General features: G+C 44.6%; 1 protein-coding gene across 2 annotated transcripts; it reads left to right on the top strand.

Moving 5' to 3' along the window:
- The first annotated feature begins 34,299 nt into the window (after positions 1–34,299).
- MAP3K9 (mitogen-activated protein kinase kinase kinase 9) lies at positions 34,300–118,471 on the top strand. Of its 2 annotated transcripts, XM_002754062.8 has the most exons (12): positions 34,300–35,065; positions 43,377–43,790; positions 81,748–81,928; positions 92,460–92,608; positions 93,531–93,706; positions 98,557–98,797; positions 101,055–101,177; positions 102,516–102,669; positions 104,932–105,000; positions 106,436–106,548; positions 108,092–108,895; positions 110,572–118,471. In XM_002754062.8, the coding sequence occupies exons 1-12, from the start codon at positions 34,657–34,659 to the stop codon at positions 111,054–111,056; spliced, it is 3,318 nt and encodes a 1,105-aa protein (XP_002754108.2). In that variant the 5' UTR covers positions 34,300–34,656; the 3' UTR covers positions 111,057–118,471. The 2 variants fall into 2 exon arrangements, with proteins under 2 accessions (XP_002754108.2, XP_078191400.1); XM_078335274.1 differs by lacking the exon at positions 104,932–105,000.
- The last annotated feature ends 4,979 nt before the right edge of the window (positions 118,472–123,450 follow it).

The following is a 123,450-nucleotide window of genomic DNA, read 5'->3' as shown; positions in this document are numbered from 1 at the left end:
AGGGGTGGGTTTAATGCCTTTCTAAATGGGCTTTTGGGAGTGGGTTCTCTCTTTCTCTCTTTTCTCTTGCACTTTTCTGCTAACAGCAAGTCCCCCACCCCATTCCCCAGAGAATATAGCATTCAAGGTGCCATCTTGGAAGCAGAGACTGGGTCTTCACCAAACACCAGACCTACTGGTGCCTTGATCTTGGACTTCCCAGCCTCTAGAACTGTAAGAAATAAATTTCTCTTTGTTATAAATTACCCAGTCTCAGGTATTCTGTCACAGCAACACAAAACAGAGTAAGATATTGCCTCGTTTTTCTCTGGCTTCTTCTGGGGCCCAACACACTGCCTGACACTGCCCTTCCTATGTGAGTGGTGATGGAAGGGCCCACTATGCTCTCCACACCAGACTCCCTTTTGGTCCTTAGTTGGAGCTTTCAAGGATCAGTCTCCAAGCTTCCATCTGACATGGCTGGGGAGGCAGAGCCAGGAAGTCGGTCCATTTGCTTCCTCTCTTTCTTTGGATGCTAGCAGAGCTCACGCTTCACACACACTTCCTACAGGCTTCTCTGCTCACTGTTCCCAAGTCGATGCTCCATGCTACTTGGAGGAGTGGTTAGTACAGTCATCCCTCAGTATTCATGGGAGATTGGTTCCAGGACCCCCTATGAATGCCAAAATTCACAGATGCTCAAGTCCCTGATCCAAAGTGGCAAGTACTTGCATATAACCTATTCACCTCGTCCTGTATGTACATATATATTTTTTTTTCCTGAGATGGAGTCTTGCTCTGTCACCCAGGCTGGAGTGCAGTGGTATGATCTTGGCTCATTGCAACCTCTGTCTCCTGGGTTTAAGCAATTCTTGTGCCTCAGCCTCTCAAGTAGCTGAGACTACAGGCATGTGTCACTATGCCTGCCTAATTTTTTGTATTTTTAGTATAGATGAGGTTTCACCATGTTGGCCAGGCTGGTCTTGAACTCCTGACCTCAGGTTATCTGCCCACCTCAGCCTCTCGAAGAGCTGGGATTACAGGTGTGAGCCACCATGCCCAGACACTTCTGTAGACCTGAAATCATCTCTCGAATACTTATAATAGCTTAGACAATGTAAATTGTTGTACTCTATTGTTTAGTGAATAAAGAAAAGGAAAAATTCTGCAGGTGTTCAATATGAATGCAACCGTCCATTTAAAAAATTCTCTAATATGTTCAATCTACAGTTGGTTGAATCCATGGATGTGGAACCCATGGATATGGAGGGCTGACTATAATTGGATTTGAACTGGGAGAGAAAGGTTGCAAGAATTAACCTTTATCATTGTCTGATTTTGAGAATTAAGGGGAAACACTACACACTAAAATGTTCAATTTATGTACAAGACTTTGGGTCAAAAGGACATTACCAAAATAATGACTGAAAGAAACAAGTTATTAGAGAAGATTGGAATTTGTTTGCCCACCTGGTTTTGGTCTTATAACTTGAGGTATAGAGAAATTTTAGTGAAGCAGGAAGTTAGAAAAGTAGTGAAGGCCAGCTGCAGTGGCTCACGCCTGTAATCCCAGCACTTTGGGAGGCCGAGGTATGTGAATCATGAGGTCAGGAGTTCAAGACCAGCCTGGCCAAGATAGTGAAACCCTGTCTCTACTAAAAATACAAAAAATTAGCTGGAAGTGGTGGCAGGTGCCTGTAATCCTAGCTACTCAGGAGAATGAGGCAGGAAAATTGCTTGAACCCTGGAGGCAGAGATTGCAGTGACCCGAGATTGTGACACTGCACTCCAACTCAGGAGACAGTACGAGAATCCGTCTCAAAAAAATTAAAAAGGAGTGAAGAAGAGGAAAGAGCTGTGTGATCACCATCTTATCCAATTTGAATCCCTATGGCTAAATAAACATCAGCAGAAATCTGACCCAACTATTTGAGAGGTCTCATGAGATTCTGGCAACACATGAACTTCTTTACAAATGACTTTCAAAGGCCCTATGTTCTTTTACCTTCTTGGGCCCTTTCCTCCGTTAAAAACAATTAAATGGTATTTTACGATTACATTGGTATAAAGGCAAACATTATTATATATTAAAACATTTTCTTTGACCCTAAAGTTCATTTTTTCTTCTGATTTTAAATGAAATTAAAACTATTTCATGAGCTTCTAACAGTATTGTGGGCCCTAGGTGCTGTGCCTACTGTGCTAATGGTAAGGTCGGCCCAGGCCTTACGGCCCTGGGAACAAAGTGTGGCATAGAGTCAGTTGGGGAGGAGGCCCTTCTTTCAGCTTCTGCATGAAATTCATGTTGACTCTGATTTCCTCCTGATAAAAAGTTGCAGGACGCTCCAGAGATAGCACCCGAGGCGTGGACTTCGGCATTCTCGTGATGGGTAGTGGCACAGATAAGGCTGCTTAAAGTGGTTCTGAGACTAATACACATGAACAAGTGGGAACTAAAGCAGAAAAGGATAATCAGAATGGAGAACTCATGACGGCTGTGGGGACAGACTGCCTTTTTAATATTTTGAGATATTAATCAAGGTGTTTTCCTCCTGCAAGTCCTTATATCTTTACCCTTCTCTGATGTTAACTAGCATTTATTGCTGCAGAGGGCAAATGCTATGATAGAGAAGTATAGAGTTTCAAAAGCCAATACTCCCCCATTATTTTTATTGAAGTATAATTGCTTGACAGTAAAACGTGTCCAATTTAGTGTGCAGTTCTACGAATGTTAACAAAATTATCTAGTCATGGAACCAGCGCCACAATCAAGTTCCATCATTCCCCTCAAATTCTCCAGGATCTCTTTGTAGTCAGCCATTTCCCTGATCACAGCCCCAACAACTACAGATGTTTTCTGCTGCCACTGTTGTGCCTTTGCAAGAATATCACATCAATGGAATCATACTGTATGAAGCCTTTCGGCTCTGTCTTCCTTCACTTAGCGTAACATATTTGAGATTTCATCCATGTTGTATGTATCAGTAGTTTGGGTCTTCTTAAAAATTGTGTAATATAAAATTTATAATTTTAGGCCGAGCACGGTGGTTCATGCCTGTAATCCCAGCACTTTGGGAGGCTGAGGCAGGTGGATCACGAGGTCAAGAGATCGAGACCATCCTGGTCAACAAGGTGAAATCCCGTCTCTACTAAAAATACAAAAATTAGCTGGGCATGGTGGTGCACACCTGTGGTCCCAGCTGCTGGGGAGGCTGAGGCAAGAGAATTGCTTGAACCCAGAAGGCGGAGGCTGCGGTGAGCCAAGATTGTGCCATTGCACTCCAGTCTGGGTAACAACAGCGATACTCCGTCTCAAAAAAAAAAAAATTTATAATTTTAAGTGTGCAATTCAGTGACATTAAGTACATGCGCATTGTTGTGCAACCATCACCACCACCCATCTCCAGAACTTTTCCCTAAAATAAAGCTCTGTGTTCATGAAATAACCCCCCACCCCATTCTTCCCTCTCCCAGCCTCTGGTAAACTGGATTCTGCTTTCTGGCTCCATAAATTTGTCTATTTTAATTATCTCACATAGGGGAATTATGTAATATTTGTCATTTTGTCTCTGGCTTATCTCACTTAACATAGTGTTTTTAAGGTTGGTCCATATAGCATGGATCAGAATTTCATTCTCTCTTAAGGCTAAATAATATTCCATTGCATACATATGCCACATTTTGTGAATCATTCATCTGTTGAAGGACATTCGCATTGCTTCTGCCTTTGGGCTGCTGTAAAGAATGCTGCTATAAATACTGGTATGTTTGTTCCTTTTTATTGCTGATAAGTACTGTATCACATTTTATGGATAGAACACAATTTGCTTATTTGCTGACCTGTTGAGGGACATAGGGTTTTTTCCTGCATTGGGTGAGTGTCCATAAAGCCACTGTAAACATTTGTGTTATACATGTTTACATTTATAAATACCTAGGAGTGGGATTGCTGGGTCATATGATACAGGTATGTTCCACTTTATAAGAAAGTGCCAAAGCAGTTTTCCAAAGTGGCTGTATTATTTTGCATGCCTACCAGCAAAATATGAGCACTCCAGTTGCTCCACACCCCTGTTAACACTTAATATTGTAATTTTATTTATCAGTTATTACCCATTTTAGTCAGTGTGAGTGGCATCTCATTGAAGTTTTAATTTGCAATTTCCCTAGTGACTAATGATATTGTGTGTCTTCTCATGTGCTTGTCATCTGTACATTTTATTTGGTGAAGGTTATGTTCGGCTCTCTTGCTCTCTTTTTAAGACGGGTATGCCAATACTTTCAGTTTTCGAGCCTGGAGTTTTGCGCATCAAAAGCCTGCATCCCATTCCAGCACAACCCCTGACAGTGATTGTAGGGGCTTCCTTCACCTGCAGCCAGAGCCAGCACTGCTTGTTACCACCATTCTCCAAGCGAACAAGCAAATCATTGTAGGGCAAATGATTTGCTGTTGATTGAATAAATACTTTCTATTCCAAATGAGAGAGAACCTGGTAGAAAATCTATCAGACTAACCCAGAGGTCCCATCTCTTCCCAGAGTGGTGGAAAGAGGGTAGGTTTTGGAATTAGACAAATATGCTTTGAAACCTGATATTACACATCATGAACTGTGTGTCTCTGAGCATAGTACTTCAGCACTTCAAGGGTTATTTTCCTTATCTGTTAAATGGGGATAAGAATCGCTACCTCGGCCGGGCGCGGTGGCTCGAGCCTGTAATCCCAGCACTTTGGGAGGCCGAGGCGGGTGGATCACGAGGTCGGTAGATCGAGACCATCCTGGTCAACATGGTGAAACCCCGTCTCTACTAAAAATTACAAAAAAAGTTAGCTCGGCACGGTGGTGTGTGCCTGTAATCCCAGCTACTCAGGAGGCTGAGGCAGGAGAATTGGCTGAACCCAGGGGGCAGAGGTTGCGGTGAGCCGAGATCGTGCTATTGCACTCCAGCCTGGGTAACAAGAGCGAAACTCCGTCTCAAAAAAAAAAAAGAATCGCTACCTCTGGTGCAATTCTGATGCTAGCTACCCAGAGTGAGGACAAATTTCACAGGTTGAAGGCACAGTCCTCTATAATACTCTCCTCACTTCAGACACCCACCACAAGCTCTGAGGCTCCCAGGCCACCCGTACTTTTGACCAATTGGCTACAAATTTAGGGGTTCTTACTACCCCCTCAGGTTCGTTAATGATTGCAACTTTATTATAAAGGATACAAATCAGGACCAGCTAAATGAAGAGATACAGTGTGATGTCTAGGAGGGTTCCCAAATGCAGGAGCTCTCGCGTCCTCTGAACACATCCCTTTCCCAGCATGTCAGTGTGTATCTTAGTCAATTCTGGCTGCTATAAAAAAATAATGTAGACTGAGTGACTTAAACAACAGAAATTTATTTCTCACAGTCCTAAGAGGCTGTGAAGTCCAGGTTCCGGTATGGGCCATCTTCAGGTTTGCAGACACACACCTTCTCGCTGTGTCCTCACATGGCAGAGAAATCATCTCTCTGTGTCTCTTCTTATACGGACCCTAATCACATTCATGCAGGTAGAGCCAGAGCCAGCATTGCTTTTTATGCCCCAAAGGTCTCCCCTCTAAATACCATTACACTGGAGACCTGGGATTCAACATAGGAATTTTGGGAAGATACATTCAGTCCACAGCAGTTTTTATCATCAATCAGGAACTTTGATTGAGCTTCAGTGTCCAGAGTTTTTATTGGGGTTTCATTGAATAGCCATGGTTGACAGAATCACTGGTCACATGATTGAGCTCAATCTCCAGCTCTTTTCCTCTTCCTTCCATGGGGGCTATGTGATATCCCATGGCTCAAAGCCCTAACCTTGTAATCACATGGTTGATCTTTCTGGTGTGAACAAACCCCATCCTGTGTCACCTCATTAGCATTAACTCAAGTATGGTTCAAGGGGCCCACCATGAATAACAAGGTACTCATTACTCAGGAAATTCCAAGGATTTAGTCCCCTTCCCAGGAACCAGGAAAAAGACCAGATGGATTCTTTATTACATAACACTACCTAGTAGATTTATCACAAGAATAAAAATTTATACACATAATGCATTTAAAACAGTATGATACATAGCAGGTACTCAATAAATGATAATTATTAGCTATTAATATGTGGTAACTCATACCATAAACTATTAAGGACAATTGTTTCTTTGTATAACACCTGTAGAATATTACATGTAAAAGGACACTTAATAAGGCATTTTGATGATGAAGGAATTACTCTCTTGTCTTATAAAATCTCTTTTACTAAGGATGCTATTTCCACGTGAAATTAGTATCAGACTCAATTTTCAAAATAAGGACCCATTAACAGATATTTTAGTTGTGAGACAGAAGGAATTAAGTGGAAAGAGGCCAACTTTATTAATGATTATGTTGATATTGATACATTTTAATTTTTTATTTTTAACTCACAGAATTCAAAGGTGATTGAAATATATGTGTTCATACAAATAGCCTTTTGTGCCATTGGAGATAACTCCAAAAATGTTTGCCCTGTTTGCCCTATTATATGCTTAAGCTCCTACTTTATCATACAGTAATTTCAGTGAGCTTAAAAGCTCCCAGTTCTGGATTCTTAATTGAGGAAGCCTATGACCACATTATTAGTGTTTTGAATGCTAAATATCACTAGCTACATCACTAGTGATAATTAATGACATGAAAATTTGTATTAGGATCTCCAGAGAAACAGAAGCAATAGGATGTATGTGTTTGTGTGTGCATATGCGCATGTATAGGCACACGTGTGTGTCTATAAAGACATTTATTCTAAAGGAATTGCCTCACCCAATTGTGGAGGCTTGGTTAAGCCCAAAATCTGATGGGGGAGGCTAGCTAGCTAGAGATGTAGGAAAGGGTTTCTGTTCGATTCCAAAGATAGTCTGCTAGTGAACCAGGCAAGAACTGATGTTTCAGATAAAGTTTGAAGGCAGTCTGCTGGCAGAATTCCCTCTTGCTCAGGGAAGGTGAGCCTTTTGTTCTATCCAGGCCTTCAACTGATTGGGTGTGGTCCACCACACCATGGAGGGCAGTCTGCTTTACTCAGAGTTCATGGATTTGAAAGCAAATCTCATCCAAAAACACTCCCACAAAAACATCCAGAATAACTTTTGGCCAAGTATCTGGACACTGTGGCACAGTCAAGTTAACACAGAAAATAAATCATCACAGAATGATTATCTCTAACATAGGCACTGAGGTGATACGATGTGACACGAGTGCTTCCAACGTATACACAAAATGAGCGGAAGGAAGTACTCCAAAACACTTTGTGCAACTGTGTTAAGACAGTCAAATTAGAATCATTTGTTAGTTTTTCCTGAGCTCGAAGCTTGACGAAAGGCCTAGTTCAAAGAGGAATTAGGGATATTAGGATAAATCTCAGCCTAGGACAACTGGGTGTAGCCTGAGGAATATGATACGCCATGGATGGGTGAACCCATGGACAGGACCCAACCAGAAAGATTCCTCTAAAGAAAGAAATACGCTCAGAGCTGGAGTTTTATTTTATTTTATTTTTTTTGAGACAGAGTCTTGTTCTGGTGTGCAGGCTGGAGTGTAGTGGCACAATCTCAGCTCACTGCAACCTCCACCTCCTGGGTTCAAGCGATTCTCATGCTTCAGCCTCTCAAGTAGCTGAGGCTACAGGCATGTGCCACTATGCCTGCCTAATTTTTTGTATTTTTAGTAGAGATGAAGTATCACCATGCTGGCCAGGCTGGTCTCAAACTCCTGAGAAGTGTTTCACCTGCCTCAGTCTCACAAAGTGCTGGGATTACAGGTATGAGCCACCGCACCTGGATTGGAGTAATACCTGTAATTATAACATTCACCAAGCAAAAAGGAAGAGGGAGTGAATGAGGAGAAATGTGGAAGAGAATGAGAAAACGCCTTGTCACGACACAGGGAAACAAGTTTAGATCAAGAACTGGCCTGCTTCACTCTGAAATTATGCTCATTTTACTTAATGGGTTTGCTAGACAAGCTGACTCGTACACTTGCTATTTTCCGCATCTTTTATGTGTGTACTCCCATTGCCTTTCAGGCTCAGTTGGAAATTTTGCTTCTGTTACATTTTGTTAAATGAACAAGCTTCGGTGACTTCTCCTATTAGATCAGCTTCATAAATCAGCTTCTCTGTTCCTTAATCATTTATCTTGCTCTTTCCTGGACTCTCTCCCACTTATCTCTTTCCGGCTTGGAGATACCCATGGCTGAACACAGTGTCCTTGATCAGAGCACAGCTGTTCCCTCACGTCCTCTCTCCTATCTCTCCTCAGTCCTTTCTCTCCATCCTTCCTTTCTAAAGACCTCCTGTTAGTGAAACGTGTTTTAGACATCGCTTTCCTCTCAGCTCTGCCCCCAGACAAGACTCTGGGCCAAATCTTATCTAAGCACTTCTCGTGGGTGTCTCTGTATTTGTCTACAAACTTGGCAAACTTCTTCAGGCCAGAGTGACATATGGTGGTGCAACTCCTGAACCAGGAAACTCCCACAGAAAGCGTGGTGAAATTGGGGCTCTCAGAGCAGCTGGGGGCTGGAATTCAGTGCTAATGGTGAGAAAACTGTTAGGGGGGCCTCAGGCTAAACTTAGACAAACTGTGAAGTGGTAGGATTTATTTTCAGGCTGACCACTTTTCCTTCCACCCCTACGAGACCTCCTCCAAATTTTCAATGTCCACAGACGCCTCCTGGATGTTCTGGTCTTCTTAACCAGTCCTGCCCAACCTGGATGGACAGTAGGATTTTGTGTCCAGCTCTCTATGCTTACACTTATTTGAATTTACATTTAATTAGCTCTCAACCAATAATACAAGGGGAAGATGATTTGAAACAACCCTTCACTAAAGAAGATATAGAGATGGCAAATAAGTACATGAAAGGATGACCAACAACATTAGCCAATAGGTTCCATGGTTCACACCTGTAACCCAGCATTTTGGGAGGCTGAGGTGAATGGATCGCGTGAGCCCAGGAGTTTGAAACCAGCCTGGGCAACATGGTGAAACCCTCGCTATAAAAGACACAAAAAATCAGCTGGGTGTGGTGGTGCACACCTGCAGTCCCAGCTACTCAGGAGGCTGAGGTGGGAGGATCACCTGAGCCTAGGAGGTTGAGTCTGCAGTGAGCATGATAGTACCATTTCACTCCAGCCTGGGCAACAGAGTGAGACCCTGTCTCAGAAAAAAAAAAAAAATTATTCATTAGGGAAATGCAGATTAAACCCACAATGAGATACCATTATGCATTCACCAGAATGGTTAAAATTATAAACATTGACCAGACCCTGTGATGTAAAGCAACTGGAAGTCGCATACACTGCTGATGGGAATGCAAAATGATACAGCTGCTTTGGAAAATAGTTTGACAGTTCCTTTAAGAAGGAAACATACATGTACCATGTAACCCAGCCAATCCATTTCTAGATAGTTACTCAAGAGAAATGAAAGCATATCTCCACACAGAGACTTGTATACAAGTGTTCATTTTAGCTTCATTTGCAATAGCCCCGGCACTGTACGCGACCTCTATTCGTTTGCTCAGGCACCATAACAAAAAGCCACAGAATCTGTGGCTTAAACAACAGGAATGTATTTTTTCACAGTTCTGGCTTGCAGATGGCCTGTCTTCACATGGCCTTTCCTCTGAGTGTGCTCCAGGGATAAAAGGAGAGCAGGAGGAAGAAAGAGAGGGGAATGGAAGGAAAAAGGGAAGCTCGGCCTGAGAAACCTTGCAGCTTCCACTAGGGCCCTTCCATCACGTGTTCCTGCAGCACCAGGCTCCTGAATGACATCACCTGAGAGGAACAGCTAACAGCTAGCATTGAGGCCCCGTCCTGTTAGTGAGGTCATCTTAGATCATCCTGCTCCAGTCAATTCACCAGATGACTTCAAACTCATGAGTCACTCCAGGTTAGACCAGCAGAAGAACTGCCCAGGTGAGCACAACCCCAGCTACAGAATCATGAACAAATAAATGGTTGTTGTTTTAAGTGGCTGAGTTCTGGAGAGGCATCTTAGGTAGTCATAGATAACTGCAACACTCACCTGAGTGTGTGAAATCTAAGACAGTTCCAGTAAGCATCTAAGAACTCATTTCTGATGTTTTCACCACCTTGCCCTGTAATAACTGGCAAGTCACTTACTGTATGCACCACTATCATTTTGCACTTCAAATGGGAATGTTACCATGTATTTCAAAGGGGTGTGTTGAAAAAATTATTTTGTAGGATGTTTCTATATGTAGTTGAGTGGGAGTGAAAAGTTTTGATAGCTTTGGCTAATAAGGTTTCTCTGTTGAGGCTGTCCTTAAATAGACAGTGTCAGGTTGCTCTCCAGCAGTCTTCCTACTACTGATTACTGCCTCTTCTCTCCTGACCGTCTCAGTTTACCTTCTTCTCTCCTGGTGCTCCTGTCATATTTGGCACAGGTCTGCTGGGATTGCTGCAGCAGTCTTGCCTGGCCTTTATCCTTTTCATTTGGGAAAGCCTGTATCTTTTTTTTTTTTGAGACGGAGTTTTACTCTTGTTACCCAGGCTGGAGTGCAATGGCATGATCTCGGCTCACTGCAACCTCCGCCTTCTGGGTTCAAGCAATTCTCCTGCCTCAGCCTCCTGAGTAGCTGGGACTACAGGCGCGCACCACCATGCCCAGCTAATTTTTGTATTTTTAATAGAGATGGGGTTTCACCTTGTTGACCAGGATGGTCTTGATCTCTTGACCACTCGTCTTGGCGAAAGCCTGTATCTTACTTCTATCTTTTCCTCCTAGTGCAGTGCTCTACGTGTATGATAAATGATGAAACTATTAAACTGCTGATTCTTGGGTAGAAAGGCCAAAACAAGGTAAAACAAGGTAAAAATTTTGACTAATTCATTAGAGAGAGAAGCTGCCCTTTTAAAGAGGTTCAAGGTCTGACACTGCTGAAGCCAGTGTCTAGGATGTGTACAGCAAAGGACCTGGGGGGCAGACCTTGTTTTGCAAGAATTGTCTGAGTTGGCTCTTTAGCAATGCAAAGTTAAAGCAAGTGGTGGCCCATCTTCCTGGAGGAATGAAGCAAACAGGGCCAGTTTCATGGCTAAGGCTTGGTCTAATCCCTGGTATGTACTTGACTTTGAAAGAGGTTGGAGAAACGTGTTTTTGGATCCAAGGACCCTAATTAAATGAAAGGGATCTAATACCCAGGCTACAGCTCTTGTAGTTTAACATTATTTGATACTTTCATTGCCTAAGATGATTCCAACCTGTCTGGGCGTGGTGGCTCACACCTGTAATTCCAGCACCTTGGGAGGCTGAGGCGGGCAGATCACCAGGTCAGGAGTTTGAGACCAGCCTGACCAACATGATGAAACCCCATCTCTACTAAAAATGCAAAAATTAGCTGGGTGTGGTGGCGCATGCCTGTAATCCCAGCTACTCAGGAGGCCGAGGCAGGAGAATTGCCTGAACTTGGAAGGTGGAGGTTGCAGTGAGCCAAGGTTGTGCCACTGCACTCCAGCCTGGGTGAGAGAGTGAAGCTTCATCTCAAAAAAGATGATTCCAACCAAGTCCAGGAGGCAGAAAGGGACATCAAGGCTCCCCAAGGGGTAACTTAACCTGATGACAAGAGTTAACTAGAATGGCAATTTGTCTGAACACCAGCACTGAGGTTATTATATTGGAAAGGCTGGAATGGGTAAAGTGCGTTAGGCTGGAAACTGTTCCTGGCCTAGTTACCTAGCACTTTTTGAATGAGCTTTGAAAAACAGTACCTGTGTATATGAGTGTAACACACTAATTAAACTTTTTTTAAAAAAATTTTGAGACAGGGTCTCAAAAAAAAGAAAGAAAAGAAATAAGAAAAAAAGGCTGGGCATGGTAGCTCATGCCTGTAATCCAAGTATTTTGGAGGCCAAGGCGGGTGGATCACCTGAGATGGGGAGTTCAAGACCAGCCTGACCAACATGGTGAAACCCTGTCTTTAAAAAAAAAAAAAAAAGAGGGTCTCATTCTGCCACCCAGGCTGGAGTGTAGTGACAAGATCTCCACTCACTGCAACTGCCTCCACCTCCTGGGTTCAAGCAATTCTCATGCCCCAGCCTCCCGAGTAGCTGGGTTTATAGTTGCGCACCACTACTACTGGCTAAATTTTTGTATTTTTAGTAGAGATGGGGTTTTGCCATGTTGGCCAGGCTGGTCTTGATCTCCTGGCCTCTGGTGATCAGCCCGCCTCAGCCTCCCAAAGTGCTGGGATTACAGGTGTAAGCTACCATGCCCAGCCTGATGAAACTTTAGAAGCTGAGGCCTGTACAGGTGTGGTAAGACCACTACAATACCCAGGGGCTAAAACTCTGGTGTAATGTAACAGTGGGGGAGAGACAAGATCTTTCTCTCTCATTCCCTAACTCATTTTGTTCTGATGAATAATATTTAGTTAATATTTGGATGTGCATTAAATTGTGTTATTTGGATTTTCTGTCCCTAGTGACATATAATCTACATAATTTATAGGTCTTGACTAGCAGTGGAAATGAATACTTAAAATTTCTGTATCCAGATTCTTTGTCAAATATTTCTTGTTCAAAGAAACACTGATATACACATAAATAAAATCATTATAATGAAGACATTTTCAAATAATATTTAAGCAAATTCTATTGTGAAAGGAGGCATGGAACAGTGGAAAGAACTCTGATTTAGTGCTACTAAGACCTGAGTTCTGGTCCAAGATCTGCTATTAGTTAGTTGTATTACTGGCCTATTATTTATAATTCTATGAATATTACTTTGGGAGGAAACTTCTTTTTTTTTTTTTGAAAGATAGAAAGAGAAAGAGAAAGGGGGAGAGAGAACAGGAGTCTTGCTCTATTGCCCAGGCCAGAATGCAATCTAAAAATAGGTATTAAAAACCTCTTTTATGCCGATAATTGTGCTTAACAGCAGAGACAGGAAGGAATAAGGGAAGAAAATAACAGCCAACCAATATTTTATTTAAGTCTGTGAAATGCTATGCAAATGCTGAAGAGTGATTTACGTCCAATTATGTGGTCACTTTCAAAATAGGTATAATGTGATACTGAGAAAAATGTATGTTCTGTGGACCTGGGGTGAAGAATTCTATAAATATTCACTGAGTTTACTTGTTTCAGGTCTGAGTTCAAATCACAGATGTCCCTGTTAATTTTCTGTCTCATTGATCCGTCGAATATTAACAATGTGGTGTCAAAGTCTCCCACTATTATTGTGTGGGAGTCCAAGTCTCTTTATAAGTCATTAAGAACTTGTCTTATGTATCTGGGTGTTCCTATATTGGGTACATATATATTTATGATCACTGACTCCTGTTGTTGCATTGATCCTTTTACCATTACATTATGTAATGTCCTTCTTTGTTTCTTTTAGTCTTTGTTACTATTAAAGTCTATTTCATCAGAGACAAAAGTTAAAACTCCTGTTTTGTTTTGTTTTCTCTCCATTTGATTGGTAACTCTTCCACCAATCCTTTGTTTTGAGTCTTTGTGTGTCCTTGCTTATGAGATGGATCTGGATACAGCAAACCGATGGGTTTTGCCTTTTTTTTCAATTTGCCTGTCTGTGTCTTTGATTGGGGCATTTAATCCATTTAAATTTAGGATTAATATTGACATTTGTGAGTTTAATATTGTCGTTTAATGCTAGCTGGCTATTTTGCCCATTAGTTGATATAGATTCTTCATTCTGGAGATACTCTTTACCTTTTGTTAAGTTTTTGGATGACTGATACTGGTTGTTCCTTTCTGTGTATAGTGCTTCTTTCAGAAGCTCTTGTAAAGCAGGCCTGGTGGTGATGAAATCTCTGAGTGCTTGCTTGTTTATGAAAAATTTTATTTTTTCTTCATTTATGAAGCTTAATTTGACTGGATATGAGATTCTGGGTTGAAAATTCTTTTCTTTGAGGATATTGAATATTGACCCTCACTCTCTTCTAGTTTGTAGGGTTTCAGCTGAGAGATCTGCTGTGAGTCTGATAGGCTTCCCTTTATGGGTAACCTGACCTTTCTCTCTAGCCACCCTTAGAATTTTCTCCTTTATTTCAACCCTGATGAATCTAATGATTATGTATCTTGGGGTTGCTCTACTTGAGGAATATCTTTGTGGTGTTCTCTGTATTGCCTGAAGTTGAGTATTGTCTTGCCTTTCTAGGTTAGGAAAGTTTTCCTGAATAATATCCTGAAGAATATTTTCTGGCTTGGATTCATTCTCTTCGTGACATTCAGGTACACCTATCAAACGTAAATTAGGTCTTTTCACATAGTCCCATATTTCTTGGAGACTTTGCTCATTCCTTTTTACTCTTTCTTCTCTAACCTTGTCTTCTCATTTCATTTCGTTAAGTTGCTCTTCAACCTCTGATATCCTTTTTTCTGCTTGATCAATTTGACTGTTAAAACCTGTGCATACTTTGCGGCGTTCTTGTATTGTATTCTTTAGTTCCATTAATTCACTTATATTCCTCTCTAAATTGTCTATTCTCGTTAGGATTTCATCAAACCTTTTTTCAAGGTTCTTAGTTTTTTTACATTGGGCTAGAACATGTTCTTTTAACTCACAGAAGTTTCTTATTATCCACCTTCTGAAGCCTAAATCTATTAATGGAATGCACTCATTCTCCATCAGGCCTTGTTCCCTTGTTGATGAGGAACTTGTGGTCCTTGTGATCCCCTGTAGAGGGAGAGGCATTCTGATTTGGGGTATTCTCCAGCCTTTTTATGTTGGTTTCTTCCCATCATTGTAAATTTATCCACCTGTCGTCTTTGTAATTACTGACTTTCAAATTAGGTCTCTGAGTGGACGTCCAACTTGTTGATTCCCAGTGCAGGAATCTGAGAAACCCACTGCCCTGGCTAAAACAGCTGCGTTAAGATTTGTGGTGCTTTCCTGCCTGGGAATCTCTGGTCTGGCTTCCTTCTTGAGTCCCTTTTTCAATCAGCTGAGTAGGCTACTCTGCCTTCCCAGAGCTCCAAACGTTAACCAAAAAGAGACCAAGTCCTGTTTACTCTGCACCAAGAACTGCCATGCTGGGGCACTGGCAAAACCATGGTGGTGATTTTGGATCTCTCTCCGGGAGGAAACTTCTATAATATTAGGAAGACATTTTCATGAGGGACCTGTGTTGAACAGAAATACATAATGCTCATTAAGAAAACTTATAAGGTAATCCCAGCTACTCAGGAGGCTGAGGCAGGAGAATCACTTGAACCTGGGAGGCAGAGGTTGCAGTGAGCCGAGATCGTGCCACGGCACTCCAGCCTGGGCGACAGAGTGAGACTCTGTCTAAAAAAAAGAAAAATTAATAACAAAAAATATAGGCCTATCTCTTTATTTTGATTTTTTAAAAATAGGGACAGGGTCTTACTATGTTGCCAGGCTGGTCTCGAACTCCTGTCATCAAGCAATCCTACCTTGGTCTCCCAAAGTGCTGGTATTATAGGCATGAGCCACCTGACTCTACCCTGTCTTTTTAGTCACCACTTTTATCCTGCTTTGGAATCTGAGTCCTGATTTTATTTTTTTGCTTTGGAAATGAGCAATAGGTAGCTTGGCAGAAGAGAGAACAGGTGTGGAGGGAGCTAACAGAGGTTTTGTTGAAACAACAGACTTGCTTTCCTGAAATAAGCCTCAGCCTTCATCCAAATGCCTTGTGTAGATTTCCATAAATAAAAACCTCATGGTAAATATAGATTCATTAAAGGGTCTTAAAATAGGAGCTAGGCTGGGCTATAGGCTTGGGCAGGGGACACAACTTTCCTTTACTACCTTTTTCTTCATTCATCCATGAGCTTTTATCTGAAAAAGCAGAGACTCTTTGGTTACAAATACTTGATTGGCTAATTTGGTTCAAAAGGTATTTATTTTGTAAGTGATGAAAATCTGGGGTGGCTACAGATTTAAAGGAACAACTGAACAACTGAATCCAGGGACCAGGCACCGTGATCTCAGCAGGGCTGAAGCTTTTCTATGTGGTGCTGCCACGGATGGCCTGGCTCCAACTGCCCTCTGAATTTGCGTCTGAGCTCAAAGTTCAAAGTCCCCAGAAAGTGAATCTGTTGCCCAGTTTAGGACCTAAGTCCACCCAGTCTATGGTCAGTGGAGGGGTCATGTGATTAAAGTCTCACCAGAAGAACATGGAAGGGGGTGAGGTGGCTCCCAAAAGTGTGTGTGAGTGGGGTTTAGTGGCTGTAACCAGAGGAGGAGGGCTGATGGGAAAACACCATGGTGTCCAAGGCTCTAGAACTTCTCAGGAAGAGAGCTATGTCAGATGACCCCAAAATGCTCTCAGAGCACAACTGGGTAATTTCAGGAGCATTGGGAGCCAGTTGGCCGAAGGCTGACATCCAGTGACTGGTTTATATTTTAAAGATTGCAGCCAACATTTTTTCTTCCTCTTCTTACAAGCTTGTAAACAGCTGGCATTCAATGATACTCATTGACTGATGGAATGAGTAAATGAATGATGACACAGCTGTTACATGGGCCAAGGGGGGACTTCTGCTCTACATTAGCCTGAGCAGAATTAGTTTAGAAACTGTTTAATGGTAATTGAAGCCCACCAGAGCTTAGCAAAAGCTGGCCCTTGGTGAGATATTGTTTACAACAGGCAGGGACAGATGGGAACCAAGGCTTGAATGAAGGGGAGCGTCTTGTTTTCATTCTTCTCCGAACGTCTACAAGCTTTCTCTGGATGCATTTTTTTTTTTTAGACGGAGTTTCGCTCTTGTTACCCAGGCTGGAGTGCAATGGTGCGATCTCGGCTCACCGCAACCTCCGCCTCCTGGGTTCAGGCAATTCTCCTGCCTCAGCCTCCTGAGTAGCTGGGTTTACAGGCACGTGCCACCGTGCCCAGCTAATTTTTTGTATTTTTAGTAGAGGCGGGGTTTCACCATGTTGACCAGATGGTCTTGATCTCTTGACCTCGTGATCCACCCGCCTTGGCCTCCCAAAGTGCTGGGATTACAGGCTTGACCCACCGCGCCCGGCTGCTTTTTTTTATCTTTTTGAGATGGAGTTTTGCTCTTGTTGCCCAGGCTGAAGTGCAATGCCGCCATCCCAGCTCACTGCAACCTCCACCTCCTGGATTCGAGAGATTCTACTGCCTCAGCCTCCTGGGTAGCTGGGATTACAGGCACCCGCTACCACGCCCGGCTAATTTTTTGTGTGTTTGGTAGAGATGAGGTTTCACCATGTTGGCCAGGCTGGTCTCGAACTCCTGACCTCATGTGATCCACCCGCCTCGGCCTCTCAAAGTGCTGGGATTACAGGTGTGAGCCACCACGCCCAGCTCAATTTGGTAGTTTCAAATTTTCAGTCCACTTAGAAAATAGCTTTCTAAGCCTCCAGGATTTGTATCTCCTCTACTCAAGAGCCCAGAGTGACTGAGACAGCCACTTCATTCCCATTCCTAATTCAGAGCAGGGAATCTAAGTGGCTCAGCACAGGCCAGGGGTCTACACCTGGCTCAGTCAATCAAAATGGCACCTGAGGAGGGGCACACCACTGTTATGTGGATTTGGCTATAGGAGCAGTTCTTGGGGAAAAAAAGGGAGATTCAGGCAGACACCCCAAATGGTATCTCCCACAAAGCCAAATAATATCTTACCACTTGTTTACATTTGCATAGTGCTTTAAGAATACTTGATATCCATGACCTCATTTAATTCTTGGCACAACCTTACGAGGTAGGTAAAACAAGTATTAATATTCTTACTTCACATCTACTTTATTTCACCTTGCTGTGGGTCTATTTTTAAAATTCCTATCTCAGCCAGGCATGGTGGCTCATGCCTGTAATCCCAGCACTCTGGGAGGCTGAGGCGGGTGGATCACGAAGTTGAGAGATCGAGTCCATCCTGGTCAACATGGTGAAACCCCGTCTCTACTGAAAGTACAAAAATTAGCTGGGCATGGTGGCACGCGCCTGTAGTCCCAGCTACTTGGGAGGCTGAGGCAGGAGAATCACTTGAATCCTGGAGGTGGAGATTGCGGTGAGCCAAGATCACGCCACTGCACTCCAGCCTGTTGACAGAGCAAGACTCAGTCCCCTAAAAAAAAGAAAAAGAAAAAGAAAAAATTCCAATCTCTTCTGTTTGACTTTGTATTTATTGAGAGCATAAACTATATCCTTTTTACATTTGCACTTAAATCTCTAGTACCTAGCCCTGGGCTCTGTACCTGATGGGCATTTAATTGATATTTCTTTTTTCTTTCTTTCTTTCTTTTTTTTTTTTGAGACGGAGTTTCGTTCTTGTTACCCAGGCTGGAGTGCAATGGCGCGACCTCGGCTCACGGCAACCTCTGCCTCCTGGGTTCAGGCAGTTCTCCTGCCTCAGCCTCCTGAGTAGCTGGGATTACAGGCACGCGCCACCGTGCCCAGCTAATTTTTTGTTTTTAGTAGAGACGGGGTTTCACCATGTTGACCAGGATGGTCTCGATTTCTTGACCTCGTGATCCATCCGCCTCGGCCTCCCAAAGTGCTGGGATTACAGGCTTGAGCCACCGCGCCCGGCCCTAATTGATATTTCTTAAATTGAGACCTGAGAATGATCTGATGCAATCCTCTGCACCATGGTTGGTATAGATTGGTGTCCCCATGTTATAGATGAGGCAACTGTGGCCGAGAGAACCTGCAGCCGGTCCCTGGGGATGCAGCACCCAGGACTGCTTCTCCAGGAATTCAAGATGCTTCTCCTCTTTCCTCCCTTTTAAGTATCAAATCTCTATTTCAGGCAATACTGGAGATATTATTTATTTATAATTCAAGTTTTCAGACTTTTCTTAGCAGCAGGTTATAAAAAGGAGAGAAGCAGAAGCTGAGACAGGGAGGAAGCAAACAGAATGGGGCAGAGGTGGGCGTGGGAGGCTGAAGGCTTCCAAGAAGATAAGCTCCTCGACTGTTTTTTTTTTTTTTTTTTTTTTGAGACGGAGTTTCGCTCTTGTTACCCGGGCTGGAGTGCAATGGCGTGATCTCGGCTCACCGCAACCTCTGCCTCCTGGGTTCAGGCAATTCTCCTGCCTCAGCCTCCTAAGTAGCTGGGATTACAGGCACGCGCCACCATGCCCAGCTAATTTTTTGTATTTTTAGTAGAGACGGGGTTTCACCATGTTGACCAGGATGGTCTCGATCTGTTGACCTCGTGATCCACCCGCCTCGGCCTCCCAAAGTGCTGGGATTACAGGCTTGAGCCACCGCGCCCGGCCTACTGTTAGTGGATTCGGCATCTGCGGCGATTCTCCCCTAATCCAAACCAGAGGTTTGGGGACTTCTGAGAACTAGGATCACTATTTTCCCAGCAAATGATGGGAAGAAACCCAGGTGTCACATGTTGAGGGTTTATCAGACTCAATGGCTGTTTTCTTTTCCTTTTCCCTCTCCTTCTCACCTACGCTTATTAGTGATCTAATGTCACAGCCGCAGAGTGAGAGCAGAAAGAGAGGAGTGAGCGGAGAGTGTGGGACCGACGGGAAGAAAGAGAAACAGGCCAAATGCAGACCCACAGGCAGCTCCTGAGCTACCCAGATCGCTTCGCCTGTACAGGAACAGCTGCGGGCCCCAGGGAAGGGAAGGGGTCCCGGTTGGAGCAACTGGAGTGGCAGGAGGCGAGTGGGTCGAGGGAGGGTCGTTAACAGGCACTAGAACACATATTTACAACGGGTGGCTTAAATTAAGGGCAGCACACTCATAACTAGCCACTCCCAAGCTTCCCACAAAGACATCTTAAGTGTGCAAAGCGCGCTCCCTGGGCCCAGCCCATCCGCGGGCGCGGCCTGCCTACCTAGAGGCAAGGTTTCCCGCACAGGCCTGAGCCGCGGCTCCGAGGAGAGGATCCTTCCCTTTAAGAGGAGGGGGCGAGGAGGGAAGGAGGGAGCGGAGGAGGGAAGGAAGGAAGGAAGGAGGAAGAAGGAAGGAGGGAAGGAGGCGGGGAGGGAGAGAGGGGGGAAGAGAAGTTGGGAAGAAGGAAGGAGAGAGGGAGGAGGGAGGAGGAAGGAGAGGGGGCCGAGCGAGAAAGAGGTGGGGAGAGAGGGGAGTTGAGAGGGACGGTGTAGGGGAGGTGGGAGAGAGAGAGGAAAGGCGAGAGAGAGCGAGGGGTGAGGGGAGAGAGCGAGAGACTGCGAGGGGAGGCGGGGAGAAAGGAAAGAGCGGAGAGACAGAGAAAGGGGGAAAAGCGAGAGAATGGGGAAGAGAGAGAGAGCTAAGGGAGAGAGGGAGAGACAGAGAGGGGAGGGCGAGGGGTGGCGGGAGAGAGAAAGAGAGAGGGAACGGGGAGAGAGAGGAGAGAGGCGCGCGCGTTGGTTGCCCCCGTGAAGCCTTCAGCCCCGCCAGCCCTATTCCCCCTCCCGCCGCCAGCCCCGCGTCCGCTTTGGGAAACTGTCCCTCCAGTACGGGAAAGAAACGACTCAATGCCTTCCAGAGGCGCGGACGCTGAGCGCGGGACGCCACGGCCCCGAAGCCGCCAGTGACCGCAGCTCCGACCCGGGGCGGGAGGCCGGCCCGAGCGTGGGAGCCGAGCCCAGGGTCCTTCCACACCCGCTGCTGACCTAGCGCGTCCTGGGCCCGACCTCCTCTTGGGGAGAGCACAGCGCCGGGGATCCTGGGGCCGGGGCACCGACCGAGAGCCCGCCCGGTCCCCGCGAAGAGGGGCAAAAGGGGGCGGAGGGGACCCGGAGTCTCAGCTGAGAGGGAGTTACCAGAAAGGGGATCGAGGCAGCCTAAGCTTCCGCGCGGAGTCCTGGAAGGCAGCCTCGGTAGCTCGGTGCATTTTGCACCAAGATAGGCTGCTCCCGGCGGGGTGGGGGGTGGGGAGGGAGGTCCTTCCATGGGTAAATCAGAGAGCCGAAAATAGATTCTGGCTCCGACACACGCCACCCCTGCTTGCTTAGTGGCTCTGCGCCCCGCTTTTATACGAAGTGGTAATTCAAAGTACCTAGCGCATAGGTTTTTGGTGAAGATTGAATGGGAAGGGCAGGTGAAGTCCTTGGCACAGGCCCGACACACCGATGGAGGGACCCAAGAATGTCACTTCTTTTTGCTGTTATTCCCTCCAACCCCAGCTGTCCTTTCACAGAAGCAAAGCAGAGAGACACCAGAAGACCCGGTGCGAAAGTTCGGCTTGTTTAACATAAAACCCACACTCCCTGAGGAAGTGGATTCTGAGTGGGAAAAGCTTTGGAGTCAGAAGCAGGAATCCCTGATTGGATCTTGGGCTTCTGTTCCTTAGTAGTGTCTTAGCCACACTGAATAATATCCGTTTCCTTATTAGTAAAATGGGCTAAACAGGTCCCGACCAGGTAGTACAATCCCTTCTGTCTTATTGAGGGTTCAATATGTTCTAGGCACAGCTCCTAGGGCTGCCTCTGTATTATCTCAGTTAATCTCTAAGCTACTTTAGGAGGTAATTATGATTTTTTTTAAATTCCCATTTTGCACTTGAAGAAACTAAGACTTAACAGAGAGGCTAAGTAAATTACACAGTGAGTCATGGCAGAACTGGACAGAACTGAGATTCAATGCAGGCAATCTGGTTACAGTCTAACTTTTTTTTTTTTTTTTTTTTTGAGATGGAGGTTCGCTATTGTTACCCAGACTGGAGTGTAATGGCGTGATCTCAGCTCACGCAACCTCCGCCTTCTGAGTTCAAGCAATTCTGCCTCAGCCTGCCGAGTAAATGGGTCTACAGGCGGGCACCACCATGCCCAGCTAATTTTTGTATTTTTAGTAGAGACAGGGTTTCACCTCATTGACCAGGATGGTCTCGATCTCTTGAGCTCGTGATCCACCCGCCTCGGCCTCCGAAAGTGCTGGGATTATAGGTGGGAGCCACCGCACCCGGCCAGTCTGTAACTTTTTTTAAAGAGACAAGGTCTTACTCCCACTCCCACATTGAAATGCAGTGGCACAGTGATGCCATAGCTCACTGTAACCTTGAACTCCTGGTAGCTGGGACCACGAGTGTGCACCACTACATTGGGCAAAGTTTTTAATTTTTTGTAGAGACAGGGACTCACTTTGTGGCCCAGGCTAGTCTTGAACTCCTGTCCTCAAGTGATGCCCCTGCTTTGGCCTAATGAAGCATTAGGATTATAGGCGTAAGTCACTATGCCTGGCCTCAGAGTCTGTATGTAGTCTTAGTATACCGGCACCTGTCTGTAAAAGTGTTTTCTGAATTCTAAAATACTATTTAAATGTTGGCTGTGATTACAGTGAGTGCTACAGTTGGTAGGTCAGTGCCTTTGTCTTCGTATACTAACAGAGAGAATGTCTATTGGTACCGAACTGACTGCCTAGTACTCAGTAAGCTCTCAGTCACTCTGCCATCCCTCACCCACATCCCAAAGAAGGAGTGTGCCCATCCAAAAGAACAACGTACAGAGCAGGGGCAGAGGGTGGAGTGTAAAATAATGAAGAGACAGATCATGAAGCTGCCTGACCTGGGCATCAACAAAACCCAAGGACAGGAAGTCTTCAGATTGGAATCTCCCCTACTTTTCATTAAACACAAAGCACTGGAGAGTTTCCCTGATGTTCCACCGGCCCAACAGGTTGCTCTCTGGGGCTCCCACTGACTTCACAAGGGTCCCATCCAGTAACCTAGAGAACAGGCAACTGTCTTAAAGGTCTTACCAGTGTCGGGAGACTCATGTCTCATGTCTATGAGCAAAAGATTCACAGCCTTCAACTAGGTAAGGCAGAGCCGTTTAAAAGGTCTCTTTGAGTAGAAATCTGGAAAGCCACATGTTAAAAAGTATTTTATCATTTGAGTCTGAATATTTTCTAATCATTATTGCGCTCTTCGTCATTTTACGAAGTTAAGGTTTTCAGGGATTAAAGTGTTGTCATTTAACAGTTGTTGAATGAATACCAGACCTATATAATCATGCCCACTTGACATCTCTACTTGGGTATAGAACAGTGATCTCCAACTCATCATGTCTAACATTAAACTGCTGTAATTTGGCTGGGCGTGGTGGCTCACGCCTGTAATTCTAGCACTTTGGGAGGCCAACGCGGGTGGATCACGAGGTCAAGAGATCAAGACCATCCTGGTCAACAAGGTGAAACACCGTCTCTACTAAAAATACAAAAATTAGCTGGGCATGGTGGTGCGTGCCTGTAGTCCCAGCTACTCGGGAGGCTGAGGCAGGAGAATTGCTTGAACCCAGGAGGCGGAGGTTGCGGTGAGCGGAGATCGTGCCATTGCACTCCAGTCTGGGTAATAACAGCGAAACTCCATCTAAAAAAAAAAACAAAAAACAGAACAGAACAGAACAAAACAAAACTGCTGTGATTTGCCCCAGCCAGCTTCTCCCACATTCTCCGCTAACGGCAGTTGCTCAAACCAAAACCCTTGAAGTCATCCTTGACTCCTCTTTCTTTTATCCACTTTCCAATTCATCAGCAAACCTGGTTGGTCTACTCTCAAAATATATTTCTATATTCTGACCACTTTTCACCATACCCCTTGTTGCTTCCCTTATCTAATTTGCTGTTGTCCCTTGACAAGCTTATTGAATAGTCTCTTCTCACAGTCCCAGCACTTGGTTTTCTGAAGCCTGTTGTGAACCCAGTAGCCACAGTGATCCTGTTGAAAAGGCAGACCACACCACTCCTCTGCTTACTGAAATCTTGAGTGCACCAGGCTGTTACTACCCTTGAGTAGTAAGGGCTACAGGAGGTAGCTTGAGTTTGTTATCTTTTCTTGAATACACAGGCATTTTCCTGTCTCAGGACCTTTGCGCTACCATGCAGTTTGCCTGCATACAGATATAAGGGAATGCTCTTCCCTTATATCTGTATGGCTGGTTTCCGAAATTCTTCCAGGTGTCTTACTCAAAAGTCACCTTGTTGGCCAGGTGCCATAACTGACACCTGTAATCCCAGCACTTTGAGAGGCCGAGGCAGGCGGATCACCTGAGGGCAGGAGTTTGAGACCAGCCTGTCCAACATGGTGAAACCCCATCTGTACTAAAAATGCAAAAATTAGCTGGGCATGATGGCATGCACCTGTAGTTCCAGCTTCTTGGAAGGCTGAGGAAGGAAAATCATTTGAACCTGGGAGGCTGAGGTTGTAGTGAGCTGAGATCGTGGCACTGCACTCCAGCCTGGGCCACAGAATGAGACTCCGTCTGAAAAAAAAAAAAAAAAAGTCACCAGTCACTTTGTCAGGGTTTTCTCTGGCCACTCCAAAAAGTAGCCCCTCCTAACATTTCATATCCCCCTTCCTTTTTTTCTTCTTTGCATTTACCCCCCTCTAATCTGATGTGTATTTTAGTTGCTCACTTTGTTTGTTTCCCATATTAGAACATGAGCTTTATGAAGGGAGGAGATAAAGGGATTTTTGCAGGAAGGGATTTTTGTTTGCTTTGTTCACTATTTTATGTCTAGTGCCTTGAACGGTTCCTGACACCTGACCCGTAGTAGACACGTGTATAAACATTTGGTGAGGAAACGAACGAGTAGAATAAAAACGAGGGACCCCAAATTAGTGTGGACCTTTTGACAAGTCACTTATCCACTCTACACTTCAGTTTCTTTGAATGTGAAATTGAGTGTTGCACAAGACAGTTCTCAGTTTCCCTCCAGCTATGTGCAGACATCCCTGAGTTAACCTGAAAAGCTGGGAGCAGAAAGGGTCTGAGATTTGGGTTAAGCCCCAGTAGCATCACTTGCCTGAGTCTTAGTTGCCAAACAAATTCAAAGGGCTCCACCCAGCGACCATGAAGGTTATTCTAGCTCTTGAAATAAACTAGAAAAGGTGTCATTAAAAAAGGAAAAAGGCACCACACCCCTCAGTACCACACGGTGGCGCAATGGTCCGCCTTTGTCTCTGAGAGGGCACTGCTATGCCAACTCCATTTTGAAACAGCCCCGACTACCGTGCAATATATTATTCATACAGCTGTGACGGTTGCCCATTCCTCATATCTTATTGGTTTAAATAACAAAAATATTTAAATTGATATTGTTTTAGATAAGAAGGCACAAATCTCAAAACCAAAACAGCTTACGTTTGAACTCAGTCTTGCCAATATGATGTAAAGGCCACCGTTTGCCAGGAGCAGTGGCTCACGCCTGTAATCCCAGCACTTTGGGAGGCCAAAGCAAGCGAATCGCTTGAGATCAGGAGTTCAAGACCAGCCTGCCAACATGGTGAAACCCCGTCTCTACTAAAAATACAAAAATTAGCTGGGCGTGGTAGTGGGTGCCTGTAATCTCAGCTACCTGGGAGGTTGAGGCAGGAGAATCACTTCAACCTGGTAGGTGGAGGTTGCAGTGAGCCAAGATCACACCACTGCACTCAAGCCTGGGTTACAGTGTGAGACTCCATCTCAAAATATAAGTAAATAAATAAAATAAAGACCGAAATGTTTAAAAAGCTGAAGAAATCTATGTCAGGTGAGAGGTGCCACGGCCATGCTAACTTAGTCCATATATCTGTCTGCACATAACCAAGAATTTCCCTCCATGAGGTAGGAGAGGTGGGAAATAAAGGGACTGTTTGGGTTCCAAGACCTTTAGTTTGCTTGGAGAAAGCTGTTAAAGCCTCTAGTAAATAAAAAGACTGTGAACCTAAATAAGCCCTTAACAGGAGTCATTGTCATTATTGTTACTTATTAGCAGTGTCATCCTCAGGTTCTGTTTTCCTTCCTCCACTATCTCTCCAACTAACAATAATGCTTCTAGTTTGAATTTCGTATTTAAAAAGATAAAAGTGATTCCGTAGGTCTTTATTATAATTTCACAAATATCATATGGTTATTTTTGCTGTAGGAAAAATAAAGTAAAATGAAAGTGACATGTTTGGCCATTTGTCCCCACCCCTATCTCCTGTTGAATTGTAATCCCCAATGCAGGAGGTGGGGCCTGGTGGGAGGCAATTTGATCATGGGGGCAGATTTTTCATGAATGGTTTAGCACCATCCCCTTGGATACGTGAGTTCTCTAGAAATCTGATTGTTTAAAAGTAAATGTGGCATCTTCCTTTTTCACTAGGAACACTCTCTTGTTCCTGCTTTCGCCATAGGATGTGCCTGCTCCCCATTGTCTTCTGCCTTGACTGGAAGCTTCCTGAGGCCTCCCTAGAATCAGATGCTGCTATGCTTCCTGGAAAGTCTGTAGAATCGTGAGCCAATTAAACCTCGTACCTTTATAAATTACCTTGTCTCAGGTATTTTTTTTTTTTGAGACAGAGTCTTGGTCTATTACCCAGGCTGCAGTGCAGTGGCGTGATCTCAGCTCACTGCAACTTCTGCCTCCTGGGTTCAAATGATTCTCCTGCCTCAGCTTCCCAAGTAGCTGGGACTACAGGCATGCACCACCATGCCTGACTAATTTTTGTATTTTTAGTAGAGACGGGGGTTTCACCATGTTGGCCAGGCTGGTCTTGAACTCCTGACCTCCGGTGATCCACCCACCTTGGCCTCCCAAAGTGCTGGGATTACAGGTGTGAGCCACCACGCCTGGCCAAGTATTTCTTTATAGCAATGCAAGAACAGCCTGATACAGAAGGCATTAAAAATTACCCATACTCCACCACTTAGACAAAAATAACTGTTAAGATGTTTATATTATCCCCCAACACATGTATAATCATATTTTATAATAATTTTTTCACTACTCTTTCATTTATCATTATACTGTACACATTTCCACATCATTAAAATTTTTCATGATTATCAACATACTTTTTTAAAATAACCTGTTTAAAATTGACAGAAAGTATATATATAGTATACAACATGATGTTTTAATGTATGTATACATTGTGGAGTGGTTAAATCAAGCTAATTACCATATGCTTAGCCTCACATACTTATTTTTTTGTGTGGTGAGAACACTTAAAATCTACTATCTTAGCAATTTTAAAGTATAAAATATATTGTTATTAACTATATTCCCCATGGATCACCATTCACAATAGATCTCTTCACTCACCATTTACAACAGATCTCTTGAACTTATTCTATTTTTCTAACTAGTAAGCACCATTTTCCTTTCTTTTTCTATGAGTTCAACTTTTCTAGATTCCACAAGATCTATTCCTTAAGGGAATTTATGTGATATTTGTTCTTCTCCGTCTAACATACTTTTCTAATTAGAAAATCGGAATATTTTAATGGTAGAAAATGCTAAATAGTACAGGACAAAGAAAAAAAGATCACTCCTAATCTCATAATCTAGATTGGTGATAATTGCTGTTCACCTTTTGATGAATTTATTTTAATAATATTGATGCATATATGTTTTTCATATTAGGAATATATTATATATAGTTTTATCTTAATTTTTCAAATTTATTTAAAAATTATTTAAAAATTACAACAGATTTCTTTTTTTTCCTACTTAACATGATTATTTTCCCAGCCATTTCAGGTTCTTCAAAAACCCCAATTACAGGAGTAATTTTCTCTTTCCTGAAATCTCTCTTCTTGTGATTGGATCTGTTTGAGGTCCTTGACAGAAAGCCTTTAAATGAAGTCCTTGCAGATTCAGCATGGTTGTAAGGAGTATAATTTCAGAGGGTCGTCCCATGGGCTCACTTTGCAACCAGGCTGGATGAAGCAGAAATGATTTGACCTTCACTCCTTAATTAAAGGCTCTGATCATTGTTAAAATGCAACTTGCTCTCCAGAGATGTGACATTCTATACAGCCCCCTATAGTTTATTGCTTTTCTGAACTGAGGTATTCCTAGGAGATAGAAGAAGAAAAGAAGAAAGATTTCTTACCTTTTTGGTGGTTTAAGCTGCATTAACTCGTAATTCCTTATAGAGGAATTAAAATACAATCAACTGTAATAACATTTACAGTTTATTAAGCACTTATGATTATGTATTAGGTAGTGCCAGGAGGACCTCTTACTGCATTTCACCCTCACAGCAACCCCATTTTATACAGTCTTGTGTTACCAATAATGAAACTGAGGCTCAGAAAGGTGAAAGGCCTCCCACAGTCATGACAAGTTGATCAAGAACTCAAACCCGGGTCTGATTCCAAAGGTCTGTTCCATCAGCTCCACCACACACCTGCCCACACCATTTGCTTAAAATCATATTTAATGCAAATGGAGATTATGAATCAGGAATGAGGCCTTCTTTCCTGAAATGGTATAACATCAGAGGTGAAAGTGGTGGGGTGGCTCTTGTAGAAAAGGTCAAAGGGGCCAGGCATGATGGCTCATATCTGTAATCCCAGCATTTGAGGAGATGAAGGCACGAGGATCACTTGAAGCCAGGAGTTCGAAGCCAGCCTGGGCAACACAGTGAGTCCTTGTCTCTACCAAAAATTAATACAATGAGCCAGGTGTGGTGGCATGCACCTGTAGTCCCAGCTACTCAGGATGCTGAGGCAGGAGGATCCACTGAGTCCAAGAGTTTGAGGCTGCTATGTGATCAGTGAGCTATGATTGTACCACTGCTCTCCAGCCCAGGTGACACAGAGCTTGTTTCTTTAAAAAAAAAAAAGGTAAAAGTCTGCTTGAGGGATTTTTTTTTTTAAGCATCAAAGTACTCATTTTAAATATTTCCCAAAAGAATCAAGGAAAGGGTGATATTCATTAACTAAGTCATAGTTTAGGCTCAAATAATAACAGTAACTGTATGCTAGATTGTATGTTAAGCACATAACATGTATAAGATAGGTACAATTATTCTTTTTTTTTTTTTTTGAGACGGAGTTTTGCTGTTGTTGCCCAGACTGGAGTGCAATGGCACGATCTTGGCTCACTGCAACCTCCGCCTTCTGAGTTCAAGCAATTCTTCTGCCTCAGCCTCCCAAGTAGCTGGGACTACAGGCACGCACCACCATGCCCAGCTAATTTTTGTATTTTTAGTAGAGATGGGATTTCACCTCGTAGACCAGGATGGTCTCGATCTTTTGACCTCGTGATCCACCCACCTTGGCCTCCCAAAGTGCTGGAATTATAGGTACAATTATTTCTAATTTCCAGGTGAGGGATCTGGGGCACAGCGAGGTTAACTTGCCTAATGGCACACAGTAAGCATATTCAAATTCAGTCAGAAGCCTAGACCCCAAACTCTTCTTTCTTTTTTTTTTTTTTTGAGACGCTGTTTCGCTCTTGTTACCCAGGCTGGAGTGCAATGGCACGATCTCAGCTCACCGCAACCTCTGCCTTCTGGGTTCAAGCCATTCTCCTGCCTCAGCCTCCTGAGTAGCTGGGACTACAGGCGCACATCACCATGCCCAGCTAATTTTTTTGTGTTTTTAGTAGACACGGGATTTCACCTTGTTGACCAGGATGGTCTCGATCTCTTGACCTCGTGATCCACCTGCCTTGGCCTCCCAAAGTGCTGGGATTATAGGAGTGAGTCTCCGCACCTGGCCTTCCAAACTCTTCTTTAGTCTACGACCCAACCCCTTCCCTCCCCTCCCCTCCCTAATTCCTTTTCCTTCCTGTTTCTCTTTTTTTTCCTTTCTTTCTTTCCCTCCCTTCCTGTCTTCCCTCCTTCCTTCACCCTTTCCTCTCCTCTCCTTTTTCTGTCCCCCACCCCTTTTGTTTGAGAGAGAGAGAGGGTTTTGCTTTGTCACCCAAGCTGGAATGCAGTGGAGCAATCTTGACTTATAGCCTCCACATCTCTGCTCAAGTGATCCTCCCATCTCAGCCTCCCAAAAGCTAGGACCACAGGCACCACCATGCCTGGCTAATTTTTCTATTTTGTAGAGATGGGGTTTCACCATGTTGCCCAGGCTGGTCTTGAACTCCTCAGCTCAAGTGATCTACCCACTTCGGCCTCCCAGAGGCCTCTGTTCCTTTTTTTTCCCTTCTCTCTCTTTCCTTTAGGGAAAACCCTGGGTTCAACTTCCAGTCAAGAGGCCTGGGTATAATTAAAGGGTATTTCTAGGGGGTAATGGGCAGGTGAAAGAAGGAAAAAAATATGTTGACTATTGGCTGGGTGTGAGCAGCATGCTAAGAGCTTCTGCATGTCCTGTCTCATTTAATCCTATCAACACCCATTAAAACCAGGTTTTATTATTACACCTACTTAAAAATGAGGAGACTGAGGCTCAAACAGGTGGCTTGCCCAAAGTCATAGCATTTTTAGAGGACAAAGCCAGGATAAACCATAATCTGTTGATTTAAGTCTAATGCCAACTTGCATCATGGATTGCTATTTTTTCCCTACCTTACACTATATTTTTCAGTGTGGTAGAGAAAATGTTTCATTTTTTGGGTGACATCTCCCAAGCCCTGCCTCAAGATCTTCATAGTGGTAAAATCTTGGTAATTCCACTTGACTTTCAAAGTCTTTTACAATCAGCCCTTCTTTTATTTCATCACTTTTATATCCCATTACTCCCTTTTTTTTGCATTCTCTCCTCTTCTCTGGCTGAAATTTCTATTATTGCTACTCATTACATTAATTTCTTTCTTTCTTTTTTTGTTTTTCTTTTTGAGACAAAGTTTTGCTTTTGTTGCCCACGCTGGAGTGCAATGGCATGATCTCAGCTCACCACAACCGGCACCTCCCGGGTTCAAGCAATTCTCCTGCCTCAGCCTCCTGGGTAGCTGGAATTACAGGCATGCACCACCACACCCAGCTAATTTTGTATTTTTAGTAGAGATGGGGTTTCTCCATGTTGATCAGGCTGGTCTTGAACTCCTGACCTCAAGTGATCTGCCTGCCTTGGCCTCCCAAAGTGCTGGGATTACAGGTGTGAGCCAACATGCCCAGCCCATTACATTAATTTCTATTTCCACATCTTCTATTCTCTATTAATCAAGTTTTATATATCTTTCAAAGACCAGCTTAAGCATGTGTCTGTCCTCATCCATTCTAGTCCTCAGGGAAGGCAATATTTGATCACTTCTCAGCCCTACACAAAACTTTTCAGTGATAACCTTTTATATGCTGAACAAAACCAAGGCTTCTTAGCCTAGGATTCAAGTCAGTCATCCAGTTGCAAATAAGTACGTACTGAGAGTCAATTATGTACTAAGCACTCTCTAGGTGCTGGGAATGCTGTGGAGAACCAGGCAGACTGGTTCCTGCCCTTATGGTGAATGCACTGACATTAAATAATTACAAATAATCAATTACATAATTACTAGTGTGAATCAAGTAATTATAGGGCCCTCTACAATCTGGTCTCAACCTATCTTTTCAGAGTTCTTTTTCATCCTTTCATTCCATCCAAATGGCCGCCCTTTCCATGCTTTCCTACTTCTGTGGCTGTGCCCATTCCCACCCTCCTTTCCTGAACACACTCTTCCCTGCTCCACCTCATGCCTCCTCAGGATCAGTTCTGGTTCTGCTTCTTCCATGCAGCCCTGCCAGACAAGTGTAGTCTGAAGATCTACCCTCATTTGAATTCCTAGCACTTATCCATTCAACAAATATTAACTGAATGACTTGTTGAAATGTTTGATGAATGACTCTTCATGAGATTCTAAACACATGCTATGGTATTAAAGAATTAAGTTGTGCAGGGAATTAGAGTTTTCCTATTGAGAAGGATCAATGATTTTTCTCCTCTCTTCCCCTCTTCCCAGGGAGAGGGAAGAAATTCACGAAACTAAATAGTAGAAATACAAAATAATGGAGAAGCAAAATGACAATAAAGTTACCCAAGTACTCATAATCCCACTAACTTAGAGACCCGCCACTGACATTTTTCTCTGTTTAGTACTTTTTTTTCCTGTTTCTGTTTTGCTGTGTGTCTACAGTCAGTTTGTAAAACTTTTTTTCCCTCAAGTTAAAAAAACATTTTTTTTTTAAGACAGGGTCTTGCTTTGTCTCAAGTATGGTGCATCGAACACTGTTCACTATAGCCTTGCCCTCCTAGGCTCAAGCAATCTTCCTTCCTCAGCCTCTTGAGTAGCTGGGATTACAGGCTTACATCCCCAAGAAAATTTTTCATAGAGATGGGGGTCTTGCCATGTTGCTCAGGCTGGTCTCCTTCCTGTGCTCAAGTGATCCTCCTGCTTCAGCCTCCCAAACTGCTAAGATTTCAGGCACAAGCCACCATACCCAGCCCCAACTTAAAATTTTATCAAGACAATTTTTTTTATGGCCTTTAAAAAAAAACACAAAATACCTCCACCCCTACTTCTTTGCTCTCTTTTGCTTGAGGGTGGAATGGTTTTGTCTAAAACAAATCCTAGAGAATTTATTCAGACTCACCTATATCTTTTCCAGGTCACAGATCCTATATTTAATAAAAACCTGAGCATTGTTTTAGGGCCTTTACTTAAATAGAAATCGTTTCTCAAGACCTACTCTGCATGCTTTTTAGAACAAGCCTCATCTCTCTTCTTGAAGACCTCAAATGTGTGCTCTGACTATACAGTGTAGTCATATTGATGAGCAAACCACAGAATGTCTGACCTATAAGGACATAGGATGTCTTCCAGTTCACACCCTTCACTTTAGGAGTACAGTGTTAGCTGCGTGCCCAAAGTCACGCAGCTGCCTAGTTACCTTTGCAAACTGCCCCACTGTCTTTAGTTTGTGTAATAATAAACCCCAAACTAAAATTCAACAAAAGCACTCACCCTTGCTAAATAAATAATGTCTATTCCTACCACTGAAGGAGAAAAGGTAACAAAGTTTGGTAGATCTTTCAGCACTGGCTTATTTAGAAATTTCAGAGGGCTAGGTGAAGTGGCCCAGGCCTGTAATCCTAACACTTTGGGAAGCTGAGGCGGGTGGATCACTTGAGCCCAGAGTTCAAGACAAGCCTGGGCAACAGTGAGACCCTGTCTCTACAAAAAAATAAACAAAATTAGCCAGGTGTGGTGGCACGTGTCTGTACTCCCAGCTACTAGGGAGGGTGAGGTAGGAGGATCACTTGAGCCTGGGATGATGAGGCTGCAGTGAGCCGAGATTGCGCCACTGCATTCCAGCCTGGGCAACAAAGTGAGACCCTGTCTTAAAAAGAAAAAAGAAACAAAGCAGTATCAGAGAACCTAACTGGAAGTCAACGTTGGTATGATAGGATTAAAGCAAGAAGAAACATTATGGACCTCCTATCTCTTTCTTAATGTTCAAAACACGGGGTATAGCAAAGGCACATAGGAAGAGGTCGTTCTCACTCATGAACTCATCATCGGCTTCTGCGTTTATTTTGCTTTGGTTCTTCTTAATCTGACCTCTACAGATTTCACCACGATCCAAGATGTAATTCCACCAGGCAAAAGAAGCCTAAGGAGCCAGGTGCGGTGGATCATGCCTGTAATCCTAGCACTTTGGGAGGCCTAGGTGGGTGGATCGCCTGAGGTCAGGAGTTCAAGACCAGCCTGGCCAACATGGTGAAACCCCGTCTTTACAAAATAAATAAATAAATAAATAAATAAGAAGCCTAAGGATTGCCGAAAAGTTGGCTCCCTTCAGACAGACCAAGCCCAATTCATGGCATCGTTCCCAGCCCCAGTTTGAAACCCAGTAAGGTGGTCTCCTCTCTTTCTGAATTCTAAAAAAAGAGTGGCATTGGATCTCTTCCTATAGGAATCCAGGAGAGGGCGAGCTGTGGTGCAGTCTTCATAAAGGGAAGAACTTTCAGACTCACAAAAAAAAAAAAAAAGGGAGGGGGAAGAACTGTAGTGTTCAGAGTTCTTCTAATGAACATCCCACTGGGCCTAAAAGGAGATGAAAGGTTCCGGGCGAGAGTGGCCCTCTAGGTTGGACTAGGGCAGAGCCAGATCCATGAGAGGGGAGAATCCAACTAACTGTAAAAGGGATCTGGGGAAGGAAGAGCTCTGTTGGGTGTGCAGCCCAGCTCGCTTTCCCTGTGCCTACTTTCAGAAGCCCCTTTAGGATGGAGAATACCGGTGCTGCCCAGTGCAGCCCCTACCCATCCATCACAAACAAAGGCAGCGGCCTCCTTTCCAGCCTTTTTAGTCGGAATGAAGGCTCAGTATTACCTTTTAGGATCCACCCTTCCCTCCTCACGCACCCAATGAGGCCGGAGCCTCTTCCTGCCGGGAGGTGCTGAACTCTCCCAGGAAACGGACAGGTGCCGCGGGCCAATGGTGGGAGCTGCGGCGGGCCAGTGGGCAGGAGGAGTGGGTCGACCTGGGTTTGGGAATGAGAGAGCCCGCAAAGGGGGCGGGCACGGTGCGGCGGCGGCGGCGCAGGGAGTGAGAGGGACCTGCGAGGCTGCCCCAACCACTGCGGAGGAACCGGGGACGGGGTTGCCGCAGCCAATAGGAAGGCGGCGGGCGCGGGGCGGGGCAGGCGCGGGGCGGGCCCCCTTCGGGTCCGCAGGGCTTGGGCGGAGCCAGGCCCGCGTCAGGTGGTCCCGGCGAGCGGGCGGCGCGGGGGGCGGGGCGCGGCGCAGCGCGGCTCCGAGTGAAGAGCGGCGGCCGGCGGGCGGCGGTGGGCACCGGCTGCGCGAGCAGGTACCGGCGGCGGAGGTGGCGAGGCCGCCCCCCGGGGGCGAGCGGGCAGTGGGGGACTCGGCCCGCCGCGCCCCTGGGCTGCGCGGGGCGCTCGGGCTCGGCGCTCTCCTCGAACCGCTGCCACAGCCCCGGCGAGCCGGCTGTCCTAGCCCGGCTAGCTCGGGCCCTACCTGCGGCCGCCGTCGGGGGGGTTCCTCCCAGCTCTGCGGAGGCGCATGAACAATAGGCGGCGGCGGCTCCTGCGGGCGGCGGCGGCCCCGCACCCTATGGATCGGCCGCTCCATGGAGCCCTCCAGAGCGCTTCTCGGCTGCCTGACGAGCGCCGCCGCTGCCGCCCCGCCGGGGGAGGATGGAGCCGGGGCCGGGGCCGAGGAGGAGGAGGAGGAGGAGGAGGAGGCGGCGGCGGCAGCGGCGGGCCCCGGGGAGATGGGCTGCGACGCGCCGCTGCCCTACTGGACTGCCGTGTTCGAGTACGAGGCGGCGGGCGAGGACGAGCTGACCCTGAGGCTGGGCGACGTGGTGGAGGTGCTGTCCAAGGACTCGCAGGTGTCCGGCGACGAGGGATGGTGGACCGGGCAGCTGAACCAGCGGGTGGGCATCTTCCCCAGCAACTACGTGACCCCGCGCAGCGCCTTCTCCAGCCGCTGCCAGCCCGGTGGCGAGGACCCCAGTTGCTACCCGCCCATTCAGTGTAAGGCGAAGGCGGGGCCCGGGAGCCGGGCGGGGAGGGGGAATGACGGAGGCCGGGGGCGGGGTGGGGGGGGCGCTGTCTGGCAGGAGGGGAGCCCTCCGCGAGGGCTAGAATTGGGGTGGGTAGAGGCACGATTGACCCGGGTGTGGGTGGCGCCAGCGCTCGGGCAGCTCGGGCTTCGCTTGGTGCACTCGAGACGCCTCAGGGCCTGCCCACTCCTCAGGCACTTGGGCTTCTTCACCTTAATTTGGCACCGCAGCATTGGCTCTCGATTTCCACTTTCTGAAGTCCCAGCCCGAGAATCTGTCTGTTTCCCAGTCCCTTCTTCTGTTACCTCCCCCCCTCCCCCCCACCCCCATTCCCAATCTGTAAGTGTTCCCGGCGAGCTAGTGGTTAGGGTCCTAGCCTTGGTCGCCAAATCTGGGACCTTGCCACCACCTCTTCTAATGCCTGTCCCCGCCCCTTAAAGGCATTTGCTTTTAAAGAGATGGGGGTGTCTCCTGCAGGGCTGGGCCGACTCACCAGTCCCGGAAGCCTGTGTGAACTCAAGGCTCAAGTGCCTGTAAAATGTCGGGTTGATTTCTTGGACCCTAATCCTTGTATCTCAGAAGTTGTACCTTTAGGAGTCTCACTGATTTAATGTGCTGAGGGATGTGTGTGTCTGGAGTGGGGGTGGGACAAGTGATGATCAGAGAGGGAAAAGTATGTAGTTCCCCCATGGGAGATCAGGATTGCAAGGTACAGTGGCAGTATCCCAGACCCTTGACAGTGAGGCTGTTCGGGAAATACATTTTCTCCTTTCTTCTCACCCTAGATCCTTGCCCTTATTTGGAACTGGTCAAATCTCAGGGGGACCATGCTCAGGGGTCTCTCCCAGGGCCTTTCTTCCAGTGTCCTGATTTCCGTCAATTTTCCAGGAGCCCCGTATTTCATACCCTGTAATCAGATCTGTTTTTATAAGGGAGTTAAGTTGTCATTAGAATCCCTTAATCATACTAGGTTGTTTCAGAAAAAAACATGTAAATATCTCTTTAGTGCAGTTTACACTATTTTGTATTTGAGAGTTTCCATAATCTCTTATCTTTTAAAAAGGTATTGTTAATACATATTAATTACTGTTTATTCCTTATTTTGTATACTTTCATCTTAGTTGATTTTTTAAAATGTCATTAGCAAGGACCAACTTTAAATATGTAGTTTTAAAATTTCCTTTGTAACAATTACGTTTCTGGCCCTATTTTTTACCTCACAGTTGTGTTTCTTTATCTTAAGATGTGTGCGTTTTTCTTTTTTTTGAGATGGAGTCTCGCTCTGTCACCCAGGCTGGAGTGCAGTGACGCAATCTCAGCTCACTGCAACCCCTGCCTCCCAGGTTCAAGCAATTCTCCTGCCTCAGCCTCCTGAGTAGCTGCGATTACAGGCAGCTGCCACCATGTCCAGCTAATTTTTGTATTTTTAGTAGAGATGGGGTGCACCATGTTGGCCAGGCTGATCATGAACTCCTGACCTCAAGTGATCCACAAGCCTCAGCCTCCTAAAGTGTTGGATTACAGGCATGAGCCAAAGTGTCTGGCCTATCTTAAGATTTTTTTTTTTTAAACTAGCATGTAATATCAAAATCATAGCCTCTTCACTTGTTTTTCAGCTGTTCTTTTTCTGTCGGTGTTTTGACTATCAAATTGATGTTCAAATCTTTACGTTCCCCTCTCCCTCATTCAGTTGAAAACTTCATATTTCTTCATGTTGATCTTTAACATGCCTAGAGGTAGCAAATTACTTTAAGTTGTTTCCGGGCACTACATCTTTTTGGCACGAGTTTGGTAGGCTGAAGGCTAAGCATCCTGGCATAGTGTTTTGAAATAGTGTTGAAAATGAACTTGGTTATATATTGGAAGAAATATGAATAGCCTGGCATATTAGAAAACATAGTGTCATTTTAAACATAAGTCAGATTTTGATTCTGTGGGTGTAGTTTTGTGATTTTGTTTTCTGGGACAGCTAATGTCAGAGTAGAAGAGCTAGGTGAGGTTCATGATCAGGAACTCAGTTTCTTTAATATCTTGTGCTCTGGGTACCAGAGCAGTCAGGAGTGAGTATGACTTAGGCTGAAAAACTGTCCACAGAGCCACACATGGCAACAGTGTGATACTTCTTCATTAGGTGGCCAGGACTTATCTTCATTGTCATACAGGTTACCTTGGAAAGAGTGGATTCCTAAATCTGGAACCCAAATGTTGAGAAAGTAGGAAATAACTTGTTCTAATGGTAAGAATTGACTTGAAGAATATGGTATTTGAAAGACCTGGTATGCTCTTTTATTTGGCCTCGCTAGGAGTTCTGATTTTGACTGTAATTAATTTCTGATAATTCCGAAAATTTAATTTCAGTCAAAAACTAATTATTGAGTACCTAGTGAATGATAGATACTGTATACTATGTTAAACACCAGGACATAAAGAAGTGATAAGATGAGGAGGTGCTTATAAGATAGGTGAGGGAGATTAATGATGTAAATATAAAACTTCAGTGCAGTGCCTTGGTGAAGATGCAGTGCCTTGGTGAAGATGCAGTGCCTTGGTGAAGATGCAGTGCCTTGGTTCATCAGAAGATGAACATGGGCTGTTACTGATTGGTGCTTCTCTCTCATCTGTGTGCTCTACCAGATCAGTTTGTGTCACTCAGAAAGTGAAGATAATTGACAAACCCTGTCTCCAAAGACTTAGAATGAAATTGAGCCACTGACACCTCATCCCCAGAGTTACCCTTTTGAACTTCCCCTCTGAGCATGTGTTGTGACATTACATTCTGGACCATGAGTAGAAGACATTAAGTCAAGTAATAGTGTTCAGCTTTAGTTTCATATTATTGCTTCTTAAAGTGAGAATTTACCTTCAAACTTCATTTGAAAACTTTTTTTTTTTTTAATTTTGAGAGACAGGGTCTTACTCTGTTGCCCAGGCTGAATTGCAGCTGCGTGATCAAAGCTCACTGCAACCTCAAACTCCTGGGCTCAAGAGATCCTCCCACCTCAGCCTCCCAAAGAAGCTGAGACCAGAGGCCCAGCCAATTATTTTTATTCATTTATATTTTATAGAGATGAGGTCTTGCTTTGTTGCCCAGTCTGGTTTTGAACTCTTGGCTTCAGTCAGTCCTCCCACCTCAGCCTCCCAAAGTATTGGGATTACAGGCATAAGCCACTATGCCTGGCCTCAAACTATTCAAAACAGAAGGGGAAATTACCAAATATCATGACAAAGAAAAGATATAAAAATGATACTATAAATCATTTTATATTCATATAGTGCTTTAATCTCCTCCATTGTAGGTACCTGTTAGAGTTTAACTGTCTATGAATGACAACTATAAATAACCCAGGAGCTCACCCATGTTCTTTATTATAGTGAAAGATGAAAAATGTACAGTTCCAAACTCATTGTCTTGGGAGATATAATCTTAGGTATTATATGAAAGTTTCTCTTACAAGAGAGTTGTTTCTGTTTTCACACAGGGTATACATTAAGGTTATTAGTTTTAACTTTTTATTATCTACATCCACTAGAAATAGGAGGACATATTTTCAGATGCACTTAAGATTTTCGAGTGAAGTGTATGCCATTCACTTACTCAAAACCCACCAAAATGTGCCTAAACATTCAGTTTCCAAGCATATGATTGAGAGGGAATAACATTTTGACTTTAAAAATGGAAGGAATAGGCTGGGCACGGTGGCTCATACCTTTGATCTCAGCACTTTGGGAGGCTGAGGTGGGCAGATGATGAGGTTAGGAGTTTGAGATCAGCCTAACATGGTGAAATCCTGTCTCTACTAAAAATATAAAAACTAGCTGGGCATGGTGGTACATACCTGTAATCCCAGCTATTCAGGGGGCTGAGGCAGGAGAATCACTTGAACCCAGGAGGTTTCGGTGAGCGGAGATTGTGCCACTGCACTCCAGCCTGGGTGACAGAGAGACTCTGTCTCAAAAAAAAAAAGGAAGGAATAAGGATTTATTCCTGGAAGTATCCTTCCACAGAAACTGAAAAATGTGCTGAATGCAGCTTGACCTGATGGTTACTTAAAACCAGGTCTTGACTCGAGTAGGGAAGAGAAGGAGAGCCCCACAGACTCTGCTGCAACTGAAGCTCTAGTTCCTTAGTTCCTGTCCCAAGGGACTGAGCAGGAAAGGAAAGAAAGGTCCCTCCTCCCTCCCTTCTTCCTGGGTTCTGCCTTTTATCTGTTTGAAGGCTGTGTTCTATACTTTTCTTGGAGTCTGGTCATAATATTTTCTTAACTAAATAGCAAGAACCTGAGATTTTTGTGTTCTACCCAAAGAGAAGTTATTGCTTTCCCTTCCCTGCAGAGGTTTTTAGAGGAGCTGTCCTTTCAGCACCCTAGTACTGAATCATATCCTTTAAATCTCCCTGTATTTATTTTTTCAATCCCTCGTGCATTTAAATAAACGTTTAACACCTACTGTGTGTTTACAACTATGCTTAAGACTGGAGGAAAGAAGGGAGGGTACAAGAGAAAGCACAATAGTATATTTCCCTTAAGGAGAATTCAGATACTCAGTTGAGGAAATAAGATAACGGATACAAATTTGTTAAAGAATCACACATCTTTTCATATGTGTAAAAGCTGCTAGAAAAACATGAATGTTCCTTCCCGCCATGACCAAGAAGACTCTTAACATGCATTTCTCCAAAAGGGTTTCTAATCTTTCTTTATAACATAGGCATATTTTTCTCATTCATATAGATGACATCAGGCACAAATTAGTAATCAGTCAGGATTCATTTTGGGGCTCAGAAATGCTCAAGCTATTTTAAGCAAGAAAGAGATTTAGCATAGGAAATTCAATGCTTGCAGAATTGTTGTAAGGGCTGGGAGACGAGGCTCTCAGCCGGACCTATGTGAACAACTCCCAGAACATAGCAGAGCTGGCCCACTAGTTCAGCTGCTACTTTGCTAATTGGGAAGATACAGAATCGGGAGCTACCATTGAAGCTGTTGGCTTCAAAAACACCCTGTTGTATCTGCAGCCCAGAGATTAGGCAACCATTTGGCTATGAAACATTCCTCTCCACATCTACAGACTTAGTGATTGACACCAACACGCTGTGGCAGAAAATCCCCCCTTCTCTATAGCTGCGCTAGCAGGAAGAAGCAGCAAGAAGATGGTCTTCATCTCACTTCTGCCTTTCAAATCTTGTACATCTAATTAGGATAACTTAATTTGCATTTAGAACTTTAGCTGTAAAGGAGTCTGGGAAATGTAGTTTTTAGCTTCCTAGCCTCTGTAGTACTGAAATTTATGCTAGAAGGACTTTGGAATGGATGCCGATTGCTAGTCTATAATATTCTGCAATGACATTCATTCTTCAGGAAGACTGCTGGGTAAGGTGATAACCTTTTGAACAGTTGGAATTTTGGGGTCAGGATGGGCTATATTTTTTGTATGTCTAGAGACTATACACTTGACTTACCCTCCTAAGAGTTTTCTTTGTGCAGACTGCCAGTTGCGTTACAAAATACAAATGAATATTAGTTCCAGATGGGATAAAGGTATTATAATTAAGCAAGAACAGATTTTTTTTTAGCACCACCAGCATCTGAGTGGAGAATGGAGGCGTCATGGGGCTGGCTGAGTAAGGAAGGGAATAGTCAGCAGTGGGCAGTTCCTCTTTTGGTCTTGCCAAAAGTTCAGAAATATATCTTTGTTTTCTTAGTTTTTCAGTAGAGTGTGATTATTTTCTGCATTTGTTTCAGAAGGTCCAGTTCCAGTTCAGTTTTTTTTTCCTAGATCTGAATTGGGTTTATTTCCTACTGAGGTAGTGTGTTAGTCCATTCTTGCATTGCTATAAAGGAACACCTGAGGCTGGGTAATTTATAAAGAAAAAAAGTTTAATTGGCTCATGGTTCTGCAGGCTATACAGGAAGCTTGGTGCCAGTATCTGCTTGGCTCTGGTGAGGCCTCAGGGAGTTTTTATTCATGGTGAAAGGTGAAGTCGGAGCAGGCATGTCACATGGTGGGAGCCAGGAGCAAGAGAAAAAAAGAGGGGGGAGGTGCCACACACTTAAAAAACCAGATCTTGTATGAATTTGAGCAAGAACTCACTCGTTACTGTGAGGAGGGTGCCAAGCCATTCATGGGGGATCAGCCCTCATGACCCAAATACCTCCCACCAGGCCCCACCTCCAGCACTGGGGATTACATTTCAACATAAGAATCAGATGGGGCAAATATATCAGGTAGTTTTTTTCCCATTTTATTTCAATGATCTGTTGGTCACCTACAAAATGTTTGGCATGGCAGGTGCAGTGGTAAATGAGGCAGACAGAATCTCTGCCCTTGTGGGTCTCACAGTATGGCCTGGACAACAGGCATTGAACAAGTAATTAATTGTAACCTTGATGACTCTTGTGGAATGGAAACTGCCATGGAAGTGTTTGATAGGGGCCTGACCTCGTTTGGTCTGAGGGATGGAGAAGTTCCATTGTGAAACTGATATTTAAGACCTGAGGTATAAGTATGAATCAGCCAGGTAAAGACAAAAAAGAAAATAAGATAGAGAACAGGGTTTCATGCGAGAAACAAAACACACTTTGCTCATATAGCACTTAACACCATATGTAGCTTGATTTATAATCACTGGCAGCTATTATTATCTACCCATGAAAGCCTTTTCACACAGAAAGAAATATACAGTCAAGTACCTTAGTTTCAAATTCTGTATTTGGGAAGGAGAATGATTGGGTAGGATACAGAGACCATCAGGGCTTGGACTGAGGCACAGATGAGTGCTGGAGTAAGATCTCTCTAATGAGGCTCCTTTCCCATGTGTTTCAGTCACCAGGTCCTGGTAGAACCAAGTTCTGAAAGTCTCTCAAATTGACTACGTACCCCCCATATTCACTGCTGCTGAGGTTTAGACCTCTGAGCTGCATGGCCTCCTTAAAGGTTCCTTTTGCTGTTGGGTCTCTGTCTTCCAGGTTAGTTTCAGCAGCTGCCAGAGTTGGTTTCCTTTCTAAATTACAGGTCTGACAACATTCTTTTCTGAAAGATACATGACTGCTCTTGTTTACAATGTGAACTTCAAGCCCCTCAGAATGGCTTTAAAGACATTTTCTGGCCTGGTTACCCTCAACAAGGTTTTGAGCCTCGTCTCCAATCCTGCTGCACACATGACCCAGCCCCAGCAGACTCCCTGGAGTTCCTAATAATATACTGTGTATTCCCTGTTCCATGTTCTTGGCTCCTGTCCTTCCCTCTGCCTGATCGTCCTTCCCTACCCTGATTTCCTTCATTGCCTGAGATCTCTCCCACTCATTCTTTAGGGCCCATTTCAAATGTTACCTTCCCTGAGAATCTTTTCCCCACTCACCTCCTCAGTGCTCTGTGCTGCTGTGGGAGTTAGTGATTTTCCTAAGCCTCTAATCATACTTCTGCAGAAGCTCTTCTCATCCTATGGTTTGGTTGTTAGGTGTCTGCCTTGGTACTGAGTTGGGTGCTTCTCACCACTGAGCACACAGTAAAGCTGAATAAGTCTCAAAGAAAGGATCTCGGCTGGGTGCAACAGCTCACGCCTGTAATCCCAGTACTTTGGGAGGCTGAGATAGGAGGATTGCTGAGCTCAGGCGTTTGAGACCAGCCTGGGCAAGATGGCAACCCCCATCTCTATATTTAAATGTATTTTTAAAAAAGAAAAAAAGGATCTCCCCCATGTTCCCTTTAGTTACAATAGTTGGTTTTGGTACAGGATTCTGCATAATTTTCTAGGTGGGATTTTTTTTTCATGAATATTTATAGAATGCCTACTGTGTGATGACTGTCACTAAGGAAAATGCAGCTGAGCATGGTGGCTCACGCCTATAATCCCAGCACTCTGGGAGACCCAGGCAGGTGGATCACGAAGTCAAGAGATCAAGACCATCCTGGTCAACAAGGTGAAACACCATCTCTACTAAATATACAAAAATTAGCTGGGCATGGTGACGTGTGCCTATAGTCCCAGCTACTCGGGAGGCTGAGGCAGGAGAATTGCTTGAACCCAGGAGGCAGAGGTTGCGGTGAGCCGAGATCGTACCATTGTACTCCAGTCTGGGTAACAACAGCGAAACTCCATATCAAAAAAAAAAAAGGAAAATAAGTTAATTGCAGTTCCTGCCCTTATGGAATTTACTTTATAATGGGGAGACAGAAAGGCCCAGTAAATAGACAACCTGCCCTGTTTACCCATCCAGGTAAATGTTAAATACGGTGTTTTCAGGATGTTTTTGACTTGCTTCTTTTTTCCTTCCCTTTCTCAGTGTTAGAGATTGATTTTGCGGAGCTAACCTTGGAAGAGATTATTGGCATCGGGGGCTTTGGGAAGGTCTATCGTGCTTTCTGGATAGGGGATGAGGTTGCTGTGAAAGCAGCTCGCCACGACCCTGATGAGGACATCAGCCAGACCATAGAGAATGTTCGCCAAGAGGCCAAGCTCTTCGCCATGCTGAAGCACCCCAACATCATTGCCCTAAGAGGAGTATGTCTGAAGGAACCCAACCTCTGCTTGGTTATGGAGTTTGCTCGTGGAGGACCTTTGAATAGAGTGTTATCTGGGAAAAGGATTCCCCCAGACATCCTGGTGAACTGGGCTGTGCAGATTGCCAGAGGGATGAACTACTTACATGATGAGGCAATTGTTCCTATCATCCACCGCGACCTTAAGTCCAGCAACAGTGAGTATGAAGAGATGGGGCTGGAGGGGCTCACAGCAGTTGCAGATGCATTCCATGACGTCAGTAGGAGTGGGTTCCTGGCCGGGTGGGGTGGCTCACGCCTGTAATCCCAGCACTTTGGGAGGCCAAGGTGGGCAGATCACCTGAGTTCAGGAGTTTGAGACCAGCCTGATCAACATGGAGAAACCCTGTCTCTAGTAAAAAATACAAAATTAGCTGGGCTTGGTGGTGGATGCCTGTAACCCCAGCTACTCAGGAGGCTGAGACAGGAGAATTACCCAGGAGGCGGAGGTTGCAGTGAGCCAAGATTGTGCCATTGCACTCCAGCCTGGGCAACAAGAGTGAAACTCCGTCTCAAAAAAAAAAAAAAAAGGAGTGGATTCCTAATGGAACCTTAGTGGGCATTACTGAAACTCCTTGCTTAAACACATTCCATCCTTGAATTGAGATGTAGGGGGTGAGATGAGTGCCAAGAAAGATTGGTTTAGGAAGAGAGGAATGAGGCGCCTGAGGAGTTTGGGATCATTCTGAGGTTTTTTTTAGCAGTTAAGAACGGCCTTGCCTGCTATTCTTCCACATATCAGAATGTGTAATTCTGATAGGCTGTACAAAAAACATATAGATTTATTTTTGCACTTGTGGGAAGTGTGAATGTCATCACAAAAGGGGTTTTTCTCTTTGTAGAACAAGAGGTAGAGCAAACCTTTATTATGTTTACCTAAACACCTCAACTTGAGGTACCCATCAGAGAAGGGACTATAAGAAGAGAATCATATTGTTTAAACTGTGAGCTGATTCAGGTGGCAATGTCCGTTTGGAGATCATGACTTGCTAGTAATGTTACTGACCTCCTGTAGCCCAAGGGTGGTATTAATTAAATGTCATAATTACCTAGTGTTTAACAGCAGGGAACTGAGAAGCAATTGTTTATTAAACATCCAGAATCCATAAACTGGATTTTAAGCAAGTGTTAAATATTAAATGGTGAGTTGGTAGAAGCTCCAGTCCTTCATAGAGGCTGAATTAGCAGGGCTAGGAATATGCTTCTCTTCTGTGGTAGTTTGTGCTGTCTCTTGCCTAAACTGGGTGGTAAAGAGGACACAGTTGCATAATGGTATGTACTTAAAATCACTTGGAGCATCCTGTCCCAGAGGGAGAGCATTTGAGTTGAAGGACTTTGGGGGGGGTAGCATGGGCCCCCAGGGACTTCACTCTCCCCGCTTCTTTCAGCTTTGAGCCTGGAAATCCTTCAGACTTTATTTGTTCCAAGCTGTTTCAGATGTGGTTATTTTTCCGTTGATGCTATTGTGAATCTGTTTACTTTTAAAACTACATTTTAAAATTATGTAATTAGTGGTAGGGCACAGTGGCTCATGCCTGTAATGCCAGCACTTTGGGAAGCTGAGGCAAGAGGATTGCTTGAGCCCAGAAGTCTGAGACAGCCTGGACAACAAAGGGGGACCTCATCTCTTAAAAAAAATTATGTAAGTAGTCAGTGTTTCTTGTAGAAAATTAGAAAGTGCGGATAAAAAGAAGAGGAAGTTAACCTATAATGTTTAGCGAGAACAGCTATTATATTTGACATATCCTTCCTGACATTTTTAAAGCATATCTGGGTTATACATATACAAATATACACTTATCTTTTCTACCTGTATTCTTTTCCCCCTTAATAATAGAAAAATTCCTTCTCGTATGAGTATGAAACATTAGGTATGTATTATAGATATGATGCATGTGCAGTATTTAAGTTACATTAAAAATCTGATTTCTCTTTTTCTCTTTGCAGTTTTCCTGTCTTTTTATCATATGATTATTTTCATTTCCCCTCCCAAATTCTATTCTTAAAATAAATTAAAGATTTTGGTGACCTCTTTTCAGAGTAATTTCTACCTAGAGATTGCTTTAAGTGATGGGATAAGAAGAAGCAGATATATTGCTGGAAAATGTAATGGAGAAGCTGAATTTTCTTTATTTTATCTTTTTTAATATGTTTATCATGTTGAGAGAACTAGGCAAAGTACTGTAATGTTACATAATTGAGCCCATTTAGAAAGTCGGGCTAGGATAACAGAGTTGTAAAAATTAATAGTTTGCTTGATGAAGTTTTGAATTTTAGTATAATTTTCACCTAGACATATACATTTTTACCTCTTAGGAGATTTGTATTTAGGAATGGATGCTCTTATGAAAGACAAGTTACCCTGTCAAGGTTCTGCTGTTTGTAGGCGAGGGCAAGAGACAAAACTGTTATTCAGGAGACAAAACTCTAGTCTATTCTTTGTCCTTATGTGGGTTTTAGCATTATCAAGGGGGAGCCATCAGGATTGCAGGAGTTGTATAATACTTACACATTCGGCAGTATTTTAAAGGACCTTCTCAATACAGTTGATGCCCAGTAATGTTTATGGTCCATTGGACTGCATGGTTGGTGCCGATGTTGATGCTAATTGTTAAATCTTACATGTGTTTTGGGGTAGCACTTTGACGTTTTTCTGTGGGTGGATGTTTGCCAAGGATTGTATGTGTCTAATATGAGCCTTGATGATACCACTGTTTTTTGTTTGTTTGTTTTTGAGATGGAGTCTCACTCTGTCATCCAAGCTGGAGTACAGTGTCGTGACCTTGGCTCACCGCAACCTCTGCCTTCAGGGTTCAAGCAATTCTCCTGCCTCAGCTTCCGGAGTAGCTGGGACTACAGGCATGCGCCACCATGCCCAGCTAATTTTTGTACTTTTAGTAGAGACGGGGTTTCACCATGTTGGCCAGGATGGTCTCAATCTCCTGACCTCATGATCTACCCGCCTCAGCCTCCCAAAGTGCTGAGATGTCAGGCGTGAGCCACCGTGCCTGGCCACCACTGTTCTTATTCCATTGCAATGTGTACATGCCTTGAAAATGATTGTCTTTAATTTTAATTTTATTTGTTTATTTCTTTAGAGACAAGGTCTCACTCTGTCACCCAGGCTGGTGTGCAGTGGCATGATCAGAGCTCACTGCAGCCTTGGCCCTTGGGCTCAAGTGATCTTCACACCTCAGCCTCCTGAGTAGTTGGCTTACAGGTGTGTGCCACCATGCCCTACTAATTTTTTTTTTTGAGATGGAGTCTCGCTCTGTCCCCCAGGCTGGAGTGCAATGGCGTGATCTCGGCTGACTACAACCTCTGCCTCCCAGGATCAAGTGTTCCTCCTGCCTCAGCCTCCCAGGTAGCTGGGATTACAGGAGCCAGCCACCGTACCTGGCTAATTTGTGTATTTTTAGTAGAGACAAGTTTTCGCCATGTTGGCTAGGCTGGTCTCGAACTCCTGACCTCAGATGATCTGCCCGCCTCGGCCTCCCACAGTGCTGGGATTACAGGCATGAGCTACCATGCCCAGCCCCCTCTTTTTTTTTAATAGAGATGGCGGGGGGCGGGGGGGCAGGTGTCTCGCTTTGTGGCCCAGGCTGAAAATTATCTTAGAAGTGTTATGCCACTTCCTTGCCCATTGTCTCCAGCATGGGAGCCATGACTTCTTTGTATTTTGTAGATGGGAGCACTGGCTTGTTTTCCATGCTTTGTTAAGGGTTCCAGAGAATTGTATTTTGGTCATTGTCATGCGAGGGCAGAATACTAGGAATTATATGTGTTAGTTGACTTTGACCATTAGAGAAAAAAGTATGTATGCATGGGAGCTGTCTTTGTGGGAAAGAAAGAGCAGTTGATGATAAACTCCTAGCTGTTAGAAAGGCTCAGTAAAGTGACTTATTAAAATGTTTTGTTATCCTGATCACCTACTTTAAAAAGTCATTTGCAGTTTACTGGCAGTGAAACAAGTATAGCGTGTAGTATCCTATGTTGATACAGAATCTACATTGAGTTTAGGTTGATTGTACGTAACCTGAAAAGCCAAACAGAATAACAGTGGCTAAACTAGGTGTACATTTACTTGTCTTTGAAAAGAAGTCTGGAGGATTCTAGGGCAGCTCCATATTGGTGTCTGGGACCCAGGTTCCTATTTTTTGCTCCCTCATCTCAGTACATGGCTTCCATCCTCATTGTCACCCTGTGGTCCAGATGGCTGCTGGAGTGCCAGTTAAGAGGTCCAAGTCACGGGCCTGAAGGAGGAGGGGAAGCAGAAGCACAGAAAAGGTGTCCCATGTGGCTGAGTTGGCTCCCATAATTTCCCAGAAGTCCAACATGGCGTATGTGCTTGTGTTAATTGGCCAGAGTATGGTCGCCTGGCCATCACTAGCTGCAAAGTGGACAGGAAAATGGAGGCTTTTATGCTGGGTGTCAGTGAGCCAAGCTGAGAATCAGGGTCTGTTACCAAGGAAGAGCATTGCTGCTAAGGAATTGGCAGCAAGCAGTCTTACCATGGAATCTTAAATGCAGGACATGTATTGGTATGAACTATTACCTCAGATGTTTAGCATCACACAGCCAAACAAGTTTAGCCAGGCCTGGGACACGTGGCTCAGACCCCTGGCTTAACTGCTGGTTTATATTACTTTACCACATCACATCATCAACTTAAGCATCACACCCTAATTCTACTCGCAAAAAGCCTCTGGCTATAAAAATGGATTTATGTCTCTGCTCCATCAAATTGGGGAAAACCAGTTACATGATTGTCAGCAAACGCATTGAAAGATGGTCTTAAATGGAAGGAAGGGTTGCCCTTTTGGGGGCAGGTAGATGAACTTCAGGATTTTGTGTAGTAGGGTGGCTTGGCGTAACGACATTTGGCAGAAGAGCAGTTTAATAGCGTCCATTAAAAGTTAAATAAGTGGCCAGCCGCGGTGGCTCATCCCTGTAATCCTAGCACTTTGGGAGGGTGAGGCCTGCGGATCACCCAAGATCGGGAGTTCAAGACCAGCCTGGCCAACATGGTGAAACCCTATCTCTACTAAAATACAAAAATTAGCCAGGTATGGTGGCAGGCGCCTGTAATCCCAGCTACTTGGGAGGCTGAGGCAAGAGAATCACTTGAACCCAGGAGGTAGAGGTTGCAGTGAGCTGAGATTGCACCACTGCATTCCAGCCCGGGTGACAGAGCCAGACTCTGTCTCAAAAAAAAAAAGTTAAATAAGTGAAAATATAGATATTTAAATAATATGTAAAAAGCTTTGGAGAATGTAAAAACATCCAAAATGTCATTACTTTTATATTATTAATAAATCACTTTTCTTCTCTTAGAAAATACAGAAAAGGGCTGGGCACAGTAGTTTAAGCCTGTAATTCCCATACTTTGGGAGGCCGAGGTGGGTGGATCTCTTGAGCTTAGGAGTTTGAGACCAGCCTAGGCAACATGGCGAAATCTCATCTCTGCAAAAAATACAGTAAAATCTTGCTGGGTATGGTGGCACATGAATGTGAACCCAACTACTTGGGAGGCTGAAGTAGAAGGATCACTTGAGCCTGGAAGGTCGAGGCTGCAGTGAGCCGTGATTGTAACATTGCCCTCCAACCTGAGCAACAGAGTGAGACTCTATTTCAAAAAATAATAATAAATTAAAAAGAAAAAAACAGAAAAACACAGGTAAAACCTGTGTGTTTTTCCAGTTTTTCTGCACATTTTCATGTGTTTGTTTTTACCCCTAGATAATATCCTAACAAAAATATTGCTTGTAGCATGTGTTTCTCCTCCCCCTTGTCAGTGCATTGGCAGCCTTTGCCCCTAGTCATTACACTATTGCCTGCACATTCCTGTTGGACAGCTGGGGTATTTCATGTTGTTCTGTGTGGCCCTTCAGTGCTTTAGTTTCATATAATTGGAAATAACGTCATTCTGCTCACAGGGCCACAGCATCCACATTGCATTCATGTTTGATTTATACCCTGCCTGTACCGTTTTGGGTTTCAAGCAACTCATTCTGAATTTTATAGCTGAAAGAGCAGAAGTGTGTAGTGAACTGTGTTTGGTTTGGGACTAGGCACACCTGCCTTCCTCTTTTCAGATTTCAGCTTAAATTCTCTGAGATCTTTGTTGCCTTCTCTTCTTCTAGAGGCACTTTCTCCTTTAGCCAAACTGGTCTCCCCTTTCCCCCTTGCTGGCAGGGGTGCCCTCGCCTCATCTCTCTGCCTATCCAATACCTTCACAGTTTTCTGTGCTCAACTCAAACCTGGCTTCTTCTGGTAGCCCTTCATGTATCCTTGCTGTGGTCAGTGCTAAGTTATCATTTGCTAAATGTGTATCACCTGGTAATTCGTAGAAGAATATTGGAGTAACAGAAGGCTAGAACCACTCCTCTAATGGCTGCAAGTTCAAATGCCTTCCAGCCAGGGCGAGTCAATATAAAGCACTGGTAGGCATTCACAGGCCATAAGAAAAGAAACACCTTGCTGGCCTGCAGGCCAACCTGCCAAGTTACATCCTCTGGCCTCTTTTTGTTGGCTGTGATTTCAGCAGCATTCCTTACATCTCCAAATAGGTTTTGTATCTTTAGCCCCCAGCATAGTTCCAGGTGCATAGTAGGGTCCTCAATAAATGTATAGATAAAAGGAATGAATGAATAAATGAATGAATAAAATGTCGCATGAAGTGGTTTACGTGGGGGAATCCCAAAATGTAAACATTCCCTTTCTCTCATCTGTGATGTCATTTAGACCTCACTTGTGTGGAATAATTTATTTATTTATTTATTTTTTATTTAGTAGAGACAGGGTCTCACCATGATGCCCCGCTGGTCTTGAACTCCTGGTCTCAGGCAATTCACCTGCCTTGGTCTCCCAGAATTGGGATTACAGGCATGAGCCACCACGTTTGGCCATGTGGAATTTGCTTTTCATCCTCAGAATCCTCAGGCCCTTGATCCATCCTAATTGTCTGAGCCCAGCTACCTGTTTTGGATGCTGGAGTGTGGTATTGTGACAGTGCATTCCTTATTAATCTCAAATGCCTCTGCCTCCTCCCCTCTTCACACTTTTCTTGATCACCAGCCTAGCTAACTCACTGGCCCGTGTTTCCACCGTAGCTATTGCTGGCTGCTAGGAGTGGCTAGAATAGACCACTGCCCAGCGCTGCTGGGTCTACTCCCAGTCTGTTCTGTCCAACCTCAGTGTTCCCTTTGTTCCCAGCTTGGGGATTGCCTGTCATGCTCCTCATAGTGCCTGTTCTAGTTTTGTTAAGTTGTTGGATTGGCTGCTCCTCTTAGAACTGGAAGCCCATGTAGCATCACCCCCTCCCAGTTTTGTTCACTTGCACCTTGTCCTCATCTCCAGCATTCTCTTGGAGTTCACAAGATCAGGAAGCTGAAGACATGGTTTCATCAGTGTGAGGATGGCAGAGCTTTTGTCTTCCCCTTGGTCTCAGGTCAGAGTCTCGCTCTGTTGCCCAAGCTGGAGCACAGAGATGTGGTCTTGGCTCACTGCAACCTCTGCCTCCCAGGTTCAAGCGATTCTCCTGCCTCAGCCTCCCGAGTATCTGGAATTACAGGCACGTGCCACCCCGCATGGCCAACTTTTGTATTTTTAGTAAAGATGGCATTTCGCCATATTGGCCAGGCTGGTCTCGAACTCCTGAACTTGTGATCTGCTGTCCTCAGCCTCCCAAAGTGCTAGGATTGCAGGCATAAGCCACCATACCTGGCCCAGCAGGCTCTACATTTTAAGCCCTGGAGTACCACACACTGGCCAAAGCCCCAGACTGGTTTTTCTGTGCAGGATTTCTCATGGCTGCTGAGTTTGAGGGCTGCCAGACCTGTGGCATCCTGTGAGCCGCTGGATCCCAGTCTTTAGTGTCATTGTACTGCGCACATGGTAGAGCCCATTCTGCCTGATGGAGGAAGCAGCTAAGGCATGGGAACCCTGGGCAAGGATGATGTGGAATTAGACTTGCCTCGAAAAAGGATGAGGAGTAGCTGTAAAAGCAGTTTTTTCCTTCAGGAGAATGAAATAGGCAATCAGACATTCCCAGAGTGGACCTGGGAGGCAGTGAAGTATCAGCTGGAGAACCCAAGTCTTGGTCCTTTTTGAGAGGTAAGTAAATGACTTTTTGTATGCTTCATGGAGGCCTCTCCAAATGAAATACTTGTGGAAGTACCTGGCTCAGGTGCTTCTGTATTTCCCTGTTTTTCTCCCCTCAGTCAGGTCCTTTGGTGGTTTTTGCTACACGTTCCTTCTTACAGAGAGTTGGAGGATGATGGATGTGTTTTGAGGATTTTCCCAGGCAAAAGTGGATAAGCACTCAAAAAACTGGATTTATCTTTTGGTTGCAGGAGGCTATGCCAGAGGTTAGCTAGCAGCTACCTGGCAGGTCTCAAAGTATCCTGTTCAGTGGATGGGTAGCATTTCCCATGAAAGCAGAGACATGTTCTGCAAAACAAAATAAATACCTAAGTGAATAAAGCTGAAATGAAATAAATACCTAAGTGAACAAAGTGAATAAAGTCCTGTTCAGTCAGGTGAATAGGACTCAGCAGAAGGAACCAGTGAGGCTGGAGATCTGACTTGCAAGTCCTGTTGCAGGTCTCAGTTCCTTTTTATTTTTTATTTTTTTGAATTGGATTCTTGGTCTGTTGCCATGCTGAAGTGCAATGGTATGATCTCAGCTCACTGAAACCTCTAACTCTACCTTGTTCAAGCGAATTTTCCTGCCTCAGCCTCCCAAGTAGCTGGGATTACAGGCATGTGCCACCTTGCCCAGCTAATTTTTGTATTTTTAGTAGAGACAGGGTTTCACCATGTTGGCCAGGATGGACTCGATCTTCTGACTTCATGATGCGCCCACCTTGGACTCCCAAAGTGCTGGAATTATAGGCATCAGCCACCATGCCTTGCCATCTCTTGGTTCTTTAACGTGCTTTAGGATCCCTGCCTTTCCCTTTTATCCTGTGCCTTTGTGGCCATCTCCTGCACAAAGTTGGTTTTCTTTTATGGGCCAATCAGAGTGCCTGGTATTAAGAATACAGCAGCAAACAAAAACAGACAAGGGCCTTTCCCTCCAGGAGCTCCCTGTGGGGTCAGGGAGAAGGACCTTGATCGAAGTGAAATCACAAAATGTAAAGTCAAGACTGTGGTGAGTACCATGAGCATGGCTGATAATGGGACATGCCTGGAGAGGAGTGCTGGAGAATTCCCTAAGGAAGTTTTGTTTCCTATGTGATCTGAGAGAGGGAAGACTGGAGACAAAGTGGAAAGGGAAGCTCGGACAAGGAGGTTCCAGGCTGTGAGGCCAGCAGGCCCAGGTGCCCAGTACAGTGTGGCCTCCCAGGAGGCAAATTGCACGTTTGGATTCTCTTGCCTCTGTCCCTTCCTATGGTTGGTGGAGAAGGATTCATAGGGAAAATAGATCCTTTTGTGGGCCACATGTCTTTGTTTCACCAGTGGTTGCTCTAGAGTCCTGCCTAACTCTGCTTATTTCATCACCATGGAGGTTCTCTGCAGCTTATTCAGTGGGGTGAGAAGTAGCTCAGGACACTGGGCAACTTTGAAGCTCTCATAATGCTGTGCTGGAGTTGCAGCAGAAGCTTGTGCTGTGGGGTTGGGGTTTCTGGACTGTGAGCTTTTGATTGTTGAAAGCAGCGTTGGTGAGTGGTTGAATGCAGGGCAAGAAAGGCTTTGAAAGACTTGTGGGCTCTGATTTCCAGATGAATATTTAGTCTCTGACTCTTTGATCTGTTTCATCTAATTTGAGCCACGATTGCCTTGCAAGTAAATAATAAATTACTGTATCTTCCCTTTCCCACATCCCTCCCCAAGCAAACCTGGGAAGAGCTAAGTATTGACCACAGTTTGCAGATGGTCTGTGGCACTGTCATTGCTCAGGTTCAAGTTTGTCCTTCAGGATCTCTAAGGAGATGAGAGAAGAGCCTGCCTATCTCTCCTTTCCTCTGCATCGCTTGGAAAATTTTCCATTCCTTAACCTGGTTCTTCACCTCATTTCAATGAGGTAGCTCAGGATCACTGATGGATAGGATGCAAAGCAGTGATGTCAGTGGTCTGGTTGAGTTGGGAGAAATGTAGCTTCCATCCCAAGTCTTTACTGTGGAGTCCCCTTCAGTACCCCGACAGTCTCTTGGGGAATTGCATTTGTTCCTCTTGTAATATAAATGTTAACATAGGGCCAGGGAACCACCTGGAATCTCTGCAAAATGTGGATAGATTCATTTTGGAGGGAAAAGGTCATGGCTGTTATTAATATAAGACTTAGAGAAGGTTATGAATCAGTATCATTGCAGAGAACTTAAACTGGGCATCTGTGTAAGAGGTGTTCTGGTGCAGTAGAAGGAACATGGGCCGCAGGGCTGTCCTTGACACTGACTGGCCAGGTGGCCTTGGGCTCATCTGTGATCTCTCTGGACCTCAGATTCTTCATCTGGAAAATGAGAGGTTTGGATAAGTGGTCTCTGAGGTCCCGCCCAAGACCTAAAGCATGAATGTCTGTGTGTTTGGAAATGTTAGTGACTGCATGGTTTGTCTCCCTCTGTGTGTCAGGCTGCAATGTGCTCAGTTCTCCCCTTCAGTGCTTGTTCTGGCAAGGGCTGTATGTCCTGAAAGGAAATCTTTGCCAAGTGGTTTAGTGGAGAACACAGTTGACAGGGGCCCACAAGTGCTCCCCTTCCCCCATTGCTGCTCAGGGCATGACAGATGGCCTTGCTGAGAGAAGATGCTCTGGTCACATGAACCGTCGTGGGGATTCACAATAATCCAAGAACAGCCTTCCTCCTAGAAGCAGGACACAGTCGCATGCCAGTCTGTCCTTGGAGCTAAGCAAGGTGCATCCTGGTGTCTCAGAGCTTTGCTGCTGCTTTGATTTACACTTGCTTTCTGCTCACTTTTTTGGAACAACATAGGGCTTTTCCAGATGGGGCTCGAGGTCACTTAGGCATCTTTAATTGTGTGTCTCATATATCCCCACTCACCAGCAGAATCACAGAATGACATGTGCTGTGTGTAGTCCACTATGCTGTAAGAGTGAGACATATAAATTAGACATATTATGAACTGTGGATTGCATGTCTCTTCCCCTCCTAACTTCCCTAGGGTTTTTGCTTTTTGTAGGAAACTCTAAGGTTTTGATCTGAGAAGAAAGCATTTTCCTCTTAAGATTGGTTTTGGGAACCACTGTGGTCTAATGGAAGAAACACTGGCGTTGGAGTTAGATAGACTTGGATTTAAGCTACTTCTTGAGCACTTGACATTGGGCACGTGGCTAACCTCTTGGAGTTGCAGGAAATCTCATCTGTAAAATATGAACAGCGCAGAAATGAGCAATACTGTTTTAAGATGATATGAGCTATTGTATGTCAGTATCACACAGGCACTGCATTCAGTAAATGGCACTGTGCTTTTTTTCATTTCTAAGGAGTAGGAGAAACTTCTTTCCATTCCTTCTTGTTTTAGTTGCACACAGGATATGGCTGACTTTCCCTTTTTAAAGTGGTGCATGAGGGTTTTAGGCAGCTCTGAGAAGCCCTCTCGTAAGCCAGCCAGGTATAGTCTTACTGTTCCCACTGGAACAGGCAGATTTATTTCTGTGGAAGCCCCTGGAACGGATTGAGCCCCACCAGCCCCTTCTAACTGCAAAAGCCTCTTGTGGAAAAGGCTCATGTGTCTTGCACCCACTGGACTCAACCTTAGCTCGAAGTGCTAGGTCCTCTGAAAAATGCTGTCTTGTCCTGTCTGTTCCAGGCTTTGGCTTGATTGAATGGGACAGCTGGCCAGTTTTATGGCTCTGCTGGACTCTGAGCTGATAATTAAAATGCTTTTGCCCCAGGAGGAAGGCAATATATTTCTTTCCCTCCCTTCTCTGCTGCATTAGTCTGCTTTTTTTTACATCCTCCCCTGGCCTCCCTGGGGAGGGAACGAGAACTTAGCTTTCTCCTTACACAGTGCCATTTAAGACTCTGGAGTATTCAGGGTGGGTTGAAGAGATTTCATTTTGAGTTTTGTGGTCTTGTTTTGGAAGGTAAACAGAGCATGTTTGGCCCCTTTTCATCTCTGTATAAGAGCTTTGTTTCCTACCGCTACTTTCTAAATCTGGTTGTGTCCAGCACTTAGTAGGTCCTCAAGAAATGTTTGTAGTTAGGATAATCACAGATTCTAGCAGTGTGTCTTTCCCCTACATCCTTCCTTCCTGCATAGACATTCTCCAAACAGCACCACACCTCTTCTCCTTTAGAGCCTCATTTAGGATGTGAACCCTCTCTTCTTTTGGAGATGAGCCCATGTGAGCTGTGGGTGAGACTAGATTTGAGTCCTACCTGGCTCTGTGACTTGCTAGCTAAGGACCGTGAAGCAAATGACATACCCTCTGTGGCTTAGTTTTTGCAGATGTAAAGTGGGAATAATTATAATACCACCGATCTTATCTTGTAGGGTAGAAGTCAGGATTAAATAAGATCTTACGTGAAGTTCTTAGGAGTGCCTGGCACATAATAAGCACACAATATATTGCCCATTTTCATTATAATTCCATCTGCCACACCTATTCCCTTAGTATTTAGATCACAATTTGTGATTATATTTTTGGGTGGTATCTTTTGTCTTGTGCTTGCATTTCCCTTGATTTAGTCCTATTCTTTCCGGTTGTACTGTAGAATTAAAAAAATTCAAAATGTGTTGCATACACATGGGTAAAAATAGGACAAAACTGAAATACAAAGAAAAGTCTATCTCCAGAAAAAGAGAGAGAAAAAAGAGAAATCTCTCTTCTTCCCACCCTAAACCCTAAGTTTACTTCTTAGAGGCAAATGCAATTAAGTTTTTTTTTGTCTCTGATAATTTTTTCTGTGAAAACATGGAAATCTCAATAACCCTCTCAACAGCAGAGGTGCTGCTGTTTTTCTTCCCTTCATCTTCTCTTGTTCCCTCTGTCTCTCTCTCCCCTCACATCATGCCTACTGTAGGACTTTGCATATAGCAGCCCAGGTGTTTGGTGACAATTCCAAGGTGGCCAACCAAAAAATCTTGTTTTGTTTTGTTTTTTGTCCCTAGTTCCTTTCCGGATGGACTCAAGCCCTTTTACTGAATGAGCTTTGTTTGTTTTCTTCAAGCTTTTGCTTTTATATATCTATTTCATAAACTTTTCAGGAGCTTGGGTCCCTAGAAGAAGGTGTTCTTTGGAGTAGCTTGTAAAGTCAGAAGCCCAATGTGTGTCTCTGGAATGGCCCAGCTGTGAAGGTTCTGACTGCCCATCCATCCTCTTATAGCAAGACCTTTCTCTGCAAATCCTTGTGACTGCAAGCTGATGTGGCTGATGAGGCAATGTAACAGGAAAAAGTATCATTAAAAAAAAAAAGAGTTATTCTAGATTCCAGTGTGCAGTTACAACCGTTTTCATCTTTATATTTGGCTTTCCTATTCTTACCTCTATACTTCATCTCCTGCCATTTTAGTCATGGTGTACATGCCATCTGGATACTTAAAATTTTTTTTTTGTTTCTGCATTCTGTTAACCTTCAGGGTCCAAGAGGAAGGAGGATGCCATAATCAGTGAGTACCAAGCAAAACCAAAAACTAAAAATAAAAACAATAAATAAGAGGAATGAGGAAAGGACTATGGTTAGGGAAGATAGTGTTAGTTTTTGGGTGCTGGTCATTCTTGACTTCTTTTTTGTTTATTGATGTGATTAGAGCTTACAGGAACCTTACAGTTGTGACCAGAGAAGTTGAGTGACTTGCCTAAGGTCATCCTGATACTCATGACAGTGTTCTTTCTTTTAGCCCCACAGTGGAACTCTGTTACTCTGCCAGGCTTTCCAGCTAGGACCAAAGGTATTCTGGACAATAATGGAAAGATGATCTGTACCTCATTTGAGGAACCAGGGGGACAACTTGCTTATAAGGTCCCAAGGTCAAAGTTTGGGGTGAAGTCACTGGGTACTGTGGGGTGAAGTCATGATGTACATGCCATCTGGACTTTTTCTTGGTTACTAACATGAACTCAATCATTTTCTTTAGTATGTTATATAAAAGGATAACAGTGTTCAGTATTCTTCTAGGTGGTGCAATTTTTTAGGAAGAAAAAAATAATAAAATCATTTTCTATGTCTTAAGCAGTGGACTCCTGGCTCCCTGTGCTTGCAGATAGGAATCCCGACTTAGAAACAGAAGGGAATCCCAGAATGGACTGTTAATAATCTCCCTGCTGTTGGCAACCTTGTGTGATAGAGAGTTGTTTTTCCCTTCTCCCCTGTCTTAAGAGATCTACCCTTACCAAATATTTGGGTTAAATTAAAATAAAATTGGCTCGCTTTACCCAAATGCACAGCAGCTAGTGACAAGGAGAGATGCCCCATCACATCCCATGGATGGCAATGGAAAATCAACTAAGGACTTAAACTTTTCCCACATAAGCTTCAGATGATTTAAGATTATTAGTGTAACCTGACATTATCTGATACTCTTCTTGACTTATTATTCATGGTGACAGTAATACATGGCCCTCATGTCCCTCACCCCCCACATAGCCCTAGAGGTAGTAGAAGAGTATGGTAGTCCCCTTTTATCCGCCATTTCATTCGCCCTGGTTTTAGTTACCCATGGTCAACTGTAGTCCAAAAACAGTACATGGAACATTCTAGAAATAACTATTCGTAAGATTTAAATTCCACACCATTCTGAGTAGTGTGATGAAGTCTCATGCCTTCCCACTCCATCCTGCCTGGGATGTGAATCACACCCTGTCCAGCTGTCCATGCTAGGTATACTACCTGCCCATTAGTCACCCACATGGTCTGTCCTGACATCCAACCATTGACATTGTCACAACACGATGATCCAGGGCCATCCAAAACAGATGGTCCTCTGACTATACATCAGAAGGTTGGGAATACCAAACACTGGGTCACTGTTACAATTGCTGTGTCATGTACCTCACTTTATCTCGTCACGTAGGCATTTTCTCATAACCTCACAAAAAGGGTGAATACAGTACAAGATCTTTCCAGAGAGACAGACCACATTAGTAAAACTTTTCTTGTAGTATAATCGTTCTATTTTATTATTATTGTTAATCTCTTACTGTGCCTAACTTATAAATTAAACTTTATTATAGGTATGAATGTATAAGAACAAACATAGTATATATAGGGTTCTATCCATGGATTGGGGCATGCACTGGGGATCCTGGAATGTGTCCCCTGAAGATAAGGAGAGATTCCTGTAATCATGATTTGTATTTGGTGCTTTAGAATTTTATTTGAAACAGTATCTACCCGACGTACTCCAGGAAAGGGTGGAAGTATCCCCATTTTATTACAGAAGAAGCTTAGGCTCAGGGAGGTTTAATGCCTTGCCCAAGAACACGTAGTTAGAGAACGATAGGGCCTGGACTCAAATGCCAGGCTCTTGAGTGCTTGCTTGGTTTTCTTTCTGCTCTGCTCCTTGGGAACAGACTGCAATAGAAGATCCTCCTCTAGCACCTTGTTCTGCAGGACAGACCCTGGGACTCACCAGAGTCTGGGTGCAGCGGGGCTAGACCTGGACAATAAACCTGGTCTTGGGCCTTTGTGGTGTAGATCATCCCACATTTGGAACTACAGGTAAGAGATCTTTCACTTCTCCAACCCAGAGCTTCTGGCATCTCCAGACCTGATGGTCCTAAAATGCACAAGACCTGAGAGCTTGTTTCACATTTCTCTTTTCCCCAGCCTCCTCCCACCTCCAAAAGTACAATTTGAACTTTCGCTATCCTTCTGTAGCCTCAGCTTTGCTTCATTTTTTTTTTTTTTTTTTAAGATAGGGTCTCACTCTATCACCCAGGCTGGAGTGCCGTGGCCTCTGCCTCCTGGGTTCAAGCGATTCTCTTGCCTCAGCCTCCTAAGTAGTTGGGATTACAGGCCCCTGCCACCACACCTGGCTAATTTTTGTATTTCAGTAGAGACAGGGTTTCAACATGTTAGCTAGGCTGGCTCCTGACCTCAAGTGATCTGCCCATCTTGGCCTCCCAAAGTGCTGGGATTACAGGCATGAGCCACTACGCCCAGCCTCAGCTTTGCTTCTTGTTAGTGTTTGTGCTGAACCAAAGTTGTGCTTGCATACAGCTGCCCAGAAGTTGGGCCACTGCAGAAGCTTCCACTTTATTGGGCTGTTATTCTTACTTGTGTTTGTGTTGTGGTTTTTTATTTTATTTTATTTTATTTTTTGAGATGGAGTTTTGCTCTTGTTTCCCAGGCTGGAATGCAATGGCATGATCTTGGCTCACTGCAACCTCTGCTTCCCGGGTTCAAGCGATTCTCCTGCCTCAGCCTCCCAAGTAGCTGGGATTACAGGCATGTGCCACCATGCCCAACTAATTTTGTATTTTTAGGAGAGATGGGATTTCACTATGTTGGTCAGGCTGGTCTTGAACTCCTGACCTCAGGTGATCCACTTTGGCCTCCCAAAGTGCTGGGATTACAGGCATGAGCCACTGTGTCTGGCCGTGGTTTTGTTTTAGTTTAAACAAAAGATAAATATATATAGATGTCAGATACATTCAGAGATGATTATTTATGGAATTAAAAAATTTTAACCAGAAGGGTTTGGACACATCTCTTAATTGTAGAGCCCCGTGTGGTTATTCAGATGCCACATCTTTTAGCTCTGTGTAGTTTGGGAGGTGAGCAGCCCCTTCTGGGGTGTTGCTTTGCAGCTGAGTTTATGGCCAAATGGACCCTGCCTGAACAACAGGACGGTTTCGTTCCTCATGGGGGAGCGCTGGGCATGCTTTGTGGTGCTCACTTAACACTTTTACATTATGACAGACAAATTTGACTTCACTGTTCATTCCTTGATGCTCCAATTTGGATTGATTGCCGGTGGAATAACACCTAGACTATCAACGAGCAAAGCCTCCAGCTATTTCCTTCTCCCACTTCACAAAGAGAATTTTGACTTTGCTGTTTCTGGAACTTTTGAACTTTGTGGTTGGAGGAAAGGGGAGGGGACGAAGAGTAGAATCCTTCAAGTACTCTCTTTTGGAAGGAATTTTGAGCAGGAAATGAGGGAACTTCTTTGTGTAAGGACAGTGGATGGAATTAAAAAGGGGTGTTTGAGGAAGCATTGCTGTGGATCATATGAATCCTTTGGATGCTCTAGAAAAGTAAGAGTCAGACTAATTTGTATTTACTTTAGGATGCTGTCTTTCTTCCCACCTTACCCTCGTTTGGACTCAGCACTCTCTTGGTATTCCAACATGTGAGTCTGTGGCTTTATATGCATAACTCTAGGTTGCATGGACCATGAATCTGGCCAATTTTAGGGTTCTTACAATCATTTTGGTGCTTGATTTGATGTGTAGTATATTGGTGGAGAGACTGGATAATGACCTTCCAGAAAGAATAAGAATGATCCCACTCAGGAAAAAGAAGATTTTTTTTTTTTGAGACAGAGTTTTGCTCTGTCGCCCAGGCTGAAGTGCAGTGATGCTATCTTGGCTCACTGCAACCTCTGCCTCCCGGGTTTAAGTGATCCTCCTGGCTTAGCCTCCTGAGTAGCTGAGATTATAGGTGCATGCCACCACGCCTGGGTAATTTTTGTAATTTTTTAGTAGAGATGGGCTTTCACTATGTTGGCCAGGCTGGTCTCGAACTCCTGACCTTATGTGATTCACCCACCTAGGCCTCCCAAAGTTCTGGGATTACAGGCGTGAGCCACTGCACCTGGCTGGAAAAAAAAGATATTCTAAGACCTTTCCTCACATGGGATTTCACTAAAGGCAGGGAATAAGGCATTTGAGCATTTTCCCAGCAGTTTCTGGGTATGCCTGTTATGCCCACCTTCTGGGTAGCAGGGAAGGAAGGAAAGGACTGGCTTTTACGTAGAAATTGAGGTGAAACATCTTAAGAACTTCCCTACCATGGTGAGATCCTCAGCTCTGTCTCCTGGGGAATAGGATTTGTAGAGTATAATTTTTGGAGGTAGATAAGAAGTTGCTAGGAAGTCTCATCTTCCCCATCCAATGGACATGGAGGTGGGAGGAAGGAATTAGAAAAGCATAGACTGAAGGACAGTGAGTCAGAGCAAAGCTAGTCTTGGCCTGAGGAGGTACTTGAGGTTGGTTCCTCCCTTCGCTTACATGGAGAGGTTGAGACATGATTCATAGGAAACTTTAATTGGTGTTTCATAGCTTTCCAGGGCTATAAAGGACTTGTGGTTCACAGTGGCAACTCCCAGTGTTTTGAGCCTTTGTGGTTGGGACTTCCTTGCCTGCAAGGTGATGGGATGAAGGTGGTATCTGTGGTGGGTTGTACTGCTTCCTCCTCTGCCCTCAAATCCTTTCTCCTCTGTGATGCCTTGGGTGAAGTACAGGTCACAGAGCCTGGAATGTTTTCTTTGTGTGTAGCTTATGATTCTCAACCAATTTGGGTAATTTTATTACCCAAAATGGCCTCATAAGAAAATGACGTGCCTGCTATTGTACAGATGCTATAGGAAATATGATAAATGTATTATATATATAACATAGAGGTCACTTCCACTGCATTGTTTCCATCCTTAGGAGTCATACTATGTAAACACATCCCAAACAACCGGAACAGTGTGATACAGTAGGGGACAGCATGTTAAGATACATGAGATGGAGTCTGGAGAAGGTAGAATTCCCTGGGAGGCCTTGATGGAAGAATTAGGCCTTAAAGAACAGGTAGGATTCAAGAGCTGGTAATAGGGCAGGTAGGCCATAGCTGTGACCTCCCAGGGAAGGCAGCCTGCCCCAGCTCAGACAGAACCAAGTGTTCACTGATGCTGCGTCCTATCACCTAGGTTTTTTAGGTAATTTCTAGACCTGGAATGTTGAATAGGAAAGCCATGCTCCCAAGAAGTTGAGTCTTCCATGTACAAACAGCTCCTCTTTTTTTCTTTTCTTTTTTTTGAGATGGAGTCTTGCTGTGTTGCCCAGGCTGGAGTGCTATGGCACAATCTCGGCTCACTGCAACCTCCATCTCCCAGGTTCAAGCAGTTCTTCTGCCTCAGCCTCCCAAGTAGCTGGGATTACAGGTGCATGCCACCATGCCTGGCTAATTTTTATATTTTTTAGTTTCAGAGGTTTCATTATGTTGGGGTTTCATCATGTTGGCCAGGATGGTCTTGATTTCTTGACCTTGTGATCCACCCACCTCAGCCTCCCAAAGTGCTGAGAGTACAGGCATGAGCCACTGCACCTGATGAAACAGTTCCTCTTTCTAAGCTCCTCTTTCTCCTCTTTCCAGAGAGCCTAGGCTGGTACAATTGTGGGCTGGTACAGTTGTGGGCTCTGAATCAGGCAGACCTGGCTTTGGGCAGAGTCCTTGACCCTGAGCCCATTTCCTCTTCTGTAAAATGGGGATAATTCTAGTATTTACTCATAGCATTGTAATGACAATTAAATTAGCATAATTCCTGGCACAAAGTAAAATGCTCAGTAAAGGATAGCTTTTCCTTTTTAAACAATTCAAAAGCAGCAGATATGAGACTAGATTCACAGTGTGTGTCACTTACTGTTTCCATTACTGTTTCTTCAGAACAAACCACCCCAATTTTATTAAGCTCATGGAGTGTTTGGGTCAGGAATTTGGCAGGAGCTCACTAGGGATGGCTTGTCAATATCTGGGGCCTCATCTGGGAAGACTCGAAGGCTCTGGGGAGGCTTCAGTTGAAGACAGGAACCATCTGAAGGTTGATCACCCACATGCTCAGTGCCTGAGCTGGGAGGACCTGGAGGCCAGGACTGCTGATTGGGGTGCCCACGTGCAATCCCTCCATGAGCATTGCTATCTTAGGTCTCTTGGCCTTATGTGTTGTTTAAAGGCTCTCAGCCCAAGCATTCCAGTGAACATGGTGGAAGCTGTAGCATCTTTTCTGATCTAGCTTAGAAGTCAAACATTTTCATTTTTTTTGCATTCTGTTAAAGTGAGTCTCAAGACCACTCAGATTCAAGTGGAGAGGACATAGACCCACCTGTCAGTGGGAAGTGTCAAGATCACACTGGGGAAAAGCACAGAGGATGGGAGATGATGGACTACTTTGAAAATGCAACTTCCATGCCTGCTGAGGGAACTCTGGTAGCAGAGCTTGGGGATGCAAGGTCCTGGAGAGCCTGTGTGGCAGCTGCACCCCATGGCCACATGCCAAGAAAGAACTGCTTTCTGTTGACAAAACCATCAAGCATCTGATAGGCTTCCTCTTGTTTATTTTTATCTGGCATGTAGCTGGGTGCTTCAGAGGTATGACAGAGATCTGGCAGCTCTTTTCAGTCAATTTGAGCTGGTACGATGGGAAAATTCAGGTCAGGCAGGTGTTTGTGCAGCCACTTTCCTTACTAAGGAGAAGATGCTCTTTAGTAAGGAAAGTGGCTGCACAAAAGCTCCATCTCTGACTTACTGTTTCCTGCTGGTGATATCTGTGCCTGGATGAGGTGAGGGATGGAGTCCTAGCTGGTTTTCTGGGCTTAATTTGTACAAGATGGCAAGGGCTGTAGGTGCCCAAGTAGACACCTTTTGAAGCAGTTATATTTTAGGATGTTAGAGAGAGCTAGGTGTCCTGCAGACACATGGTGGGAGGTTTGGTCAGGGAGATGGTGCTTATTCTTCTGTTTTAATCACGAGAACCTTTCACTCAGAAGCATGGGAGATGTGGGAAGTGGATATGACCTCTAAGAAATAGATGAAAGTGAAGTTCCCAGAGAAAGCTGGGGCTGGTTAAAGGAGTCATTTTCAAGGCGGATGCATTGTACTGTGCCTGCTGGAGGCCATAAATATGTTAGTTCCCTATCATGTCTCCTTCTATCCTCCAGCCCAACAAGGCAGCAGAAGCCTACACCTATGGTGTTAAGTCATGCAGCAGGTACGGATGTGGGCACATGATGAGGAAGGTTGGTGCTTTGGGTTGTTTCTCAAGTGCTGGACCACGTGAATACTTCTGATTTTTTCCCTTGTTCTCCAGGACACATATTCACAATATGGCCAGCCAGAGTTGTTTGGGAGTGGCGTGGAACCCTGGACACCCTCCAGGTTTAAACTGTTATCCCAGTATCCCAATCCTATTAACTAACCACCCTGTCTGAAAACTTTGCATAAGGCCTGGGTGCCTGTCTGAAGGATCAAGACACTAGCCAGCCCCAGGAAGCTCATCTATGCATTCTTTCTCCTCTGGCATCATTCTTAGCTTGTGCCATTCCCTGAGTTCCTTGCTGCACGCCCTTGGCTGACATTGTAAAGTGCATCACACTGAAATCTGGCGGCTTGCCAGAGATGTCCCAGATGAATGCAGGACTGAGCCGCCTTAGCAAAGAGTGGCTGTTCTCAGCATGCCAGAACTATGGAACTGCATCTGGTCTAGTTACTAGCAGTCGGTAATATGTGAGTTGGTGCCTACAACTGAAAATGAAGGAACCCTGTTTCTAGGTGTTTGTGGTTGGGGAAGAATGGAAAGCTTTGGTTCTTGTTGGAAGGGATGAGTGGGTGGGTGAATGTTAGCCCAGAGGTAGGAGGAATGGGGCCACTAAGCCCCGCTGAACTCACTAAATGCTAGTATATTCCTGTAAGATTGGTGACAGACAGGGACTTAGCCAGAGCAAATAAGTGATGTGATGCCAGAGAGATTTGCTAGGACTCATGGGCCACTCTTTCTCTCCTAGTTATAATTCTGGTCTTGGATGTTGGTTATATTTTAGAAGCTTTAGCCCTTTCTACCCATGGTACTGGTGTCTCCTTCCCAGAGAACTGGGTGGACACTGCATTAGTCAGGGTGGGGCCTCATATATCTCTTCACGGCCAAGGTCTAGTGTCTCAAGAGTTGACTTGCCAGGGCATGTGACCCTCTGGTGACCAGTGGCCCTTATGCTTCAGGACTCCAACCAGTATCCCTTGACCACTTTTAATAGCACCAGACTTTCTGAACCCTGGACTGTGATGGAGCAAGGAGACCCTGCAAATCCATAAAATAACCATCCCCTCTGTTTTTGAGGCTGTCAAGAGGGTCCATCCTGGGATGGAATGAGCAGTGAGTATGTGTCTCTTATGGCTAACTATGGTTGCTGGTGAACAGTGGAGCTCAGGTCTAGAGGTTTTGGAGTGGACACTTATTCTTTCCCTTTCTGATATATGAATCTCAGCCTTTCTTACCACTGTGTAAGAGTGCTTTCTGCTTCTCTTGGGATGGGTCATTGGATAGGGCATACATTTTAGAAAAGAAAAAAGGTAAGTAGATGGTGATTTGATATGGATGGGGCAGGAACTGGAAATTCACCTGAGAAATGGCTACCCCTTTGAGGTGGGCATTGGGCGAAGCAACAGGACCCTAGAGATGGGTAGAAAGTGAACAATTAGAACACGTGGACACAGGGAGGGGAGCATCACATGCTGCGGTCAGTGTGGCGGGTCTAGGGGAGGGACAGCAGATGTGGGGAGGGATAATGAGGGGAGAAATACCAGATATAGGTGATGGAGGGATGAAGGCAGTAAACCACCTTGCCATGTAAGTACCTGTGGAAAAATCCTACATGATTTGCACGTGTATCCCAGAACCTAAAGTACAATTAAAAAAAAGAAAGTGACTGATCTTTTAGTTCAGGGTGTTTCATAGTTTTTATAGCCTAGTGTGGTAAGGGCTGATGGGAGAGATTTTTTTTTTAAATCAAAGTGGAGGTTCTAGGTTGAGAATGCTTTATTTGGGGCCTGAGTAAATAGCTATATGGGACCGACCTGCTACTGCTAGCACCAAATATAAATCTATTTTGAGGTTGAACTTTTAACAGAGCAGAGCTTTAAGACCATAGGGATTCCTCTGCTTTATTAATTTTTTTCTCACACTTGTGAACATTTAAGTTTTTTTGTTTCTAGCTCTCCCACTGACCTTCCTTACAGTTCATCTGGATATACCATGTAGAGGATGAGGGGTGGTATAGAGTTTTCAAGGTCCAGCCTATGCTACTCAAAGCAAAACTCAAAACTTCTGAAATGGTTACAGACCTAGTGTAGGAGAGTTTCTTCTCCTGTTCATCAGCACCCTCCCCTCAAGCCACCAGCTAATATACTGTCTCAGACATGGTGCTTTTATCACATATTTCTCCTAAATTATGCCTGGGGAGATACTGCCTGCCAGCAGGCTTTGCCACCATACCTTGCCAAGCTATTAGAGTTTGATCCTTAGTGTCTGTGAGCTTCCCAAATATTTATTTTATTTTTGTTTTTATGTATATATGTATTTTTTTTTTTTTTTTGAGATGGAGTTTCTCTCTGTTGCTGATGCTGGAGTGCAATGGCGCAGTCTTGGCTCACTGCAACCTCTGCCTCCCAGGTTCAAGTGATTCTTCTGCCTCAGCCTCTCGAGTAGCTGGGATTACAGGTACCCGCCATTACGTGCAGCTAATTTTTGTATTTTTAGTAGAGATTTGGTTGGTGGAGGCAGGGTGGGGGGCGGTTCACCATTTTGGTCAGGCTGGTCTCAAACTACTGACCTCAGGTGATTCACCTTTGGCCTTCCAAAGTGCTGGAATTACAGGTATGCCCCACCCCGCCTGGTCCCAATTATTTAGTCTTAACTTCTCAAGCACACTCATTTAAATATAAAAGTCTGGTTTCCTTCCCTAGAAGGAGATGAAATAAGACTCAGGTGGCTTGGTTTTAGTCCAAGACCTCCTGTGTTCCGGTGGAAAGGGCAGTGTACTTAGAGGTAGAATTAGGTTTGACTGCTAGCTTTGGTGGCTTGTCTGCCAGTTCTCTTCTGTTGTAACCACAGGTTTCCCTCTTTGTCCTTGCCAGTGAGAAGCAGCCATCAGCTTGACAGTGCCACGTAGAAACCCACTCCTAGTGCTGGGCTCTGTGTTCAATATAGTTACAGGCATTGGTCCCTTCGGGATGTGGGATTCAGGGAGGTTCTGCCCAATGAATTTATAACATGAGACGGTCCCCAGGCAAACAAAAGTAAGATGTGGGTCACACACTGTGGCCTATGAGAGACTGGTATTGTAGAGATGTATCATCTCAACATTTGACCCCCGAATGGAGGGGGCAGCAGGGTATAGTGAAAGGAGCATAGGCCTAGAAGCCAGAGCAGGATTCAGATTTTCACTCTTTGCTTCCTAGATGTGGAAAAGTTACTTGCCCTTTGAATCCTAGCTTCCTCAGCTGTAAAATGAGGATGCTACCTAACTTGTGGGATTGCCATGAAAACTGCATAAGGTAACGTGGATGTGAAGTGTCTAGTATTACAGCTGGGATATAGTAGGTATACAAGAAATAGTAACTGCTATTATTATTATTATTATTAAATAATTTATGAAAGTAACAAAAATACAGGCGTATCCCAGATGATTTTGACAATAATGAAAGAAAAACATATCGCTTATCATCATGTATACTAATGTTTTATTATGATATAGTTACATATATTAAGCTGCCTAGTATATCTTTTTCGTTTGTTTGTTTGGGGATGGAGTCTTACTCTGGTGCCAGACTGGAGTGCAGTGGTGCAATCTTGGCTCACCGTAGCCTCCGCCTCCCAAATTCAAGCAATTCTCCTGCCTCAGCCTCCCAAGTAGCTGGGACTACACATGCGCCACCACACCCAGATAATTTTTGTACTTTTAGTAGAGACGGTGTTTCACCATGTTGGCCAGGATGGTCTTGATCTCTTGACCTCATGATTCGCCCGCCTCAGCCTCCCAAAGTGCTGGGATTACAGGCGTGAGCCACCACGCCCAGCCTTTTTGACATACATTTTATTGCTGTTGTTTGTTTTTGGGATGGAGTCTCTCTCTGTCACCCAGGCTGGAGTGCAGTTGCGCAATCTTGACTCGCTGCAGAGGCAACCTCTGCCTCCTGGGTTCAAGTGATTCTCCTGCCTCAGCCTCCCTAGTAGCTGGAATTACAGGTGCCTGCCATCACACCTGGCTAATTTTTGTACTTTTAGTAGAGTCGGTGTTTCACCACATTGGCCAGGATGGCCTCGACCTCTTGACCTCAGGTGATCTACCTCAGCCTCCCAAAGTGCTGAGATTATAGGTGTGAGCCTCCATACCTGGCCTGATATAAAATTTTTGAAGTAATGTGTATATAATCTAGTTTAAAAAGCCAAAATATATTACAAGGCTTATAATAAATAACAAAGGTCTCCTGTTTTATCCTTTGTCACTCACTGACTCTTTCTCCTGGCTGGTGATCTTCTTGAGGGGAGATACTGGTTTAATTTATAAGTATTTGAACACCTGGTGCCTATTAGCACAGTGCCTGATACATATGGGCTTTCACTACATGTGAGTTATTATATTATTTTTGAAAGGTTTAAGTCAATACTTAGTATAGAATATAGATTTCAGGTTGATTAATTTTACGGCAGCCTGGAGAGGCTATCCAGTCTTTTGTTATGGCACACTGAGACTCTGTTAACTGGGGTCTTGGTTTTGGTTCAGATTTGCAGTTTTAATATGTCTGTGTCTGTTTTGCTGTGGTAATGAGCAAGATATTTATTGTAGGAATTGAACTTTGTTTTAGTTCAGGTAGGTTAGCTATGAGAAATAGACACCTAAAGTAACAGCAGCTGAAATAAGTGTCTCTCTTGTATGTAAAAGTTTGGCAGGAGACAGCCTGTGATTGGCAGGACACCTCTGTTCCTTGAGCCTTACCTCCTTCTCATTCACAGCTCTGCCACCTTCTGGGGCATGATCGTGTCCTCACGTTCCAAGATGGTAGCTAGACCTCCAGCTATCACATTCATTTTCCAGATAGCACAGTGTAGAAAGGGAAGAAGAGCAAAGTCCAAAGGTCCAGTTACAGAAAACAGCCACAATGACTCCTGTTACCTGGCTACATCTTGGAACAAGGAGTCTGGAAAATGTAGTGAATGTTATGAGTGGCCTGATGCCCACCTTACAGTTGTAGGCTCTATTACTATGAGAGGAGGGGAGAATAACCACTAAGGGCGACTAACAGTCTGGGTCACAGATTTCAGGCTCTTTTCCTATCGTTAATCCCTTGTTAGTCCTTCTCTGATATGCTGCCAGGATTGCTAATGTAGCAATCCCTTTCTGCTGTGTTTTCAGTTTGTTTTCTCTTTCTGCTGCTGACTCTGTCCTTCTGCTTTAACCCTTACTTGGAGATTTCTCTCCCGTATACTCCTTCAGAGTTGGAGACCTTGAGATGCTTGCTTGGATGTGAGATGGAAGCAGACAGGTAATTTCTTCCATGGGGGCAATGACCTACTGTTTTCTGCATAACGTCCTTATAGTTGCAGCATTGAGGTCAGTGATTCCCTTGGAAGGGGGTTACTGAATGTCTTTGAATCTAACAGTGTTTTTATAAAGTGTAAATATTTCTGTTTTTCAAATGTGCATGGGTGCTGTTGTGTTGATAAAATATGAATTCACTTAAGAGCATTTTCTTAGGGTGTTTAGCATTTTCTTAGTGTTTAATATGGCATGGTGGTCTGGAGTCCTGACTGATTTCATTCAGGTCTGGGCTGAATGAAATGTCCTGGCTCTGCCTCTTACCACTTGTGGACCAGGCTGTCTGAATTTCAGTCTCCACATCTGAAAGTGGGCATAGTTATAGTACCTATTTTCCAGTATTGATGAGAAGATTAAATAAGATTACAGGTATAAATCACTTAGCGTAGCACCCGGCATGTACTAAGGGCTCCATACACATTAGCTGTGGTTATTATTTTCTTCTTAATCAACACACTGAAAGTGCAAGTAGCATCATAATGGCTTTTTTTTTTTTCAGCTGAAAAGACATATTTTGAAAGGTTGGAAATCATAAACTGTAGCTTCTCAGGGGACTCCAATATAGCCAGCCCTGGAAGAGGTAGCTGGGGATCAGTACTTAAACTGATTTAAGCAGACATCTTTTGGGATGATTGGCATTCATTTATTAATCCCAGATGAATGTTTATTGAGCACTTGCTATTCCTCTTCAGGTTACAGGCATAGAAAGGAAGGCCACTGTAGTTCAGTTTTACGCTAGTTCAGGAAAAGGTCACTGTATCGAATGCTCTCTCTATCAGGAGCGTTTTGTACCCATTCATTTGCTTTGGTTTCCTCTTCTATACCAAAAGGGAGTGACTCCTAAATTCCACAAGGACCCAGCTCTCTCCACCTTTCCATAGTTACTGTGGCAGGGACTTTTGGCCGCCCTGCCTGAGTGCTTGTCAGGAAGTGCAGTTTTGCTGGTTGTGCCAGTGGAACCCGGTGCAGCTCTGCTGATGATGCAGAAGCTGCTGGGGCCACCGTCGCTGCTGGCATCTCCCTTCCATCTCCAGGCAGCACCACAGCTCTGCTCAGGTCGAGTCGGGGAGTCTAGGTGATGAATCATTTGCCTTGGTAAGCAAGTCTGGCCTCTCTTGGCCTTGCCTGGAGAGACAGAGCAGGCAGAGCACCAGTGGCTAGGAGAAGCTGGGGGATGCACAGTGACCGTGCTCTGGCTGCCTGGCAGTGGTCCGTGAGTCAGGCTCTCCCATGTAGCTCTTGCTGCATCAGCACAACAGGGAGCCTGCTCTGTGTTGGGTCTGAGATCCTCTTCCTTCCTCCACTGGAGGCAATGTGTTGTAGGAAGCAAACGTCTTAAGTGCTACTCAGGCGCCCTAGTGGCTGGCTGTGTCTAATGAATAGGGCTTTTTTGGGGGTAGAATCACCTCACCTAATTCCTTTGCTCCTAGGTTTAGCTGTTCTTCAGCTCAGATGGGTGATGAAGCTTGGCTGGCCCCAGGGAAGGACTGATACAGCTTTCAGGGAGCTATGGACTCTAAGAACGTCAGAGGTATATAGGGAAATGGGAACCTGGTGAAGGTTACACAGTGGTGGAGCCAGAACCCAGACACCTTGAGTCTCCATCTGTTGCCTTTTTCTTTCTGGCTGGGTGTAGCTCTGAGATTGTTCTTACTAAGGTGAGACAGGATGCCGTGACATAGATCTGGAGTTTAAGTCCTGGGCTTTGGCAGGAATAAGCAAGAGTACATGTATGCCTTCCTCTATCACACCCTCCCAGAATGGATTTTGCATATCAGGAGAGATGGAAGAACTAAGTGGTGGAAAGCTGGAAGCCTTTGAAAGTTTCCTTTGAATGGAGACTATACTAGTTTCCTTCTCCCTACCTCGAGGAGACAAAACTGAAGGCAAGGTTTTATGCTAGGGTAGCAGATTGAACATGTCAAATGCTACAGCTGCCTTTACTCCCTCCTGAAACCCAGTGAAAACCACAGCAAGTGCACAAGGTAGATGGGAGAAGAGACGATAACTACGAAGTTTTGGAGGCTGGAAAATGGATGGAGAAGTGGTAATTAACTTAGAACATTTGAGAAACATAATTCTAAGTGGACAGTAGGGAAAGCAAAAAAAGCTATCCTTTTACACCTCAGAATCTCCTCCACTTTATGCAGCCATTTAACTCCCTTTTCTTCTGCAAGGGGTAAAACAAGAGTTACTGGACTGGAGACACCAAGTACAGAAAAAAAAGTAAAGCAAAACATACCTTCTACACATTCTTTCTAAGGAACTGCTGGAGAATACACACCACCATAGCAGGTGAAGGACTCAGTAAAGAGGGGAGTGGGCTACAGGACACCAGGATTAACACAGGAGGGAGATGAAGAGAACCCCTGAGGACTGTGTACCAGACATAGAGAATGGGCAGTTTAGATCTGAGCAGTGTGACTCAGGCTGTCATCACCAGCTTACCTGCAATCATTGTGCCATTGATTTAACTGGAGGACTGACTACCTGGGGAAGCCTGGGGCAGATTGTATCTGCTCCTGACTGTCTTGCTCATGTGCTAATGAAGCTCCTGTTGCCCCTCCTTGCTCTGCTGAATGGTTAGACTCGTTTTATGTTAACAGAAGTGTTTTCCTTGCCCAACCTTCAATACTAAAGGTAGGCCCAACTGAATTTAGAAACAAAATATGAGCCAGGCACGATGGCTCACACCTGTAATCCCAACACTTTGGGAGGCCAAGGTGGGAGGATCACTTGAGGTCAGGAGTTAGAGACCAGCCTGGCCAACATGGTAAAATCCTGTCTCTACTAAAAATACAAAAAAATTTAGCTTGGCTTCCTGGCGCGCACCTGTAATCCCAGCCACAGCAGGGATTACAGAAGGATTACTTGAACCTGGAAAGTTGAGGTTGTGAAGTACCAGGATCATGCCATTGTACTTCAGCCTGGGTGACAGACTGAGATGAAAGAAAAAGAGAGAGGGGGAGGGGAAGGAAGGAAGGAAGGAGGGAGGGAGGGAGGGAGGGAGGAAGGGAGGGAAGGAAGGAAGGAAGGAAGGCAGGCAGGCAAAGAAACAGAATGCAGAAGAGTCCCAATCAAGAAAGAAAGAGAAAATAAGAAAATACAAATACAGAGGGGTCCCAATCACCCTGACCTGTACCACCAGATGCCCCCATTGTGGTGACCTGCCCTGTGTTTCTAAGACTTGTTCATGATCTTGCCTATCAATTTTCTTAGGAAAGGCTCTTGTAAGTACCATGGGACCAGAGACTGTTTAGCTTATTCCCTTCAGGAAGGCTTCATTTAGCAAAGGCAGTATTTTTACCCCTCTGTGGTGTTGTGGGTGGAATAGTGTCCCCTGCAACCCTCCACACAAACAATATACTGAAGTCCTAACCTGTGAAATTTGGAAATATGGTCTTTGCAGATGTAGTCAAGTTAAGATGAGGTCATACTGGATTAGGATGGGCCCTAATCCAGTGACCGGTGTCCTCATAAGGAGACACAGACAAACAGAGGAGAGTGCTAGGTGAAGATGCAGACAGACACACATAGGGAAGAGGGCCATGTGAAGATGGAGGCTGAGATTGGACTTAACACTGCTGCAAGCCAAGGGATGCTAAAAACTACTGGCAGCTGCCAGAAGCTAGAAGGGTCAAAGAAGGATCCTTCCCTAGAACCTTCGAAGGGAGATGGCCCTGCCGACACCTTGATTTTGGACTTCTAACCTCCAGAACTGTAAGAGAATAATTTCTTTTGTTCTAAGCCACCCAGTTGTGTTAATTTGTTATGGCAGCCCTAGGAGGGTAGGACACACAGCTTCGTTTTTTGTTTGCCACTCACTTTTTCAAAACTAAACATTGTCTTGTTTAGAGATGTGTACATAAATGATAAAATCATAAAGAGAAGTAAAGAAATGAATAACAGAAGTCAAAGTTGTCAGATGCTTGGGGAGAGAGGGAGGGGGAGGGTGGAGAGAGACACGTGGAACTTGCAGAGGGACTGGCTGGGGTTATGTGGGTTTTCATGTTATGTTCTTTAAACCATAGGTACATTTTTAAATTTTAGAAATGGGATTTCACTGTGTTACCCAGATCAGAGTGCAGTGGCTATTCACAGGCACGCACATAGTGTACTACAGCCTCGAATTCCTGGGCTCAAGCCATTCTCCTGCTCAGCCTTCCAAGTAGGTGGGACTACAGGTGTGCACCACCACTCCCAGCCATATATACATTTGTACATATTACATGTATATATTTTAATGTACTCTCCTATGTGTATAATACATTTAACAATAAACTTTAACAAATAAAAAAAAACGTAACCCTCAAAACCAAATTAGCTGAGTTACCTAATCTAGGAGAGATGGCACCAAATTATCTAAGCCAAATGCAGGCCTGAGGACATGAGCGTTGGCACCAAGGTGAGCATTTAGCAAATTGGAGCCCCTTGTACTAATGGAGATGAATAATAAATAAGAAATCTGAAAATGACATAGATCATCAACCAACACTAAGTTTCCCATTAGGGCCTAATGGGAAAGTCTCCTCAGTGGTGCCAAGTTTTGAGTCTGGCCTCAGCTAAACAATATTAGGTCAGACTCACAAAGCCCTTTGTGGCAAGACACTCCCATTTCTCCAGCTGACCTCCTAATAGGATGACCTTGAGACCATTTTAAGTGGCCTGCATTAAGCAACATTGAATCCCAAAGAAAGTCATTCAACTTCTTTGTATACATGGAGGGTCAACATTCATTTTGGGGCTCTTGGTCTATAATTCCTGTCTAACATTTCCAGTCTTCCTTCTCAGGCAGAGAAGGCAGGCCTTAGGCTCAGCACTTTGACCATATGCGGGTCTGCTAATACACCATTTGTTTTTGTTTCATTTTATTTGTTTGTACAGGTTACTCAGTGTTAGGAGAATTTTTGGCTTTCCAATTTACAATAGTGATATAAAATTTCTTCTTTAAGTAATTAAAATTTTTTTTAAATTTCTAATTTTGTGGGCACATTGTAGGTATATATATTTATGAGTAACCTGTATTTTGGTACAGGCATGGGATAATCACATCATGGAAAATGGGGTATCCATCTGCTCAAGCATTTGTCCTTTGTGTTACAAGCAGTTTGATTATACTTTTAGTTATTTTTAAATGTACAATTAAATCATTTTGACTATAGCTACCCAATTGTGCTATCAAATACTAGGTCTTATTCTATTTTTTTAATGCCCATAAAGTTTTTTTTAAATAATTATATTAAGTGGTATATATAGGTGGTGTCCTAATTGGGAAATAATCAAGAATGATGTCTTTGTACCAGGTGCAGTGGCTCACTTCTATAATTCCAGTGTTTGGGAAGCCGAGGCAGGAGGATCGCTTTAGGCCAGGAGCTCACAACCAAGCCGTCTCTACAAAAAAAAAAAAAAATTATCTGGGCATGGTGGTGCGCACCTATAGTCCTGGCTACTTGGAATGCTGAGGTGAAAGAACGCTTGAGCCCAGTAGTTTGAGGTTACAGTGAGCTATGATTGTGCCACTGTACTCCATGCCCGGCAATAGAGTGAGACCCTACTTGACCTGATACTCACTTTTGTCATGTTATCTTTCCTTATAGAAGGGGAAAGTCCACTGAGATAAGCTAAGAGTCTCCAGGTTATCTTTCTCTGTGTGTCCCCTACCCCACCTGGCACCAACTGGGTGTGTTAGTCACTGGTGAATCCCTGGCTGAGGTATTACTCTTTCTCTAGTCTCCTCTCGATTCCCCTCCACCCCCTGCCCCAATACCTGGCAACAATAAGATGGGGAAGTGGATAGTTTTAGAAGATGCCTGTAGTCCTAGCTAGCTACTCGAGAGGCTAGGGCAGAAGAATCACTTGTAGTGATCTTGGCTCACTGCAGCCTCCACCTCATAGGTTCAAGTGATTCTTCTGCCCCAGCCTCCCAAGTAGCTAGCTAGGACTACAGGTGTGTGCCACCACACCTGGCTAATTTTTTTTTACTTTAAGTAGAGATGGGGTTTCACTATGTTGGCCAGGCTGATCTCGAACTCCTGACCTCAGGTGATCCACCCACCTCCACCTCCCAAAGTGCTGGGATTGTAGGCATGAGCTACCACCCAGCCAGGATGAGTTATTTCAGAGAGCCCAGTCCTATGTTTGGTTCCTGGAGGGGACATGGCATAAGGTCCAGAAGAAAAAGAATGAGGTTTCACTTTCTAGGAGTCATACTCTATCATATGCTTGTGGAAATGATGAGACCCATATATATGCAGCAGTCAGGAATGATTGAAAGTGCATATATTGTTAGATAGTGTGGTATTTGGACGCTGAAGGAAGAATTTAGGAAAAAGAAGTGCAGGGTAGACTAGTTGATCAATGACAGCTTTAGGGGTTAGGCAGAAATGGAGGCAGGGCTTAAAGACACATAGGAGTTCTTTTTGGCCTCTGTACGGCATGGCTCAGAGGTGAAGAATGTCACTCTGAAGTCAGACAGATCTGGATCTGATTCCCATTCCCATCCCTCGCTGACTGGGCAACTGACTTAACCTTTCTGTGTCTGATTTGAAGTGCATAAAATGGGGAAAAATAATTACACTGCTATTTAGGTTTGATTTTAGGATTAACAAAGGCAATGGACATAAACAGCATTGTGCCACTACATAGTAAGTGATCCATAATGAGTAGTGTCATTATTAATCAAGCATTCTATTTATTTATACAGCAAAAACATATTGCATGGTTATTGTGTGTCAGGGACTGCCAGGCCTTTGTGTCAGTCCCTTGAGCACTGAACCCTGTGGTTTCCATTTATGTACAGGATACCTAATTATAATAATATCTATAGTGTTCTGAGTGCCAGGTACTCTACTAGTTGCTTCATTTCTGTATCGCCTTTAATCTTTATCCCCATTTTGTAGAAGCAGGAATTGAGGTTCAGAGTTTAAGAGATTTGTCCAGGGTTACATTGAGAGTGTCAGGCCTAGGATTTAAATTGTCCACTCTCTTTTCCTGTTCCATACTGACTCTTGTTGCTACCATCCTGGTTGCATTATGTCCAAAACTGAACTTGGCTTCCTTAAATGGGCTTTTTCTCTCCACTTTCCAATCAGGGGCACCACTGGTCTTCTGCTTGTCACCCAAACCTGAAAGGCTAGAGATGTCTTCCTTCTCCATCAAGCCCCTACGTCTGGTTAATCACAAGGCCTTTAGTTCCAATGTATCTTTTCCTCTCGGTTCCCCTGCCTCGCCAGGCCCCCGTTGACTTAGGCCTGCACTTGTTCTTCTCAGTTACACATCACTTAACAGCAGGGATACATTCTGAGAAATCCATCATTAGGCAGTTTCATTATTGTGCGAACATCAGAGTGGTCTTATACTGCACACCTGGGCTATATGGTGCAGCGCAAGCTTGTCCTGCATGTGGCCCAGAACAGCTTTTTTGCTTTTTTTTAAGCTCCTCAGCTGTTGTTAGTGTATTTTATGTGTGGCCCAAGACATTTCTTCCAGTATGGCCCAGGGAAGCCAAAAGATTGGACACCCTGTGTAGTCTGTTGTTTCCAGTGTTACCGTACTGAATATTGTAGACAATTGTAATGCAGTGGTAAGAATTTGTGTACCTAAATGTATCTATACATAGAAAAGGTACAGTAAAAATATAAGAATAAAAAATGATTTACTTTTATAGAACACTCACTATGAATGGAGCTTACAGGACTGGACTTTGCTCTGGTTGAGTTGAGTGGTGAGTGAATGTGAAGACTTAGGACATAGGTCTTCATGTGGTACACCACCATAGACTTTATAAACATTGTACACTCAGGCTACACTAAATTTATAATGAAGACTCATTTTTTTAGATGGAGTCTTACTCTGTCACCCAGTGTAAGGCATAATCGTGCCTCACTGCAACCTCTGCCTCCCAGGTTCAAATGATTCTTCTGCCTCAGCCTCCTGAATAGCTAGACTACTGGCACATGCTACCACACCCAGCTAATTTTTGTAGTTTTTGTAGAGATGGGTTTTTGCTATGTTGGCCAGGCTGGTCTTGAACTGCTGACCTCAAGTGATCCTCCTGCCTTGGCCTCCCAAAGTGGATTACAGGCCTGAGCTACTGTGCCCAGCCAAAATTTTCTTTCTTCAGTAATAAATTAATCTTAGTTTACTGTAACTTTTTTGCTTTATAAATTAAAATTCTTTACTTCTTAACTCTTTTGTAATAATAGAGCTTAACATAAACACACTGTAGAGCTGTACAAAAACATTTTATTTTATCTTTATGAACTTTTTTCATATATTACTTTTTTTTTGAGAGAGAGAGGTCTCACTCTGCCACCCAGATTAAAGTACAGTGGTATGACCACGGCTCACTGCAGCTTTGACTTCCCAGGCTCAAGTGATCCTTCCACCTCAGCCTCCTGAGTAACTGGACTACAGGCATACGCCACCACACCTGGCTAATTTTTAAATATCTTTGTAGAGACAGGGTTTCGTTATGTTTCTCAAGCTGGTCTCTAGCTCTTGGGCTCAAGCAATCCTCCCACTTTGGCCTCCCAAATTGCCAGGATTACAAGCGTGAGCCGCTGCCCTCGGCCTATTTTTTTTTAACATACATTTTTGTTGTTATTTTTACATTTTAAACTTTTTTGTTAAAAACTAAGACGCAAACACTTTAGCCTTGTTCTACACAGGGTCAAGATCATCAATATCATAGTCTTCCACCTCCACATCTTGTTCCACTGGAAGGGGCAAAACACACCTGGAGCTGTTATCTCCTATAATAACAATGCCTTCTTCTGAAATACTTCCGGAAGAACCTGCCTGATGCTGTTTTACAGTTAACTTTTTCTTTTACATTAAGTAGAAGGAGTGCACTCTAAAATAATGATAAAAAGTATAGTATGCTGGCCAGGCACAGTGGCTCCTGCTAGTAATCCCAGCCATTTGGGAGGCTGAGATGGGAGGGTCGCTTGAGCCCAGGAGCTTGAGACAGGCCTGGACAATGAACTGAGACCCCTTCTCTACAAAAACTAAAATAATTAGCCAGGCATGGTGGCACGCACCTGTAGTCTCAGCTACTCAGGAGGCTGAGGTGGGAGAATCACCTGAGCCCAGGAGATTGAGGCTGCAGTGAACTCTGACTGTACCATTGCATGTCAGCCTGAGTGACAGAGTGAGACCTTGTCCCAAAAAAAAAAAAAAAGGAAATACATAAACCACTAATATAGTTGTTTATTAGCATTATCAAATATTACATATGGTACATAATTGTATGTGCTCTGCTGTTACACAACTGGCCACACAGTTTGTTTACAGCATCACCACAGATGCATGAAAATACATGGTGCTATGACATCATGACAGCTGCCATCATCACTAGGTGATAGGGAGTTTTTAGCCCTATTATGTCTTATGGTACTGCCGTCATGTATGTGGCCTGTCATTGACTAAAATGTCATTATGCGGTGCATGACTATTTTTGCCATTGCCCGATAGGAGAGGTGAGGTTTGCACAATCCACTCTCATGGACTTCACCAGAATTTGATAAAGCATTCTTAAACTTTTCAAGATGTGAAAGCATGACAATTTGTTATTGTCTCAGCTGTTTGTCAGTGGTAGAGGTTTATAGCGGGCTCCCTGCAGTGGTACAAATACATAAACTGCTTTGACTAAAAGCTTTCTCTTCCTCTCAGGAAAGCATGTTGGGTGATCATTGCTCCCCACTCTGTGTTTTAAAGCTTTCCTTTTTAAACAAATGGTGCTGGGACAACTGCATAGCCACATGCAAAATAATGGAGTTGGGCCCCTGTCTCGTATTATACGCAGAAATTAAAGATGGATCCATGACCTAAATATAAAAGCTGAAACCATAAAAGTTTTGGAAGATAAAATAGAATTAAATCTTAATGATCTTGAATTTATTAAAGGATTCTTAGATATTACACCAAAAGTATGAGCAGTAAATAAAAAATATAAAGTGGACTTCATCTAAATTAAAAACTTGGGTGCATCAAAAGTATCAAGTAAGTGAAAAGACAGCCAACAGAATGGGAGAAATAGTTGCAAGTCATGTATCTGAAAAGGGTCTAGTGTCAGAATATATGAAGAGCTCATATAATTCAATAATAAAAAGACAAGCTAGGCGAGGTGGCTCATGCCTGTAATCCCAGCACTTTGGGAGGCCGAGGTGGGTGGATCACAAGGTCAAGAGTTTGAGACCAGCCTGACCAAGATGGTGAAACCCCATCTCTACTAAAAATACAAAAATTAGCCAGGTGTGGTGGCACATGCCTGTAATCCCGGCTACTTGGGAGGCTGAGGCAGGAGAATCGCTTGAACCCAGGAGGTGGAGGTTGCAGTGAGTTGAGATTGCACCATTGCACTCCAGCCTGGGCAACAGAGTGAGACTCTGTCTCAAAAAATAAATTAATTAATTAATAAAAATTAAAAAAATAAAAAGACAAACCATCCACTTTAAAAATGGGTAAAGGACTGAATAGACATTTCTCCAAAGAAGATATACAAATGGACAACAAGCTCATGAGAAGATGTTCAGCATCATTGGTCTTTAGGGAAATGCAAACCCAAACCACATTGAGTTACCATATCACATGCACTAGGATGGCAGTAAGAATATCAGTAATATGGAACATAACAAGTGTTGGTGAGGATGTGGAGAAATTGGAACCCCTGTAGTCTATTTGTGGAAATGTAAAATGGTTCAGCTGCTGTGAGAACAACTCTGTGGTTCCTTAAAAAGATAAGCACGAATTTCCACGTGATCCAGCTAATCTCCTCCTAGGTACATACCCCTCAAATGACAACAAGTATACATATATAGGTATACACATGTTCATACACACTAGTCACAGTAGCCAGAAAGTAGAAACAACCCATGTGTCTATCATGGACAAAAGGATAAACAAACTATAGCATGTACATACAATGGAATATTGTTCACCCATAAAGAGGAATGAAGTGCTGGTATAAGCTATAGTGTGAATGACCCTTGTAAACATGTTCAGTGAAATAAGCAGATGTGTCACACATTGTGTGATTGCATTTATATGAAGTATTCAGAATAGGTAAATCCATAAAAACAAAGAAGATTGGTGGTTGCTAGGGGTTGGGAGGAGGGGAAATGGGGAATAATTGCTTAATTGGTACAGGGTTTCCTTTTGGGGTGATGATAATGTTTTGGAACTAGACAGGTGGTGGTTGTACAACATTGTGAATGTACTCAATACCACTAAGTTCTTCACTTTGAAATGGTTAATTTTATGTTATTTGGATTGCAGCTTTTAAAAAGGTCTACAAAACATAAGGCTTTCACAAGCTTTGCTGCTTTAATGATTAGTAGTAACAGGTGCTTGGTAGATACCAGTATTTCAGGACACAATTGTTCAGAGTCACTGTCATGTACCACCATTCCCAGCTAAACTTTTTGTATTTTTAGTAGAGATGGGGTTTTAACCATGTTGGCCAGGCAGGTGTTGAACTCCTAATCTCAGGTGATCCACCCGCCTCGGCCTCCCAGAATGCTGAGATTACAGGTGTGAGCTGCCATGCCCAGCTGGGAATTTTTTTTTACAGCGCTGTATGTATCTTAGTTTCTTCATCAGTAAAACAGAGATGGCAATAGTACCTGCCTTGTAGGTTGTTGTGAGGAATAGAGATACTGGCTATAAAATGGGTGGTACAAAAATGGATGCACTCTAGGTGTTTAAGCAATGATGACTCTGACCATCAGTCCATGGCAGTTAAATGCTAGAGCCCGCAGGAGAGGCCAGGAGGATGGCAGAGAGTTCTGTTCTGTGGTTTCCCTGTGTTTAATGCAGACTCTGGTTTCTTCTATATTCCTTTCCTTGCCCAGTATTGATCCTCCAGAAGGTGGAGAATGGAGACCTGAGCAACAAGATTCTGAAGATCACTGATTTTGGCCTGGCTCGGGAATGGCACCGAACCACCAAGATGAGTGCAGCAGGGACGTATGCTTGGATGGCACCCGAAGTCATCCGGGCCTCCATGTTTTCCAAAGGCAGTGACGTGTGGAGGTAAGGTCCACAGGGGCAGGGACAGCATTTCCCAGGTCCATCTTGGTGGCACACACATTTCAAGACTTGGAGAATTGAGGTTACATAGAAACCCCGGCACCTAAAATAGGTCTAAGTGACGTCCCCCCAGAGTCATCTATGCTAATTCCCATGTTGCCAGGGGACAGTTTCTAATGCTTTCATCTGCCAAAAAAAAATCCCTCAAGTGTTATATGCAGGCCGCTTTGTGCTGGTGACTGCTCTCTAGGAAAGTCCAGTAGATTCTAGGGGCAACACGTACTCCTATCTCTGCCCTGTAAGATGGGAAGGATACTCAGTCCCTTCTGGAGATCTTCGTGAGGATCAGCCTGGCTTGCTCAGCAACAGTGCTAGACTTTCGTAGCTGTTACTGCTGAATTTGGGAAGGGGATTGACCTAATGTCCTTACTCTAAGCTCCTGAGCCAATGACTATTCTTTGTGCAATCTCTTTTTCTTGATGGCCTAAAATGATCTTTTCCAGGTATCTAGTTAATCTTTCAATCAAGGCTCTATCTGTTGACATTGACCCAGAAATGGGAAGAAGCAGTTCCCAAGTATGTACCCAGAACTGCAGAGCCACAGACTAGAAATGACCAGCCATCCTCCTAGTAAATATGAGCCCAAAAGGTTGCAAGGAAATAGATCTAAAAATTTTCCCAGCTGAGGAAGGATGAGCAGCTACCCAGTATATGTCATCATGGCTGTGGGACAGTAGCATCACCTTGGTATACAAAAGAAAGGATTGGAGCTTATCATTGTATATCAGTCCATGAAGTTATCGTCCTGATGTGTTTTAAAGTGAGTTTCGGTGTGTGTGTGTGTGCACGCGTGTGCTCGTGTGTGTGTGTATTTTAAATAATTTTAAAATATTTATTGAGCTATGATTCACCTTGAGTTATTATTTACATACCATAAAGCTCATCCTTTGTACACTTTAGAGTGTATAAGTTGGCCATATACAGTGGCTCATACCTGTAATCCCAGGACTTTGGGAGGTTATGGCGGGAAGATCTCTTGTGCCCAGGAGTTCGGACCAACCTGGGCAACGTAGCGAGACCCCCATCTCTAAAAAAAATTTAAAAATCAGCCAGGTATGGTGGCATGCACCTGTAGTCCCAGCTACTCAAGAGGCTGAGATGGGAGGATTACCTGAGCCTGGGAGGTCGAGGCTGCAGTGAACTGTGATTGCACCATTGCACTTCAGCCTTGGTGACAGTGAGACCCTGTCTCAAGAAGTAAATAAGCATGTAAGTCAATGGTTTTTAGTATATTTAAAAGGTGTGTATGGGTCACCATTGTTATTAGTTTCCTAGGACTGCTATAGCAAATTACTGAACCTAGTGGCTTCAAGCAACAAAGTACGTGCTTTTGTAGTTTGGAAGCCAGAAGCCTGAAAGTGATATGGGCAGGGCCACACCCTCCAGAGACTCTAGTGGAGATAATGATTCAAATAAGGATTCTGGGTATTAGAACATAGACATAGCTTTTAGGGTCACCATTCAGCCTATTACAACCACTTTCCATTTTCAGAACTTTTTTTTTTTTGAGTTGGAGTGCAGTGGCATAATCTCAACTCACTGCCACCTCTGCCTCCCAGGTTCAAGCGATTCTCCTGCCTCAGCCTCCCAAGTAGCTGGGATTATAGGTGCACGCTACCATGCCTGGCTAATTTTTATATTTTTAGTAGAGGTGGGATTTTGCTCTGTTGGCCAGGCTGGTCTTGAACTCCTGACCTCAAGCTATCTGCCTACCTTAGCCTCCCAAAGTGCTGGGATTATAGACGTGAGCCACCATGCCTGGCCAATTTCCAAAACATTTTTTATCACCCAAAAAAGAAGCCCCATATCTATTATCAGTCATTTCCTAATCCTTCCTCCTTCTTCTCCCTAGCAAACACTAATTTACTTTCTGCCTGTATGAATTTGCCTGTTCTGTCTGGACTTTTCACAGAAATGGAATCATACCATGTTTGGTCTTTTGTGACTAGGCCTTTTTCATTTAGCATAATGTTTTCGAGGTACATCCATGTTGTAACTTATATCAGAATTTAATTTCTTTTTTAAGGCTTAATATCTTGAATTAATTGCTTTAATAAAGAAAAAAAGGCTTAATAATATTCCATTGTATGGATAGACCATATTTATCCATTCATCAGTTGATGGGCATTTGGGGGTTCTACTTTTTGGCTGTTATGAATAATGCTACAATGGACACTTGTGTACAACACAAGCTTTTGTGTAAGCATATTTTTTCAGTTTTCTTGGATCTATGTCTAGGAGTGAAATTGCTGAATCATGCAGCAGCTCTGTGTTTAACTTTCTGAGGAACCACCAAACTTTTTCATCATAACTATATCATTTTATTATATTCCCATTACCAGTGTATGAATGTTCCAGTTTCACTACATCTTTCCAATACTTGTTATGATCTGTGTTTTTAAGAAAAGTTACTATGTCCATCCTTGTGGATGGGAAATAGTATTTTATTGTGATTTCTATTTGCATTTCACTAAATGACTAATGATGTTGAGTATCTTTTCATGTACTTATTGGCTAATTATATATTTGAACCTGAAGAAATGTCTGTTCTAATCCTTTGCCAATTTAAAAATTAGAATATTTGTCTTTAAAAAAAAAATTTTTTTTTTGGGTGCTGTGACTCGGATGTATTTGTCTTTTTATTGTTGAGCTGAAAGAGATCTTTCTATTCTCTTGTCAGAAAAATGATTTGCAAATATTTTTTTCCATTCTGTTGATTGTTTTTCTACTTCCTTAGGGCTAGTCTTTGAAACGGTGTTTTTAATTTTGATAATGTCTACTTTACTTTGTCATCTGCGTCATATCTAAAAAACATTGCCTAATCCAAAGTCATGAAAACTTACACATCTATATTTTTGTCTAAGAGTTTTATAATCTTAGCTCTTATATTTATGTCTCTGATCCATTTTGACTTAATTTTTGTATGTGGTGTGAAGTAGGGGTCTAACTTCATTATTTTTCATGTGGCTATTCAGTTATCCTGGCCTCATTTATTGAAAAGACTATTTTTTCCCGTCAAATTATTTGTCTGATCACTTTTACCAAATGTCAGTTTACCAGAAATATGAAGGTTTATTTCTAGATTCTCAGTTCTGCTCCATTAATCTATGTCTGTCCTTATGCCAATACCACCCTTTCTTAATTGGTATGACTTTGTGGTAAGTTTTGAAATTAGGAGATGTGATTCCAACTTTGTTCTTTTGAAGATTGTTTTGGCTATTCTGAGTCCTTTGCATTTAATAAATCTTGGGATAATTTTGTTAATTTCTATAAAATAGATGGCTGGGATTTTGATGGGAATTGCATTAAATCTGTAGCTTTGTGGACCATTGACATCTTTTTTTTTTTTTTTTTCCCCCAGACAGAGTCTCACTCTTGCTTGAGCTGGAGTGCAGTGGTGTTATTATGGCTCACCACAGGCTTGACCTCCTGGGCTCAGTTGATCCTCCTGGCTCAGCCTCCTAAGTAGCTGGAGCTGCAGGCATGCTCCACTTTTTCTATTTTTTGGAGAGACAGGGTTTCGCCATGTTGCCCAGGCTAGTCTCGAACTCCTGGGATCCAGCTATTCATCTGCCTTGATCTCCCAAAGTGCTGGGATTTGAGGTGTGAGTCACTGTGCGTGGCCCTATAGACATCTTAGTAAGTCGTCCAGTCCATGATAATGGGATATCTTTCCATTTATTTAGAACTCCTTTAACTTTTTTCAGTGATGTTTTGTAGCATCTGTATATTGAATCTTATTTTACCATGCATTAATTACAGGGTGAAGTAGCTAATGAGAAGAAATGAGTTTAACTTTCCTTGTACTATCTGACCTGATCTCATTAAGTTGAGTTGTATACTGATACTCAGCTGTTTTTGATATATAAAATCAGCAATTTCATGTTTCAGTTTAACACTTTCATTGCTTGACCATATGCTAATGAGATTAATACATTAATTAAGCTAAGCTGCTATTTCAAAGATGACTGCAGATATGGAGGCTTAAATGAGATAGAAGCATATTCTCTTTCAAGAACTAGTCTAGATAGTCCAGGCTGGCAGGGCAACTGTGCCCCATGAGATCTTTTAGGAACCTAGGTTCTTTTAGTTCCCCCAGTGCACTGACCTTGACCGAATGGTAAATGGGGTGACTGTTACATGTGTATTACAGTTTTCATAAAAGAGGAAGCAGAGCTTATTCATATCAAGCACAGTTTATCTTTAATTTGGAGACCATCCAGAAGTTGTACACATCTCTGCACACCCCATTTGCCTGCACTTGGTTATGTGGGCACACCTGGCTCCAAGGGAGGCAGACAAATGTATGTTCTAGCTGGACAACTGTGTGCCCCACTAAAGTGTGCCCCACTAAAGCTCTTACTCTGGAAAAGCAGGAAGAGTGGCTTTGAGGGGACAAGCAGCCACTTGTCACACTCAACTTTCTCTTGCGTTTCTTAATGGAAAACCATGACTTCTCAGAAACGTGATTGTTATCTACCTCCAATATTCCTACTAGGTTTCTTCTCCCAGCCTAACCCTCAAATTGCCCAGGTTTTATTGTCACACACTCCAGAGTTTCTGCTGGCGATGATTTGGACAGAGTCGTATCACATATCCAAGCATGTTCCCAGTGGGAAGGGAAAGCACAAATGCCTCACATGGAGTCTTCTCAGGATGACAGAAATGGTAGATAGGGACGGACAAGGCCATTACAGAACTTTTTCCTCCACCGAAAGAATAAGGGCAGGACCTTTCAGCTTTTACCCTAAGTATCCTTATTGTAAGACTAACCTCTAGGTCTTGCCCTATAACCATGATCCTAAAAGTAGACTTGAAGAGCCTCTGGTGAGAGGCATCTGATAAAATTATTCTACTCTCTAGAGGAAACTGCTTGGTGGTAAACCTCAAATCAAAAGCACTTTGGATGATGTGTCTTGAATATTGCCACATGGTCTGCCAGTAGGTCTCTAATTTCTCTAGTCTAAATTTGTTCCCAGGACTTAGGCCTCCTGACCCAGTTTGGCTGATGATCGTGGTTTGAAAACACAATTCACCCTTTTCCCTAGCTGTCTTAGCTTCGATGCTGCAGGATTTCCTTCACAATTTATAATCCACTAAATAGGCCTTTCATTCCTCCTTCCTCAAACCTATCCATCTAAGTAGCTCTAAATGGTTTCTCACCTTTAGCAGAGGAAGATGTGTGCCCACTGCTGTACATAAAGCAATGCTTGTACACTTGCAACTGTAGTTATCACCTACAGATGCTTAAGGGCTGGGTTCTGTGGTAATGTTATAAATATTTTATATTCTTCACAAGAATCTCTAAAAGTAGGGATCATTGTTTCCATTTTATAGATGAGGTAACTGGGCTCAGACAGTTTCAGTCATGTGCCTAAGTTCACCCATGTGGCAGACATAAAGCTATGATTAGAAATAGATATGTGTGTAGTGAAAATCTGTGTTTGTAGTTATGCCACCATCTGTATGCTCTCGTTCCTGCACTTAAGGCAGCCTCTTTCTGAATGATCAGCCCACCATGCCTAGGGCCCAGCAGGGTGTCCCAGGGAGGGGCAGGGCATGCCTAGGAACTTGGTACAAAGCTGTTTCTCAAACTGACTTGTAACTCACTGACTCATTCAAGAAGTGTTTGTGGAATGCTTGCCCTGTGCCAGGTACTGGCTGAGTCTGAGTGCCCCACACCTCGCCCCTCCTGGAACTCATCCAAGGCTGGGGGCCTCTGCGCCTCTGCTATTCCAGGTGCCCAGGACCAACTGGTTTGTCTTCCAGTTTTTTGAGTGTGCTTCTAAAGTTCTCCTGCAAATGCTGTGATGGAAGGTGAGATGATAAAGGGCTGGATCCTCAACTGTGTAAGTTTCCCAATCTGCTTGGATTGGGGACTGCCTCAGGAAGGCTATTGCTGAAATCTTTACCTTTCTTCATGCTGTGTGGGTACAGCAGTGGTTTCAGTCAGAGGGCATTGTCCCACAAGGCCTTCTTGCCTGTTGGATGTGGGATGAGGTGGAGGCATTTTCTTAATCATTTTAAAATTATAATAGTAAAATGTTTTCTATAGAAAAAAATTTGAAAATATGGATAAACAAGGAAGAAGAGACAGGAAAAGAAAATCACCGTGAACCCACTTATAGAGATAATGCATATTGATATTTTGGTGTGAATAGGAATATATACTCCTATTCATATGCTCGTCTGCTTATCCCTAGTGGGATCTTTCTGTTTTGTAAGTTGCTTTTCGAATGTAATATAGCATGAACATATTACCACATTAATAAATATGTTGTTAGTCAGTAAGTCTATCAATATATATATATTACATATATGTTAATAAATATATCATCATTTTGAATGAGGGTTCAGTTGATAACAAAAAGAAGAATTATATGCTACTTTCAGTTTACAAAGTGCTTTCACATATATTAGTTCAATTATCTTTGCCAAAGACTATTAAACAGTGTGGTTCCTGGAATGTGGGGTCACAGATAATTACCAAGTGCCAGACATTCCTCAGCCCACCTCATTCAAGGGAGACTGGTCCCCTCCTTTCAGAGCATGGACCTTGAGCTGAGCTGAGTCTAGAGATGGTACAGGTTACTATGAAATAGAGCTCTGGCCCAGTACAAGCGTGAAGTTGCTGTGCCTTTTGTCAAGAAAGGTGGCTGTCTACTTTTCCTCACTTTGAAAAAAAACAAACACCCCTCCTCCACCTCTGACCCTAGGAAACGGATTACCAAGCCTTGGGAGGTGGTTAATTATTAACTCAAGAGTAAAGCCTCTGAGGGTTGGGCTAGGCAGTGAGGATTTATAGGAAATTACTGGCTGCACTGTGGGAGCCGGTGGGTCTCTGTTGCGGGGTAGAACTCAGAGGCAGTGACTTAGCTGAGCAGGGACTCAGAGGCAGTGACTTAGCTGAGCAGGGACTCAGAGGCAGTGACTTAGCTGAGCAGGGACTCAGAGGCAGTGACTTAGCTGAGCGGGGACTCAGAGGCAGTGACTTAGCTGAGTGGGTTCTTCCAGGCTGCTTGCAGATGGTCATCAAAGGACTTATTGACCTTTTAATCTTGGGAGGGGAACTAAGTTGGCTAAACCTCAGATAAATCCCTACTGCCCACCTCTCCCTGGAGCTTAGATCCATGTAAACTTGTATTTCTCTTTAATTTTTGCAGTCTTTTTTCCTGCCAACAGAATACCAAGTCTTCCTTTGTATCACCCACCTTCCATTGTAGAAATAAAGAGGGACATTGGCAGAGGAAAACCAGTTTAGTCAGCCTCAGAAAGCCTTCTTCTCTGAACGCCAGTGTCCCTCAGCTGTCACCGAAACTGTAGCTCGACATAAGCCTCCTCAGACACATTCTCATTTCAGGCCCTGTCCGAGAAGCCACAAGGCTGCTAGCCATAGATAACCATAGATGGTAATTTCGGGACAAGGGGTAGTTGTTGGTGTTAGTGATTCCTTGTAACAGTTCTGCAAGGTCAGTATTGCTGTCTTTGTTGTTGGGATGGGGAAACTGAGGTTTGGAGAGGTGAACTTGCTTCCCTAAGGGCACATATCTGTTAAGAGAATCCAGGCATTTAACTGAAGTCTGTTTAGATCTTTCTCTGGTAGCATTCTGCCTATGTTCTCACATTCCTTTTAGCTGTAGAACCCCTGAAATGGGATAGAATCCAGACGAACAAAGAAACAGCTAGGAAGAGTAGAGCTGCTGTGGCTGGAGCTAACGGGGCCAGTCCCAGTCCCCTCTCTGCCCCACCCCCCACCGCTTCCAGGTGGTCTGAGACACCTTCACAGGACGCTTAGAGCTCAGTGTGAAAACTGTCACAGAAAGGTTGCAGGGATACAAATGGGACATATTTGGGTCTTTGAAACACTCTATGATCTTTCCAGGTAGTTAGGGTCCAGATACCAACCGTCTTTGCCTGGCTAGGAGAAAAGGGCTCTGTGGGACCTTTGGTTTTTATTCTCCAGGATGGAGGTGGGAATTAATTCCAAGAGCAAGCAATGGAGGATAACAGTGGCTGTGACCTAGGAATCTGGTCAGCAGGGCTGAGAGTTCCTGGAGGTCACTTGGTAGAGGCTCCCCAGCATGGCCACTCCTGGATAAGTCACATGAAAGGTTTGTCAGGAAGTGAAATAGTGCAGTTTTGATGGTATTGAGGTTTTACTCTAGCCTGCAGGACCATCTGACCAAGCGCTCACTCCCGTAGCCACGCACCCACCCACTCACATATCTACGAGTGCTTCCTGTGTACCAGAGCTTGGGCTAGGCCCTGAGAATGCCAAGATTAAAAACAACTCTCCCTGGCAGACAAACAACTACGATACATGGCAGCCCAAACAGCTGAGTAACATCTGGGGATGTTGGGAAGGCATCAAAGTGTCCAACACTATTCCCATCAGCCTCCAAACTAAAATCCATCTCCTTGTCTAGACAAGTCAAGACCAACTGACTACCAGGCTTTTTGTTTTTTCCTGGCAAGATGCATAAAGAAAATGATAATATTTGAAAGCCTCACTGGGGTAAAGCCATCACCTGATGAATGAATAAATGGTGGGACATTTGAGTAAGATTTTGAAAGATGATTAGTGTTTACCAAGCAGAGAAATGGTAGAAGGCATTCTAGGGAGAAGAAATTGGGAATTGCTCTGGGTCCACCATGATGTACTCTGTGTATGCCCTTAGTAATATGCTACTAAACACATCAAAAACTTGCTTTCCTTATGTGCAAAATGTTGATAATACCTATAGGAATTGTTGTAGAGATACACAGTGATGTTTGTAAAGTACCTTAGCACTCTTCACATATAAGGTTTCATAATAAATAGCTACTGGGTTTATTATTATTATTATTAGTTATTTTGAGACAGAGTCTTACTCCGTTGCCCAGGCTGGAGTCCAGTGGCGCAATCTTGGCTCACTGCAACCTTTGACTCCTGGATTCAAGCAATCATCCTGCCTCAGCTTCCCAAGTAGCTGGGATTACAGACGTGCACTACCACATCTGGCCAATTTTTGTATTTTTAGTAGAGATGGAGTTCCGCCATGTTGGCCAGGCTGGTCTTGAACTCGTGACCTCAAGTGATCCGCCTGCCTCGGCCTCCCAGAGTGCTGGGATCACAGATATGAGTCACCATGCCCAGCCTATTATTATTTTTTAAATTAATGTGACCTTTGTTGCTGGTTGCAAAACTATTGAGTTTGGTGTTGAAAACATAAGGAGAGCCATTCTTCTAACTATTCATAGCCTTATGGTTTCTTGTCTTGACTTATTCCTGGAAGGACTGAGTGCTGTGTGATTGTGTCTGGTTCTGATTGTGAATTCACAGACGAATTCTTTCATTAAGCTTTGTACTCCACATTCACTGACTCAAGGGACACGAGAAAAGAAATTCTTTGTGTGGACTTGAAAGATCGGGAGGGCACACTGAAGTTCTCACAGCTGATGTGCTGCTCTGTCCTAGTGATGTGGTCTACCCTTGTGAAACTTTTCCCTTTGAATTAGACAAAGATCTTGGTTAAGGACCCACTCACACTGATCTGGGGGCAGAAATCTATTCAACTTAGTGGGCATTTAAAGAAATTTTTTATAGAACAAAATCTGCTTTCAGTGGTTAGCTCTCTGCTTTTTATAAAGCTAAAACAATATATATATATATCTGTTAATCCTAGCACTTTGGGAAAAAAAATGTATCTGTGACAAAAGCTGAAGTTTTCTTAAAACAAAAAATTTATACTTGGGAGGCTGCCTTTTCTCCCAGTTTATTTCATTAATAATAGTGACAACAGGCCGGGTGTGGTGGCTCACGCCTGTAAACCCAGCACTTTGAGAGGCTGAGGCAGGAGGATCACTTGAGGTCAGGAGTTTGAGAGACCAGCCTGGCCATTGTGGTGAAAACCCATCTCTACTAACAATACAAAAATTTGCCAGACATGGTGGTGCACTCCTGTAATCCCAGCTACTTGGGAGGTGGAGGCAGCAGAATCTCTTGAACCCGGGAGACAGAGGTTGCAGTGAGCCAAGATTGCTCCACTGCACTCCAGTCTGAGCAACAGAGCAAAACTTCATTTCAAAAAAAACAAAAAAACAGTAAGGATAACAAAAGAGCTATGGCCATTGGGCACTTATTAAAACATTATAGTAGCTCATTTAATTAAACAATAGCCTAGCCAGACCGATAATGTTATTTGTGCTTTACAGATGAGTAATTAGAGGCTTAGAGAGGTGTACCTTGCCCAAGGTCATATAGATAAGGAAGTATGGGAGAAAACTCGAAAACCTAGTGTGCTTCACTCCAGAGATTTTGCTTTTAGCTGGTAGGCTTTATGGCTTCCCTTTATGATCACATTAGTATTTCTATTTCATTAGTCTTGCTATATGTTGGGGAGAATGTGGGCTGCTCAGAAAAGCCTCATGAGCTATTGGAGTTAAGTTGTACCTGAGGTTTATTATATGGCTTCTGTCTTCTTCCTCTCCTTAGCTATGGGGTGCTGCTTTGGGAGTTGCTGACTGGTGAGGTGCCCTTTCGAGGCATTGATGGCTTAGCAGTTGCCTATGGAGTGGCCATGAACAAACTCGCCCTTCCTATTCCTTCTACATGCCCAGAACCTTTTGCCAAACTCATGGAAGGTAAGTAACTCCTGGTCTGAACCAAACTGGAGACACTTTGCTTTCTTATAAGCACTGGGTAGAGTTTGGCCAATTCTATGAGATTGGTTATTGAAAGAGGAGATGAAGTTTTAGTCACCTAAGGAGGAATCCTATGGGCGACTATCTTCTTCAAGATGATGTCCACATCCTGCTGCAAGCAGGTCACATCTCCAGGGACTGTAGAAGTTAAATTAGTAACAAAAGCCTGCTATGCACTACTTCACCATATTATTATCTAATGCAAAATCAGAAAATATAGCAACTTTTATGTCGGGACCTCTGAGTGCTTTAAGAGAAGTGAGGAACATCTGAGGAGAAGGAACTCTAAAAGTCATCTAGTCAAACCCTATGGTTTTGTAAGTAAGGAAACTAAAGCTCAGTGAAGTTGAGTGGATGGATAGCCGCCCCATTAGGGAGTGGCTGAGCTGCGATTAGGTAGATTTCACTTTCCCCGACTCCCACTAGAATGCTTTTCATCCTCTCCTCCTCATCACCCATTGTTGGTGGGGAAGGGCTAACTTGTTTATTTATGGGAAACAGGCCCAGGGCATAGTTCTCCATTGTTTGTTCTTGAATCAGGTCGTAGCATGGTAAATTGTGTTATGGTAGTGCTTTGTACAAGAAAAGTCTCTGGGCTCACTTTTCTTATTCTTAATTAACAGCCAGAATGGAATGAGTACCGAACTGCTGCATCTTATTTCCATTTTCACTCTTTATGGTTGTAATGGTGGGCGGCTTGGTTTACTTCCTGAGCCTTATTTGAGGTTATCTAAGTTCTGATCTCTGTTTCTGGAAGAAGTAAGAGGTAGTTTTCTGGAAAGTGAGGCCATGTAATAGCCTCAATCATATATGTTTGCCTCTATCCACTCATGCTCTCTGTGTATCCGCATGTTCTATTCAGACTGCTGGAACCCTGATCCCCACTCACGACCATCTTTCACGAATATCCTGGACCAGCTAACCACCATAGAGGAGTCTGGTTTCTTTGAAATGCCCAAGGACTCCTTCCACTGCCTGCAGGATGACTGGAAACATGAGATTCAGGAGATGTTTGACCAACTCAGGGCCAAAGAAAAGGTAAAAAAAAAAAAAAAAAAAAAAAACAGAAAGAAAAAGGATATGCATTGAATTAGTAGACCTCATCCACTGGAGCCTCTGGACTGGGTCTGACTGACCATCCTGATTCTAGCATGCCCACCTTCCTGCCTGGTGTCTACTTAATTGTCCAAACCAGAGAAGAACAATTACCAGTGGGATGTCTCACCCTGCCAGCTGGAAATATGAGAGGTTCTGAAAATATTTCATGATTCTATAATGGACTTCCAGAGGAAGGTTAACTTGATACAGGGACACTTCAACCTTGAGAATAGTTATCAGAACAACCTTCCAGTGTCTTTTTGACATCAGAATCAGAAATAGAATATGGGCTAAAAATACCATGGGTCTGAAATTGTGTAGCATTTTTCATGTTTTTATGAAAAGTATTTCAAGCCCAAACCAACCAGGGAGTTCAGAGACTCCTACCCTACCAGAGATCTGCCTTTTTGTTTTGGTGGCCATTCCCTAAATGGCCCCTTTCTGTTGCCTCAGTGTGTCCCTAGCAGTCAGTATACACACAGGTGAAGCCAGTCACATGCAGCTATATTGCTTATATAGGGGCAGGACTAAATCTAAGGGATGTAGCTAGGGGCAAGAGGGAAGTCTTTATAGATTTGGTTAATTTCTTTTTTCTTTTCTCACTCTGCACTATGGGAATTTGGGATGTTAATAGCCATATGATAATAATGTTAGCTAAAATTGTCTATGGCTTTATGGTTTCCCACTTTTTCCACCTGAAAGGTTTGATGAGACCTTTTTTATTGGTTTTATCCAGAAGTCCTATGGCTCCTGCCATCAGTGTGTAGGGCAGGTGTTATTATTGTTTCCATCTCAGAGCTGAGGGTTGGCAACTTGCCTGAAGTAACAGAGTTAGTAAGTGGAGAAGCAGAATCTTGAATGTGGGTCTTCTGATTCCCAAAAGCTATATTCTTTGTAATATTATATCAGTCCATTCTCACGCTGCTAATAAAGACATACCCAAGACTGGTTAATTTATAAAGGAAGCGGTTTAATCGACTCACAGTTCCACAGGGCTGGAGAGGCCTCAGAAACTTACAGTCATGGTAGCAAACAGGTCCTTCTTCACTTGATGGCAGGAAGAAGAAAAAATAAGTGCCCAGTGAAGGGAGAAGCCCCTTATAAAACCATCAGATCTCGTGAGAACTAATTCACTATCACAAGAACAGGATGGGGGAAAGCACCCCCGTGATTCAATTATCTCTACCTGGTCCCTCCCAGGACACATGGAGATTATGGGAACTACAATTCAAGATGAGATTTAGGTGAGGATACAGCCAAACCATATCAAATATCATTTTTGTTCCCTTACACAAATGACTTGCACATAATTTCTGGAGCTGATTTGAAGAGATTAAACTCTTTTTATGGAATATGGCAATTCTGAACACATTACTGTTTGCCAAGTCAATAAGCATTCACCAGAAGAATGGAGCAAACTTAAAATGACTCTTTAGGGGCCCTGGTGAGTGGACCTGCACTGACTGTTGAGCAGAGTGATTACGAAAGACTGTTCCTCTCTCTAAATACTATTCCAGCTAGAAGAACCTCCAGAGTTGCTGGCCATTTTTTGTTTTGTTTGTTTTGATTGCTGAGTCACTGACTCTTGGTTATCTTTCTTTTAATTGATAAAATTATAAGGGTACCAGCCAGTAAGAAAAATGAAGGTTGGATTTTGTCAGTAAATAGTTACCAGGAGTCAAACTCATTCTTATAAAAGCTAACATTTGTATAGCATGTGCTGTGTGCCATGCTTTCTTATAATTTATATGAACTACCTTATTTAATAAGATAATAGTTGTCTGTTTCAATGATGTCAGTGCTATTAACTCCATATTACATGTGATGCCCATATTAACTTGCCCAAGGCCACACTGTAATGATGGTGAAGCTAGGAAGTAAACAGGCAGTTTGTTACAGAGTCCTTGCTCTTAGCCACCATACTAGGATGTCTCTCTATTATAAGGCTTGCTGTTTGGTAAGTGAGAGTAAGATGTATAATGAGCTTTCTCTCTGGAGAGATTTTTTCTTAACTCATTCTGTATGTGGAAGATGTGATTTGCAAACTGCGCAACACAAATAGGTGTTGCACAGGTAGAAGACACACCATGTTTGAGTGTCCTCTGGGTGAAGGTGTCAGAGGCATATACTCCACAAATATCCTGATTTACCCTGTGATTCAGCTAATTCCTCAGGTTGGATCAGTCTACTGCTTCTGAGTATTATTGTGAGAATGCATTGGTATCATCTAGGATTTGCATTCCATTAAAGAGAGAGGCTTAGAGCTAAACATCCCTTAGATAAGAGCATGCAGGAGATAATGACTTGGGAAGCTTGAAATTAGCTTTGACTTTTAAACTTTTATATATAACAGCAAAATAAACCAAAGAGGAACATTTTTTCTACATCTTCCATGAATTTTTATTCTCTTGGTAATGAAAACAAAGTCATGGGACAGGGAAACAACAGATTTGGAGGGCGCACAATTAGTGTGAAGTTTATTTCATCAAGGAAGAAATAGTTCAGAAGTTCAAGTTCAACTTTCAGGAACTTACAATAAATCTGTGTTCCCATAAAGAAGGATTGCATTCATAAAATTGCACTCTATGTCCTATTACTAGTTCTATTCATTCATTTATCGACTTGATAGTTATTCAGCCACTGGACACCTACCACATGCTAGACACTTTTCAATGTGCTAATTCTTTTCTCATTTATTTTCTATCGCTTTTTTTTTTTTTTTTTTTTTTTTTTTTGAGACAGAGTCTTGCTCTGTTACCCAGGCTGGAGTGCAGTGGCGTGATCTTGGCTTACTGCAGCCTCCGCCTCCTGGGTTCAAGTGATTCTCCTGTCTCAGCCTCCCAAGGAGCAGGACTTATAGGCACCTGCCACCACGCCCAGCTTTTGTATTTTTAGTAGAGATGGGGTTTCACTTGTTGGCCAGACTGGTCTCAAATTTCCAACCTCAGGTGATCCGCCCACCTCAGTCTCCCAAAATACTGAGATTACAGGCATGAGACACCACACCTGGCCTTCTTCCTGTCTATCACTTTTATGGCTGTTTTGACATTCTCCTGGGGATGGAAGACAAGCTGAATGGGGAGTTTATAGCATCAGAATATTTTATTCACTTCTTGATCTCTTTCCTCTCTTCCAGTGTTCACCTGCTGCTCCACTTCTCCAATATGGGTTCACATGCTTGATTTCTAGCTCTAGGTTCCCTTTCTACACTATTTTGTTTTAATCCAGAAATGGTTCCTTCTAGTGAGTATTTCATTGAGAAATTAGGTTTCAACCACGGAAGTGTTGCTGTGACTCCTTTATTGAAGAAATATCCTGCTTTTTTAGACATGGCTCTCTCAAGTTCTACCCCGCACCCTACTTTAATCCTAGGCCCAGGGTAACCAGTATGAACAGTTAAATTTTAGATTTAAAACTTTTCTAGACATGCTTTGTTTTCTTTCCTGTTTCCTGGTTCTATACCCCCTCCGTTCTTTCCAGGAATTTAGTGCTGGGCCCACTTAGGAACTCATGTAGAAGGATAAAGGGGAGGTAGGGAAGAGGTTCTGCCATCTGATGTGGCTCCTACTTCCATTCTCAGAGCAGGACAAAGGGACTGTTCTTGGGTCACAAGAGGCAATTCCAAATGGGACTTTGTCCCATTTCCACCCTCTAGCTTTCTGGCTTCATCTCTCCCCCTGGCAGTGTGACTGGCTGTTCTTCAGGTTTTGCAGGGGCCCGGCCTGCTCTGGGGTGACATCTCCTGTGCTCATTAATGGTTCGTTTTAGGGGAGTGTGATAGAGCAGCAGCCGAATTTGGTTCTAGAGCAGGTGCCTGAAAAAGACCTCAGGAAATGTTCTCTTTTTCCCTTGCTACGCTTTCATGATTCTTCCAGAGCAAATCATTGCCCTTTAAGATACGGTGCAAGTTGAAACCACATACCTCAGTGGATTCATTCCCCAAGTGAACATAAAGATTTAGATGACATGTCTCACATACCTTTTGAGCAGCCACCCTGGAAATACATTTTTATTTGATTGTTAGGTGTTTTATGTATAGAGGATGATTTATGTATAGTAGATACATTTTAAGTTGGCTCTGGTTTAAAAAACATCTTTTATATAATAGAAAAATCTAGGCTGGGCACAGTGGCTCATGCCTGTAATCTGAGCACTTTGAGAGGCTGAGGCAGCTGGCCAGGAGTTTGAGACCAGCCTGGTCAACATAGTAAAACCTAACCTCTACTAAAAATACAAAAAATTAGCTAGGTTTGGTGGCACACGCCTGTAATCCCAGCTACTTGGGTGGCTGAGGCATGAAAACCATTTGAACCAGGGATGTGGAGGTTGTAGTGGGCTGAGATCGCACCACTGCACTCCAGCCTGGGTGATGGAATGAGGCACTGTCTCTAAATAAATAAATAAATAAAATAGAACCAAGTCTGTAAATAAATATATGATTATATTTTCTATTCAAACCTCTCTCTCTGTATTTAATCACAAGCAATTTTAATGAAGGAGAAATTAAAAATTAACTAGAAACTGTCAGCCCCCATCTCTAGGGCTTGGCCTATGGCTTTAGCTTCTCTGGCTGTCCACTCAGTATGGCTGTTCTGAGCCTTCCTTTCCCCACCATTCAAGGTGATCTGGTATACATTTACCAGCTATTGAGCCCTCTCTGTCTCTACTGAGCATCATAGGAAAGCTCTCCAGGTTGCCATGAGCCCTCTGGGAGCTCTCAGGCCTCAACCCAGCACCCCTCTGCACGGAACATCCCAGTCTTTTCTCTGATGATTCTGCCTATCCTGCAGGAACTTCGCACCTGGGAGGAGGAACTGACCCGGGCTGCACTGCAGCAGAAGAACCAGGAGGAACTGCTGCGGCGTCGGGAGCAGGAGCTGGCCGAGCGGGAGATTGATATCCTGGAACGGGAGCTCAACATCATTATCCACCAGCTGTGCCAAGAGAAGCCCCGGGTGAAGAAACGCAAGGGCAAGTTCAGGAAGAGCCGGCTGAAGCTCAAGGACGGCAACCGCATCAGCCTCCCTTCCGGTCAGTGGCCAGGGACTGGCTGGGAAGTGGGAGGAGGGCAAGGAACTGGTGTGGCAGAGGATTTGTGGGAGCCTGGAACTGAGCTTGGAAACATGACACCCTGGGGCTCAAAATCTAGCCTATTTGAAATAGGCCATTCTGTCCAGTGGAAAGACTGGTGTGCTGAAAATCTACCCCACTCCAGGGAAATTGTTGCATGTGAGTGATCACAGAATATAAAGTGAGGACAGCCTGGCAAGATCCAGGCTGCTAGAAGCCTGGTGGCTCACAGGGGCACATCTCACCTTAGGCAAACCTGGAGAAGGAAGCATGAAGTTGAGGGGAAGCATTCCAGGGCGTGCATGTGTGAGACACAAGTGTTGGCTCTGCAAGATAACTTTTCTCTAGGTTTCTTTTTTTTTTTTTTCGAGACAGTTTAGCTCTTGTTGCCCAGGCAACAAGAGCCTGGAGTGCAATGGCAATATCTTGGCTCACTACAACCTCCACCTCCTGGGTTCAAGTGATTCTCCTGCCCCAGGCTCCTGAGTAGCTGAGATTGCATGTGCGCGCCACCACACCCGGCTGATTTTTGTATTTTTAGTAGAGACGGGGTTTCACCATGTTGGCCAGACTGGTCTCGAACTCCTGACCTCAAGTGATCCACCCACCTTGGCCTCCCAAAGTGCTGGGATTACAAGTGTGAGCCACCGCACCTGGTTGAGGTTTCTTTAATAAGTTCTCTAACTGAGATTAGGTTGAATGTAATAAGAATTTACATCAGGCTGGGCGCGGTGGCTCAAGCCTGTAATCCCAGCACTTTGGGAGGCCGAGGCGGGTGGATCACGAGGTCAAAAGATCGAGACCATCCTGGTCAACATGGTGAAACCCCGTCTCTACTAAAAATTACAAAAAATTAGCTGGGCACGGTGGCGTGTGCCTGTAATCCCAGCTACTCAGTAGGCTGAGGCAGGAGAATTGGCTGAACCCAGGGGGCGGAGGTTGAGGTGAGCCGAGATCGCGCCATTGCACTCCAGCCTGGGGAACAAGAGCGAAACTCGGTCTCAAAAAAAAAAAAGAATTTACATCATAATATTAAACCAAGAGGCTTAGTATATAAGAATTTACATGTTAAGATTTACATGTGGCCTTTCAGACACACACATCAGTTGAATAAAGGTACATTTATTGTACTACAGCCTTGGGGAAGATATAAAGAAATATGAAACTAGGAATTAGAATCTTTGTGGTGTGTAATGTATCCGTGGAAGGAGCTGAATGCTAAAGTGTGTGTTGATGTGGATAAAAATATTCATCGTATTCTAAGTCTGTAAGGCCCTAGAAAGCAGGCTTATTAGAAGTGTAAGGAACAAAGAAAGAATGGTCTAATAGGGCAGGAGCAGATGATGTTAAGCACTAGAATGGTGGCTTAAGTACACATAAGGAAACTCATTCCATGCAGTTGAGTGAATATGTTCATGAGCCATGTTTGCTGGTTTCCTTGCTGCACGTTTGTTTTTCCTTTTTGGGCAGCATGGGGTCTTTAAGTGCCCATTGAGCATCTAGCACGTGCCAGCATATTGTTGCATGCTGGGATGCAGATAGAAAAGCTATAGTTCCCACTTGCAGGGAGATCACAGTCTAATGGGGAGACATAGGTGAAAGCAGGCAGCTGTTTAATATACCTCTTTGATAGCAGAGGAGACAGAAATTCAGAGCTGTAAGTTTTTCATTCTTTATGCTGTACGGTAACTTCCTTTGGAATGTGTCAAAATTGGAGCCATTTGCTCCAGCTCCCTCACTGCCCTAGGTTCCCACAACAGCTAGTTGTTGATGCGCTGTTCTGTCTGTACTTAGTGAGGAGAATCAGTCTCCCTGCTTCAGTCCCTCAGTAAAGAGGACCAAATCTATCTGATAATAGATTATGTAAAACCAATCATTTTAAGTTAAGTTTCCTAGAATAATCAACAATATCTCATGAGCTAAAAAGCTATTCTTAGTACATAATTGCTCGATCTATATTCATTATATAGACAGCTTTATGAAGCTCACTAATGAAGTTCACTTGCACAGTGAATTTTCCATCTTTTCATACATTCCTCTCCCCATCTCCCTTGGGAAAAAGAGATGATTCTAAAAGCGAACATTTCCCAGGTGAACAAAGAGCTTTTCAGAAAACTGGGGCCTGTCCCTCAAGGATGCTGAGGAATGTCAGATTTCTTATATGAATTTGCTTATGGGAAATTTTAATGCATACACGTGTTCGTCTTTCCTCAAGCAGATTTCCAGCACAAGTTCACAGTGCAGGCCTCCCCAACCATGGATAAAAGGAAGAGTCTTATCAACAGCCGCTCCAGTCCTCCTGCAAGTCCCACCATCATTCCTCGTCTTCGAGCCATCCAGTGTGAGACTGTTTCCCAAATTAGCTGGGGCCAGAACACACCAGGGGCACCTGTCCCCTGCTCTGTCCAGCCACCGACTGGTCCAGGCTTGCTCCATCCATAACTTCTGCCACCTCTCATCGACAATGTGTATATACATGCACATATGTACGCAAACCCTTAGACCTCCCCCTTGTCTCTCTCCATTAACTTTACTACTGCCTCCTCTACCTTTTAGTCACATATCAGCAAAGGGATTTGTGGGTACTAATGGGATCTTCAGTGATTCGCAAAGCAATTTAGAAACTGATTTGTGATGTAGATACAGGTTGCTACCTGGCCTGAGAACCCAGCACACTCTTTGCCATATTTGGTGCATCATTGTTTTTCTTTCATCCATGCTTCCCAAGGAAGGGTTTTTTTTCAAAGTATAGAGCCTAAGGAAACTTGCCAAAGACTTTATAATAGGCCAAATCTGGACCAGTTTTGTCTTTTGCTGTAGTATTTGCTTAAAAAATATACTCACACATACATATAAGTGTATGTGTGTGTGAATATACACCTATATGTGACTGAATTCATTTCCCTGATTTAAAGTCAGAGAGATTTTATTTAAAAATCCGAGATTTCTACCTTTCCTTTAAAAATGAAATCAAATCAGTGGTTTCTTTTTCATGTGGCTGCAGTTGGCTATATAGCAGCTTCCATATACTCCATATTTTGCCTCAGCCCCTTCAACTCTTTGTGTTTTGGTGACTATCTCACTTTGCTCATTGATGACATAAGCACAGTCCCTGGGGCATTTGGGTCTCAACCCTTGCTCCCAGGTATTAATGTCAGAAAATATTCCTCCTCTCTTATCTCTCTTACTCTAGGCCTATTCCTTCCCCTCTCCTACTCCTGACTTCCTTTTCCATAACCTTGAACTCCTCATTTTCTTCCTTCTCTGCCCTTTCTTTCCAAGAATTTCTGCATTTCCACACCTTCCTTACCCCTTGTCTTTTTTCCCCCTTTACCTTCTTCCTTATTTGTTCACTATCCAATCCCACCCAACAAAACAAGTTCCTTAAGTCAGATCTGTTTGGAACTCTGGTGTCTGGCTGGCCTAAGCTCTAGCTTTTCATTGGATTTGTGAAAACTGAAGAAGTTTTTCCATGTTTAATACTTTGAGAGAGCAAAATGATTGATAGCTGAGAACTCTATTACTTTCCTGGAAGGTTCCACTTGGGCACAGAGTTTTTGATAAGGTCTGACTTCCCTGCAGCTCCAAATGTGTGTGTGTGTCTGGTGCTGTAGAGGCTAGTTTGGGGGAGCCCTGTCTGTCCATTTTCTAGATCCTGTCCAACCCTTGTTATTCACAGTGACACCAGGTGAAAGCAGCAAAACCTGGGGCAGGAGCTCAGTCATCCCAAAGGAGGAGGGGGAGGAGGAGGAGAAGAGGGCTCCAAAGAAGAAGGGGCGGACGTGGGGGCCAGGGACGCTTGGTCAGAAGGAGCTTGCCTCAGGAGATGAAGGGTAAGTGCCAGATTACATGAAATTCTTTCTCACTTGAAGATAGATGCACCATTTAAACATATGAAATGAAATATCTTTTTTTCTCTGTTATGTGTTTGAACACTTGCTGAGAAATTACAAGCTTCTTAATCTTTACAACAGTTTTTCAACCTCCTTGTTCCCGGAACCCCCTAGGATAGGCATGGAAAACTTTTTCCGTAAAGAACCAGATAACACCTATTTTAGGCTTGTGATTCCTATGGCCCTGTCCCAACTGTTCAGCTCCACTATTGGAGCACAGAAGCCACCACAGACATGCACGACATGTAAATGAACGAGCATGGCTATGTTCCTGTAAAACCTCAGGAAAGCAAGTGGCTGGCAGGGTTTAACCCACCACCAGTAGTTTGCCAACCTCTGAAGGTGTTCTACTCAGAGTAGTGAGTAGCCCAAGCATGAACCAAATGTAAAAAGTTTTGCCAGAGTGTTCTGCTTATACTTGACTCTTCTTTCTTAAAGCATTCATGCAGAAGAAAGAGAAAAAAGAGCAGGAGTTAACAGGACTCTATTACCTAGAGGTTCTTCCTGAAGCAGGGGCAAGTAGCCCTGGTAGTGCAGTTGTATATAACTCCAGGGCCGCTAGAACTTCTTTCTGGCCTTACCCCGTAGCCATACTGCCATATATGACGGCCTCCTCTGGGCAGGGCACAAGGGGGCTGAGAGCTTTGAATGTGTCTGCGTTCTCACTTGTGGGCTTGAGGCCTAGGAGTCAGATTCTCCCCTGAGCCTCAGTTCTTCACAGGCCATGCACTCATAGTGTAGTAGTGAGGATCTTTGACTCTGGCACCAGACTGCCTGGGCGTAACCCTGGCTCCACCACACCTAGCTGTGTGACCCTATGGTTTCTCATTTATAAATGGGATAACATTATTACCTGTCTCATGGAGTCGAGGCAAGGATTAAATAAGTTCATCTTTCTAAGTGCAGAGAGGATGAGCTGGCCCATAGTGAGCATATGTAAATATTAGCTGTGATGACACTGCTTCTCGTGCATTTTACATCATACCCAAAGAATGGATGGAACCATTTATACTTCATATTCTTGGTGTTAGAAGCTAGCAGTGTTTCTTGATGTTTCTATTAAATACGTGCAAGGATAGCCAGTAGTTTCCTTCTACGTTTTTTAGTGACTTTCTAAAGAGCTTCTCAGGTTGAATATTAGCCTTACAAGTGCCCTGGACCTGCAAATGGCCTTGGTAGTCCTTTAAATACTAAGATTTCATGTCCCAAATCTGTTACTTTCCCCTGTCAGATCTGAGCTGAAGGTAAAAATAACAGTTTGATTCATAAAGGATTGACTCCCTGAAGCTAGGCTTTGGAAATCACTAGATACCTTTGAGCAGAAAGTTTAGATATGTAGGGCAAACTACCTCAGCTATATAAGAATCCAGCAATGGAATCCTTGGGGGATGGCAGATTCTTCTACTAAGTTTTAAGTGAGAGCTCTCTAGTTTGTCCTTTGAGCCCTAGGCTAGAGTGGGGTTGAGCTGGGTCTGAGAAACTCAGTCACCCTGAGTCTCTTGATATTTCTTGACATTAATGTGATTCCAGATAGAGTTCACTGGGCTGGCTATGGATTTTAACAATTCCTATGGTTCTGCTTCATTTAAAGATTTTTTTTTTGTCTTGGTAGTAAATTAATTTTATTTCACATTGCAAAATATTAACGTTGGATGTTTTTCTTCCTCACAAACTTTGAAGGAATTAAAAAATACATGACTTACTTTTTTCATGATTCTCAGTTCCCATTGAAGAAATCAAAGTATATTCTACCCAGACTTGAGTGAAGACCTCTTTAATGAAATTTTGAGAATTTCTATATAATATTTCTAGTTTTAGTACCTTTTGACTAAAGAAAATATGTGATGACCAAAGGCCGTTTTGAATTCAGTAATGTTAAGTGAGTTTTGCATCCTTGTTCTTTTAAAAAATAATACGTATTTGTCCAAAACGCATACCTGTCTATAGACCGCTTGGGTATCTATGGATTCACAGGCCCCCTGCAACTATGCTGCAGCTGCCCAGGGAGCTTTGTCCTGGGCCTGTCGTGGCTTAAACAGGACCATCTTGTTAAGATCCTTTCATGGTGTGGGCTTTGCAGCTGGACAGTGGGAAAGCAGCTGGCGATGTAGTGTGAGTGCAGCCTTGGGTGTTGTGGTGTGGGAGAGGCTGAGTTGGATGTGCCCTCCATTGCCTGCTACTGATTCTCTTTATTCATTGAAGATCCCCTCAGAGACGTGAGAAAGCTAATGGTTTAAGTACCCCATCAGAATCTCCACATTTCCACTTGGGGTGAGTCTCATCTTCACCCTTCCACCAACTGTCCTGGTAACAATCTCCCCTCCATTTCCTTGTTCTCACAGCATTCCCCATAGAATCAAGCCTCATTATTGCCAGGGCTGAACTGACTTTTTTGTTTTTGTTTTTGTTGTAAGCAGTACCATTGTGCACCTTGGGAAAATTCCTGTGTTGATCTAATTTTACCTTATTCTTCACTCCACTGACCACTCCAATTAGGATATTCCTGGCACTCTTGGTTTTCAAGAGGCAATATGTGGCTATTTATCCTTTGGTCTTCAGCACTGGTTTTGACTTTACTCGTCTGGATTTTCCAGAGCTGGAAGCGATGTTACGAGAGTCTCAGTTGGAAGCCCAGGCTGTGGGTTTGGCAGTATGCTTGTCTCTTGCTCTATAATTTGGTTGAAACCAGTGGTGGTTGGGACGTACTTTAATTTGCTGGTATTTCTGATAGCACTCGGAGCAATTCCGAGGTCAGGGAAAACGTTGGTCCTTCTGCCTCTCTCAAGATGGCTGGGACTTTGGGGAAAGTGGGCTTTAGTTGAATGATTCTTTCTAGCCTTAAAAAAAGAAAGCCACTCTGTTCGTAATCCCGATATTTCCAGGGCAACTATAGCCCACGGATTCCTCAGTCCTCCCTTTTACTGTTCTCTAGGGAAAAGACCAGTGCTTCTAGGCCTCTGGTTCCCACCTCCTACAAGGGGGTTGGCAGGGTGCCCGGGCTGTATCCTCGGAGAGTTACCGGCTTTCCATATGAGCTGATTACAGGGATTTGAAAGCGAGTTCCTGTCCTCTGTCTCTCCATCCCCAGCTAAACCGAGGGCTCTGCTTCAGCACTGTGCACTACCCACATAGGTCTGTCCCACAGTGCACTGGGTTGGCGTGGCTTTGTTGGTTGATTTTTCATTTTGAAAAGGGGATGGCTTTGAAAGTTGCCGAAGCATGCCGTAAAGCTTGGAAGGAGAGCCTGAGAAATGCTGTGCGTGGAGTAGCCTGGTCCACCTCTGCTAGCTTGGCTGTCGGCGCTTGCCTGGCTTCGCAGGTCTTTGCATCACAGTAATGCCATAATGTGTTGTGTTCAGTGTCTGCTTTGAGTGCCTCTCCCTTAAGATGGGCTGAGGCAAGACCCTTGCCAGCAGGACCATCCTTATTCTTTCTGTCTGTTTGCCAGCCTGCTCATTAGTTCTTTCTACAGTTCATAGCAGCATGTGAGCGGGGTGGGTCATGTCACTGCCCTTTCTTCCCTGGAGCATGTACATTTCTGTTTGTGAAGCAGGTGGGCTTGGTAAGAGTCATTGCCTGTATGTACTCCAAGGCTCTTTGGTAGAATCAAGCAGGTAGGGAGTGATGTCTCCATAGACCCATGGAGCTGAGGGTCCAGTAAGGAAGGTAACCAGTTCTAACAGTTTCCTTTTGTCCTCTGATTCAGCCTCAAGTCCCTGGTAGATGGCTATAAGCAGTGGTCGTCCAGTGCCCCCAACCTGGTGAAGGGCCCGAGGAGTAGCCCGGCCCTGCCAGGGTTCACCAGCCTTATGGAGATTGGTAAGCATGGCTTTTGTCTTGGCTCTCTCCCTGTTCCCTCAGGGCATTCTTGCCCAAGCTTCTAGGACTGTTTAAGGACCCCTAGCACTGCTTCATGGAGACTGTCTCCCCTTCTACTCAACTCCTGCCCCCCACCCTATCTCTTCTTAGTTTGCTCTTCTCCCATTTCATTGAGTCTCCCCAAATTGTCATTTCCTCCTCCTGCCATCATGGAGCCTGCCCTTGGAGTTCTACCCCAAGGGACCAGTGGTAGTCTTCTTAGAGCAATGAAGAAGGGTGAGGCCTTATGTCAGCCATTTACCATATCTGGGTTTAGCTCTCCAGTGTGGCAAGTCCACAAAGTGGGGGGTGGCAGTAAGGACACTGCAGCCTTCCTCCCAGGAAGCTTTTCCCCTGTTGCCCTGTGATGACTGAATGGGGACGTGCTTCTCCACGCTGTCTCAGACAGTGCTGTCTCTGTAGATTTCCAAGGTCATAATACATCACTTGATAGAGTAGATTGGTTGTCCTGCACCAGGGATTCTAATCCTTTGCAGGAGACTGGTCCTAAGACAACTTGCTAGGCCATTAATCCAGAAACCCTAAGGCCCTTTTAATTTTAAGGTACGAAAACTTTGGGAATGTTTCTGTTCTAGAATGTTAAGTGTCCTAGAAGCTCATACTGTACTTTGTGTTAAGGCCCCGGTATTAGAGTTCTCCAGAGGGAGAGACCCAATAGGAACCAAAAGGAAGTTTATTAGGGAGAATTGGCTCACACAGTTACAAAGGCCAAGTCCCATGATAGGCCATCTGCAAGCTGGAGAATGAGAAAAGCCTGTAGTGTGGCTCCCAGGAAAGGCAGTAGAGTGGCTCAGTCCCAGTGTAAAAGCCTTAACACCAGGGAAAGCAGCAGGGAAACCCCCCCAGTCTGAGGCCTGAGAGCCCCTGAAAGGCCTCTGATACAAATCTGAGAGCCCAAAGGCTGAAGAACCTGGACTCTGATGTCCAAAGGCAGGGGGAGATAAAGAGCCCCTCTCCAGAAGGTAGACAGAAAGAGAGGAAGCTAAGCAAGCTCAGCATCCCCCTTTTTCTGCCTGCTTTGTTTTAGCCTTGCTGGCAGTCACTTGGGTGGTGCCCACCGACATTGAAGGTGGGTCTTCTTCTCCCTGCCCTCTGACTCACTTCTCAGTCTCCCCTGGAAATAGCCTCACAGACACACCCAGCAGCAGTGCTTCACCAGCCATGTAGGCATCCCTCAGTCCAGTCAAGTGGATACCCAAGTAACTATCACAGGTCCCTTATGAAAGAAGTGGCCAATTAGCGGATCTTCTTTTCTGCTCATAAGGAAATGGGCTCTGGAATGGAGAGTGGTTTCCCCATGTTGGGGGGTGGATAAAGCCCTCTTGGTTCAGTGTTCAGTTCCACGTCCTGCTCATCACACCACTGGACCTTTGTGTCCCTGACACTGAGACAGGAGGCCTGGGTTAGGGGAAAGGACCAGATTCTTATACCTGCCACTTCATTTGCATTTCCTGTTTCTCTGCCACTCCTGTCATCTTCACAGAGGATGAGGACAGTGAAGGCCCAGGGATTGGAGAGAGTCATCTACAGCATTCACCCAACCAGTCCTACCTCTGTATCCCATTCCCTCGTGGAGAGGATGGGGATGGCCCCTCCAGTGATGGAATCCATGAGGAGCCCACCCCAGTCAACTCGGCCACCAGTACCCCTCAGCTGACACCAACCAACAGCCTCAAGCGGAGTGGTGCTCACCACCGCCGCTGCGAGGTGGCTCTGCTCGGCTGTGGGGCCGTTCTGGCAGCCACAGGCCTAGGGTTTGACTTGCTGGAAGCTGGCAAGTGCCAGCTGCTTCCCGTGGAGGAGCCTGAGCCACCAGCCCGGGAGGAGAAGAAAAGACGGGAGGGTCTTTTTCAGAGGTCCAGCCGTCCTCGTCGGAGCACCAGCCCCCCATCCCGAAAACTCTTCAAGAAGGAAGAGCCCATGCTGTTGCTAGGAGACCCCTCTGCCTCCCTGACGCTGCTCTCCCTCTCCTCCATCTCCGAGTGCAACTCCACACGCTCCCTGCTGCGCTCCGACAGCGATGAAATCGTCGTGTATGAGATGCCAGTTAGCCCAGTCGAGGCCCCTCCCCTGACCCCATGTACCCACAACCCCCTGGTCAATGTCCGAGTGGAGCGCTTCAAACGAGATCCTAACCAATCTCTAACTCCCACCCATGTCACCCTCACTGCCCCCTCGCAGCCCAGCAGTCACCGGCGGACTCCTTCTGATGGGGCCCTGAAGCCAGCGGCCCTCCTAGCCAGCAGGAGCCCCTCCAGCAATGGGTTGAGCCCCAGTCCAGGAGCAGGTGAGACTTCTTCCTCTTTTCTCTTGCCTTTCTTTGTACCTCTCTGTTTGCAGGCCTTATTTTCTCTTTCCACCTCTGGATTTGATTGAACATCTTTCCTCCTCTTACTCAGCCAATCAAGAAATGTGGTTTTGGGATCAGGGAGGTGGCCAGGGCTGGCTGTCTTCTCTCTGACCTGTGCCTCAGGGGGTCTTCCCTGAGGATTGAGAGAAGACAGGCAGGTTCTAGGAAGAATCAGAAGACCTGGGACTCCTTTGGATGTCCAGGCCCTGAGTCTTAGGGTAGGGTAGTGTTTTCAGGGCACAGGAAGGGCAGGAGTCTAGTTTTCCCTGAGGAGGATGATGCATTTACCAGGAAGGAATCTTGCACTGTAGGTGGTAAGGGTATGTTCTGCCACTTAGCTGGGATTTTGCCTCTCATTATAGTGTTAGTTCACACACTCAGAAGGCAGGCTTCCACCCATTCATCGATACCTTTCAGCACTCACCCCTGACTCATACCTGCCTCTTTAGGTGTGGAGATGTATCCAGGTAAATTGCTATTGCTGTGCATGTGCCTGTCCACTCCACCTGAGACCTGACACCTGGGCACACACACTCATCCCCGGTCTTTCTTGTCACCATCTCTTGCTCCCTGGGTGACCTAAGTCTGTCTTGGAAACAGCCTCTAATCCAGTAGGGAAAGAGGGGATGATAATATCCTTTCAATGACACTTAAGTGTCAACAACAATTATATTTAACCATTGGCTTGACCTGCCCTCCTGTTTTTTGGTTATGCTCAGATATGTGACCTCTTTGGGAAAAGAAACCCTACATGACTCACCTTTGGAATTCTGATACCTAGCTCTCTTCCTGTCACATGTTTATACCATGAATGAACAGTAAACAAAGAGATGAGCCCTTACGTCAGGGTCAGCAAGCAAGCTTTTTCGGTGAAGGGCCAGATAGTAAATATTTTAGGCTTTGGAAGCCATACAGTTTCTGCTGTAACTACTCAACTATGCTGCTGTAGTGGGAAAGCAGACACTGGATGTGGCTGTGTTTCAATACAATTTTATTGTTTTCATTTTTTTCAAACAGAGTCTCACTCTGTCACCGAGGCTGGAGTGCAGTGGCATGATCACAGCTCACTGTAGCCTTGACCTCCTGGGCTCAAGTATCCTCTTGCTTCAGCCTCCCAAGTAGCTGGGACTACAGGCATGCACCACCATGCCCGGCTAATTTTGCAAAAAATGTTTGTAGAGACGAGGTTTCACCATGTTGCCCAGGCTGGTCTCGAACTCCTGGGCTTAAGTGATCCTCCTGCCTTGGCCTCCCAAAGTGCTGGGATTATAGGCATGCGCCACTATACCCCATCTAAAACTTCATTTATAAACACAGGTGGCCAGCTTGTGTGTCATTTGCCAACATCTGCCTTAAGTTATTTCATTATAGATAAGACCCCCATATATCCTATTCTTACCAGATACAGGGATCATGGCCTTCTAGTTTATTATTGTGTCCCCAGTACCTCCCAGCCCACTGCATGGCACATAGTAGATGCTCCACAAATGTTTGTTGATTCATGTTCTCCTGAGCACAGAGGGATTTGGTAGTGCTGTGGGGGAGTAGTCGATATCTAGCCTGGAAATACGGTGCATCTTCTGATGCCTCTCCTTTTGTCTTTTTTTGACCAGGAATGCTGAAAACCCCTAGTCCCAGCCGAGACCCAGGTGAATTCCCCCGTCTCCCTGACCCCAATGTGGTCTTCCCCCCAACCCCAAGGCGCTGGAACACTCAGCAGGACTCTACCTTAGAGAGACCCAAGACTCTGGAGTTTCTGCCTCGGCCACGTCCTTCTGCCAACCGGCAACGGCTGGACCCTTGGTGGTTTGTGTCCCCCAGCCACGCCCGCAGCACCTCCCCAGCCAACAGCTCCAGCACAGAGACGCCCAGCAACCTGGACTCCTGCTTTGCTAGCAGTAGCAGCACTGTGGAGGAGCGACCTGGACTTCCAGCCCTGCTCCCGTTCCAGGCGGGGCCACTGCCCCCTGCTGAGCGGACACTCCTGGACCTGGACGCAGAGGGGCAGAGTCAGGACAGCACTGTGCCGCTGTGCAGAGCGGAACTGAACACACACAGGCCTGCCCCTTATGAGATCCAGCAGGAGTTCTGGTCTTAGCATGAAAAGGATTGGGGTGGGCAAGGGGGACAGCCAGAGGAGATGGGGCAGTTGGGGGAGCTGGCGGGCATAGCCCTTTCTCAGTGTTGGACCCCCTGAGATCCAGCCCTACTTCTTGCACTGATAATGCACTTTGAAGATGGAAGGGACAGGGCCACTTCAGAGGGTCTCCTGCCCTGCAGAGGGTCTATCTACCCATGTCCACTGGAGGGGCTGTGGCCATCAGTTCTGGCTGTGTAGGGGAGGGAGGGGTGCATGCATGTCCCCCACCCTCCACAGTCTTCCTTGCCTTTAGAGTGACCCTGCAGAGTCACTCAGCCAAATCTGTCTGCTGCTCCCTCTCCTCAGCCAGTTGGGTGTGCGCAGAGCTGTCCTGGGGTCCCTTTGTTAGCCCTGAGTTTGGCTTCCCAAACACCAGTATTGAATGTTCTGTGATTGATTTTGCTCCTCATCTGCTGTCCCCCAACACCCAGCTATCGGAATCTGGCTTGGTTGGAGGTGGGAGCTTTTCTGTGTCCTAAGCCCTTTCATGCTAGCAGGAAGACTGAAAGTGAGGTAGCCCAGTGTGGGGTCATAGGGCTTGATAGACCTGTCACTACCTGTCTGCACTTCAGGTGTCCCACCTATTTATGTGAGCCCACTGGTGGAAAGGGGAACTGCCCCAGTGAGAACAGGGGAATGGGGTGTTGGGAAAAATACAGTGAACTTGCAGTGAAGAGGTTAATGGAGTATGTCCTTATTCTTTTCAGAAACACTCAAAGGGCAAACCAGCAACTGTTGAAGGTACCCATTTACCTGCTTGGGGTCAGGATCTGGTCAGACCAGGTTCCGATAGAATCATATGCTCATCCCAGGAATAGTTTCTTGGGGGACTCACTCACTGGTGCCAGTTCTAAGTCAGAGGCAAAATTCCTGTTCCTTTTGTTGTCTAAACTTTGCGTCATTCCCTTCCTTTGGTCTTCACTCTAATCCCTGGAGTTTGTGGGCTTTCAGTTATGTGTTTGGTTGGTAGATATCACTGCAGTGCCCCAGAATAACATATGAAGGTGGGTCCTGGACACTGAGAGTTGGGAATTCATTCCCTTGGGCCGTCCATGTTGTGATGCCCTTGAAGTGAAATGGAGCCAGCAGGAGTACCTTCTGTGAATGCACGTGGCAAAGCGCTATTTATAAGGCGCCCAGGGAGCCACGGATGTACGATCACCTCTAGGTCCCTCATACTGGAAACTGACCAAGGCCTGTGCTGGGCTCTGGACATGAGCTGGGTAGGAAGGATCGCAGAAGACAACCCTGACCTTTCTGGAAGTTGATTCCTTAACTTGAAAGTTGAGCTTCCTCTAAAGCTTTCTCATGGATGTCCTTGCAGTGCCACTACTCCGAGGCCTCTTGTGTTATGTATGAACAGTTGTCTTTATGTGGGAATGATGACTTGATTGGGAGTAGAGTCTCAAGGTCATTTTGCTCTTCCCTCAAGACTCTCTGAATGCTGCTCCACTGTCTTTTGTCTTGGAGTATTTCTCTGGCAACATTGGAGGTCACTCAGCAGGTTCCTTGCATTTGCTGCCTGGATGTGCGGCTGGCAACAGTGATGAATTGGTCGCTGCGCTTTCTCTATAACTAGGATAGATGTCCCGCCTTGGGGATGACGAAAGGGGTGACCTTGGTTTTCAAATTGTTCCTTGCTTTATGAGCCTGTTAGCACCTTGGTTCAAGGGACCCACCAAGTCTTGGACGGGGAGGCGCTACTGGTTTTGTTGGCCAAGGTTTTGTTACTGCTTCTCTTCTGTGTCCGTCTCTTTGTTCAGTGAAGCCAAGATGTAAAGGATTCCTTTTTGCCCCCATTCTCCTTCTCCTGGGCTAGGAAAGAAAAATGTGAATTTTACCAGAAGTTTTAGCCAACCTAGTGATCGTTCTTAATTCTTGATGGGGAGAAGTACATAAAAAGTCTGTTCTGTGCCCTCCTTCCCCTGGGCCCTCCATAACCCCAGTTTAAGCCACGAACACATCTGTCTATACTTGGCTCAGCTAAATAGCCCTCTTGTGGCCCTCCAAACCATGCTGGCTGTACACAGTGCTTTACGGTATGAGGCAGAGATTTTTCCTTTGCTCATTTTTCACTTTCGCCATTGTGTTAAGTTGCAGCCATCTTTCCTGGAAAGATGTAGTGTAACTGATGTAGTATAGATTAAATGATGGACACCCGCCATTGAGTGAGAGATTGAATGTCATCCTTACTTGTCCACTGTGGGGAAAGACAAAGGAAGGCTGGGCCTTTGCTAAGGAAATCATTGTACCTGAAAGAAGCAAAAGCAGGGTTATCTAATGGTGCTGCTGTGAGCATCCACGAAGAGGGAACAGTTACCATCTCGCAACTCCTACACACCTGGTCTCTGATGTGCCCCTGGCTGCCACCCTCTCTCTGTGGGGCAAGACTAGAGACAGGCTAAGGAGCAGGGCTCAGTGGCTTTCTATTCACTAGGGTTCCCATGCTCTGTGGTCCTGGTCAGGAGCAGGCCCTGGAGCTATGGATGAAGCCACTTGAGTGGCAGTAGCTGGCCCTGCTTTCCCCTGCCTTCCCTTTGCACAAAGACGTATTCCTTTTGCTCTTGTTAGGTGCTCACTACATGGAAGATGGTGATAGGAACAGATACTGCTCTCTGCCCCTGCTCCTTGGATCCTTCAGCTCCTACCGCTGATTCGGATTATCCCCTGGGGACCCCCTTGGGGACCCAGACTGCTGCCAGGAGGTTGAGTAGATACCTCAGTTATCTGGATGTTATTTCTGAGAGGCTTTGGTGGATACCCCTCACTTGGCATCCTGTGGCATCCCTAGGGTCTTCTGGTAACAATAATAGCCACAATGTTATCTTACATTTGGCGCAACTCAGAATAGTGCTAACTTTTCCTCCTGACTTGCAAAATGACATCATTTTCCTTGTACATTTGATACACTTGATAGTAGAGAAGCGGAAATGCTTAAAGATGAAAATTCAAGTGAAGAGAAATTAAAAAGTGCTTGGACCAATTGCTGAGTGAGGCCACTGGGCTCTGAGAACTGAACAGGTTGGCTGCATTCCCCATTCTGCTTTTGCTGTGTGGCCATAGGCTTGTCTCTTTAGCCCCTCTCAGATTTCCTTCCTTTCAAAGCAGTCATCACATGCCTCCTCTCAAGGGCGTTGGGTCTATGTATCAGAGAAAGTCAGTGAAGCACCGCAGCTCCTTGCCAGCTTCCAGAGGGAGCTTCCTTCATCTCTATAGGGTGAGTTGCTGAAGTTGAGACCTTTGCCTGGAGGGAACTTGCCTTTTGTCCTTTGGCTTCTAGAAGAGGAGCGATTTGGAGGTGGCTGAGCATGACTAATGGGGGCCCATCAGGCCCATGCCCTTCTGCTGCATTTATGTAGCACCTGGTGTTGACAAGCATTCTTTCCTAATTCCCCCACTTAACTTGTCGGACACAGTCTGCCAATGTCATCCTCACCATTTGTGTCTTACAGAGAAGGAAATGGGAGAGGAAGGTTGGTAGCAATGTCAGAGTGACAGTTGGCTGTCTCTGATTTCTTGGGGTCATCAGTCTGATTTGTTTAGAGCTTGGAATCATCCCAATTCCTGGAAAAATCTTTGGAAAAGGGTCCCCTTGCCCTTGGGACATATGTCATGGTCACTACGGTCTCTTTCCCTAAGGCTCCTGTTGCTCAGAGACACAATGATATACCCCTAGGACATCTAGACCTGACTTTTCAGGAACATTTTTGCCTCTGTGGTCTCCACATTGGAGTCCTCCCTGCCTTCTCCTTCCCCTGTGTGAAGGAGACACCTCCCTAACGAACCTAACTCATCCACTTTTAACAAAGCAAAGAGCAGAGGGCACTGAGGACTGGGTGGCTGTGAAGGCACACCTTGGGTTGGAAACTGTGCTGGCGGGAACCTAGTGATCAAAGCTGCCTGCTTCCTGGGTGTGTGAATTTGTTCATCTTTTCCCCTCTCTGGACTTTAAAAGCCTTCTGTGAACTGGGGACGATACTATCTACTTTCCCTCCCGAAGCCCTTCTAACTTTAAAATACATGGTCCTGGAGCCCTGAGACTTGCACAGAAACTGCAGCCTTGCTAGATGGCTTCCCTTGTGCAGAGAAGTGTGCGTGTGTATGAAATATATGTACAGTTTTATGTTAACCGTCGCATATCAGCTGTTTCATATGGATCAACCTAATGTACCTGCCTCTCTCTTTGGCTTTAGGTCTGGGAATGACTTGTCTTTGTCAAGGTATGCTATTGTTAGAAACACATTACCAAATGCATCTCTTCTTTCAGATCAGCATATTCCTAGACTAGGAATTCCTATTAATGAAAATTCACATATGAAAGGAAAACCCATTGCTATTTCTGGGGAGGACCTCAGTTCTGGGCTTTTCCCTGGTGTTGCAACCTGGATGGCAGGAGGAGGAAGTGGAAATCCTGCTGATTAAGGCTAAGTAACAGGGTTTAGGTGCCTAATTAGCGTGACCCATCCTGGGACTTCCAGTTGGCTATGCAGGCCAGGTGAGTCTCTTATGGACTTCCTCTCAGACTGCTGTTTCTCATTTTGTCCTGATGAGATATTGATGGTCATGTCCACACCCTTCCTCATCCTTTTCCCTTCTTGGGCCCTGGAAGTACCGTGGCCTCCCTAGGTGGTTCAGGGAGCCCTGCTTTGTGCTTCAGCATGTTGGGCTCACTCCATGATCAGGAGCCGGTAGGACTGGTCCTTACTGATTCTTACTGCCTGTGGTTCTCCAACCCCTACAGGGAGCCTGCTTTGGGCCTTGAGCTGGAAAGAGAGAAGAGCCCTGGGGGCCAGCTGGTTATGGGAGCTGAGCTTTTCCACACCTCTTTGTTAACCTTTCCCCTGACCCATCTTCCTACCTGTCTGGTCTGACCTGCCCTCCTTGAAAGCACTCACCACCTAGTTTTACTAGGCTGATTGGCAGGTATGGACATGATAGGTGTCTATCGAGATAGGTGTCTTACTAGTTAGGTGAATCAGGATGGGACACCAGAATACAATTCCAGGCGTGCACAGGCAGGCCTCTGCTACTGGGACATGTGGGGTTGGTGTCTGGGCATTCTGAACCCAGAGGTCAGAGTAGTCACAAGTGGAGTTCTGGGGAACGAAGGCCCCAGGGACATGGTGTTCCTTGCCCTGCACTCACAAAGTCCAAGGCTGGGTTTCTGAAGTAGTATGCTGCCCGTTCCTGAGATCCTTCACACCTGGACACCTACCCAGACAAAGCCTGACTGAAAATTTTGATACTGCATTCATCATGGAATTTTTCAGCAATTCTGATTTTTAAAAAACATTGCATTGCAATATGATTTATCGTGATTACCGAAGTTCTTTTTTTGTTTTTGATGCCCCCTTAAATTTTGCACCAAGGCGAGGGCCTCACTCCATTCTAGACCCAGCTCTGCCTGTCCCTCCCCTGGACCTGTGAGAGGGACTTAAGTACCACTGTGAAATAGGTTTCATGTTTTTTTTCTTACCCTTCCCCTCAAGTCCTGAGTGAGGCAGCAGCTCTCTGGGAGTGCTTGACTTTAAATAGGAGTGTAGACTTACAGCAGTGAAACATCTGGGAGTTTTTAACTTTGGATCTACACCTGGGTGTGACATTTCCTTGGTGTTCTCTGCCTGCCTTTCCGGCTCTCTGCAGCCCTGAGGACACTTGTGGGTGTGTGTGTGCTCTGTGGAGAAGGGAAGTGATTATGGCAGAGGCTCCTTTAGATTCTCATCTTAAACCTCTTTGGAACATCTTTGAATTCTAGGAGAAGTGAATAAACTTCATTCATTCGCTCTTCCAGATTTCAGAAGAGACTGAAGCGAATGGAGGCTTTTTCACTCCCTGGCATGCCAGGAGCCACTTTCCCTAGCTCTGTGCCTGCGCAGTGAGTCTTCAGAATTTGGCTCATCACATACTCTGCTAGTATCATTTTCACCACCCTTATCATCCTCTGTCATCTTTATTTCATCCTCATCATTTCTCTCTACCTCCAGTTCAGAAGCCATGCTGGCTGTGGCTCTTTTCTTCATCACCATCAGAGTGAGGCATAGATGTATCCTGGCCTAGGTATGGAGACTAGTAATAAATGATAAGAAATCATTAAATTTTTTTCCATGTGGGGAGTGTTATTCTAGAAATTCATATATATAATTTTTGACTCCTTACAATAATTCTGGGAGGTGGGTATTACCCTCATCTAAGGATGTGGAAACAGGCTCTGATAGTTGTGTAATATGCTTGCCCAGGGTCACACAGCGAGGAAGCAAGTTGCTGATATGCTTGGCTCCAAAGTCATCTCTTTCCTCTGAGCACATTTCTAAGCCGCTGCTAAGGAGCTCTGAGATAAAGTTGGCCTAGCTCAGGTCCACCTAGGTTTTGAGGTTGCCCTTTGTCCAAGGAGGAATCATGTCCTTGGCTCGCCTGTCATCTGCCTGTGATTGGACTTGCACCCAGGCTGGAGTGCAGGTCTCAGCTGACATCCTCAATGCTGCTGGCTGCCTTCCTCTCCCTGTTGCCTCTCTAGTGACTCCAGGGGTTTGAAGCACACAGGAGTTGTACATACCAATTCTGTAGCTCTTGTCCAAACACCACTGAAGGCTGTGAGCCTCTCTCCTCTGTTTCCAGCCCGCAGGTGCCCCACTGCTGCTCTTCATTCCAGCTTCTCACTTTTCTCCCAGTCTCTTGAGCTTGGAAGCCTTACTGTAGCTCATGTCTCCTCCCTGGGTGCTTGAAGTCAGGCTTTTGCCTTTCTGGCACATTGAGCCACATGCCCTTGATACCCAGTTGTAGCAAAGAAGGGAGGTGATGAACTTGTCACTTTCTTGTCTGAGTTCCCTCACTACTCATCCTGCACATTGACTCACAACCACTCCCCCACTCTGACCCCCAGATACCTTATAGTCTAAGGTGATCTTTTAGAGGATTAAGGAAAGGAGTTGAAGATGGGTTTTACTTAGTTCACAGAAAAGCTTTCTTTGGGATTTTTCTCCCTCTAGGGCTTTTAAGTCTAGGTGAAGTGAAAGTTCATGTATGTGTTTGGTTCCTCTGTAATTAGCTACTGGTTTTTATCCCTAGACCTCCAATGCTCCATTGTCTTGCCCACGTGTCCTGCCCCGTGTCCTTGAATTCCCCTTTTGCTTTGGGATTTAAGTTATTATATGTTGTCAACAATATTTAAAGACGAAAAAGTCCTGAAGGAAACATCAGATTCTTTCCTTTGGCTTTTTTTTTTCTTTCAAGGTACTGTAAATTGTTAACTAGGGAGGCCAAGCAGGCTTGGTTCAGTGGCTAAACCTCTTATTGTATTACAGTGTAATGCCGATCTCAGCCTGGTCCCAGTGCCAGAGCACACAGAGACTTGAATAAAACTGTTAGAACGATTACTTCTGGTTTGCTGTGGTTCTTCATAAACTCATCCTTTTCTCTCTCTCTTTCTTTCTTCTTTCCTTTCTTTTTCCTTCCCTCCCTCCCTCCCTTCTTACCTTCCTTCCTTCCTTTTCTCTCTCCCTCCCTCCCTCCCTCTTTCTTTTCTTTCAGTCTTATTGCCCAGGCTGGAGTGTGGTGGCACAGTCTCGACTCGCTGCAACCTCTGCCTCCCAGGTTCCAGCAATTCTCCTGCCTCAGCCTCCCAAGTAGCTGGGATTACAGGCGCTTTTAAGTTTTTGTTTTTTTAGTAGAGACAGGGTTCCATCATGTTGGCCAGGCTTGTCTTGAACTCCCGACCTCAGATGATCCACCTGCCTTGGCCTCCCAAAGTGCTGGGATTACAGGCATGAACCACCGTGCCCGGCTGTTTTTTTCTTTTCTTTTTTTCAGAGATGGGGTCTTGCTATATTGCCCAGGCTGGAGTGCAGTGGCTGTTCATTGACACGATCCCACTGGTGGTCAGCACGGGAGTTTTTTGACTTGCTCCATTTCTGACCTGGGCCAGTTCACCCCTCCTTAGGCAACCTGGTGGTCCCCTGCTCCTGGGAGGTCACCATATTGATACTGAACTTAGTGCGGACACCCGATCACCATAGCGCACTACAGCCCAGAACTCCTGGGCTCAAGCGATCCTCCCACCTCAGCATCCTGAGTAGCTGGGACTACAGGCATGTGCCACCACGACCAGCTGCTTTTTTCTTTTTAATTAAACTGAATGCTCAAGTAACTGGACTGTTTCCAGTGAATTTTCATATGTAAGAAAAAAATAACTGGAGAAAGATGGAAATGCTGCAGAAAAGAGGAGGTGAGTGAGAAGCCTCTCTGAGGGTCTAAGAGCCTCCAGCAGGACCATGGGGGCCTTTGTAAATGACAGTGCTGAACAGTGCAGTCTCTGCTCACAGTTGACTTTCACACAGCTTGTGGATTTTGGCTTTCAGAGCCACTTGTGAGTGTGTGCTGTCTCCTACTCCCTACCACTAACCATGCTGACATTCCTGGTGAAGTTGTGAATGGAGCTAAGAAGGCAAACACATGGAGTTGTAGACATGTGAATAAGATTTACTGGCTATGAGTCATAGATTCCTTGTGGCCCTGATGCTCTTGATGGCACTTGTCAGCTGTGTGACCTTGGCAAGCCACTTAACCTCTCTGGGCCTCTTCTGGAGCAAGCTGATCACAAAGTAGCCTTTGTGCTCTCACTTTCCATGATTTTGTGTTAGGTGGGGATGAGGATAAAGCAGACAGGATGAATCTTGTTTGAGGCCATTCTTCACTGTGTGAATCCTCTAGTTCATCACTCAGCTACAGGTGGAAAAAATGACTTCTGAACTTAAATATTCAGACACCCACATGCGTGAATGCTACAACTTTTCATTTCTCTCTGACCTCTTTGCTCTTTTCTCTGACACCTGGGGAAGGGTGACTCTGAGATGAGGTTCTGTGTTGGATGCTTGGATTGTAAGAGCAAGGCTGAGATTCTGCTGAGCCTTCAGGTTAGTTTGACCAGGATCCAGATAAGCCAGCTGGGCAAAGATGAAAAACTGACCAATCTTCTCACTGGTGCCATATGGAAAGGTGTCATATACTGTTTTTGTTTTGTTTTGTTGAGACAGAGTGTTGCCCAGGCTGGAGTTGGCACAATCTCGGAGTAGAATGGCAAGATCTTGGCTCACTACAAGCTCCACCTCCTGGGTTCAAGTGATTCTCATGCCTCAGCCTCCCCAGTAGCTGGCATTACAGGTACATGCCACCATGCCCAGCTACTTTGAATTTTTAGTAGAGATGGGGTTTCACCATGTTGGCCAGGCTGGTCTCAAACTCCTGACCTCAGGTGATCTCCCCACCTTAGCCTCCCAAAGTGCTGGGATTACAGACATGAGCCACGTCACCTGGTCAGGCAGCATATACTGTTAAGATGTATACAAATTGCTACATATTTCTGGAAAGCAGCTTGGCCATATGGTATTAAGAACTATAACACAGGCCTAGTCGTTCCATTACTACTCAATAGTAATAAAAACTTTCAGTGTGCCAACCATCGCACTACAACCTATGTTATCTCATTTACAGTATTTCAACATCTTTAAGAGTAGGTCTGTTATTATCTCCATTTTACATTGAAGAAAGGGCCAGAGGGTTGAGTAACATGCCCAAGACCACACAATTGGCTAATAGTGGAGCTGAGATTTGTCTGATTCTGGCTTCTGCGTTTGTATTGTGAGATGGAGTTGGATGCAGACAAAGATTTGTAAGTCATCCCAATGTTATTTACAGGAGCACTCAAGAGACTACAAATGACCCAAATAAGAATCTGGGTCTTCTTCCACCCTCTTCCTTACCCAGCAAAATAGAATCTGAGACAGTGAGAGCAAGAAGGCTCTCTTTACAAATTACAAAACCATCTAAATGCCCGACAACAGGGGGTGCTTAAACTGCTTCTTTTTAAGGCATTTTTTGAGTACTTTCCTGTGCCAGGTACCAGCTGGACACTAGAGATTGGCCGCTTCTTTAAGCAGGTTCTCAAAGACTATATGGTCTGGTGGGAGAGACCAAAATATGAAGAAATCTTTAAAATAAGGGAGTCAGTGCCATGACGGGGTGCTAAAGGAGCACTGTGGACTGGGTTTAGCCTGAGCTGGGGCTTCACTTCATGGAGGAAACAGAACCTGAGCTGAGTCCTAAAGAATCAAAGGCACCAAGGCAGGAGATGGTGAGATGCTCTCTCTCCTCTCAGGCAGCACAATTCTGTCTCTGCGTTTTTCAAAAAGTGAACCTTGTGATACCTCACCCTGGGTTCCTAGCTCTGGTTTTATGGACCAAGTGAAATACTATGTGGCCATTAGATTATTCACGAACAGGTTATTCATGAAGTTAGATTATTCGTGAATAATTAAGAAAATGTTAAAATGCTCATGATAAGCTAAATGGTAGGATACAAAACATTTCAAAAGCAATTTGATCCCCATTATATACAGAAAATCTATTTACATTTAAGAAAATACACATCTGATAGGCACAGGAAAAAGACTGGAAGAAAGTCAGTTATATTTGTGGGGAGGTATCATAGATGATTTTAAAATGTTCTTTTAGAATTTATTAAACTTTAAAAAATGAATATAGGTTACTTTTTCATTCAGCAAAACAATGGCAAATGAAGTAGTTTGAGGATGCTTTCCCATCCTAACCACGTTCCTTTACAGATATTCCAGAGGCCCAGGCCACTGGCTTCAAGGCTGTCCCCTGCCTTGAGCAATATGACAAGGTGATTTCAGAAGCCCTGCTTATGGAAGGTAGAACTGGGGCCAACTTCCTGGTCCCCTCACCCCTTTCTTCACCCCTTTCCTCTAGTGGAGAGATGGTGCTGGAATGGTGAGCACCTGCAGACTGCTAGCGGAATTCAGTGAGGGCACATGAACACAGAACGTTCTAAGAAGGCGGTGCTGTGGGAGTCTCCTAGGGGCACAGCTAGTTAGGGATTTCTGGTCCCTGCACAGACAAGCAGCATGTTCCTACAACACAAGTGCACACCCCTCTGTGAAAGGAGCTGTGCTGGGCCTAGGTCCACCACACCCTGTTTACTCGCCTGTGGAATGTGCTTCATTCAAGGCTGGGGCCGATGTCCTAATCCTCTGAGCCCTCGATCCCCACCCTATCTAGTCCAACTAGCTCAAGCTGGAGAACATGTTTTGCCATAAGGGGGTGGGGTGGAGGTGAGGGTGGGGCTGCCACCCTGCCCCCTGCTCCTCTCAGTCACTGATCACACTGCTGCCATCCAACCAGGAGAGCCTGGTGTGGGGTCTCAGTGGGAGACACTGGACACTTCTTTGTGATGGAAAGACAATGGGGAGGCTCGAGAAAGATCAGCCCTAGGAAATGTGCTCATGGAACACAGGTTGGATCATGCCACATGAAATGTCTGCAGGAAAGGATCCAACATTCTTGAGCACGGCCTTAAGACCCCACCCAATCTGGCCCCAGTCTACCTTCCCAAACACCCATCACAATTTCCCTGCCTCCAGTCCTTCCCCACCCCTAAGACTCGACACTTTTCTGCTTCCTGAAACACTTGATTTTCCAGGAATGGAGGCCTCCTGCTTGAGAGTGTATTATCCTCTTTATGAACTGACTTTCTGGCTATCTACCCAGGTATCTAAGAAGACTGCAACCTTTAGGTGGTCACCAAATTAAGTGGTCAGGCTGGGTGTGGTGGCTTATGCCTGTAATCCCAGCATAAGGTGGGAGGACAAGGTGGGTGGATCACCTGAGGTCAGGAGTTCGAGACCAGCCTGGCCAACATGGTGAAACCCCATCTTTACTAAAAATACAAAAATAAAAATAAAAAATAAAAAAAATTAGCCAGGCGTGGTAGCACATGCCTGTAGTCCCAGCTACTTGGGAGGCTGAGACAGAAGACTTGCTTGAACCTGGGAGGCAGAGGTTGCAGTGAGCCGAAATGGCACCACTGCACTAGAGCCTGGGTGACAGAGTGAGACTCCATCTCAAAAAAGAAAAAAAAAAAAATTGAAGGAGACAAGGCAAGATGAGAAAGAAGAATCGAGGCAGATTTCGTCATCTAGAAGATGACAGTCTCCCTGGTGAGACTGGACATGCTAGGATGCAGTGGAGAAGCGTACCAAGCACCATGGGACACCTGCATATGGAGGGGCGTCCTGAAGATGGAGGGCTAGTGAGGAGTGGCCTGATAAAGTAGCACTGGTTCCCACCTAGTTCTGTGCTTTACCCAACCTGAAAAGACTCACTCATCCCTCTGATCCTCTGACAGATGGTTATCAAGGGCCTGCTCTGGTCCCAATTGCTCTGTGACTGGCAAATTCCCGTTCTGTGTAGGACCAGACAGGTCAACGAGTGAGGCACTCTTAAGACAGTAAGATGCAGTGGGGGGTGGCGCTGTGAGGAAAGGCATTCCCCATCTAAA

This window comes from Callithrix jacchus, chromosome 8 (genome assembly GCF_049354715.1).
Source record: "Callithrix jacchus isolate 240 chromosome 8, calJac240_pri, whole genome shotgun sequence".
Lineage (NCBI taxonomy): Eukaryota > Metazoa > Chordata > Mammalia > Primates > Cebidae > Callithrix > Callithrix jacchus.
The sequence above is the reverse complement of the archived record's forward strand: the minus strand, read 5'-3'. Positions and strand labels throughout refer to the sequence as shown.

Coding starts and splice junctions, on each gene's coding strand:
- MAP3K9 (XM_002754062.8), top strand. CDS start 34,657: ATGGAGCCCTCCAGAGCGCTTCTCGGCTGCCTGACGAGCGCCGCCGCT. Junction 35,066..43,376: donor TTGCTACCCGCCCATTCAGT/GTAAGGCGAAGG, acceptor TCCCTTTCTCAG/TGTTAGAGATTGATTTTGCG. Junction 106,549..108,091: donor CACCAGCCTTATGGAGATTG/GTAAGCATGGCT, acceptor TCATCTTCACAG/AGGATGAGGACAGTGAAGGC.